The sequence below is a fragment of the Pagrus pagrus genome, assembly GCF_965226575.1.
Source record: "Pagrus pagrus genome assembly, chromosome: 15".
NCBI classification, from domain to species: domain Eukaryota; kingdom Metazoa; phylum Chordata; class Actinopteri; order Spariformes; family Sparidae; genus Pagrus; species Pagrus pagrus.
The window spans coordinates 10,097,668-10,241,846 of NC_140199.1; the positions used below are offsets into that span (position 1 = coordinate 10,097,668).

Consider the following 144,179-nt stretch of genomic DNA (forward strand, 5'->3'; position numbering starts at 1 on the left):
CGATAAATGGATTAAAAACGACCAATAAAAGCAGTAAAGGACAGTCAGAGGATAATGAACGTGTTCTCCTGTTGTGTCACACTGATGTGTTGTGTGTTGTAACGTTGTAGTGCAGTATCTGGACAGCAGAGATGTATTATGACCCTGTGCTTCTCGCTGGAGCCTCAGCAGTGCATCTCCTCACCGACTGCAGCCAACAGAGCAGCGGCGGCGGCAGCGCGCCTGCGCAGTGCATCCAGGGGCTCGGCGGCGATCGGTGCTGAAGTGGGGCGGATGGCAGAAAAACAGCGGCGATGGACATTACACCGCGGGATTCCCACTTACGATGTCGCTAAATAAGCATCGGGACATCGCGTTTTCCCACCTATCACCCTAGGACACTGACAGCTCAACAGAAAAGGGGTAAGATGCTGATTATTGTGCGCTAATGCTCCACACGGGCAGGCTAGCTGACGTTAGCACGGCGCTAGCTGCTGCTGCTGCTGCTGCTCAGCTGCCACCTCCTCCTCTCGCTGCGAGAGATAGCGGATCTGTCGGCTAAAGCTAGCGAGTAGAAAGTGGGTGGTGTTTGATTTCTGAAAAATGTCGGTGCAGGCAGGCAGACAGACAGAGACAGACAGCGATGTGCAGCCCTCTCTCTGATCGGTGGTGTCAGCCCGGGAAGGGGGATCTCCTCTCCCGGCTTGGTCGGACCTGCAGCCGTTGGGCTCAGATGGTTCGGACAGCTGCAGGAGAAACCATGCAAAAAAAAAAAACAGCCAGCTAGCCCAGCAGAGCTAGTGCACCGAGGGAGAGAGCAGGGTCCGACCAGCCTCTGCCTACTTCTTCTTATCTGGAGATATGCACAGGCCTTCAGGCAGATGCAACAGATCCAGCGCTGCGACAGCAACACATGTATGTTAGCCCTGCTGGGGCTGGTTTCAACCCTGATCCTCTGCTGCCATGCACAGGAGAGAGATCAGGTAGAGGTATCAGCTGAGGGAGCACCCACACTGCAGTCTCCCATGGGTGTGTTGAGTCAGAGCAGCCCAGGTTGTGTCGCTACTACATCCTGAGAGACTTCCTCATCTCATTCAGAGGAGAAAACCAGCCGTCTGAGTAACATGTGTGAGATGAATCTGATTTTCTTGTAGGGTGGAGATGTTTGATGTAGAGATTTATACTTAAAACGCTGAACATCTACAGCACCGGTGTCTACAGACCAACACTTTAAAGGTGCAATGTGTAGTTTTTGGGAAGAAAGTTGTTGTTTTTTTCACGCCTAAACAAACAAACTCTTTGTTTTCATGACTGAATAAACAAACTGACCTTAAAGGACAACACAATTTCATACCGTTTTACATTGTCTATATGTGGCGGACCCTGCCACCTTTCTAGCTTCAAACAGTGTTCAGGAAACCTTACTTTTCTCTCTGAGATATTCCCGAGTTTGTATCATTGCCTCGTTAATATTGTAAATGTACATTTCTTTTCCAAAACTACATCGATCGCTTTAACGATCCAAAAGACGCCGAGCGATGTCCTGAAGAGGTAACACGTCCAGAGGGATAGTTGTAATGTGAATCATTTACACTTGTTCTAATAATCAATAACGTGATTCAATCATTTGTAAGGCCGCTAATAACAGTTACTCTCACTGTTAATTAGTCTGCTAAAACATTTTTCTCGATTAATTGATTTGTTGTTTTGTCTATAAAGTATCACAAAATGGTGAAAAATGTTTCCCAGAGCTGAAGATGACGTCCTCAGATGTCTTGTTTTGGTAACAAACCCAAAGATATTCAGTTTCCTGTCATACAGGAGTCAAGAAATCAGAATATATTCATATTTAATGAGCTGGAATCTGAGAACATTCAACTTTTATCTCACTTAGTCATTGCAGATCTAATCATTTATTAGTCAAAAATTAACTTTTAGTAACAACAACTTTCATTCCAATTAGCTATTTTGTTCAGAAAATGGGGGAAAATGTCAATAAGTGACTTTGCCTACAACCCAAAGATCAGATAAAAATGTAACATTATTCAGACAGATTAATCGATTAATCGTTGCATATCAAGTCGGACATTAACTTGCCAGGTTTCTTTTTCATCGTAGGGCTGCAAATAATGATAACTTCCATTACGACTAGTTGTTCCGTCTAGAAAATGTCAGAAAACGGGGGAAAATGTCAATAAGCCAAAGACGACGTCCTCAAATGTCTCGTTTTGTCCACAACTCAAAGATATTCAGCTTACTGTCATAGAGGAGTAAAGAAAAACAGAAAATATTCACATTAAGACGCTGAAATCAGACAACTATTACTATCAAAAGTTGATAATTATTTAATAATTGACACCTAGTAAATTATTTGTTGCAGCTCTAAATCATTTTTTAGTCAGAAATTGACTGAAAATTGTTCTGGTTCAGTCTAGGGCTGCAAATGACGGTAACTTTCCTTACAATTAAAGTGGCTCTTTTTAACAATTTATATCAAAAGACACGTATTAATCACTTTTTTATCATCCGTATGTGTCTCAGTGCTGCTCTCCGCCTCGCTAACAGAGAGCAATAGCAGCTAACCTTAGTTTTTAGAAACGGAGTCCGCTGATAGGAAACTAACGACAGAGAAGTTCAATCAGCCGATTATAGTGTTACAGGCAATAGTGAAAAAATGTTGAAGATGGTGTCGTCAGACGTCTTGTTTTGTCTGACCAGGTGTCCAAAACCTAAAGATTTCAGTTAACAGTTATATGAAATGGTAAAAGCTGAAAATACTAAAAGTATGCAGACGATTACATACATTTTTCCGTCACAAATCAGTTAATCAACAAATTATTTCAGGTCTAGCTCCGACATAATGCAGACAGGCATCATAACGAGGCTCCGTTTCCTCTTCTGGCTCGTCATCACGGGCAGTCAGGGCTCAGAAGTATCTCCAGCCACGAGCTAAACGATGGTAAAATGGTCGATTTGCATCACTTAACAGCCCAAAAAAATACAATGGTAATCTATTGTGTCAAAACTCACTAACAATTCTGCCAGTGGACGTAAAAAGTTAATTTTGCACCCTGCTCCAAACCCTCCGGTGGTCCTCGTCTTTTTTTAGGAAGCATGTCACTAAAGTTACTCTGCGGCCGTGTTGCTCCTGGGAACAGGCGGTTCGAACTCTCACAAGTACAAACACAAAAGCCTCATCTTTGCACACAGCTATGCAAAATCATTCATCATCATAGATTTTTTAATATACAAGGGACAGTTTTGTTTTCAAAACCAGATTCAACTGGCATGAGCAGAAGTGGAAGCTTCTCTTGGCGAGGGAACGGTTTCTACAGGAGACGGCGTGCTCGGTCAGATCGGACGGATGATAGCGACGTACGTGTCGAGTGTGAGTTTTTGATTTGTGCTACAGTCCTCTCTCTTGTTTTGGGAAAAAATCATGTAATGTATCACAGAGATAGAATAATATTTAATGTAGTTTTTTGGATCAATAGTTTAAACGTAATTTTGAGATTCTGTGTCTGTTGCTCGTCGCTGTCTTTTACTTGCTAATTTTAGCCACAGACTAGTCATAGTTCGCAACATAAAGAGTCTCCAGTGTTGAGGTCAACACGTGAACACTTCCAGGCTGTTGTTTATGAGTGAGGAAGTTGTTGGAACAGTAATTCCTGTATGAAATCAGGCAGCGTGAGAGCAACCGGGGAGGCTCTGTAGCCTTTAGGGTCCGAGTTGCCTTCAGGGACAAAATCCAGCAAGTGACTCCTGACTGTGAGTAAGTGTTGGGCTGTGGCACCAAATGATCGGCTTAATCCTGTTAACGATGAGTTTTAAAGTCGATGTAATGATGATGATGACTGCATCAACACTCATTAGCTGCCTGTGTTTCATTTCTTAATTTGGTTTATTTGTTCTTCTGTTTGACCACATCCTGCAGCTTATCTCAGACTGATCAGTGTCAGCGTTTATGTTGCTCGACGAGAAGCAAGAAGAAGCAGAAGGGAAATGCCAACGATATAAGAAAGTGTAGCAGTGCAACAAATAATTGTTTTTGAGGGTTTATTTGATTGTATAGCTGAAGAGTGAAGGGAAATAGGATGAGGAAGAGGGTGGCAGGGACACAGCCTCTGTACATAAACAAAGTTTTACAAGCTATAGGAAACATCTTGAAATCAACCCACACCACAAAATATTCAATATTTAATGATATAAAAACAGAAAAGCACCAAATCCTCTTATTTTGACGAGCAGGAAGCAGTGGAGAAAGGAAACAGATGAGCAAAATTTGGTCGTGTCATCCCACGACTCGATTAATGAACTAATAGTTTCTGGCCCCTCAGAGTCAATGCAGGATCGCCACCAATAGTTGTTTGATCAAAGTTTTTAAAAAATAAAATAAACATTAAAATGAATCCAACAAACAATTAGCCCTAACCCGAAGACAATTTCCGAAAGAAGACAATTTCTATTATGCAACATTGATGATAGTCTACCTGTTTGTCCAAGTGCAGTCATGTGAGCAAGCATCTAACTACAGCATCTAACTGTAACTGCAAGCTATTAAGCTAACTACGTATTATGAAAAGATAATGGGGGTGTCCCTGCGCTGTCTCTGTATCAGCTAAGATGTCCTCTGCCTGAAGAACATATGAGACCCCTGGTTTAAACTGTGGGAGCTGTCCCGTAGTGTCCCCCGGTATAGTCAGGGCTGGATTCTGGTGTGATCGTGCTGCCTCCATGAAAGGTCACGTGATATGAAACTGGACTGCTCATCGTGTTCTCATGTTGGTGGCGGTTATGCTTTGCTAATTTGAGTGATTGTCCATATCGTCCGTCCCTGTTATCAGATGTGTCTTAAAGTCCTCTGGCCTCAAAGGTTCTGCTGCAGTTGGAGCGTATACTACATGAAAATCAGGTTCATCTCTCACTGCTGTATTTGCCGGTGTGCACTTGTGTGGTTATGTAAGCAGCGGATGTATTTCCACACCATTGTCACTGAAGATAAATTACTGCACCTTTTTGGTATATAAAATGATTCAGCTGTGATTTTGACTGTAAAAACCTGTTTTTCTTTTTTTTTTTCCAGATGCTGTACTTTCACCGCTCCCTGTTCTCTCAAGTCCATAAATGACCCTTTCACCAAGATCCAAGGAAGCCTAGGAGGCGACGGCGAGCGAAACAAAAGGAGCAATTGAAATAAGGAAGCGAGCACAGGAAGTAGTTACGTTTCTCCTCAGCTCTCATGTCCCTCTCTGTGCCCGTCGGTCAGGGATGGTGAGACCAGTAAACTCTCTTCCCCGTGGTAAAGACGACGTCCTCGCCTCGCCCCGCGCCTCCCGCCAGACAGTCCACCAGTCAGTCGCTCCGTCAAACCAGCCTGCTATCGTCCAGCAACCTATTACCTCACGCCATGACTGCTCTGTCTGACCTGTTTTTAGGAACTCACTAATTCATGGTAAGTTTGACGTCGCTTCAGTACGACTGTGATGATATATTGTGTTTATAAGCACGTCTGTCAATAAGCACCAGTCCACATGATGAAGCTAGAACACTTTAATGACATATTTTACAAGCGTTTATTCAATTTGAAGTACAGAAATCCCTTATTCACATCCGTGTTCAGACATTTCAAATCAAGCTCTGACACGTCCTCGCTCCTCGGATCGTACTTGAGTTCCTAACACTCGGTTGAACTGCATTGGATTGATTGGACATGATTGGTCAGGCACAAAGCTGTCTACAGTGTGCAGAGCCTCACAGTTCACAGAGATATCAGTGCAAAACCGAACCCAATTAAGCGGAAGATTTATATCTATTTAGAGGTTTTAAATAAGAACAAAACTGTTGAGAACAACAGTGCAGCTGTCTGCTTTACTGCCCAATCAGGCAGCTCAGTCGTCAGGATCAAATGGTGGCCGTTAACATTTCTGCAAGCCGCGGACATGTTGGTACATGTCATAGGCTACGTTTGCATTGCATGTGTATGACTTGACTCTCACATTGAGAGCATGGTTCAAGGCTGCATTCCAACATTTGTAAGCGTGACACTACTAAATATTGTTGACATGAAGCGGGGACGTCTCCAGTCGAGTTTGTGGCGACCAAAACAGGTATTTTTTATCCAAAACATGATCTTTTCCAAAAACCAACCCAATGTTTTTGTGGCTAAACCTAACCAGACCATAGGCACGCCTTGTCAGAACATGGACTTTAAAATTGAAGCGAATTAACGTGAAGTCGCAACAAGTTATCTGTGGTTCTCAGAAAACGTACATTGCCAACATTTATTCTGGTGATTGAGTCTGAGCGGGCTACTTGTTGTTTTACTTTGCCGGATTAAAAATCAAGTTTTGGATAATTTGGGCGGTTTCCACCTACAGAAAGTTCTCCTCTCCTCATGTGAGTTTGATTGAGACTGACAGGACATTAAGTCCAGCAGACTGGGTTTGACATTCAGTGACTGAGAACTGCTCAAACTTGTCAAAACCAAGTATTCAGTCACAGCTCTGTGAAAAAAAGACAATATCTGTTCATATAAGTGGAGACTTTCATCATTAAATGTAAAATTGGTAACACTTTGTAAAAACGTCATTAATAAATAGCACATTTATAGTTAATTAAACTTTAGTTGATAGTCATTTCACTTTTAACAAACAATGAAATGCTTTATAAACATTATCTGTGTAATATATTGTCATCTCTTGGCTCAATAACCTGATGGTGAAACAAGGTGGAAGCTTCAAAGCACAGCTGGGTGATCTGATGAACACACTGGATGGTGTTTTGGCTCAACACTGTCCATCTCAAATCTTTGCCTCCTCAAGCAATTTTAAATGTTGTCTCAATTAATAAGATCTGGAAAAAGTGAGGAAAAACCAGTCCACCTGTGACCGATCATACTGCTCTCTTATTTGTTTCCTCTCCTCTCATCTATTTGTGTTTCCACACCGTATTTGCATGTGCTGTCAATGCGGCCTCCTTCTCAGGGTTTAGAACAAAGCCCTACCCTCACCGTCGTTTGCATCTAGCTGCCTGTTTTTCCACGGGCGCTGCTTGGTAGCTGAATAACCGATGGCCGACGACATTTGCATATCAGGCAGGTCGTCTCATCGTTACCTGCCGTGTGTCGTCGCTGTAGTGAATGTCTATGTGGGGTGGTGGGAACAACACAGGCGAGAGAAGGCTCCTCTGTCGGTACACAGTTATTTTGATTTGGATTAATTTTGTGTTTAATTCGGAGTTTAATTTGAACCATGACTTTAGAGGTAAGAGTTTCATTTATTGTACTTTTGATTCCCAATTTTAAGCTTTAATGTCCCAAATTGAAATATCTGTCATTATTATCACCTCAACCCCTAGAAAAGAAGAAGTCCTGACATGGCATCCTCTTCTTAGCTGATCTTTGTCATGTTTCCTGGTGTAGAGAGCTGATCTAGTCCAAGCCTTTTGCACAGTAACATCAGGTTATTAGAAGTGTAATAATCTCTTACCTGGAGGAAGATGAGAAATAGCATTACCAGACTATACTGAACATTATCATCATGTAAAAGAATGAGTTCTCAGAGAGTGGTATTTCTATTCAGAGTCGCCTAAAGGCTTGAAAAGCAGTATCAGTGGCGTTAAAGTGGCTTTTCACACCCTTCCACCTGCAAGGCCGAAGCTGCTGGCACAATCACCTTCACAACCTCTCTAAAGGCCACGGAAAACCCCGGGCAATGCCCAGATGTAGGTGCACACTTTTGTTACTTGAGCTTGATTGTTTAAAATCGCGCCAAAGTACCGCTGCAGTGGCAGAGAAACGGCTCGTGAGAGTCGTAACTGTTCAGTAGGGAAGTTAAGGTGAGCGCTGCACAGTCAATACCCAAGTTGGTGATGTTTTCTAAAATTCTAACAAATAGTTTCTCCTTTCTGAGCCCTTAATCATGTAAAATGTTGTGTTTGTTAACCATCTCCCCTTTACAAAATGCCTAAAATAACTGAAATGCCTTAAGCTTAAATGCTACAACTCTGTCTGTTTGAAGTGGATCCATATCTTCGGGAGAAAATAGCCCTAATGATTAACGATGACAGTGAAATTAGTTGATTAATGGCTTAGTCATTTGATAGCTTTTTGGCAATCGATTCAACATGTCAGTCATTCACCAAACACTCTCTGATTATATGACGGTAAATAATATCTTAAGGTGCCGTGACCTCTACGAAATTGTGATCGGTAAGATTTTTGAGTTATACTGAGTAACCGAGAGCTTGCTTTTGGAAAGACAAGTTGCTTTTGAGTTTTTCAAATCTCATTTATTGAATATTGAATACCACAAATAAAATAGTTAATCGTCTGTTGCTCGATCGGTCCACTACTTTGGTTCAGACTGGACGGCTTGGCATGAAATTTAGTCATTCGAAAGTTCGAGATCGTGTGTGAAATCTTAAAGAAAATGAAGCCTGACTGGCAGCCTGGCACCATTTCAGTCTGCTTTCACATCTCAAGCAAACAAGCAAACACATGCAATCAATATACAATGTAGTGGACCTGGTTCTCTGAGTTTAAGCCATCTTGGAGGAGCCGTGGGCAGCCAACATATGGCGCCCTGGGACCAACTCCAGATTTAAGCCAGTGTTTTGATCAAGGGCACCTGGAGCAAACCCACGCAAGCGTGTGGAGAACATTCGCTCGCCACACATTTCAGACAGGATTTCTAACCCAGGACCTTCCTGCTGTGAGGCTACAGTGCTAACCATTTCACCACAGAAGAATGAATGAGTTGTTTTTCCGGTGTTGTCCGTAGTTGCAACTCCAAGGAACTCAGTTGTCTTATTATGCATGCCACAGAGCAGCATGTTAGCATTATGTGCTACATACTATACATTTTTCACAACATGTTTCATTCATTTAACAGAGACATAAAAGCATTACCAGAAACCACATTACTGCGGAATGAAGGTTGGTCTCATTTAACACAAATCAAAGACCGTCAGACAACAGCTGTTCACTCAGTGTGACCACAGAGACGCTGCGTACAAGAGCCGCCACATCGTTGAAGTTTTTGTGGTGTGTCACTGATTCAGTCCTCATCTGTTTGAAGAACGCTGCGCAATCTGAGGGCAACAACAGGCCAGACAGATGTATATAGAAACATCTGGATGGGTCAGTATGAGCGTGTGTGTGTGTGTGTGTGGAAGGATTTGTGTATTTATTGTACGTGTGTGTATGTGAGTAAGTGTCGACCCTGTTTCGCTGTCTGTGCCTGCACTCATTGAAATGTGTGTGTAGTGTCTGTCAGAGCCAAGTGAAAGACTTGGCTTAACACCAGAAACCCTCGTACCGTACAAGGAAGGGAATCCTCTCTGTCCTGCTTGAGTGCTCCGTCTCTCTCGCTTCATCACTCACACACTCACACTCAGAGTTTCTTTGATTTTCCTCCCTATATGAGATATATTGCTGGTGAGCTATAAGTGAAACATGGGGGCCGGCTTTGAACCTGCACTCTGTGTGATATTATAATTCAACTGAAGAGAAAGTAACCGTGTTTATTTTGTGTCCATCGTGCAGCCCCGGAGTGTGAGTGGAGTGGAGATGAGAAAAAGGCAGGCGGCACACATCGAGGCCCCACCCCAGGCCCCTGGACAGCCCCGACCCAACACCTGCTGCCTCTGCTGGTGCGGCTGCTGCAAGTGTCTCTGGTAAGAAATACTATACCATTACTACTATATTGTACTGTACTGCATTATACCATTACTACTATATTGTACTCTACTGTACTGTACTGTACTATACTATACTACACTATACTGTGCCATGCTGTGCCGTACTATACTGTGTTATACTGTTCCATAATGTACTATACTATACTGTGCCGTGCCATACTATACTGTATTATACTGTACTATACTAAACTATAATATGCTATACTGTGCTGTGCCGTTCTATACTGTACTATACTATACCATACTGTGCCAAGCCGAACTATACTATACTATACTATGCTATACTATACTGTGCCTTGCCGTTCTATACTGTGCTATACTGTGCCATGTTGTGCCGTGCCGAACTATACTATACTATACTATACTATACCATACTGTGCCAAGCCGAACTATACTATACTATACTATACTATACTATACTATACCATACTGTGCCAAGCCGAAATATACTATACTATACTATACTATACTATACTATACCATACTGTGCCAAGCCGAACTATACTATACTATACTATACTATACTATACTATACTGTGCCAAGCCGAACTATACTATACTATACTATACTATACTATACCATACTGTGCCAAGCCGAACTATACTATACTATGCTATGCTATACTATACTGTGCCGTGCCGTTCTATACTGTACTATACTGTACTATACTGTACTATACCATACTATACTGTACTATACTATACTGCATGATACTATACTATACTATACTATACTATACCATACTGTGCCAAGCCGAACTATACTATACTATACTATACTATACTATACTATACTATACCATACTGTGCCAAGCCGAACTATACTATACTATACTATACTATACTATACTATACCATACTGTGCCAAGCCGAACTATACTATACTATACTATGCTATACTATACTGTGTCGTGCCGTTCTAAACTGTACTATACTGTACTATACTATACTATACTTGTGCTTTAAGTGTATATTCATTAGGAAACAACCAACAGTTGGTCCTGCCTGTATCCTGTTACCTAACCTGTGATGACGCTGATGTTGTGTTTAAACTCAGTTATGAAGTCAAGTCAAATTTATTCAAAGGGCCAAAATCACAAATTTGCCTCAAAGGGTTTCCTCTGTTCCTGAAAAGTCATTAAATGGCGTGGGAGTTTCCTGAAGCATCAGCAGTGGTGGATTACACAATACTTTCTACACGATATGTTTCTATTTCCTGTAATAATATCATAGGAATCAGTGTTGTTGGTTATTGAATGGTTGAAATAGAGGTGATTGATTACACAGTTTTTATAGTTAGCCAATTAATGTAGTCAAGTGGAAAGACTGGAAACAGCTAGCCGGGTTACACAAACAGAAAGGTAAAAATACATTTGGGTTTTACGGAGAACCGCCTGAGAGTCCAGGACAGTACGTGACTTCCTGGAGTCTCTGGTTGTTCCCCGTAGGCCAAACACTAGTTGAAGCACGTAACTCCCCAAAAAACAAAAACCTGTTGTGGTTTCAGCTTCTACAAATGTGAACATTTTTCGGCTTTTCTTAGTCATCTGTGAGGATGAGCCGGTTTATTTTTGGGCATCTGGGAAAAGGATTATGTCTTGAATCCTGTTTACACCATTTCATCATTGTATCACCTGGTACGGCCGAGAAATTGACAATGTGTTAAATGTTTTTGGTGGTAAGACTAAACTGTTGGATTTTCATAATGTCTTTAAACTCCATTAATCAGAATATTAGGCTCTCTATTGATTATTCCCAGAACAGCATTCATTTTTTGGGATTTCATAATCTTTAGAGGGGTCTTTTCACCCTCAGCATCTTAAATAAATGTGTCTGTGCCGTATTTGTAATGAAGAAGCTGATTTTGTATTTTGTAGCTGATTGGCTGTCGAAACTATACAGGTGAGGCTCGAGCTGGGTTTTGTAAAAACACAGCGATGCCGTTACTGTTACCTTTACTTCGATAACAATAGGTAACGATACTTACCTTTATTATACTTACCGATGCTCTTTTCAATACTAATGTCATGAAATCCATGTTAACAAAAGATTACATTTCACATTCACGTCGTGGCGCCCTGATAAAAATCAAGTCGTCTACAGATGTTGGTTTTTGGATTCTTTAGATGTGCTGATTAATCACGAAAATAAACACAAACTAAAGAGGAGACAGTCAACTCGATTAAAAAATAAAGTTTCCGTGTTTTTACACTTACAGATCGCACTGTAACAGAAACAGTCTTGCCCCTGAGCAAGGCACCAGAAGCAGTAACTAACTGTGGTTACAGCTGCCTCCTCGCTGTGGCTGCACTCTCGCCGGGTAGAGAGGAGTGAATGAAACATTGTTTTGAGCCAATGAATGGTGAATGTGCTGCTTCTTTCACACCACTTCATCTGAAGTGGTGGCAGCTTGTGGACCGGGCCCATAGCGAGTGCTCTGTGACTCCGCTCTGTGTTTCTCAATCAGACGCTGGTGTCAGATCTCCAGAACGAGCCTGGTAAATTGTCTTGAGTACCCCCGCATGTTTATTTATTTTAGTGTCAAGGCCGGGACGGTTAGGTTGCCTTTTCAGAGCAAGTTTGCGTTGAGTTACGTGCAAATCACTGAATGCTCCCTGTGTCACGCTTTTTTTTTTGGCCATCATGCCGAGTTACGTGGTCGCGGTGTTGAATTCTTAGAGACTGAGGGTGTACGAAAGTGTTAATAGGTCACGACATGCTGTTACAGTTTGTTTTTTATCCGTCCTTTCCCTCTCCCTCTAACCCTCCTCACCCGCCCTCACACAAGGCCCTTATCTAGTCGGGGTGCCGTCTATTTCCATCCCCACATCACATGCAAAACAGCTGTGAGGAACAGCCCGTATATTTAGCTGTATTGTGAGGGCGCCAGGGGGCTGTGGCTAGCTTAGTCCATTACTGCCGCACAATGGGGACTTTGACAAGAGATAGCAAGAGGAAGGAAAGATCCTCCATGGTCGGACAAAAATAGACAGCTCAGTGTGTGTTGCATTGTGGACTCGGCGAGTGTGACTGAGCTACGATAGACTGAGTGGCTACGGTGTGCGTTTCGAGTGTTTTCGTAAAGGCTTCAACTGAAGCTTTATTGTCTTGTCGACTTTGAATATACGGCCGCATGTGCTGTCGATTATTTTCAGAGGTTGATGCTCAAAGTGACGCTTCTCAGTGCAATTAGTGGCTGGAAGAAAGAGGTGAACTGAGAAGTAACAAGAGACCGTCGTGATTTCCTAAAGCTGAGGTGACATCTTCTGATCGCATGTTCTGTCTGACCAACCGTTCGAAGCCAAATAATACTCAGATTACTTTGATATATGACAAATATGTGCAATAAATCCTCGAAAGTGAGAAGGTTTGTTACTTTGACTTCATTAATTAATTGGTTTGTTTTTAATCAAACACTCATCAGTTAACTAACTTCTTCACCCTCCTGAAAAACAATTTTAACCATGGTTAGAAACTCTCAGTCCTGCTGTGTGCTGTAAGTAGCTCTACTAGCTCTGTAAAGCAGCTAACAGCTAATGTAGCATTATCAAGGAAAAAATACAATGTGTCTCTGGTTGATAGTGAGTTAAGGGCATCTGTTTGGGCTTTAACACATCATATTTTTTGTAGGTCTTACACTGATTAGCTAGTCATTGATATTAACTAAGACATGCCTTGTGTAGTTAGCACTTGGTTCACTTTGTTTCCTGCTAAGCGCTAGTTATACATACCTACATACAAAAATGCCCTTCTCTTCCCAGAAGCATCCCATGGAATATGTCTGTTAACTCCACGGACATTGATTATGACGCCATTTGTCTCAAAAATGCTCCAAAAATGGTGCCAAGAATGGTCAAAATTGAAGCAGCGGAGGCCGATACATTCTCACTTTAAGTCTTGTGTAGAGGTGAAACATTGGATCCTACATTTCCCATAATGCAGTTCAAAAGCAAAAGATCACGAGTCATTCTCTCAAATTTTTGAAAGCCCCTCCAGCGCCACAAAAGACATGCAACAATGAGTAGAGGTGAACTGTAGATCTACCCAAACAATACTTTCGCCTTTTTGAGTATTTTCTTTCTCATCGATACTTTTCTACATTGTGAAGCTCCACAGTGAAAATCCCCTTAATGTTGATGATGTAATCCTGAACAGCTCTGCACACAGCAACGTGGCCCGCATCACTGTTTCTCTTCGAATCCCATTTTGAATGTTGTCCTGTTGTGTTTTGAATAATATAAATGGAGAGTGAAGTTGTGGGTGGAAGGTTTAGACAGTGTATGAAATGTTTACTAACCCAAAGCAGTGATGCTTGCTGACAGTCACTGGTGCGCGCTGTCAGTGTAGATATGATTAATTGAAACTCCCGGCTGCCGTTTCTTTTTTTGCTGGTTGGGCTCCGTGGTTCACCTGCTCACACGCATCGTGAGACGCTTCCAGGCTCTTAACAGAGATGGTTGCAGCCTTGAGACATTGTAAATGAAAATGCCGGAAAATGAATTAAGATTTAACTGGAATTCTTAATCGTCAAGTTAATCCATTTAAATTGTCAGAAACACGTCCGGTTTATAATCATCTCTCGTCTCCAACCAGGAATGAAGACAGGATGGAGAGGAGTGAACGACCAACCTGCACCAAGATGGACAGTATTGAAGCTACAGAAGAACAGTGAGTACATCCGTCCTCCCGTATGATTTTGTGTTTGCGTGCCTCCGTCAGTCTCGCACAAACATCCACGTCTCCAACTTTTTAGACACGCCAGTCTAGAGGAGGTGCTGTCATGGTCACGGAGTTTCGAGTTGATGCTGCGCTCGTTGGAGGGCCGGGAGGTCTTCCGCGAGTTCCTGCGCTCGGAGTACAGCGAGGACAACCTGCTTTTCTGGTTGGCCTGCGAAGATCTGAAGAAGGAGACGAATTCCACTGTGGTGGATGAGAAAGTCAGGATCATATACGAAGACTACGTGTCCATACTGTCACCCAAAGAGGTACCAGCTCTAGTTGTGTTTATTCAATGAAAAATGCCTTTTTCTTAAGATGGCTTGTGTAATCAAACATAAAGTCACCTAGACCCCTAGCAGCATACATTAACATAAATAACGCCAGTGGTTCAGAAAGTCTCCGTGGTTTTTTAAATGGGATTTGTTTTCCTTGCCCCAGGTGAGTCTGGACTCACGAGTAAGAGAAGGAATAAACCAGACTCTGACGGAGCCCAGCAACCTGATGTACGAGGAGGCCCAGTTCCAGATCTACACCCTGATGCACCGCGACTCCTTCCCCCGTTTCCTCAACTCCTCCGTTTACAGAGACCTCCTGGCCAACAGGAGGCGCGCCTGCCTCGACACCTAGACCCCTCCACCTCCCCTCATCGCCACCGTACGCCAACGAGACTACTACTTAAACTTCAAATACTACTATGGTGCCAGAAGTCGGGTTTGGAAAAATCTCTCCCTCTTTTTTCGATCGAAAAGACTGAATTACATCCGAGATAGCTGGTTGTTTTTTTATTTATATTTTTTAAGCGATTTATATCCAGTTCTCCACTGGAGCCAGGTCGGCCTTTGCTGGTGGGTTACTGGTCGATTTAAGACCATTAATGCTGGCCAGTGATTGTTTTGCTAGCAATTTGTGCTGTTTGTTACAGTTTGACTGGCCGACCCCACGTTGTCAGCTATCGGTTGAAGTGGCCAACCCGATGGCCAGCTGTTGGTTAACTGTGGACGAGGACTCCTCAGGCGGTGGGGACAGAAACAGAGAGAGAGAGACAAAAAGGACAAGCCAACTGTTCCTGTACTGTAATATTTAGACCTCATGCATTCTGCCCTCACTTTAATACTCTCTAACTTTACTCATTCTCTTTCATATTTTGTCGATCTAATTCTGTCCCATTCCTCAGACGTGTTTTGATTTTATTTCGTTTTTATTTTCCTTACTGTCCGAACGCGACACCTAGTCGTTGGTGGGAGTTGGGGCGTCTCTGCCCCGTTTGCCCAGTAGAAGCACTGGCTCTGCATGTAACTCTCTCTCTCTACAGTAGCTTGACGATGTAAGCCGCGGACTGCAACCGTTTTTTGAATATTGAGATGTAGTAAGACAAGAGGACCTGTCTTCTCTGTCTGGCTGTCAGTGTTCAGTGAAGGGAAAAAGTACACTATTGCCAACTTTAAAGCTTACTGCAGTTTTTTTTTATTGAGGAGATTTGATGGCTTCTGCAGAAAAAGGCAGCAGCAGCAGCACCTAACCCATCCACCTGTCCATCCATCCATCCATCCATACGTCCATCCCGTCCCGTCCGAGCACTTTTCCTTCTTTAGGATTCTTTAACTGGGAGAAGTAAGGGCTAAAATTGTGGTTGGGCAGCTACATGTATTATTATTACTCATGAACTTTAAAACAAAAAAAATCTCTCCACTGAGAAAATCACAATGCCTTTACATGTAAGGAAAAGGCAGCACAAGCGCTGCTGGAGTTTTTTCTGGAAAGCAACCACAGTTTGTCCAACGATCCCTTCCTCCCATCTTCCTCCCCCCTCCTCCTCCTCCTCCTCCTCCCTCCAACTCAGACCATCACAGCCTGACAAGCACAGGTGCCCAATCTGGGGGTAAAAACACAGCTGGAGAGGATAAAGACAAACCCACATGGAGGGTTGAATCGAGCGTTATGGAAGGCTGTTTTGCAGCAGGCACTGAAGTAATTGAAAGGGCTATTGAGCCCTTGCCTTTGTCTGTAAGGCTTTAGCTTTAGATGCTAGGTTACATGACGGTCCCTGGAGGTGAACGACCAATATCACACTCTAGATTTGTGACCCGGGTGCCAAACACGATGTCAACGAAGCTGTGAAGAGATATTAGCTGTGACCTGTCACCAGGCTGTAGAGTTTCTGGGCGAGCGCACGCGTAGCCCTTCAGTTAGCTACTGCCCACTCGATTTTTAACCAGAGCAAGTGAAGAGGGCTGGCGAAATAGTGCTAACACACCACCTTACAGGGCTAGCGAAGCGTTAGTCATGCCACAAGCTACGGCTAACTAGGTTTCAGCATGCTGTAGGCAAGCAGTTAGCATGCTTGTGCTAGCCATGCTAATGCTCATCCAACTGCCAGCCCTCACACACTCTGGTTTGTTTTTTCTAATCTGACTTTGACAGCATGCGATGATAACGGCTACGTGTGTACATGTACGGTACAGTTACACACTTAACAGAAAAATTTAGAAAAAAAAAAACTTTAAGGGGGTCTTGCCAAATGTCCCACTAACATTTTTAATATATAAAAAGGACTTTTTTTTTTTTTTTTTTTTTTTTTTTAATGATGTGAAACATGAACTTTGTTCCTGGCCTGTGGATGTGCAGTAGAAAGTGCATGAGTGCAGTTTATGCTTTTTTAATTTTCTGTAAAATTAACTGGGCCTCCAAGTATATTGATTACGTCACATGATGGATTAGCACAGTCTTAAAGTGTCAATGAAACAGTGCCACCTCTTCACTGATAAATAGGCGTACACGTTGCCGCCTCCTTTAACTACCTGAAGTTCACGTGCCAAGTTTGGTCCAAAATTAAATGTAGGAGTAGGCGGTGCAGGATGTCGAGCAGACTATTGAAGTGCAATTGGATGTAGTAAGTGATTATAGATCGGCCCCACTATGTTAGATTGGTTTTGAATTGTCTTTTAAATTACTAATCGTGACACCTTTCAGAAAATGTTTTAATGCATTTTCAAAACAGATAAGTAGGTTCTCTACTCAAGTCCATTGAATCATGGGATTTTGAGTTTTTCCAACAGGCAACAAGCTGCCAGTTCAAAACCAAGCTACAAACTTCTGCAAAAAGCTTTCAGTCGTGGAGTATTTGTTATAAATCGGCAAAATTGAGTAAAGAAAGCTAGTTTAAACCAATAATCACCCAACAGTTTTGATATGTTACTTATTTAAAGGTGCAATATGTAAGAATTGGCTGTCACCTGTCAAATTCATACTCAACAAAAAAGGAGGGCAGCATATCGCCAGCGCATTCGCTTACTGCTGCTAACTGTAGCCGCTGTAGGCTAGTTAGCTCAGTAAGCTGTGCGGCTAGCGGTCCGGACTGGGACTTGATGCCGCGAGCACAGTAGCTTTGGGCAAAGACGTGACAGGGTTAGCTGGTTAGCATGCCAACTTCAGTAGCATTCATCATTCGTTTGATAATTTTCGATTTTATGATTTCAAGTAAAATACTTACATATAGCACCTTTAATCGTCGGCAATACAGTACTCACATGCAGACTACATTAATACCCACGGGGACTTTACTGATATTGCTTCGCTGCTCCGATGAAGAGCTTGTGTGCATGCATGCGCTCAGTAACGATCCAACTCTTGACACCGAAGGATCAACTTTCACACTTTATTGCAGGAAACAAAAACGCATTTTTCGACGTTGTATTTGGACAACTCTGTACGTTTTTTGACTCAGTAGAGGAAGAATGCCTGTCACTCCCGCAGACGAATCCCTTCTTCTGCTAGTAAAGTTACGTTTCCTCGTCGCTGAGTCTACACAGTAATTAGCAAGAGAATGTTTCACCAAGAACCAAGATGATGAAATCATGGTGCAATTAAACCAAGTTTACATTTATAAATTGTGAGATGTTTTAGCTTATTGAATACTCGTAACAGTGGAGAGTTAACTGCCCACAGCGTGAGCAGAGCAAGCCAGCGGGTTTACGGCTGGCAGGAGACTCTTCACAGGGTTTACAGGGAGGACAGACACAGCAGAAACCCAGGTAACAGTGTTTTACAGGGAGGACACACTCGGCAGAAACACGTGTTTCCTGCTCGCGTCCTTTCCCTTTTAATTTATTGTGACTTTTACACAGTGGGGGAAAAGTACACGGTTGTTTATTTTTAATAACTGCATTTCACATGTGGATTTTACAAGCAATGATGATGATGTGAAGTGACGTAGTGTCATCGCTGACTTTAGATTTTCTCGTCTTTAAATTTCCATGGGTCCCAAGCGAGTGGGTGGTTTGTTTGTTTTTGAGACGTGGCTGTGGGTTTAATCGACTGAAAAACAAAAAGGTTGAGAGCTGAAATGTCCTGATAGGGTGGAGGAGGTTTGCGACGCTTTGGCCTTACTGACACGTTCTATTTTTTTTTTTTTTTTTCCTTTGTATAAAAAAGAAACAACAACAAACGTCTCTGTAGGCTTTTCACTACCTCTCATGTTGGTTAATTTATTTCACATCTAGTTGTCAATGTACAAGTTGTTTTTAGATCTACTTGAAGCCTAACACTGTAAACAAAAATGTGCACAGAAAAATGACTATGTATATGACCAGAGGGGTTAAAAGAGAGCTTGGCCTAGTTGACATTATTTTTTTGTTTGTATGTATGTTTGTTTTTATTTGTGTTGAGCTGAACTAGATTTTGCATCTCTGTAAAGAATTCAGGAATCCACTGTCTAAGGGCTAATCCCATTTTTGCCTATGCAAATCTGTTACTGTGGGTGAGTTGGGAAAGGGCGAGCTACCGCACCTTTCAGCTGTTTTAGATGGACCATGGTTTACATTGCCCTTTGCTGATATTCTTCAATCTTATTCAGCAAAAATGTACGCTTATTTTTGTTTCTATATAAATATTATATATATACATATATATATAAAACAAGTAATATACAGAGAAAGTAGTATATGCCTTCGTGATGATAAAAAAGAAACCTTGCTGAAAACAAATAAATGTGTTGTTGTCTGACATTATGTGGCTGTGTGCTGGAGTCTTGGTGAGATGAAATAGACGACTGGAACTCAACTTCACCGACTTGTAAAGTTGACCGACCTGACGAAAAAACTCTCATTACTCAGGCTACGACACAAGTAGCTGGCCGTGTGCAGTATTTCCTAACTGAGGGGGAAAAAAATCTTTATTTATTTAAGGTGCAACCACATTGTGACTCTCTGATGTTCAGCCTGTGAGGGTAAAGAAGGTATTTGGGGCCACGCAGGATTTGTTCTTGTGATTTTTCATTGTAATGTTTGGTCATATTTAAAGCAAGACTATGTAACTTTTGCAAAACAAAGGCCTTTTGTTGTCACAGTTGATGGATAAGAGATGTGATGAAATGTGTAAATGTAGCACAATTAGAGAAGAGACAAGTCATAGGCCCAATCCCGATACACCCCTCGCCCCGACCACATGGCTGGGGTAATTATGCTTTCGGGTTGTCCGCCCGTCCATCCGTCTGTCCTTCCCGTTCCTACGAACGTGATGTCACAAGAACGTCTTGAGGGAATTTCTTAAAATTTTACAAAAAATGTCCACTATAACTCGAGGATGAACTGATTAGATTTTGGTGGTCAAAGGTCATTGACACCTCACGGTGCCCAATTCTTGTGAACGCATGGTTTAAAAACGCATTGAGGGAATTTCTTCAAATTTGGTACAAGCCAATTTTTGGCCATAACTTAAGAATTCATACGATAATTACGATAAGATTTAATCAGTCTAATAGGATAAAATGTCAGAGTTTTGACATTTGATACCCACTTGAAAATGTTATGGCCATTATTCAACACCATAGCTCAAGACAGCAACTTGACTGGTGCACAGAGACAAACAAACTTGATGCAGTAATTCTAGTTTTAAAAGAAAAGAAGCATAAAATGATTTCTTTAAGATTTCTGATGTCTCGGTAGCTAACTAGCTAGCTAGCAAATTTCACATAGTAATGGATGATTTCAACTACTACAATTCTTACTCTCTTCGTAGGGGCGAGGGAGTTCTCAAAAATAAGGGGTCGGGGTAAAGCTTGGACATTGGGATTGGGCCTTAAATTTAGCAAGCTAACATTAGCCACCACAAGCTAGCGGTCACACTTGGCCAAGTAAGACTGTAATGTTTAAACCTTAAAATATGTGCTGAATTGAGCAAAGGTGCATTATTTCATGAACTTGTTGGATTCGCACTGTTTTATTTTTTCAGTCAAAAGTTACGTAGTCTCACTTTGAAGGGCTGAGTTGGAGCAAACCTGGAGTTATTAATGGTATCTGCCTTTGAGATGTGCACTGTCCATACATACGTCACATTTTATAACCAGTAACTCATTAACAAAATAAAAAAAATCCACTTGCCATGTAATAATTAACATCTTATCGTGATTATGTTGTTTGTCAATGGACTTGTAATTAAACGAGCGCAGCACCGTGTCATCAGCATACAACAGCAACTTATTTTTCTATTCTCGTTCTTTTTGTAGCCACATCCGGTCAGACTATCACTGTGTTAATACGGTAGCGTTGATGCAGAACACATCAGCTGAAGTGGGTTTTTCTCTTTTTGTAATACTCCGCTAATGCAAGATGTAAAAGAAGTCAGTAATAAGTTACTTAAAAGACCATTCGCTCAGCTCTTAGGAGCCACTTTTAGCTTCGAGTTGAGGTTTAATTTAGGTCTGATAATTTATTTTTTTGTACAGAACATTTAGCTCTTTGAAATGAGAATCAGGAGGGTCGATGTACAGATTTTTCCCACAGTTCCTCACAGTGCATCGTGGCTAAAGAAAGACAGGTTTGTCGACTGATGTTGGTTTGAAACCTGCTTCGTTTGTTTCCCTCAGTTCGATTCGGTGCCTCTTTACGCTTCACAACAGACCTCAAGATCTACTTTCTGTCTCTCTTTCTCTGTCTGCATCACTTTCTCTTTCTCGGGCTCTCACTTCCTCTCTCTGTAAAAAATCACACATACGATGCTGTTTATAGCAGTTACAGCAAAAAAATCACACCGATGTTTCCTCCTACATGAATACCGTCACCCTCATATTGTCTCTTTCGTACCTCTTCCAGAGGTGTTTGTGCTACTTTTGGGAAAGAGATGATGTCTGTGCAGGTACTGGTTGAAGTTGGGTTTCAACAGTTTTAGGCAATCACTTTTCTCTTTATTGATTTAGATGCCTAAGCCTCTTGGTTCTTGTCATGCCTTTGTAGATAGATCAAAGTGGTTGAGAAATGATCAGCAGGTGAAAATGAAAAGAATTTTACTGTCACGATAAAAAAACAAATGACTTTTTTCTATTCAGCATGCTTTTTGCTAAATAAATGAAATAATTCAGTTATTTGCTATAAACGATACTGTATGAGTATGTATTCAAGTACTGCAGTATGCAGACAATTAAAAATATCAGAAACTCTTTTGAGAGGTTCATATTTTTCTTCTAGTATGTTTCACTAATATTGACGGTTATGGGTTCTTAATTCTTGTTTTGAGTGTTATGAATTGCCAGAATGACTAAATGACCCTCTTTGTATTAACAAATGTGGTTATTTCAACGTGCATGACTTGCAGAGCAATTTAACCTGGACAGTGCTCGTGCAGCAGGCTTTAAAATCAAGAGTTTGGTCAGTTGAGCTCAAAATTTAATTTATTATTGATGACGACTGAGAGCCTGGCTGTTTTATTTACATCAAGGCAGGTGAAGCTTTTATCCTTGTGGTCACTAAGGGTCAACAAGGCAGAGTGGACTGAAATCCTGCCACGCAAAGCAAATGTGACCTCAGAACATGAGTTCAATGGCTTGTGCAACTTCCTCAAACATCTCAGAGCACTGTGTCCCAACTGTGTCAACCTTCAGGGTCGTGTTGCCCAAGGATCTGATTGCTTTTCATCAGGACTTTGAATTTTATCAAAGGAAACTGATCATCAATCCTTGAGCGGCAAAGTGCCCTGAGATGCAGGAATCCCTTAAGTGTAGCATTGAAAAGACTTTTTCTACCCTGACGACACACCGTCCTCTGTTGTAGAAAAGCACAGCAAGGACTTGTAGCCTCGTCTTACAAGGATGTAAATCTCTAATTCAAGACAGAGCTGGTTCAAAAAATACTTATGTTGGCATTGGCAATTCTCTGCATGATAGTAATATACAGATGCAACAGTAGAATCAAGATTAAAGAAATATTTAGGCCTACACCCAAGGCTAGTTTTCTAAAAGACTCACCTCACAGCTTAAATTTACATTAGCTGCGGAGGCTAAAACTGTAGGTAAATGTTTTGGGTAATAAACTTCTTCACTTTCTTGCCAAGAGTTAGATGAGAAGATCGATACCACTCTCACGTTTGTTACGCTAAGAATTAAGCTAACATTACACAGCCAGCAGCTAGTTAGCTTAGATGAGCTAGGACTGGCTAGCCTGGCCCGGTTGCTTCTTAAGAGCCCTTGTTTTATCTTGTTTGCTTAATTTGTACATAAACCAAGAGCAAAAACATCCATGTATCATTTTGTGGGGGGTTATATGTCAAATTATTTCAAGACAACTTGAGAAATAGTGATGCTAAATTCAGCTAATCAGCTCCTGGCTAGCCTCTAGGCTACTCAGCTAACTCTCTGTAGGTGAGTTTAAAATGTCAAATGTCAAACTACTCCTTCAAAATAGATTTTTTTTAAAAAGGAGAAAAAATAGTTCAACATTTTGGGAAATAAACACAATGACCAAGATTTACCTGAGAAGATTGAGACCAGTCACATTTCTACGTCAGCAATTAAACTAACGTTACACAGTCAGCAGCTAGTTATCTTTGCTTAAACTAGGATTAGCTAGCTAAACTGCTAGCCAGGCTCTGTCCACATCTAAAGAGCACTTATTTACCTTGTTTAACTCGTAAAAGTGTAAAAACAACAATTAATCATTTTATGGAGGGCTATATGTCAAATTATTCCAAGACAGCTCAAGAACATACGCTTGCTAAATTAAGCTAACCGGCTGCTAACTCAAACTTCTGCTCAGCTAACTCTCGGCAAGCGAGTAAGCGAATTTCCCCAAATGTCAAGTTAACTCCTTCAAAAGAGTAGATTTTTGAAATTTTGACAAAGAGAAGGAAAAAAAAGGTTGAACTTGCCTGACACAGTGGTCAGATGTCCCGGTACGTAGGCTAACGTTGGGCTACAACAATGCTTCTTCGGTGGTATGTGCCAAAATTATAATCTACCTTTTTTTTGTTTCAATGTAAAGGGGTCAAAAGAAATTGTTGGAATATAAACTCACATGTTCTGTTGGACTCAAAATGTTCTTTACGGAAACACGTTTTGTTCTTTGTCTTTTCACGTTGCTGTCGTGGGTTCGTGTTCATCTTTCTGAATCATCCACATACGTCACAGACTTGAAGACTTTCTATACAGGCACTGAACATGTTGAAGTGTGACTGATGTGGGATCACAAGCAACCATATCAGATCCAACAGAAATTGTTACTGTAAGAAAAGAAAAAAAAAAAGAAAGCTGTTCACCATTTTTGATTTGTTTTGTACTGTTTTAATTTATTTGAACAGGTTTTATTTGAGTCATTGTTTCTGTTTTTGATCTCAAAAGACGCAAAAATTGTTGTTCATCAGCCTTTTTGACTTCATGTGAGTTACCGTCACGTCGACAGCGTGTTCAGTTGTAGTACGTTTTGATCTACGGTTCAGTCTCTGTCCTTGTTTACACAATGACATCTTGCATTAAGAGAAAAACTTCAATCAATGGTAACTGCCCTTGAATATCTGTAATTAAAATAGTGCTGCTAGAGAAAGAAATCTAAATGTAACAACTTACAATAAATACTTAATAGATTTTTGCCACGTGTGACTGTGTCTTTCTTTGCCAGAGAAAAGAAACCAGAACGATTTCCTCATGGTACATTTCCCGTAGCGCCACCATGAGGTTGTGTACTTGGTGTTTAGTGCTCATACACAGATTTAATGTAAGATGGTCAACATTAGTAACATTATCATGTTAGCGTCGTCATTACAAGCATGTTATTGTAGCATGTCGACGTTAGCATTTAGCGTTAGCGCAAAGCACTGGTCTGTAGCCTTGATAGCAAACATTTGAGGAAACAGCAACAAGAAATTTTGGCGGCAATAACATTAAAGGATAAGTTCAGCTTAAACTGAAAATGTTGTCATTAGCTGCTCACCCTGGTGCTGATTTAAAGTCGGGTAAAATTTTCGTGATCCGCAACACATTTTTGGAGCAAAACAGCAGTGCAGCATTTTCTAAAACTACTGAAGTAGATGTGGAAATGTTTTAAAATGTAAAAAAAGACAAAAAATAAATATAAAATGGCTGCATACATGGAGCTACTTCTGCAGTTGTTTAGGTGAACGCTGCTGCGGAGCTCAAGTAATGATTTGTGGACTGTGAACCATTCATTTCTATCTAAAAAAAAAATAAAATGTCAAGTCGTCTTCAGCAGCGTTTCATTTTGCCTTTCTGGTGTTTAGAGGAGACGAGTAGCACGAAACGCTGACCGGAGGCCAACCGGAAAGTTCCTGGAAAGCTGGAAAACATGTTACAGCACTGCTGGTTAGACATTTCTCAGAAACTGCCAAACCAAAGTAGCTCACGTAAGAACTTCCCATCATAACACATTTAAACAACAGATTATACAAAGAGGCAGCGTCATTTAAAAACATCTTTATTTCGTCAGCTGGATCCAACATCTTGTTTTCAGACTCGTTTTACATTCAGACAACTGGGTGAGACCACATGCTGAGGACGGGAGAGGAGGCAGGTCGGTGTGCATGGGTGCTCTCTCGTACAATCGTCTGTATGGATGTGTTAATACGTCTCTTTTCATACAGTCCTCTCTGTATACGGGCGTGTGTGTATGGGCACTCTCATGTGTGTGTGTGTGTGTGTGTGTGTGTGTTCTCTCTCGCGCGCTCTCAGACAGTCTTTTGATCCGTCGCCTCCGGAGCTGTTGAGGCAGATGCCGAGTCCTCCTGGGTCTTGTCTAATCCCTGGCTGCAGCCTCGGTCACCTGACTGCTCTTTCACCGTGTTGCCGGCGTTGGAGTAGGACACGTCTATACTCTCGTATGGCTCTGATGTCCACTGAGAAGGAGAGGAAGAGAAAACGTTAGAGTACAGTGGAAACAATAAGACAAAAATATGGATTAATTGTGTTTCTTAAAAAATCTGCAAATCGACTATAAATAAAACAAATACACTTGGTAAGATTTTGAGATAATGTTCTTTGTTAAAACCTGAACTGCATTTTGCATCCAGAGTCAAATTGAAAGAACAGGGAGAAGGATTTTAATATGAGCGTCGATCGATTCATTCGCCTCACTGGCTTTTAAAACTCACTCCCCGGCTTCTCCTCTCCGTGAGTGATTGACAAGTCTGAAGGCCCGGCAGTTTCTCCCGGAGGCCGTAACACCGATTACACCTCGCAGTTAAAAATGTTGCATTGATTCAAGGAGTGTCTGACCAGTAGAAAGGCCAATAAAAAGTCAATTTTGTCCAGAGGTGTTGTCTTTGATTGTGAGCCACAGGAGTGCAACACTGACAGAGTTCTTTCACTAGACAGCATGACGGTTAGCGTAGCTTAGCGGAAAGACTAGAAGCAAGTGAAAACAGCTATCCTGACATCACAGGTTAGTTAATGATGTCACTGAGTAAATGACGTGTGTGCCGATTGTGTCTGTAGATCGAAGCAAATCAAAAAAGAGTTTAATAAAGTTGTAACTAAAGTTTTTACTGTGAAAAAATGAAGCCCGACCATAAAACACCTGCTTTTATAATGAAGTTTGGTTTACCAGCGTCAGTCCACTTGACAGACCGCCAGCAGCAGAGGGTCTTTTAATGTTAATAATACACACAATAATAATACACAATACAGGGTTACTGCTGGTGAACTGAGTGAAGGCCATGTTGTGATGATAAGACCTCATTGTGTATGAGCCTCCAGACAGCAGCGTGTATAAAGAGGCCGGTCTTTGTCCCGTACCTGCGTGGCCCTGCTGCTCGACCTGTGCGAGGGCCCCATGGCGATGTTGACGCTGGACGAGGACTGAGTATCGGTGGTGTTTCCCCCTTCGGCGGCGGACAGCCCGGAGATGACCAGGCCGCTGGAGAAACTACGCTTCCCAAACAGCAGGCTGAGAGTGGACGAAGACGAGGAGACCTGGGCGAAAACACACACAACACAAATATGCTCATGCACAAACAATTATCAGGGAGGGCAGGCTGCGTCTAAGAATAACTGTACACTGTGATCACATGCTTTGGCCATCAGCTGGGAAATGCTTTATTGGATAAGTTTGCATGATAATCACATCAGTGAAACCCTGACCTTCGATTAGGATGTTATCATGCTGATGTATAAAAGTAAAAAAAAACAAGCTGGCACCTGGCTGGAGCGCTGCTGATGCTGTGCTGCTTGAAGCTGCGAGCTGATCCCTCCGGCTCCTGAGAGCCGAGGAACCTGAAGAGAGAGAAACATCTTACTGCTTTATTCTCTGAAGACATGAAGCGGTTAAACGTTAAAGGTTGTGTGTGTGTGTGAATACCTGGGAGAATATCGAGGCTATGGACGTGTTAAAGGACAGCTGACTGTTGGACAGACGCTGGACGAGCCCGTGGTTGGAGCCCGAGTCCAGGATGGGCCCTGATTGGCTGGTGACGGGGGGACGCTGACTCTGAGGCTGAACCGACCGACTGCGGTACTCTCTCCTGGCTGCAGAGGCACGGAAACAAACGCACATGCTCACTTCAGGTGTAACAAATAACAAGCTTTAACATCCCTGCTTATATTCTTGTGTGTGTGTGTGTGTGTGTGTGTGTACCTGCGTTGTGGTGTCTGTGGCTGTGCGTCGTCCTGGCTCTGTGCTGGTACAGGCTCAGGCTGTTGGACGTGACGGAGGACGGGCGGTTGTGGCTCAGCGAGGACGAACCGCCGGCACCGCAGTCCACATCCTCCATGTTCACACCGCTGTTACAGCTGGTCAGGTTGTCCTTACGCACCCTGGAGAACACACACACACACACACACAGCTCTGATTTACTTATTCATGTCGGCATCAGCGTGAGGGACCAACACTGGCATAGAGCCATAAAAAATGTATCGAGTCTTGACTTTTCCAGCACACACGCACACAAACTCACACAAGTTACGCAACCGTGCGAGCATACGTGACACACACTTCGTCTTAAATTAGTTAAGTGTGTTCTGGCTGACGAGGCCTCGGCCAATCTCCCGGCTCCTCGGCTACTTAGCGATATTAAGACAACACCTTCAACTCGAGGCCGACGAAACAAGATTAACAATCTAATCTTATCTGAAGGGAAAACTCGGCGGTGTAAGAAGCTTAAAAGAGAAAAACACACACCATTAGCTGAGCTGTAAAGGTTAATGCAGAGCCTTTATGATAAGCTACGCTGAAGGTAATGTGTAATGTGTGAGACCGAAACAGAGAGGACAGAGGGAGAGATGTGGGATGTGATGTGGAGTCAGAGGAAGCTCTTTATCTCAAGTGTGCACTCCCACTGTCCCGTTCATGTATTTAAGATTACATTAAGTTGGCTGGGGAAGTCTCTCCCCCATCGCTGACTTCCACTGAGTCAATATCTGTAAATCCACAAAGGATCGCTCACTCAGCAGGCGGCCGGAGCATTACGCTGCGCTCGGCACATTATCCAGAGTGATTTACACCAAACACAAGCAGCTGGAGGAAAAAACATTATGAAGTTTTTCCGTCAACTCGTGTGTCATCAACTTGTTTGCCTCTCGCGCATCATCTTTATCCTCAAATTGCTCTTTAACGGCCCAAAAATGGTGAGGTAGTCAACCTAACGGACCATATTCACACGGCGGCCATTTTCTTCTGATGTGGGAAGATCAAATGTTGAAAATCGAGCTGTAAAACAACATATCTTTGCGTTTTTGGTGAGTCATTTCCTGTTTTACTTTGTAGATTCATCCTCATGTGTTACTTTCCACTTCCTGTCTTTGTCCTTTTCCCACCCTTATTCTGTGTACACCTGTGTTTTACTTGTTCATTAGTCCTTTTGTATCTAAGTCTGTCTTTTTCCTGTTTGTTTGTCTCTGTCCTTGTGTTTCCTTTGTGTTCCCACTTTGTTTTTCATGGCTTCTGGTTTGTCTTCAGTTTTTTATTTCTCATAAATTGTTTACCTTGGACTGCTGTTTGTTGCTTCCTTTAGGATTTTGGACTTAGCTAATGTTAGCATTCAACCACTTCCTAGCTAACATTGGGAGGAGGCTGAATGCTAGCATTAGCATTTAGCCACTTCCTAGCCAACATTACTGTTTGATATTGATAGGAAAGACGTACATTTATTCCAAAATATAAATGTACATCTTGGACATATTTATTTAAGCCTGGAAGGAAAAGACACTGGATGTAATCAAACAGTAACATCAGCTAGGTAGAGGTTGAATGCTAACGTTAGCTAATGGGTTATCAAATGTGTTGTTTTAACTTGAATATCCCTCAAAATGTTCACTATTCGTTGTCTTTCTCAGTTCCTGATCAATCAGAAATGAAGTTTTTATGAGGAACATGGCCGCCAGGTGAACATGGTCTATTCAGCGTACTTGTCAGCGGTGTCACAGTCTCTCGTGAAATGCTATTTTGTCTGCGTTGCTACTTCTACATGTGAGTATTATCCCTTGGCTGAAATTCATTACGTTTGGCCTCTGAGGCTGAAGGATTGGAGGAAGTTTTCACTGTAAGTGTGCGCTCTAAAGCCTCTTATCCATCTTATCTAAGGACCCTCAGAGACTGACAGCTGTTCCAGGAAGTGAACCCACAACCCTTCAATGAAAGCATTGTCTTTGTACAGACCGGACTAAGTAAAAAGTGACAAGGGAGTCTTTTCTTTCTATCTTTAGCATGTGAAGAATGGTGATTGACAGTCACAGGGAGAGAGAAAGGGAGACGGGAACATGCAGAAATAATAACTTATCCTCAGCTGACCGAAACCACTTAGTGCAGAGCCAAGAACGAATCACATCCAGGCTCAGAGCCCCTCCTCCGATGCTTCGCAGCGTCCGGTGTGTTCCTGCGTATGATGTTGTTAGCGGTGACACATACCTAAAAAATAATAAAACCACTGTCAGCGACAAGAGACATCTGCAAATAGACAAAACTGTAAAAGTAGGGAAGCACATCAGAACATATCAGTGAGTGACACGTACATGGGGTAGCCCAGCGGCTGGTCGCAGGACGAGTTGACCATGTTCCTCAGCGCTTGCTTTGAGTTCTGGATGCTGCCGCGTTCTGGGTTTCGGTTCCGTAAGAACACCAACTCCTGCTGCTGGCCGGCCCACAGGCCTCGCACACACTCCTTATTGATCTGCAGAGAGAGAGATGGGATCGGATCACTGGCTTCATCCAGGAGACCGGATGTTTTATAGTTTTAACATCGTCCTTGAACAACTGAAAATGTACGTTGTAGAGGATCAGCAGGAAATGAGAGCACTTAACAGGTGGTTAGCTTAGGTTAGCATAAAGACTGGAAGCAGGGGGAAACAGCGAGCCTGGCGTCCAGTTCATCATTAATTAACATGATATCTATATTTATTTATAACTTAAGTGCTGTTAGGTGGGCTGTGTTACCTTTAGGCGGAGCCAAAGTATGTGTTTCCAGACTGAATAGTTAGCTGCGTGCCGGCAGCAGCTTCATTTTTAATGAGAGACGATGAGAGTGGTATCGATTTTCTTAACAAACTCTCATCTAGGATGCAATTAAGTGTATGTTGAACTGCTCCTTTAACGTCATCCTCCAACGTCAGACGGTTTAAACTTTAAGTGCTGAGAGTTAAGTAGAAATCTGAGCACTTAAACTAAATGCAGAGTCAAAAATATTGATCATAATTTTAATTCTCAGGAAAGAAAATGCAGAATAATTTCCCCCTCTTGCATGAACTTGTGTGAATCTCTGGCACAATCTAACATTCATCTTCTTCATTCATCTTCGTCCCTTAAATAATCTGTGCTTCTCTATGTGACTGACGTTGGTACGACTCCTGTGCCTTGATCCTTTAAAACTATCTGTAGGAAACAGGGAGTATGAAATCTTCCTGCGCATTTCTTTTTCCTTTCCATTCTCTCTCTTTGCCAACTCATTGAGAGGGACTGGGTGCAATAGTACAGTGTACTACATGTCGCACAGTGCCAGAAAAACAGGTTATGATAACTAAAATGGGGAGAGGGCGTGAAGATTTGTCATTAATCGGGAGAAATACTGGGGAATTGTGACCCCTGGAGTTGAAAAGCAGGATTTTCAGCTTCTACAGTTAAACAAAGCATCTGAACAGAGTGTCAGCTGAACACTTTGGCAGGATTGTCGTGCTACATTCACACTACAAAGACATTTTCCACAGAAATCTGAACATTTTAAACACTCCTCACACGCACTAATCCTCTACTTCCACCCTACCTTGATGACCTTGAAGCTGAGGTGGCGTTTGTACAGCATGATGATCTTATACTCGTCCGTGCCGTCGTCGATCATGTGCCTCAGCGTGAGCAGCGTGTCGCGGCTGGACAGCACCGCCTTACGCCAGGCGGGGTCACTCTCGTGGCAGATGACCAGGCTGCTGCGGTAGTTTGTGATGGCTTCGTACAAGATGGATGCCTCCTCGGTCTCCTCCAGACAGGTGAAGTGATCCTGAAAGGGCAGGAGAGGCGTGATGGAGGACTGCGGGATTTTATTTGATTTAAGGAAAATGTCAACTCCGCGGCAAAGGGTGGAAGAAATATTGTGTGGTTTTTATAAATGCGGTGTAATAAAAGGTAGAATCTGGTCTGAAAGGTCTGAATCTTAGTGGAGCAGAAGTATGAAGTGGCATAAAAAGCAAACGATCGAGTGCATCAAAATTTTAAAAACTCCAGTGCTTCCACCACTTCTCCAGGGATGAGAAGAGGCCATCATGGAGATATTTATAGAAGCGTTAAATGATGCACAAACGTCCAAGACTGAGTGGAGTGTGTGTGTGAGGGAGCAGAGAAAAACTGTAGTTAAAAACAAAAATGTAAAGGTTTCATCAACACGTGCATGAGGACACAGCTCACGTTACCTGATGCAGTTTGAGGCTCATCCTGACTGCAGGAGCCACCACCTTCTGCAGGAGGTCCAGGTCAGCAAAGACCCACTCGTCTTTGGTGGCGATGCGGAAGTCGCCTTTAAACAAGGTGTTGAAACCGTACAGGAACGACTCCAGACTTTGAGAGGAGGGCCGGGGTGTGTGAGGGAAGAAGACAGAGAAAGTTATAAACAACACAAAGACAGAAAGTCATGAGAACAGTGATATCTGTTTGAATGATGTGCATGAGCAAAGATTTAGCCGCTAACGCCCTCTTCTGGTGCATCTGTGAAACTGCAGGTAAAAAATCTGCAGCAGCTGCTCTTAATGGTGTTTTTACACATAAACATATTTTTCTTCTCTTTCCAGCTTTAAAACCGTGAAATCAACTGAGTCCAGGTCGTCTGTGTGCAAATGTTTTATCTGATTATTTGTGTGTGCTTTCCCTCAACTGACAAATGAGGGTGTGAGCGTCTCCATGATCTTCTCACACAACTTAATTCAAAGATGAATCAGAGGCAGTCCGTTCATCTACTTGTGTTGTTCTTTGGTTTGTAATAAACTTTACCTGTTGGACATGTTGTGCGACGCCGTGCCGAGTGATCTCCTCCCCAGGACGGACAGCGCGTAGCACAGAGTGACCAAATGAGAGTCTTCATCACTGTCCACAGGCTGGAGACACATCACACACGATCACAAAGACGGGCTTGTAATTCAAATTGACAATTTGCACCTTTAATTCAAGCTTAATTTTCACTTTAATGCAACTTTTGCCCTCATTTCACATTCCTGAATGAAAAAAGTTAATGTAAGTTATCTTTATGAGAGACCATTCGCTGGTTTCAGCTTCTAAAATGTGAATATTTAATGTTTTTCTCAGACTTTCAGAAGTAGAAAATCCCTCAGCCGCTCTGACCCATAAGAGTAATCTTAACGTGACGTACCGTCTCCATCTTCCCAGCACAGTACTGGATCCACTCCAGGTAGACGTTGCAGAAGCTGGCGCGCGTCACCCCCTGCAGGCAGTGCACGTAGTCTTCATCGATCTTCACGCTGAAGACCTGAGGGTCGCGCTCGATGTGGTGCCACTTGGTGTAGGACTGCACCGCCTCCTGGATGGAGGCATCCTTCAGCCAGGTTGACAGTTTGGGGGAGTGGATCAGGTAGTAGATGATACTCTGAGAAAAACAGGGACGCACCATCAGAGGAAGGTAGAATACTGAACACAAGGACAGCAGAAGAGAAAGACGGCATGTTACAGCTGCTGGAGTGACTCCTGGCAGGCTGCCATTTGTAATAATGAGTAATGAATGTGATTCTTCATCTGCCAATCAAGCTGTTTAACCTTTTGGCCCGTCAGTGGACTATTCAATTTTCAGTCCGCCACTGAAGTAAAAGTGACTGAATATGTCGTAAGTTGATGCATTATTGAAGCTGCACTTGGTGCCTTCACATGCTGATGACTCTTAATATTAACATACTATAATAACAGCTCAGAGACACAGAAAGAAATCAGTTAATGTGACAGGGACAGCACATGTAGGCATCTATTTAAAAATGCAACTGATGTGATGTATACAGGACTTCTAGCTGTGGCTTACAGTCCTCGTCCCTGCGTGGAAATGTTAAAAGCCGGAAAAAATGTAAACTAGAGTGCATACCTCCTCCAACAGTCCCCTTTAATTCAGTCAAGCAGATCAGTTCAATCAAACTTGATAGCCCTGCACGAAGCATCCATAACTGCTTAGCCATGATACTCATACATGACCATCACCCAAATACGCTTGCATTTTTTCATCAGGATCCGTGCATCATTCCCTAAGAAATTAACGGAAATGTCCAAATATCTTGCAGTGTTTAAGAAAATCCTGCATCCGTCCCTTTATCTGGATCCGCAGCAAAAGTTAACGGGGTCCATTCTGGGCTGAGACCCGTCCTCCATCTAAGTTTTGTGGAAACACGTCTCAAAAACCAACCAAAGAACAGACACAGGTGTTCTCTGGTTGGTTTATATTTTGATTTTCCTTTTTGTTCGAGTGGTATCAATAACAACATTTTTCATGAATCAGTTTTTTTGATAAATTCAAGTGAGGTGAAGTCAATTTTTCTATGAATCCCCAAATCACAGATTAGTCTCAGAAGGCTTCACAGTACACACACACGAACAGAAACAAGAAGATGACTTGTACCTTCAGGTAGTAGGTGATGAGCAGCTTTCGCAGATCGTACACCTGCAGCATCGTGGCGGCGTTGTTCTCGCTGATGCTGTAACCCTCCAGCAGGTACTTGGTGGCCATCACCTCCCAGGCCAGCCAGCGCAGGTTGAAGGCCGCGTTGCACGACAGCATGTGGGGCAGGTGGCCCGGCTCGCAGCAGCAGCAGGCGTCGTCTTCCTCCACGCCCTCAGTGATGGCCTCCACCTCTCGCTGCTGGCAGTAAGTACCTGAGAGACGGAGGGAGGCGAGCAGCCAGACGGTTAGTCAGCTCGTCGTTCGGTCAGAGAGGAAGATGGAGGGTAGGTGGTCGGACTGTACCTCTGAACTCTAAACCCCTCAGCTGGAAGGTGACCAACCCGTTGCCGATCTCGATGAGGTGGACCAGGGCGTTGAGGTAGTCAGAAGCCAGAATGAAACAGTCTCCGGCGCTGTAGTTGCCCCATCGGCCCAGCATGAGGTCGCCACAAAGAGAATTCTGCAGCGAGCGGGTCAGGTACTCATAAAAGATGGAGTTCAGGTTGCTGTCATCACACCCTGCAGGAGAAGGACAGCCAGAGGTACAGACAGACAGACGGATGGACGGGTGTCAAGAAAGGACAAAGTGGGTGAAAGCTGCTTCCTGCTCTGACTGATTGTTGCTGGCCAGATATGGAAAGAAACAGCAGCGATCTCTTCACAATGAACATATCCAACACATCAAGTAAGTTTTACTTAGTTTAATATGTGACTCTCAGAGAGGACGGGACTTTTCAAACAGTCAGAAACAACTCACCCGTCTCCTTGTCCACTTGGGACACCAGTCTGCTGTTAGAGTTGTCGATACGCTTCGTGCTGCAAGAGATGTGAGACAAAAGAAACAATAAAAAACATATTTTGATACCAAAAGGCACCAATCATTTTATTTTATTTAAAGGTTTTTCTTATTTTGTTTGTTTTTGGGTCTTTTTGTTTGTTTGCTTTTGTTTTTGTGCTATTTATTGTCAGTATTTATCTGCTTCGTAAAGTGTCCTTAGGTGACTTGAAAGGTGCTTATAAATAAAATGTTTTATTATTATTATTAGAATTATGCTGTAGTAACAAAATGTTCCCAATACAGCTTCAGCAATCTTTTGACTAATCTGCCAATTCATTTCGTAATTAATCGATTAATTCCTCATTCTATGAAATGTGAAAAATCTTAGAGCCCAAAGTGACGTCTTCAAACTGCTTCTCTTGTCCAACAAACACTCCAAAACCCACAGACTCTTCATTTACTGTCATAAATGACAAGAGGTGGAAAAAGCACACACATAATTTACTCAGGTACAGATACTTGTGTATAAAAAGACTCAAGTAAAAGTAAGAAAGTACAGCCTCTGAAATGAACTCAAAGTATAAAAGTAAAAGTTTCCCTCTGAAGGACATTTCTGTACTTCACTTCACTTCACATCATATTAATATAATTCAAAGACCGTTAAACTTAAAGGCAGAATCAGTAGGATTTGTTCGAGCTGTTCATAAAAGCACCAGAACGATAATCAATTGTTGAATCTCATTCCCAGGACATCAAATATCATCACTTTGGGTTGGTGAAGCGTCCTGAGCAGCAAAACATTGAGGGAATAAGTAAATCCAGGCAGAGGGCTGCAGGGTCTCTGCAGATACGAGACACTAACACGTCTTTTCTCCCCATTCGAGTCTCCCTCTCTGTCTGTTTCTGTCTTCCATCACCAGTAATGATGCAAACATATAATTATAATTGATAATTCCCCTCAAATGCATTAAACTAAAGTAACAAGCCTGTTTTTAAAAGGTAAGCAAAAGAAAGCACTGATAATTGTGTAAAAATGTAGGGAGTAAAGGTACAAAGTTGCAGAATGTGGCAGCTGACAGAACAACAGCTCACACACATCAATATTTATGAATCTATCAAAACCTCCTCAGCCACTGACGCACCTCAAACTACACACTTTGAGACTAAACTGTCCTGTCGTCTCAGTTGTTGTTCATTTAATGCTGTCGTGTTGTCTCGGCGTTCACAGTCACAACGTGCAACAACTGCTGCCTGGAAACACCGACACCTGACTCCAGACAACAACCGGCTAAATATAATCACAGGCTGCTTCATGTCAAATCTCTGAAGTTTGCACAACAAAGCTTGAGGAGTATTTCTGGACTGCTTTCAGTGAGCTGAAGTACAAACAGCCTCACATCAATAAGTCAGAGGGAGCAGAGGGGTTGTGTAAGGGTGAGGAGGAGGAGCTTATCTGCTTATTAACAGTATTTAGGATATTTTAATGTTTCCCGTTCCAATTCCTTCAATTAAAAGTTCATTACACTTACATTATCATATCATCATTAAAATGTGTCTTTAAATGACAATAATATTGTTTATCACAATTATTTCTGGGACAATGCATCGTCCAACAACAGCCGTAACCGTGACGGGCCTGTCCCTTACTTGTAGTTCCTCTCCCAGAACTTGATGGGCCGTGGATAGGAGGAAATGAAGATGGCGCTGCCCAGGAAGGGAGCCAGCGGTGTGTAGAAGACAGTGGTGAGCAGAGTCTGGAGCAGCAGCATGGCTGAATCTGGACGCAGACACGCGGGTCAAGAAAAGACCAGCAGGTAGTGACGAGCTCTCAATCACACACACACACAGACACACACACACACACAGGTCTTGGGGAAAGGATACGAGGCACGGCAAACGGCTGAGCGAAGGCATGGAAAGCGCTGCCCCAGGCGATCTGCCAGGGAGCGATGTAAACCAGGATGAAATGGAGCTTCAGGAGCAGCTCACGCATCTGAAACAACACACAACCTTTGAAACATTCAGTGCATTACACTCCCGCACATCACCGCGAATCACAATAATGTCATATTTCATGTTTTCCTGCGACGTCACGCGACCCTCTGTGATGAATAAACTGACCTTCGTGGGTAAAAGTGGAGGTTTTCCACCTGAAGCGATACGATGTAAAGGTCAGTCACATCTGTCTGCCTGTTTCCTGGAGTGTGTGCTGCTGTTTGTCCTCTACCTTTGTTTCTACTGTATCTGTTGGTTTCTGCATCCATTTATCATCCCGTGTGTGAGATAACTGCGTGTCTATCTTTGAGACAATCTTTCTATCAGGACGCACACAAATGCATTCCCATACGCAGCACATTATCTCAGGTACACATACGGCTCCCAGATGTCATTAAAACCCCGCTCCCTCACCTTGTGGAAGACAATGGACATGATGAAGAAGTCCAGCAGGAAGCTCTCGGAGGCGTGCGGACAGTCGAAGTGGAAAAAGACGAGCGTGAAGAGCAGAGTGAGGAACTGGAAGCTGGGGTCGCAGAAGGACGAACGCAGGAGCTTCAGTCCGGCAACAGTCGTCAGGAGGACGTCACAGCTGGAGGCACAGAGGAGAGGTCAGACGACACGCTCACGCCGCAGATAAACAGAAGTGATACGTGCCCGATGTGATGCTGTGTGCTCGCGGCTCCACTCACTGGATTCCCAGCTTCTTGCGGTGACTGAGGGCGAAGCCGTCATTGGTGAGCGCGCTCAGCACGATGGCGGGGTACACCACGTACTTCTCAAAGCACAGGAGCCCCACGTACAGCCGCTCGAACCACATGAGAACGGCGTCCTCTGCAACACAAGTAAGAATAACACAATAACGCAAACAAATGTTTGTTAGTTCATCCCAATTCTGACTGATATGTCATAATCCTGCTGACATGACAGCCTCATCCTATTTACTTCTGCCGAGGACATGATGTTTCTGGCTTTTACATGTTTGCCTCTCCAACAGAAAATCTCGAAAACTACAGAAAATTTGTATTTGGGCAAATCATTGCTTCAAGGGTGCCACTATCTTGGTAAACTAAAATTTGTTATAGCGTGCACCTAAATTATGGCCTGGTGCAGCTAAAAGAAAAGTGTAAAAAGTCAGTCTAGAGCTCTGCAAAATGTTTTTTCATCAGCTGGTGGCAACAGCAACATGATAAATACCAATAACCTGAACGTGGAGGACATTATTACATCCTAATTTCTCAAATAGGATTTATTTTCTCCTACAGGAATGCTGTTAACATCATGGCCACCTCCGTCAAATCTCTATCACGATGTAGATCAGTATCCACATGCAGATGACACACTGATCAACAGACATCTCTGACTATATACAGTAGGTACACCGACCTCTGGGTTCAAACTGGTGGTACTCCTTGGTCTTGAGGACCGGATGGGAGATCCACAACCAGGGGTGATGCTTCCTCAGCTGGGGGATCAAGTAGTGGGTCACAAACCCCACCGTCCCCGCCAGAGCGTACAGCACGATGGTCACAAAGGGCTGAAAACAAGTCGGTGCAGTGACAGAAACACTTGATTACTATCCTGGCAAAAAAAAAAGTGAAAGTAAAGAGAGAAGGAACAGTTGAGAGTCTCACCCTGAGAGAAAGGAACACGGTACTCGCTGTGATGGCGAAGGTCAGGATGTAGGCAACAGAGCACACGATCACGTCCGACAGCAGGATCTCCTTCTGCAGGGAACAAGATGGAGGGAGAGCTGCGATCGTTAATAATAATAAGGCCTTCAGTTTTTGGAGATCAAAGACGCAGCTGCTCGAGGAGAGCTTCACAATCCCCGTTAATGCTGTAAAAGGCGGCGGAGGCTTTTTCTCTCCGGCGCGTAATCCCATGTAATCACAGCCGGTGATCGACAGCAGACATTGTTTAATCATCTGAGTTTAAGACTCTCACATACAGTCTGTATGAATCCCACAACTCAGGTGTTAATGAGTATTGATTTGCTCATGATAAACAGTGTGAGCTGACAGGAGCTGATACTCTGCTGTAGCTCTGGGCGGCTGCGATTAGAAACAATAAAAGCAGTTTGATTAAAGCTCAGAGGGATAAAATTAACACCGAAAAAGTGTGTTTATGTTTTCACAGAGCTACGTCATCCAGTGACCCGACCCGTGTGAAACATCACATCAGTGTATTCGTATATAATCCTCTCTAGTCACCATGGAGTTCTGCAGTTTCTCGGGCAGCGGGTCTTTACTGTCCGTGTCTTCCTCCTCCTCTTCCTCACTCTCCACCAAAGCGGGCATTATCTTCGACTTGATTAGAGATCTGTAAAAAAAAAAATAATAATAAAAAAACACGTGCAGGACGAGAGGATGTTTGTTTTAAACAGAGTTTGTTACTGAGCCCCGAAGCAGCTGAAAGCATGAAAATGGAAGAACTTGAATATTTTAATCAATTAAAAGGAAACGCTTTATAACAAGTTCTTAGAAAGAGCACACACACACACACACACACACACACACACACACGTGTACCGAGGCTAAGTCCTCCTCGCAGTGACCCCGAGTTCAATTCCAACCTGAGGCACTTTACTGCAAAACATCCTCTCCAGTGTTTCTCATTCAGAAGCAATCATGAGCACCACCGTGAGATAAAGTGGGAAACTGAACATTATACTGTGGATACAAGCATGAGGCCCACTGTGTTTTTTTCTTACCATCCTTTACTGACTTTATTATCTTAATCTATTAACTGTCCTTTATTCTTTTCACTGCTCTTCATCTTTTATCCACTCTTAATTCCTTTGATTTGATCCCATTTTTGATTTACTTTTGTTTTTTCTTTCATTTTCTGTGATTTTGCTTGTTTGGAGGAGGCTGGACGGAGCCATCAGAGGGGCTTTTGACAGCTTTGATAAAACTACTTGAGCAGGATGAGTAAAAGCAAAAAAATATACATGAATGGCATTTTTATTGTGAATAACATTTTCACTTTATGTCCACAAATAACAGCATTTTCATCTCAAGTAGAGTAAAACATCTGCAGTACATCCCCCATCTGCCTTCATTTCCCCGAGTTGATACATTCGGCTCTTTCTCCTCATGCATCTCTTTAATCTTTAATGCAAACATACATTCACACACACACACACACACACACACACTGATACTCACAGTAGTACAGACGGGTCGCTGCTCTGTCGGCTGAGGTGGTAGGAGAATACCACCAGGAGGCCACAGAAACCAGAGAACAGAGCTGGAGTGTGCTGCTCATCCCACGGCTCCTGTAACCACACACACACACACACACACACCGTCATGTGCTTTTAAAACCAGAGGCTGCTGCTTTTAGATCTTCACGTTTTAAAAGCCTGCTTCCTCCAGCTACGATCTTGGTGCCACTTTTGAAGGATGACTAGCAACTCTTTGTGTTTTTGCTGCAGCTCTGCCTGGCTGCCTCGAGCTATTCATAATTTCTTCTACTTCAATAACCAGGAGGATGGCCGTGAGTACAAAAATCAAAACCTGTTGTACCTTGAGAGCTCCGAAGCAGAACCCGTAGAGCAGCGAGAGAGCGATCAGACTGCGGAGGATGCTGTAGATGGCAGAGATAAGACTCGTAGCAGCTGAGACACACACATTAAAATGACTGATTAGATGCATCCAGGCCCTGACGACTCATTTTCAAAATCAGCTTTAAAATATGAGAAATGCTTTCAGACATTAAGACACAATCTTCTGCAAAAGATAGCAAAGTTTTGGACTTTTCTGCATGTTTTTCTTCTCTGAACTCTTCTTAATGGGCTTGAGACGTCACATATTTCCATGCAGCAATCATTTATATCAGAATCTGATGAGGACTCGTCAAATCTCTTCAAACCACACCCACAGCGTTCTGACAAAGCAGACTTGCTGCGTTTTTGACCTTTAAACTTTTAATCATTTATACCTCAAGATGTTTTGCATGAATATTTAATGTTATAGAGAAATATATAAGATTTAAAGCCGAGTTTTCAGAGGCTTTTAACGTTCAAAACACATAAGAACAGACTGCGCACACAGGCATCCAACTAGAGCCATAAATCCACGGACGCATACAGAAATGAGGGTTTACAGTAACAATTAAATTGAACTAGACTAGAGAACTAAATTTGCGTCAGAGTTGCCGACCTGTTCCTCCAAAAAGGTGCATGTCAATCTGCTCCAGCACGTAGATGGTGAAGGTGTTGATCTGAGGGAAGAGGCCCACCAGGAAGGTGATCGGGAAGCAGTAGGTAAAACCTGTTAAAGCATCAAACAATAAGACATTTGTTATCTCTCGAGGACTTATTGTTTATATAGCAGCTGCCAGACTGTCTGAAACAAAACTCATGTGTGTCTCCTGCTCCATGTATCCCTACCCACTAGCAGGTCCCGTATGAAGTGCAGCACGTCGTGGCAGGCGATGGTGACTCCGTACAGGGTGGAGACGGGAAGGTCCTTCCTCCTCAGCAGCTGCTCCAGCAGCCAGATCAGAGCGCAGAAGATACAGAAGTAGGCCGCTCGGCTGTAGGCCACCAGCTGGTTGTGACCCTGGAGACACACACACACAAACACGCACAGGTTAGGATGTTCGATAAAACAGAAGAGCTTTAAACACAGCAATTCAATATCTTATCAATTGTAAGATATATTCGTACATCATATATAACATATTGACATTTCTATTATACGTGTCACATCACGTTCACATTTCATGTTTATGACCTGACTTTCATATCAGGAGGAGTTACAGGCAAGAAGGCTGCGAAGCCAGTGACCTCAGTTCAGGACTGCGTTTCAGCATTTGTAAGTTGGAAACCACTGGACATTTTTGACGAGGGACCACGTTGTTTGCAACATTCGTAACCAGGACACCATTTTGGATTTTTAAGGAGACCTATGGATCACTTTCAGACAAGATGGTGGCAACAAAAAAATTATATTTTTGTCAAGAAGTCAAAAACTGTGTTCGTGGTGACCAAAACTGGTATTTGAAGCCAAAACATGATCGTTTCCCTCTCATAGTCAAGTTATTTTTGTGCCGAAACCTAACCAGATCCTAAACACAGCGCTGTCACAACATACAATTGAAAACTGAAGCTGAAGAAACCTAAAGTTGCAACATCAAGAAATATTAACTTTCAACAGAAATGTGCATTTATCGATTTACTCTGGGTGTTGCTGTTGTCCTCTGTGGGCACTTTTCTGGTGCATCAGTCAAAACACAGCAAAAGCAAAACAAAGGAAAAGGGAACTGTTCTAAAAATTCATGACGACATCTGCCAAAAATTGAAAACATGCATCAGTAAAGAGGAACAGTGGTCACAAGATGAAACCAGCCAACGTGGGCATCATGGATGTAAAACTTTCCCCAAATATAGAATTTCATCATGCGACCTACTGAGACTTTTTGAGAAGTTTGTTTTGTCTTTGCTCTGTAATGTTTCCTCTGAGGCTCAGAAACAAATAAACATTAAACTCACGTGTGTTGGTGAAGCTGCATCTGGTTGAACACTCTGAAAAACAAACCACAGGAGCCATAATTTAATTTGTAGGTAAACATGAAAACAAGTGAAAACAGTACTCAGACTTCTTCAACAGAGAGGAAGTGAGGGGGAGCAAACAGGAACAGACAAGTATGAGGTCAGCTTTACTTTGAAACAACATTAGGTCATTGTGATACTTATCCTGACCCCGCACATCAAGTCAAGGTGGTTTTGAGAGTGAAATGGATTTCTTACACCGTCACAGAAAGTACTTTTTACCTTCAGTAAGGAATACTGGCAGCTGGCGATGACAAGGCAGAACTGGAAGACCCAGAAGTCTTTGAAGCAGCCGTGGTTAAGAAGCACAAAACCCAGGAAGGACACCAGGAAGGCCATGAAGACTGCGACTAGGTTCTCCAGAACCTCCTGGTTTCTGCACAAAGACATAATCAGGTTAGATTCAGTAGCTTTTAGTTGGTCACAGGACACCCTCGCTCACAACAAGATGTGGCAGAGTCTACCTTTGTGCCTGTTATTGAGTATGGAGATGTGTTGGATATGAATGCCTCTGCTCATTGTCTTCACATGCTGGAGACGGACTGAACTTCAACTTCAGAGTTTTGTACCGCTGAACAGCTTTAAAACTGTGGTGGGATCAATTAAGTGATTGTTTATTTCCCTCGTAAAAGAGATCTGTGATCTCAGTGGGACTAACCTGCTTAAATAAAGGCTCAATAAAAAAAGAAATAAAGGGAAGCTGCAATTTTGTTTTACAGTTTTCAGCGGTGATCCAGACTGACAATCTGCAGAATTCAGTGGAATGTTTCTTTACTTGTAAAGCGACAATAATCATTTAAAATAACAGTTTAAAAAACATAATGCATTAGAACAACCTAAAATTATCTCAGGCCAGTTGAAATAAATATTTAGCATTTAGTCCCTCAGCAGTAAATTCCATTTTTGACATGTTGTCACGCTGCACCACAAACTCTGATCCTAAACCTAACTGACAAAGACACACACGACTGTCCCACACATGAACAAGGGGGCGGGGATGTAACCTCAGGAAGAGCCACAAAAACAATACCACGGGACACAAAATGAGACTCCTGCACAAAACTGATGCTCACTTGCTGTATTAAAAAGAGACAGACATTAAAGCGGCAACAGACGACTCTTGTGCATCAACATTTCCTTCATAACGCTGAAGCAGAAAACTTGTCAGACTGAGGGATCGAGAGTCTGCAGGCAGCTTCTCTGTGTCTTACCTGTCCAAAAGGGCCAGCAGGGTGAGCCGGTCGTATAAAATGTTGATCCACTTCCCGGGATAAAGTTTGAGTTTGTAATAAATCTTCCTGGTCGGTTTCTCCTGAGTGGAAGTCTCTGACGACTCATCCAAAGAGTCCTCCTCCTGACACACAGACACACACACACACACACACATTGACATAAACACATATCATTTGTACCGGCGTGAATTCAACTGCACTAACACAGGAAACAAAAAAAGAGTCTGTAGGATAATTCAGCCAGGATCATTGCAAGCCCACAGTCACAAGATCTTTTTCACGATGTGCAACACAAGTCCAAACACACACACACAAAGTGGTGCATTAATGATTCAGCAGAGAGTGTGTGTTGTTTCAGCTTCTACGACCGATCCAGGCAGCTTGTGTCACCTCGCTGGTCTGCGTCCAGCAGCCTTGTACACTAATTCAGGACTGATCATTTGCTTCAAACAGCAGTGACTCATATTTTTCTGTCACATAATCTGATTTACCAGGTGGTTGATTATCATTGGCGTCTATTTCTCCAGACTCGTTGATGCAAAACTTTGCAGAGAATTTCAAATTGAAATTATTCAGCTGTATTGACAATGTTGATGGTTATGTATTAATGAAAGGAGACATATCATATCTTTCCTTCAGTGTTTTATTTTAAGGTCTTGAGGTCTAAAAGGCTTGTTCAGGCGTGTGTGAGCTGACCAATCAGAGGAGACTGGCTATTCAGGAGGGGTCTTAAAGAGACAGGAGCTAAAACAGAGCATTTTAGAAGGAGGGGGTTACGGTTAATGTGAAAAAACTGATGTGTTTTTGAGCATTAAAGCTTGTAAACCTAACCTGAAAATGAGAATAATATGTCTCTTTAATTAATCCATGCTTTAATTTAATTTTAGTTAAAGGTACCCAGTGGTGTCACACGGAAACACATGACGTGTATCCATTTCCATCCTGCTAAACTGACTTTTTGAAGAATCTGAAACCTGCACTGTTTACATCCCTGTTTGCCTGCTAACAGTCTTGTTGGCACATTGCGACTTCTCTTGGCACGCTACCCCCACCAGCTGTCGATCAGTGAAAGCCATCAGGAGGATGGGGTATCATATCACCTGCATGAATGCATGTGCAAAAACCCACAGGGCACCTTTAAATAACTGCTTGACAACCACTTAGAAGACCCCCTGTCTCTATACTTCCACGCATAAGTATAGCTTTACAAACATCCTGCAAATCAGGCTTAATAAGTCATTGGCATGCAGAACTAGAAGAGAAAGGTGAAGGCAGACGGACACCTGGAAGATCTCAGGGTGAGTCCTTCGTGGCCGGAGCCTGTGTGCAGGGATGATGCGTCGCTGGAAAGGGCAGTCAGCGTGACCACCCGCCAGGCCGTCCTGACACTCTGAGTTCGAAGACGTTGACAGCAGGTCACTGAGGACACAAACACACATAATACAGGTTAGAGGAGGTTAATATGTGGGATAGACCTGATTACACAGGCAGTGACGGAGAAAGGCGATAAGGTGAAATGGAAGAGAGCATGCAGGGAGACAAAGCAGAACAACGACAAAATGGGAGAAAAGATAACTTGTTACGGGTAAAGGAAGAGATGATGAAGAGGGGGAGTAGAAGGGAGTGAATTAAAGATTTGACAGCCGTACCACATGTTGCCGGTGATGAGCTCAGCTCCGAGCGGCAGGTTGAGAGCTCGCTCTGCATACAGCTTACGAGGCCTGTCTCCTGATGAGACAAACAGACAGTTTCTGTGCAGTAACTGACATCCAGCTGATGAGTAGTCAAAGCTATTCTGAGCCTTTCACACAGACTGGACTATAACTGAACAGCTTAACATCCTGGAGCAGATCCAGCAAAATGTCATTTAATCTAGCAGCTTTCTGAGCTGTTTCGACAGTGAAGCCATCAACTGCTGGCAGACGCTTCTGCACATTCTGCGTTTGTACAAAAGATCAAAACATTATCAGACCGTCCCGGCACAAATAGATTCCTCAATCTTGCTTACTGTGTACAGTATGGAAGGTGTAGGCTTCTTCTTTGTTGGTGGCCTCTGGTCTGCAGATGACCTGCAGCATGGAGCTCTCTGACTGAGAGGTTTGAGAGGGAAGCGAGTCGTAGTCTGGATCCTTCTCTCTGTCCGTCTGTGGACTGCAGACAGGAAACACAAATCATCAGGATGCTAGGTGCTCGGATATAAAAGGGTGTATATTTTTATTGCAGCATGTGAGTGTTGAGGCATGTGTACCTGTCAGGGGAGACTATTGGGATTTGTGTGGGTGGTAGAGCCTGCAGTGTGTCAGTAGGCAGACTGGTGGGTGGTTTGGGCCTCTCTGGTTTTTTGTCTGTGCTGGTGTCTGTTATCGTCTCGTCTTGTCTGGAAGTCGCACTCAGGTTTTCTGCAAAAAGATTAAATGGACGAAGAAGAAGAAGAAGAAGAAGAAGAAGAAGAAGAAGAAAACCTCAGTTGTGCATAAACTACCGGCTGTGAAAAATTATCGGTTAATATAAAAAGTGAAATTATCGGTTGTCGGTATCGGCTATGAGCAGCAGGTAATTATAAGTAGCAGCTGAAAAAAATCCATATCGTGCATCTCCAATCATAAAGTATCTGGACTGGTATAGTATTAGTGCGGAGCACATTATACTGGATGGGACCAGGCTACCAGAGCAACTGTAGGAATTTATTGCAGCTCATAAACCAGTGCTGACATTGCACTCGCGTATGCACTCTGGCATAAAGATCTGCTTTAACTCTGACCCTATAAAACGTGCAGATAAAGGACCCTCTTGCTGAGATTCACCTTCTTCTGCAGCTCCCACGTCCTCTCTGCGTTCTGGCCTCTCGTCTTCCTGTGTGCTGGAGCCTGCCGCTCTGGTACTGAGGGACCCCAACAAGGAAACAAACTCCAAGAAGTTGGATTCGTTGGGAATCTGGCCCTCCTTCGCTTCCAGATCTGACTTGGACGTGGTCATGGTGGTCTGATGAAGAGACACATCTTTGTATGTATGCTTGAACAGATGGATGGAGATAACTAGAGTAAACATACAGAAATAGAAACAGAGCTAGACTGCCAACATACTGTGTTATGAGAGCGGTCTGAAAGCAGCACGGCATCTTTCCCGCTGTCCATGCTCAGCCCGCGGATGTGAGTCCTCCCCCCGGGCCCGTAGCGGCCCAAAGCTGGCGGCAGACGAAGGAAACCTTGTGAATCCACATTAGCGTCCAGAGGATCCGTGTCATCGGGATGGGAGTGGACGTCGATACCTGATGAGCTGTTATCATTAGTCAGCTGCGGGCTCGGTGTGCTGTCATTAGTCAGCTGCACACCAGCGTGTTTCAGGTCCGGATCTGGACAGTCCATTGTGGTGAACTCAGAGCTGATCGTTTCTCTGCACAGGTGAAACTCTTCACTTTGGCTCGTTGTCTGTTTCAGCGTGGGGTCGTCCTCTGAGCCGGTCGTTTCCTCTCCCTCCTCCACCTCCTGCTTCTCCTCCTCGGGGGAGTCGAAGGTGATGACAGGGATCTTGATGTGACACTCTCCTGCGTCCTTCTGAGCCTTGAAGGACACACAAAAACATGTCATTCACACACACACACTGTATTCTCAAAATATTAAATATACAATATGACATTTCTGCCGCTGTCAATCAAAACAAAACAGGACATTTGTAGTGTAGTGTGTTGTGACAGGAGGGCCTGACGGACTCAGGTGCAGAGCCAGACCTTCTGGAGGAATAATAAAGGAATCTACCCTGACATGGAGCTGTTTACCGATGGAAAGAGAGCTCAGAGGTTACTTTTTAACTTTCGGGAGTAAAAAGTGGGTTCATCTTCACGACCGTGGATGGGAAATGTACTTTACGTCATGAACGTAACGTTACAGAGAGGAGAGGGGAGAAAAAAGAGAGAGAACCAGAGTTCTGGTGAGTGCTGAGTTCACTGAGGCTTGACTTGAATTCAAACACACCCTTGGTGCATGCCGTGGCTTGCTACTGCTACCCGTGTGAGTAACGCAAATTGAAAACTGGCTTCGCTAATGGTCAACACACTCTTAAACAACTACAACTAGATTCTCATTTTAGACTCAATACTACAGTCTGCAAGTGGTCTCATGAAGACTTGATGCAGAGTATGTTTGGCCTTTATGGCATCCATGTCAATAGGTGAATCCCAAATTCCCACCACGTGTACATTTTATCCCCTCGCAGCTTCGGTATAATAATGTAGAACACCCATAACAGAAAATACAGATACTTTTCCAAGCCTATTAAACCGCACTGACCTGCTGGAGGATCAGTCATTTCAGACTAAAGCTGCCAGACACTGTTAAAAACCCACAGAAATGTTTTAGATCCAGAAGTTTCCAAAGATATACATAGAATCTAAAAAGAAGACATCTGGAACATTTGCATTTGATGGGACGGTTCAGACATAAAAACATAACACAACAATATTTGACTCAATGTATAAATCATATAGCTTCAATAAAGAGCTGAAATAAGCTGATACAGAACAAATAGTGATGCTACCAGATGGTAGACAATGATTTTAACAGTCCTAAACTGAAGTCCAACATGGTTCCTACCTGTGCGTTCTCCAGGAGGCTCTGCTTGACGCTCTCCTCCAGCTGAGCAGCAGTCTGAGGGTCACAGCTCATGGTGATGATGATCTTGACCGTGTCGCTATCGTCCAGGCGAGCCACCACGGGCCCAGGGCCAGAGTTGTCTACCAGAACCACTTCGATCTCATCAGAACAGTACGTCTCCTCCACTGGCTCAACCTGAGAGGCAGCACAAGAGACAGACAGAGTTCTACCCACGATGGACAAAATGATCACAGCGATTAATCCTGTTTCTGTATCAGCGAGTCCTACCTGTGCAGGAGGATCTGGGATGGCGATTAAACCCTCCTGGTGCTCCTGAGGAGTATCCAGTGAGTTGTTATTGGCGTCTGGCGTCTCTTTTTGTTCCTCGCTCTCCTCCTCGCTCTCATCTTCACTTCCCTTCGACGGCGGCAGACCTTCATCAGCTGTTTCCCCATCTTCAGCCTCCTTATCCTCACAGTCTTCCTCCTCCTCTATTCTGTCCCGCTCTGAGTCTTTATCTATCGTCCGTTCCTGCTCCGATTGCTCTCTGTCAGTCCCCGTTACAGAGCTCTGAGCGTCCGTTCCTTCTTTCACAGCAGCAGTTTCAATTATTTCAGCGTCCATTTTCCCCGTCCCACTGGCAGATCCAGGCCGCATCTCTTCTCTTTCAGCTCGGGACGGGGGCCTCTGCTGGGCCTGCAGCAGGGGGGCGGCCTGGTCTGGATTGGGGCTGGAGAGGTCATCTGGGGAAGGCTCTGGGCTTGGTTGCAGGCCTTCCTCCACAGGCCTCTCGTCTGCAGCACTCTCACCCTGTCCTGGAATGAGACGAAATCCAATTTGTTGATTTAAAATGTAAAATTAATAAAAAATGCTCCGATCCTAAAAATCATGCCAGGGAAATTCAATTGTTTTTTATTCAGCTGCAGCGTTTGTATCCCTTTTTTCAATGTGCTGACTTTGTTCTGACTAATCGCCATTAGGTCACACATTTACTGGAAGCCGTCAGCTGGTCTTGTTGGCTGGCTGCTAGTCCTGCGCTTGTCTGGGCTTATTTACAACAATGATGTGTTTGCAGAAAAGGAAGTTGTCAGTCGACATTGTCTAAGGAGCCATCGAGTGCATTAGGGGAAGAGGAACACAGTTGGCTTCCAGCTCACGACTGATTCTGACAATAAACTGCACATAACTCTTCTTCCCCCAAATCACAAACAAGGACCTCGGTAACTACAGATTCAATTGATGAACTGTGCTTAAACACTGTGTGACGGTCTTTTACATCCTGTTTTCTAACACTTAGTCAAATTGCCGTTTTTAGCATTCCACAGAATCACCAGGAAGTCACACCACTCGACAGAAACTGCTTCATGTCCGGTTAATTTCTTTCACCTCGGTGCACGGCTGAAGGAAATGTTACAGAGAATATCAGCCGTCGAACTGACTGAACAAATGTCAATAAAAGATTAGACTTTTGAAGGATGGCAGCAACGTGTAATCCAATGTTTGAAATACAAATGTTGGTGTCTCTCCCACAGTCGTTGATCAGACAAATATTTTTTTTAGGAGTCTCTAATTTCAACCTCTCTGGCCTGGCACTTCTGTTTTTATATCTGAGGTCATAATCTGATCTGGAACCAGATCCTTCGCTAATCAACCCTAGCTATTCTGAATCAATGGTGAACCTAAACTCACTGTTGACGACATCAACGCTCACATATCGCAAGAAAACTTCTGTATCAAGCTTAAGACTATTAATAACCTACACTTAGAGAGGATTTGGTCTGCTTTCAAATAACAAGCTCTCTCAATCTGATCCCCCTGAAGCTTGTAATTAGAATTAATATCCCATCTTTGTTATGTTTAAGTGACATACAGTAACAGCTCTCTTTTCTATTTTCTTTACATATGCTTCTATAACAGATCCCTGGGCTTTATATTTGGTAACCTTTCCTTTAGGGTCATTTTAGCTGATAACAATGATAATGAACGTGTATTTTCTGGGTATCGTTATCAAGAACATCTCATCCTGTTGCAACCCTAAATAGAGCTGGTCGTTTGGTGAATTTAGATGTCTATTTTAAGTCTGACTGTTAGTTAGATTAAAGTCTATCTTTGTGAAACTGGAAACAAATTAGATGACTCACAATGTTTTCCTACTCATCAACTATCAGCGACACCTCGTGCATCTGCATTTGTTATGTTTCTCTGCTCACTTATCCACATTTTTCCTTCACTAGTCACCCATCTGCCTCTCAATCAAACCCAGAGAAAGATAACAATCACCTTCCACTGTCTTCACGGCCTCGTCTGACTTCGAGCAGTCCTGCATGGAAGAGAATTCAGAGACACGTGGTTAAAATTAGGACATAATGTAGGTCGACACTGTGCTTTCACGTTGGCGGGTGTCCAGCTTTTTATTTTGACTCACCACGCCAATCAGTCCTGGGTCGGTTTCAGTCTGTTTCACTGTCACCTGGATCACCGGACTGGGGCGTTTCCGTGCCAGCATCATCATGGCAACACTGTCGGGAACTGTGCTACTCTTCCTATTGGACAAAGAGACGAGAGAGGAGAAATTTAATGATAAGGAGACAGAGAGAGAGAGAGAGATGGGGAGATTATGGAAGCCCATACATCGCTTCGAATCACAATCACTTTGGGAGGAAATCATCCGACATTCATGCCCAGCCTCACATGTTTTGACACTGAAATAAGCTGATTTACAGAGATGAAGAAGCGCTAAAAATAACTGTGTCTGGACTTGCTGTTTCATCTCCCCACAAGCACTTCAAAGATTATGAAGAAATTATAAGAGAAAACACGATACAGGGAACAGGGAGTGATGAGTTTTCTCTGTCTCTGTGCAGATCAACAGTATTGGAGCGGAGTGCACTGACCTCCCTTCATTAGCTGAACTGGCAGTGCAGTCATGAGTTTTTGAAATGAACTGGGAAGAGTCTGTATCCCTCTGTGACACACTTGATCAAGAAACTAATGAGATCTCAGAGAAACAGAAGACTGAGGAAAAATAAACACATACAGAGAGCGAAGGAGGAGGCTAAAAATGGTCATAACGAGCGGATGTCAAGCATGATAAGACACTCAGTTATACTTAGTACAGCTAGTAAAAGGAGGTCTCAGGCCTGAATGTACAGTTTCATGTTGATAATTGAGTTGCATCATTAGGGATTTAGCCCTCTGGCCTAGATTGTGTAATGACTAACCTGGCAGGGGAGCAGCTTGAGCTACAAGGAGCAAAACTCCCTGTTTGTTGAATGTAAAGGTTAATTTATATGTCATGTGCTGAGCACTTAGAAAGAAAAGGTGTGACTGCCAATCCACACAGTCTAGGGGTCTATTTGTAAGGAAGTCCAACATCCAATTGCTGAGTGTTGTACTCAGGCCCAGAGTATCATGTTTTCCATCAGCTTCATGGGCGAGATTGCATTTAATGCTGAGCTGAAATCAACAAAAGGCATTGTGATGTAGCTGATATTATTCTCAATGTTTGGGAAGACTGAATAGAGGGCAGTGGATAGGGCGTTCTCTGTGGATCTGTTGGTTCTGAATGCATACTGACGAGGGTCCAGGCTTGCATACCACGGGTGTCGCAGCTATCACTTTTTAAAATGAATAGTTAGTCCTCCCCACTTTTTCCATAGCTGTGTCAGTAGACGCCTAAATACCAGGCAGCTGAGTTAAGGTGGGTCACACACTGTCACCACCAAAAGCCTTGATTAGAGAGAGTATACCGGGTAAGATGGTGAATGAGACTAAAACAGAGGGAGAAAATGAACGGGATGAAATCAAGAGGTAAAGAAATAACAAGTGAAGTAAACAGAAGAGGATGAGGGGTATCAAGGCAGGGAGAAGCTCCAGCTGTAAGCTATATCTATTTTTTATTATCATCTTTGAATCTTTTATCTGTCACTGCAGTGCCACCATTACACAAGCTAATACAACCAAATGCTGACATCTTGACAACGTCTTCCCAACTAGCAAACACTCCCCATATTACGCATTTCCAGCCCAACCATTATGTCTAATCTCTGGCCATCATCTGCACGATGTATGTGTGCTATCTGGGATGATATACGGCGCTGTGTATCTCTCTGCATGGCGTCTAATGCACTCACAACGCTGAGACCTCATCTGTAGTCTTGGGAAGGAACTTTTTAGCTACTGCGCATTAATCCAATTGACTGTAGATTCAGGATTATAAGTGTGTCCGTGGGGGTTCACCTGATGCTGGCTGGCAGGCAGGAGTCTGAGGCATTACTTTTCTTCTCCGGCGCCTTGCTGAGGTCAGAGAGGCTGCTGCGGACCACCGCCTCGCCCTCGTCGAACATCAGGTGCAGCCGATAGTTGGCCAGCTTGATGAGGATGAAGAAGACGGTGATGGAGGTGCAGTAGATGCTCAAAGCCATGGTGGTAGGGGGCAGGGCCTGTGGAGAGAAGAAGCAGAGCGTCACAATGTATTAATACGTCCAGAGTCTCAGAACAGAGTTTGATTTAATGCATCATTCTGTAGCAGCCAGAGAAGCACCAACTATCTTCTGTAATCTTATTGCATTTAGATTAAATTCTGCAAAATTCAAATCTTATTTTGGTCACACAGCCAGCACTGTTCCCCGAGTGAATTACAGGCTCATTGAACCACGAGGTCTAATTTTATTAACAGGTGGAATCATGAAGTTTATTGATCCTCAGGGGACGAACGGCCCACAGCAAAGAACAGGAAGATTAATGGCAAAGCATCTGCATCATGCAGATACATGAGTCATACTGGTCTGGAGAGAGATCTTGAACATTCATTAAAATCTTCAGGTGCACAGTCACAGTACAAATCTAGAGCCAGGTGTCATTGTTGCTTTAACTTGATTGTTCACCAACTGTCTGTCATCGTTTCGCTTCCTGCTGTGTGTTGTGTGCGACCTTCAGATAAAATGCTAATAAACCTGAAATTTGAAACATCTCTCCCCGAAAGCTGGTGTTGTTTTTGCAGGGGGAGCGGTGGGTGTTTCCAAACAGTCTGTGAAAACTGTCTGCTACAACATTTTAATATAGCTTCAGTGGCAAAGCTCTCAAACGTCTGAGCTGTCACTCTCACGGCACAATCTGTTACCTTACTAACTCACTCCTGGATGGTTAATTTAGGGGTTACTTGATCACACAGCAGACACACAATTAGCCCTGGTTTGTGGAGCAATCACATAACCATAATCTGTGATATATTAGGTCTAATCTGGATTAAACTGGTTGGTGTACTCTGACCACAAAAGCTTGTACTGGAGACCATCTGTGTTAAAGAATACAGTAGATGTGGAGGAAGAACAACCCGGCATTCAGCAGGATGGTGGCATGAAGAAAGGGAAGAATCATAGGTCAAACACCTTGACCTTAGCTATGATGAAGTGTCCGTGAAGTCTTGTACTTCCTGAACAGCCAATACTTAAAGGATAGGTTCACCCAAAAATGAAAAACTGAGTCATTATCTACTCACCGGGCAGCGTTTCATAGTCCACACATTTCCAGCAGAACAGCAGAACAGCATTGCAGCATTCTTATGAACAGCTGAAGCAGATGGGGACTTGTTTTAAACCGTAAGAAAACAACCCTACCCCCCCCCAAAAAAATGGCTCCATTCAGCTCAACGGGCATAATTCAAGTCTCCAGAAGGCCTGAGATCCAATACAATATTTTCCCGCTCAACGCACGGCAGTTACTCTTGTACCCATGCATGAATGGGTGTGTGCTAATGCTATTAGCTTAGCAGTTACACTGAAGATTTTTGCTTTAAAAAAGGGTGGACATAACGTCTTTTCAAGTCAATTTGGGATCCTTTGCCTCCAGAGACTTGGATTACACCGAACGAGCTGTACAGAGCAATTTTATTTTATTTTTGAATTGTTTTTTCCCGTTTTAAAACAAGTCTCCATCTACTACAGTCGTTTATGAGAATGCTGCAACGCTGTTTTGCTGCAAAGCTCCATAAATGTCTTACGGACTACGAAACTTCACTCGACCTTCCATCGAGTGTGTAGATAGTGAGTGAATGTTCATTTTTGGGTGAACTTATCCTTTAAGCGCTGGCTGTTCAGGAAGCAGGAGACTCCATGGACTCTCCATCATAGCTGAGGTCAAGGTGTTTGACCTATAAGCAGCCAACGCTTCCCTTTATTCATGCCACCACCCTGCTGAATGACTGTATGTGTAACAAAAGCTTCATCTTCCTCTACTTTTATTACATTTCAAGGGGAACATCCCATGTGAAAGTCCCACAGTCGGGATATAACCGCAGCCTTTTGTTGCACCTATCTCAAAGGCCATGACATGGAAATGTGTGTGAACCACAGCTTCACGCCTCCTGACTCAGGAGCAGCCATGCGTTCCGTCACCGCATGCGAGGAAAAAAAATACTGCGACAGTGCTGTTTTCTCTTTCCAGCCGAGGATTTCTCTCAGCAGCACCCAGACAATGAAGGATGTTGCAGAGCCACGGCGTGTTTTTTTGTTTTTTTTTATCCGAGAGAGGATGAAAGGGCGCATGACACAAAAGCCATTCCCTGTAGGTGCCGTGAACACCTCACACCCCCTCCGCGGCCTTGAACGTCATGTTCCCTCACAATAAAAAAAACGAGAAAAAAAAACTCACCAGATGGAGAGACAGGGGCAACATCAGGAGAAATATCCACAGATAGAGGTGGCACGAGTTGTTGAATTTGTTCTGGTCCGGGTCGTGGTACCAGCCCCCGGTCAGAGATGCCCAGACTCCCTGACGCAGGGTCTGCACGACCTGGGAGCCCATCTCTCCTCCGCTCTCCTCCTCCTCTCCGCTCAGGTTGGACGGACGGATGGTGCTGCTGCTGCTGCTGCTAGGCTACAATGAAATGATCTCCTCTTAATGCATGCTACCGTCGCTACGCCTCCATGTTGGGGCGATACAGCACGTCTCCTGAGCCCTCTCTCTCATGCCTCATCGGTCGTCCTCGGTGTCGTCCTCTCGGCTGCCTGTTCCCATCCCAATGTCGATGCGTCCATCGCTGCTTCTGCTGCTGCTTCTGCTGCTGCTGCTGCCGCCGCGGTCCTCATCTTGTCCTGTTCGTCTCTCTCCTTCTCCCTCTCCTCCTCTCTAGCTGCCTGTACAGATGCGCAGCTCTGACCGCCTCCCCTCCTCCTCTCTGCCTCCCCTCCCTCTCCATCCTCTCCTCTTATATGATTCCCACCTTCAGTGTTTTGCAGGAAAAATCAGTCCCTAAGCCACATTGTGCATGTGTAGCCTTTGTGTACAGTTTAGATCATGTGTTCATTTGCTTCCATGGATACAGTCTATCTATATGATGTTGCCAGACATTGTGTTATATTGGTTATATTGCTGTGTTATTGTTATAAGTGCATTATAGTAGCTACTATATGTTTATAAACCCTTTGTTTCATATGTATCCTCTTGTACAATGTTCTTGGCATTGTGGGTGATGGAAAGTAACTAAGTACATTTACTCAATTTCCTCAAAGATTTCCAGAAGCGGCAATTTTTAGGTGTATTTTTAGACCTCACTGCTTCCCAGAGATCCAGTGTCGCCCGTGTGACGTCAACTCAGTTGTGAGTTGGCAGCTTTGCCACACCTCCATAACATTTAATTCCATTCATTCCTCCATTTCATCGTCCGCTGTTTTCTGTCTTTTCTTTGTTTGTTCGGCCATGACCGTTTTCTCCCAACACTAGCAGAAACCGGGACAAACAAATCTCTTATGTTGCTTACGAACCACCTACTCTCCTTGGTCGACCAACCACTGCTGGGTGAACGCGTCACTAACTGTGCGCCGGAAGTCGCCACCTACACCCAGTGTACATCTTTGGTATTACAGCAAATGTGAGGGCTTTCATCAGTGGGCCAAGGTGTTACCTCACCCGGCGATAGATAGTGACTTAAGAGATATTTATGTACATGAAAATCTTCAAGATTATTACCTTAAAGATTTAACATGTACGAATTCTGCATTAAACGGCCAGACTCTCCAACAATGTTAAACCCAGAGAAATCCACAAGTTTACTCAAGGTAACTTTAAAACGTTAACCTCGTCTGTGAACATTTGCGCCTAAGTCACGTCGTTAACCACAAGCAAAGGTACCATTTTCATCGGGGTTATGCCTGCAGTGTTTATCTGGCCCCAAACAGCCAGATTAGCTACTTTACTGTACATTAGCTGTAAGATAACGTTAGCAAGCGACTGCACAAACCAGTTCAGCACTAACCACAGTCTCTGTAACATTTCAATAAATAAACATCCAAAAATACAGGTCACCTCCGTGGATCACTGCTGCAGTCAGGTTGATGGACAGGAGTGAAGATAAATCCACTTTTTAATCCTAAAAGTTAAAAAGTAGGCTTATCTCTGAGCTCTCACATCGTACGTTTAAAGGTGGGATATGGAAGACTTGGATGGAATTGGAATAATCACTAACTGCTGCTAACTGTAGCTGTAGTTAGCTAGTTAGCTATTGACTCCAGTCCACCTGAATTGGGAGCTCGGGGCACCAGGGGAGTGTTTACACCGCTATCACAGGAGCTTTGGACCGCTGGTTTTCAGGCAGGGCAGATCATGGCTAGCTGGTTAGCATGCTAACTTCACTAGATATTCTTGTTACACGATAAATAGACATCTTTGACATACTGTCACATCTGTTATTTCGTCACATTCTGTTGATAATGTTAGTTAATTTTTAAATAATTTCAGACTAAAATTACTACATACTGCACCTTTAAGTACATTTTGAGGTACTTATACTTTGCACTATATTTTGGAGGTAAATATTGTACTTTTTAGCCTACTCCACTATATTAATTTGAGTTTATTTAGTTACTTTTCAAATTGCATGCTGCATCAGAGTCATAGTAGCCTACCACATTTTTACAGTTGGTTAAAAAAAAGAGTCCTGAATATTAGATCCAATAGTCGGATGACCATTGTATACAGTGTACATCAATAGTTTTCAAATGTTCATGTCCAAGGCACACCAAAGGGCAAGCCAAAATCCCAAGGCATGTATTTGTATCTGTGCAAAATAGCCTCTATAACACATGTTATCTAATCACTTTGTACACGCTTATTTTAGTTCCCTGAAGGGTTTGTACAGGAATTGTTTTGAGGAAGTTAATGTGTACAACAAAGGATATAGAGAATTAAAAAACATATTCATTACTTGTTGTATAGTGGTACTTTTCAATAATAAGCTATGGCTGTAACAAACTCCCAAGGCACACCTGGACATACCTCACTTATAATTTACTTTAACTTGAATTTTTGATATTTAATTAGGCCTACATTTTGATACTTAGGTACATTTAACATGGGATACTTAAAGACCTTTCTCTCACGTATTATTTGTATGGGTCACTTTCACTTTTAGCAAAGTATTATATTAGTATTATATAATGATATATTAAGTATGACATTTGGGTATTTTTTTATAACACTGGGTAGTTAAGTACTCTACAATTAGAGTCACTTGACACTGGAGTCAAATTCCTTGTATTCCTAAATACTTGGCAAAAGTAAAAGGAGTAGTCATATTTTCACAATAAAAATACTTTCTTATTTCTGTGGGAGGTTTGTGGAAAGGAGTATAACGTGTGTGTGAGAGTGTGTGTGTGAGAGAGAGAGAGAGTGTGTGTGTGTGTGTGTGTGTGTGTGTGTGTCAGTCATCTTATATGGTCCACTATTCCCATAATTTCCCTGAAGGCGCGCTCTCCTCACACATTCCTATAGTAGCTCCTCCCCCCTCCCCCCTACTGCTGCGGCGTCACGTGTCAAGCTCTCCACCAATCAGAGGGCCCCACAGCCCGCAGCGAGCAGCGGCAGCGTCCCCCTGATCCTCCGTGCAGCCACTGCTGGGTCCGACTTCGTCTGGCGACAACGGCGATTGGGGGGGTTGTTTTGATTAAAGTTGACGGACTTTTTTTTTCTTCTGTGGTCATGTTTCTACTCCGGTTTTTGTTGCGGTGAAACGCAGGATGTTTGTCGTGCTCTCTACGTGCTCAACAGTCGGCTCTTCTTCACTTCCCCGAAGGAGAAACAAACTTGGGGAATAACCGATCTTAGGAGCAACTTCTCCCAACTGCCTTACTAGTCTACGGGCTGACCTATGCTAAGCTAACCCGCTAGCCAATGCCGTTTAAATTCCTGTTAAAAGTTCACAAACGAGCAAGAGAACTTTACAGTGAGGGATTCGGGGACTCGGTGAGATTTACTGGCGACTTTCAAAGAGAAACCTGTCCCTCGGAGCCTCGCTTCACTTTATCGGAGCGGACGGTGCAGGTGCACCTCTTGCGGCACCTGCGAAAACTTGGTAACTTAGCTCCATCGGTAGAGAGCTAACTTTAGCCTGTTCACGTTAGCGGTTAGAAAGCCGTTGACTAACGTTAAAGTTACTCTCGTCGCAGAAGTTGTTTTATTATTTCGATTTAAGACATTAATTTCCGACACTGTTGCTATTTAACAGTCAACCCATACAGCGGTGACACTAGCTAAAAGTGTTTCGGCTAACCGTAGCCAGCAGCCTCGCTGGCTAGTGACTGACCCTCATACGGTTTCACCGGAGTGGCGACGTGGATAACGTTACGGGCTGAAGACGCTCTCTCTCCCACAGGACTTTGGACACGGTTTGACTCTGAAGGGAAACCCCCTCTGTTCTCATCAGCTAGTCTCGTATATGTGACAGCATGAGGATTTCAAGAAGTTACCTTTTACGGTTTTAAAGTTTCCATTTTGTTCTAAAAGCTCTGCACCCTATGGTGCCGCTACGGCCACCGAGAAATGAATGTCTCGCAGGCCGCTTTCCCAAACGGTGAAGGGCGGTCGGGCGGCAGTGGGAACGGGGAGCATGCCTGGACAGAGTCCCCCTCAGTTCGGGCGTGGGCTCACTCTGCCCCGCTGTGCCAGACTCGGTCCCTGTGGACGGCCGCGTATGACTACGAGGCAAGCGGCGAGGACGAGCTCAGCCTCAGGCGAGGGGATGTGGTGGAGGTGCTGTCCAAGGACGCAGCGATCTCCGGGGACGAGGGATGGTGGACGGGTAAAATCAACCACCGGGTCGGGATTTTCCCCTCCAACTATGTCACCTACCAGCCTGCTATTTACCGTCTCCCCGCTACGAGTGGGTCGGTGGGGGTACCAGAGCGAGTCCCGAGCTCGCCCGTCCAGATCCCCTTCAGTGAACTGGTGCTGGAGGAGATCATAGGCGTGGGTGGATTTGGCAAAGTGTACCGGGGCACATGGAAAGATCAGGAGGTGGCCGTGAAGGCGGCTCGCCAAGACCCGGACGAGGACATAACAGCCACCGCCGGCGGTGTTAAACAAGAGGCGAAACTTTTCTCCATGCTGCAGCACCCCAACATTATCAAACTGGAGGGTGTGTGTTTGGAGGAGCCCAACCTGTGCCTGGTCATGGAGTATGCCCGAGGCGGGACACTGAACCGGGCGTTGACCGGAAGGCGCATCCCTCCACACATCCTGGTCAACTGGGCCGTGCAGATTGCACGAGGGATGCACTACCTACACGAGGAGGCCGTGGTACCCATCATCCACCGTGACCTGAAGTCCAGCAACAGTAAGCAACACTGCAGTGTGTGTGTGTGTGTGTGTGTGTGTGTGTGTGTGTGTGTGTGTGTGTGTGTGTGTGTGTGTGTGTGTGTGTGCTTGAGAAATTAGGATAAACAACCTAACTTTAGGAGGAGAAACCATCCACCTGTTGCACATGCAGCAATCCATCTTAAGTTATTTAAAGTCCTGATCTGCTTGAGTAACTGTTAGTATTAACTTGCTCTATAAACTCTTCTTAAGTGGTTATTATAAGACTCATCCATCCTAGACAATCTCTATTCTAGTAATGGCATGTTGACCTCATGTTTATAGCTTATAAGGTAAACATTGTCATTACAGCTTAATTTGAGGTTGCGGAAATCTAATAATTCGCTGGAACAGCCCTGCCCTTTAGAGGTGTAAAAGGTCCGTGGGTGTATGAAGCGGTGGGGGGATACCATCGAGAGGATGTGAAATAAAGTCAGAGTTTGTTCAGCTGGGCTGCCCCCGCTGCACTCGCCCCTCCTCATCCTTTAACACACACAAACACACCTTCCCAGCCCCCTCTCCACCGCGAGCTGAAATGTTGTTCAAATAAAGTCAGTGATTTACCAAACACATCGCCAGACACACTCGGTCCACACTGTCAGGCCATGTGCTTGACCAACCAGAGCTAATACCAGAGGTCACAGGGTAAAAAGGAGTCAGACAGAGAACCTATCTAGATAATAATAGAGATAGCCATTCACATTAGGGGTTTTCTGTGGGGCGGGACTCTCAGGAATGATTCTTATTCAGCAGGGATTGTCTGCATACTTTCACAACTGCTACAGACACTTAGCAAGATCATGTAGTTGGAGCTTGGTTCAGTGCAGTAGGTCACCAACTGTGCTAGTTCCTCCATGGGCTGGTAATTGACAACAGGCCAGCAAACTTTAGTTTCCCAGGACTGAATAATGAATGGACAGGACTCGATGAGAAAAAGAGTGCAAGTCCCGCTGACACAGGCTGCCCACTTCAACTCAGGTGTGTTTATGTGTGTAATATGACTCCAAACACTATTTCTCCCCTTTGTGACCAGAGACTCTTATCAACCCGGGGCCATGTGGGGAGCAGCTCCGCCGTGCTGTTTATCTCCAGCTGTGAGAGTCAAAGTGTGAATACATGTGAAATGCACACAGACCAGACTCTGCACCAGATTAGGACATTTTGATTGCCTCGCAGTGTTTCACAGATATGGAGGGTCCCGTGTAGATTGACCATGAAAAATCTATGCAGTTCAAACACAGGGTGTCTGACTGTGCTGCAGACATGACTTGTGTTCATGATTAAAGTAATAAACAGTGTGGTTACATCTGATTTAACAGTCATATTAACAAGAAAACAGTAAAAGTAAACGGTTGTAAATCTACGCCTTACGGACCCAGTACTAACACTTTTTATATATATATTTGTACAGTATATTCATTACAGTAAAAACATGTTTGCTGTTTTTCCAGTATAAGAATAAAACCGTTTCAGTCCCTTTAACTAAAACCTTAACATAATTTTAAATCCAGATAGTAAGAAATTGTGTCTGGGGAGATTTTTCGAACTATTTTCAAATAAACCTTAGCAATAATGCGTTTATGTGCACGTAGAAGGGCCCAACCCTAAAAGTAGTCTTATTTAAGATGGAAGATTTGTGTTAATTATAGGGCAGATGGAGAGAAAGGATTTAACTGCTGTTTAGACAGTTTGAGCTAATCGGATGTTTGAATGTGAACATACACAAACGAACTCCCCCGAACAGGCAGTGCTGCGAACACAAGTTGGTGTCTTTATCCTGCCACTTCACTGTGACCTGGACACAGCCTAAGCTTAAAGTAAAGAGGGAGAATTTAAAACTAAACTTATGAGAGACCATTCATGGGGAAACTCAGAGTTTTGTAAATATGTGTTTCTAGGGTCAGCTCATTGCTAAGCTATCCAGTTAGCGTTTGCAACCGCACAGTTGCTAGTTTCAGGTAGCTGAGTTCCAGGGTCAGAAGTCTGAACATCTGTAGTCAATATACAGTCTTATCTAAATAAAGAGAGAATGATAGAAGCTGTATGTGTTTGCTTTGAATCAGGGCAGTGAGTTCAACAAAGGACTCTCTCCTGCACACAAACACACATACGGCACCCTGCGGTGTGTTGTGTTGTTTTCCCAGTAGAAACTCACAATAATGCAGCTTAGAGAAGTTGTTGCATCTGCTAGTGTGGGCTTGTTGTTTGTTTGTCTTGGCGTTGTGCGTGCGTCGGTCAGTCTAAAAGGATAAAAGGAGTGAGAATTAACTACACGGGGGGTAAAAGGAAAATTGATACAACGCAATAAGTGGTTGTTAATCAGCAATCTGTCACTTTTCTAAATATTTAATGAGCAAAATGTCTCTTTGTGCGGCTGTAGCTCTGATATAAGGTCAAGTAGTTTCACTCCAGTGTTTTCCCTCTCATAATAAACCGGATGTAGACAGGTACATAATGCAGAACTAAACGTGTCCATCTTCACTCAACTACTCAGCCTGTCATTTATCAACTTGCAGTGTACACATGCTCCACACAGATAAACATACAGCTATTTGATCAATGATTAGCCTGTAAAGTAATATGTTGGAAGTCAGCAAGATTTGTCCAATCTCTTTTGTGTTTTTCAACCTAATCTGTAAAATCCCAGCCTGCAGGGAGGAATGTTGCTAATGAGGGATAAAAGCTTAACATACGTTTGCACAATGGACTGGTCAAGCAGCGGTTGCTAGGCTACTGTGGCCAGAAGAATGGCGAGGACTCGGAGGGTCTCAAAGCCCTCGTTTTGTTTTGTTCCGTTCATATTTAATCTCCCAGAGAGCAGCGGTACTCTTTTATTGCCACAAACTGAGGGGGTTTCCCTTCTTACTTCGTTATTTTTCTCCTTACTTACCTTCCCTCCCTTGTTCCTTTCTGCTCCCACTTGCTTCTTATTATTTTTCATGCCTACTTTTTGGAGACAACACAATTTCTACCTTTGAAGAATAGTGCTGCAGCTACTTCTTCTTTTTGATATTAATCAACAAACTTCCTCAACACAAGAAAAACAACACAGAATTTATCCTGCAAACAAGCATTGTCTGTGAAGCTGCAGCCTGTGTAGTGTAGTATGCCTGTGTGCCATAGAGCTCTACTGTCATCCAAAAACTATTTACAAACATTGTTCTGTTCTCGTATTCTTTCATTTAAATAAGTATGGACAGTGTAGTTTTCTCAGGACAGTGCCTAAATGTTAACACCGTTTTGCTAATTTCACAAGCTAAGAGGAGCAAACTACACATGCGATGTTTATTGTAATGAAGGAATATGTCCTGTAAATGCAAAAACATGTCTCATCTGTGTTTTAAATGTCAGCAGTCCTTTAGCATGGATGCAAGTTATATTAGGCTCTTGAAAGTCATACAATACTTGATAGCAGGCTCCAAAATTAGCACCTGCCACCTGATAAATGCTAATAAAAGTTTATATTGGCAAATAATATAAATGAGGCCAGCTGCCATTGGCAGGTTGCTGAATAGGCCTACTTTACTACTAACAGAACTTGATTGACCACCAGTTGCTTGTTTTGCATTGACTCTGTACATTTATGACTATAAATAAATAATTCCAGATCAAAGTAGATGAACCTAAAAGAAGAAAATTAAGAGCATGGTAGAAGTACGGTTTAAAGAAAATAACCCTTGGTAAGGTGATGAGGAGAGATTAGTTTTTTATGGCTGTAATCTCAATGCAATGAGTAGCAGTGATTGCAGCAGCTCATTTTTATTTTTTAATAACAACTTCAGGGCTCCAGGGTGCGACTATTTTGTTTGCACGTCGCACCAGTGCGCCTGAAATTTGGTCATTAATGCAGTTTACTTTTTAAATAGTTGAGATATCGCAATTTCTTTTTGCTTGTGCTGTTTAACATTTAAATGAAGAAAAACATGCATTTGCACCATTGTATTCCTGTTTTAAATCATTTACATGATTTGCAAAGTAATTAAATTATAGTATATTACAAGGTGCTAAATGAAGAAGTTAGGCGCACCAGTGCAACCACTGTGAAAAGTTAGTCATGAGCACTGATTGTATCTTCTGCAGTTTTATGGCTGGTTGAAAAATATTTCGGCCATTTTTTGTTGTTGTTGTTGTTATTTCAGTTTATCAGCTGTTGGCAGATGGACCAAAAAGTTAATTTTGTAACTCGCTAGTTAGTATTCATATTCATTGTTGATTCAGGTCTGCTCAGGGATTCGTTAATAACAGGCTTTATTTTCCACTGCTTTATCCTGGTCTTACTCATTACATCCTTTCATTGAGCCTTCCCATCATACAGCTTTGATTCAAACTCTCTCCCTAAAGCTAGTAGGAGTGCTAGTATAAATAGAGCAGTGGATAAGAGCAAGGAATCACACTGAAACCTGGCCCTGAGCCAGCGCTCATAACCTACATTAACTTCGTAGTTTCACATCTTGGTGTGAGTGATAGTATGTCAGGAATGTGTGCTTGAATGCCACTGAAACTGATGGAGTTCCGTTTGGAGCGTGTGCAACAGCATTCTCCCATCAATCTTAAGCTATTGTTAGACTTCATCACCACGCTGTCCCTGTGCTGTGCTGCCCTCCCTCTCTCTGTCTCTCTCTCCACACTCCCATCACTCGGTAGATCTGTGAAGACCTGACAAGTCGCACAAGAGCAGGAAAGACTCTTAAATTAGCACAGATAATAAGTGAATGAGTTGAAGTCAGAGTTTAGAATGATAAACATCACACTATTGAATTAAATATATTTTGACCTAGTAGTCACAGCAACAGGGGCAAAGTCCTAAGGCATGTGCTTTTGTTTTTTTTGCATCTCTGTATATGTATCGCACTGTGCAAAAAGTGCATTTATAAGACAAGATTCTCAACCAGCCACATTAATCAACTCATTGCTATTAAACCTACTGCAAGGAGTTTTTTTTACCGGTTATAAAACAGTCTCAGTTTAATGCTGATGCTTTTATATGACATACATAAGCGAACGAGACCATCAGCAGGAATATTTGGTATTTTTGTAGTTATTCTTGATGCCTGCCACTGGGTCGGATTCCCCACCAAAAAATATGTTTAAAATAGAAAAAATATTTTATGTTGGAGTGCTGAGGATGAATTGAAGAGTCTCTGCTGCTCTGCAGTCTGGTGGTACAGCAGAATATTGCCATCCAGCAGTATAATAACTGGCTTATAATGTAACATTCAGTGTTGGCCGTGCCTTATCTTGCCATTGGCTTATTATTATAAAAACTCAATATGACATGCTCATACAGCTTCTGTATGCAGGAGCCATCAAAATCCACAAAGAGTTCCTTGTAGCTGCTATAAGCAACAGTTCCCATCATGATTTACTGATGAAAACTGGCACTGTGTGCTGATTCTTCAAGTAGCAAAATTATATTGTTGCAGTGACAAATCTACTTTCTATTAGCTGTTTTGGTCAAAAGCATCTGCCAAATTGATGTAATGTCATAAATATATTCTTACAGTAATCCTGTAATGTGATTTTCTTCTAAGGTAGATCTTCAAGCAGCTTTTTTCCTATATGTTTTCTTTCCTGCTATGGTTAAATTAAAACTCACAGCCATGATTTTTCTCCAATTGCAATTGAAATCTGCATACAAAAGATAGAAACTAGTGATGCAGCTATTCCACATTGTCTGTCCTGGTACCCAAATTAAGAGAAACAACAGACACTAGCTGTGTTTCCATATATCTGTCAAGGGGATTCGACGTGTTTTCATCAAGTCATTTGGAGTGAATAAAGTAGTGAAAAAGAAGTTTGCTAACCACCAGTCAGCTTCAAAGATCAAGAAGAAATGTGCCTCCTCATCAGTAAACATGCACCTGTTGCTACTACCAGCCATGTTTTTGCAAGTTATGGGAACAGCCGAGAAAAACGCAACAGCTGATCATATGTGAATTAAATGTTGGATATGTCAGAACTTTGGAAAAGGTGTTTCCATATGCCTTGAAGAACATTAACTGTTTTTCTTTTTAAAAATGCTGCACTGCTAATGTATGAAAATACTAAAAAGGTCATAGCTATCTTACACATTTGGGTTTCCCTGTGAACCACTCTACTTATGTGGGAATAGCACTGCAAAAAAACACCTCATAAATCCTTTTTTTTCATTACTGGGTCATAACAAGTTCACCGCAGGAGAGAAAACAGTTACGCTTGATGTAGCTCAGAAGAAGTAACCCTCCAGAGAATGTTTTCCCCCTTCCTGTAATTTTTCTGTTGTCGTGCTCTACTTCTGGAAGAAGTGGAATCACAGAGGAAAAGTTACCAAAGCTTGACTAGGTGTTGCAGGGCAACTTTTCTCAGGCTTCCCACAATTACCCCTGGTGACACACAGACAGTTACTGCCTGTCTTTTCTCTGACGAGAGAATGGGCAGAGGGGAGAGAGGAGGAGTGGAGATGCTTTCACTGTGTTTTTTATGACCTCTCCCTGACTGCACCTATTGTTGCAGGGCAGGGTGAAAAGGAAAAGGGCCCACAGCTGAGAAGAGCTGCCTTCTGAATCAACCAATCCCCTCTGTAGCTCCCGAGCACATTGATAGATGCTAATACAGCAAAACGCACTGGCTGTACACCTTTAACACTTGTTATGTTTTAATTAGCCCAGTTATGGGTTAATTCAAGCTTAAGCAAACACAAACTAGGAGAGGAAGAGAACAGACAAAGAGTAAGTGGCCCGGAGAGACGTGACCATGATAGATGGATTTAGCCAGCCATTAGCCCTGATCCTTTTCCCATCAACCAGAATGCCTGGGGGCACTCTCATTTCAACAGGGAGAGACAGACCAGGCGGGGAATGTTTAGCAGCCTTGTTTCTGCTTACTACAGGAAGCCCTCTTGCTCTCATGCTTAGTCTGTTGGCACAGTTAGGAAAATACTGCCACGTCAAGTTAGGAGGCTGCACTTTACAGCAACCGTGTGGCATCAATACTTAGTTATGCCACACAAAAAAATAAAGAAGTCTCAGGGTTATGTTTGAAAATTGACTGCTTAATAGTAGATTAGTAGGCTGTACCATTTTTTAAAAGTTAAAGTCAGATTGTTGGCATCAAAAGAAGTACATCTTCACACAGCACGGTTGCTAGAGAGACAGAGATTAAAAGGTTTAACTGGCTTTGTGGTTCATTGCTCAAATCTGCTTCAAGGCTCTTCTTGGCTGTGGATATTATATAATTTTGTATCATATTCATGAAATAATATGGAGGTATGGATGTATCTAAAGTACTAAAGACATGAGCGATAACATTTGTCTGTGTAAACCAAGTTTAAAGGCCCATTGTGTTGTGATCTATTGGCAGCAATGTAATGTATGAATCCTAATTGCCTGAAACTATGAATAGTTGTGTTTTTGTTACCATAGCATAGTCCACCATGTTGTACCGCCATGTTTGTACAGTAGCCATTCCTTTTGCGTTTTTAGCGACCCTCATAGCGGAGGGTTAAGGCGAGGGGTATTCAGTTGGTCGCAATCTGCAACCTGGCCTCTATGTGCCACTAAATCTTATATTAGCTTATCTAACACTATATTACCCCATCCACACTGGACAGAAAACCCACTAACACCTGCTAACATCTGGCTTTTGTTTTCAGTGTGAATGTGTATAATCTGCATTTACTCCCACGTAAAATGACTCTGTAAATGTAACCGGTATTTATTGGCTCCGGCCCCGCTTTACGTGACGTGTGTTGAATTTAAGGACGGCTGGCTTGTTATTACTTTTAAATCAATGTCTGTTCAAGCAGCAGTTGAAAATCGTTCGGTTGGTGAGAGAGAAACTGAAGTAAACAATATTTAATAAGTATCCGTTGTTAGTGGCTTCTGTGCTTGCCAGCTGTCTGATCGGACATATGTAGCTAACAACAGAGATAAGAAAGAAGCAAGATTTTCTCAGGTTTTTATTAAACTTTATCAGTTTTTTTTTTTATTTCATCTTCTGCAGACATATGGAGTGAAACCTCTATGAAAGGCTATTTTTTCATATCTTTGAGTAGAGAAGGATTGGTCATGTTTTTCCAAAAAGTGTATCTTTTCTTTTTACCTTGAGGGGTAGAAGGCAATGGGAAGAAGCGTGGGACCTGCTTTGAAGGCAGCAGCTTTGCTTCTGATCTTCCCACTGTTCCACCATGAAAGATGGGTCTGCCTGAAGATTCACTGTTGGAAAGGGGAATTAAATGGGGGTTGGACTGAGGGTGGGGTCTGCCTTGCAGGCATATCCATCTCCAATTGCGTTGCACTGTTGTCCGCTTCAAAACATTTTTTTTCTTTTGAAAAGAGTGAGAAAATATAGACTGAGAGAAAGCAGAAGAAGCACAGAAAACAACATACAGCCCGATTTCTAACCTATTGAGACATGACAGGAGTTTAGGACCTTGATTACAATGTATCACAGGACTTTTATAATGTTTACAAACAATTTACTATGTAAAGAACTATTGTAAGAAAGTCTTAAAGTAATCTAATGCCTTTTAAATGTTTTTTATCACACCACAAAGGTTTCACACATCACCTGTAGCTTGTGGCTACCAAACCAAATGATCTAGACAGAAAGAATATATAGGTCAGGTTGTTTTCCCAATAGAAATGACCCTAGTATACCAGCAAATTCACAGATGTCAGTTTATTTTTCTTGCATGTGTGTGAGTGTGCACTTCTTGAAATTTACTGTAATGGCCTAAAAACCAAGAAATATTTATGTTTACCCCACTTCTCCTTGTCAAACATATCCCATCCAAACAGCTCTGAGATTACCTGTAGGACCAAAACATTAACCAAAACAAGCATGCATTAGCTGAACACAGGCACTGGACCTATCTTTCCAATACAGGGTGGGGTTTTGGCCTGAGGCTGGACTTCTAGGATGCCCCTAAATCAAAGTCAACCAGAGCATATCTTTGTGCAGTTTGGATGCGTTTTTGAAGCTTCGATGTCATGTATTGCTACATGATTATTTTTGGCAATGGCACATCGACGTTGTTCTAGTTTTTCTGCATAGTTACCTCGTTATGAAAGAAAAATAAAAAAAAGAGAGAGCGAGTGGTGTTTTGAAGAATAACTAACGTGCCGCTTTTTCTTGTAGGTCATTCTTATATTGCAAGGCTAGGTAAAATAACTTGATATGAAGCTTCTTGATGAGATGAACCTTTCTTAAAAAACCTTAGTAAGTAGAACAGGGTGAAGAGGTCATGGGAGGTGGACTTCAAAGAACGGCTGGTGGCATATATTGGCTGGAGGAGAGTCATTAGTCATTGAAGAGGAGACCTTGATGAGTGTGTCCTTTACCCCCTGTTATTACATCAAGTATTATCTCATAATTAGTATAATTAGACTGGTCTAGTTTTATGATACAGTTCACCATTTACAACAATAAAATGTAAGACATGTATAGTGATGTGCAGTGCTGTAAAAATGTGGTCCTTCAGTTTGTTGTGTTTGAGAATGATCTTTAAAATGAAGATTTGCTCATTGAGACCCATGTCATTTTCAGTTATGTTATCATTACCCTTAAGTAATGAAGAGTTGAGTATATTTTTTACTTTTACAAACATGTCTTGAATAACAATTGAGAGCAATAAATACGAAATATAGAGATACAAAACATAATTGAAATAGAAACTTCAAAACCGTTGAATAGACATCCAAATGCTTGTCTGTACAGGTCTGTTTTAAAAGCTTTTTAATTGTGGCACTGACTCAGCTGATCAAATATTTCAAGGGAGTTGTTCCATAGCATTGGCGCCAAAACACTAAAAGCATGATCCCCCTTTGTTTTAACTGTGGACCGTGGAACTGGGTACCAACATTTATTTCTCTCATCTGAGGGGTCTCAGCGAATAATAAGGGGTTAGGAGTTCAGAAATGTAAAGCACTCAGACCATGTAGGGATATTTGCAGACTTAATTGCCCTTTTTATTGAATTGTCTTTTGTTAAATGAGACCTTATTTATTATGCCTTTATTTAACAGTTCATCATTTGATTTAAGTACAGAGCCAACACAATAACAAGTCTTTGTCTCAAGTTTATGAACTGCATGCTTGGATAGATTTACAATGGATCAATCACGTCACAGGAATCACAGGTTAACTTGCAGCGCCTACGTAGTTTGTTTGTTATTGGCTCCTAATAGACTCAAACAAAATGGCTGGCCGGGGTTCAAAGGTGTTTTGTCGCATAACGTCAGCATGGAGTCATATAGACGGGAGCTAGGTCTTCTATCAGACATTTCTAGAGGGCTGACACTGAAGTATCACCGAGCTACAAAGAAAGTATTTGGCACGATATTCTATCGGCCAATCAGCGCAGATGGGTTTATCCCAAAACCACTGTTCTTCTCAGTTGTGTAACTAACCCATCATAAGTCATTATAAAGCCACAGAGCCTGCTGGGAGGAATCTATGGAATCACTGAGAGAGGACTTGACAACAGGAAGTAGGAGTATATCGTTGGTGTAGTGAAACCTGTTTGTAATGGAATTCCTATTGTTGCAGCCTGGGTAGAGGATCCCCTCTGTGCCCGGGGCTAGTAATGGCACCAATACCCCGGCTATTAGTGGAGACCCATTGGAGTCACACTACGGGTAAAATGCTGCTTGACATCATTTCAGATCCATTGAAAAAAGGTTTTGGCTGCTCAGAAAAACTGATTTCCTGTGTTAATTGGGATGACTGCAGTTGTGTTCGCACTAGACGAGCCAAATGTGTTAAAGAGTCTACTTGAGATGAGAGCAAGGATTGCAGAGTATTAGAAATGTTATTAAGAAATACACACTATTGGACACATTTTACGGGTTTTAGAGTATTTTTGCGGCACTTTGTAGGTTGTTTTGTCTGGACAACAATCTTAAGACACCTAGAGATATTTACTTTATTAAAAAGACAAACAGAAAATCATCATCAATCATGATTTTAGGGCTGGAACCAGCGAAAGTGTTTTGCCTGAATAATTACTTTATGAATTTTATCGATAATCAAAATATATGATGATTATCTGTGAGAGGAAAAATCTGCATGTTTGTTTCAGTTTCTTTAATTCACAGATTTTCAGTGTGGAGTCTGTGGAGTTATGTGAATCTGGCCCAAGGTCTCTTAGCCTATTCCTGACCATGCTATCTGTTATTGAACTCAACAGCTATCCTCTTCTCCAGCCCTCCTACATTTTTCAGTACATCTGGTCTAGTCTTGACACATTTGTTGTGTAAGTGGTCACAATGTATTCTGCAGGAGGGTTGAAGATCAGTATGCGTCATTATAAGTATAAAATAGGTGCATGTTTGTGGTTTAAAAAGTGAAGAAAAATGTGTGTGTGTTTAGTTTGGTACTGCTGTGGAGGAGTAAGTCCAAGGTCAGTGAGTGATAATACAACAGCAGCGCAGCTACTTCTTTCATGTAATACTTTCATACAGAAGTCAAAGAGCCTCTGTTAACAAATAGCTTTTTAACTGAGTGGCACATAACCTCTTTCAAGTGTACACTGTGATCCAGAACTTTAAGAAACTCAAATTACTTTATCAATGCGTTTGTCAGCACTATGTATATTTATCATTATACCCGTGGTTCCCATGGGAATATTACTACATGGTGTATGTGCCAACAATACACTCAGGTGTTTGTTTTAATCCTGGCTGTGAAGTACCTCTGTCAAACCCCCTGAAGGGGCTATTAGACCGAAGAGTTGTAGTTTATCTGCTGTAGGATCAACACAGCTGGCAGGATGTGTTCAAATTGACCTGCAGTGGTGGGGCTACATGTAAATAATGAAATGGGACAGTTTGTAATGTGAGGAGATCTTGGCAGAGGCAAAAACAAATGTTGAATATAATACCAAGAGGATAAAAGGATCAAAGAGTCTGTTTTGGCTGTTGATGCACCTCATGGAGAAGGCTTCTTCTTGAATATTTGGCAGTTGGTGTATCCACACACAGAGAGGACGTTTATTCCTGTTGACAGAAGAAAAATGTTACTACTCCCCAGTTGTCACCTGGTCTTTGGCGGCACATGTTCAGAAATGTAATATCATTGTCATCAGACTATATCATATATCTTTCTACAGTCTATTGCATATTATATCGTGGTAAGAGTATTTTCCTAGTTTTAAAGGAGCATTACAGTAAAGTGATGTAATTTTACTTTTTGTTTGTTTAATGTTATTTCTGCACTTAGTCATTCAATAGAAAATGAAATGAAATTTAATTGTTTTAGTCTTTTTCCTTTTTTTCCCCTTTTTTTTGACCAAAAAACAAATATTCCCAATTTTGAGGGTTTGCTGCTTTTCTCTCTCATATATCATTTAAACTGAGTCATATTTAAAACGGCTCTAGGAAGTAGCATTGGACATTTTTCACAATTTGTTTATAGAATAAACAATTAATTCATTCATCAAGAAAAGAAAAATCCGGCTCTACATTTTATATGTGACTCCTTATTTAAGTATGATGTTTTCTCAGTAGTTAATCAGTTTACTCTTTTTGACTTTCATGTGCTTTTTTTTCTCACTTTAAATTCAGGGACTAGCAAACTTAATTTTATTGACTCATGACTAAACTGAATTAGAGTAACGTGTATGTAATTGAGTTGAAACTGGTTTATAATCAGAAACATTTCTTTATATAGGAGCATTTAGGGGTTAGTAGAGCTGCAAAATTTGTTGAAATTGCAAAAATGGCTGCAGAGATACGCTGACAAATCATGTTCTCCAAATGTAAGTAGATATGTTTTTAGTACAGACCCCAACAAATGTCGCATCATCATGATTTGTTGCTTGTTCAGTGAAAGTGTAAATCGTGCACAAAAATGATTCAGGGTGAACAAAATAACATGAACACAATATTTGCGAGCAACTTTCATCACATGACAGCAACAAAACAGGACATGTTGTTTCTTGTGTAGTTAGTATTTCATGCAGTACTAGTATTTATTTGAATGTGTTCACCCCCTGAACAGCAGGAGTTTAACATCAGATCAACTTTGATCTGAGAAACAAAACTGATCCTGTTACAGTTCTTTTAAGAGTAAAAGTGTCTTAAATCCTGTTTATCTTTCTTATATTAGTTTTTGTGTAGTCTCAGCACATATTTATTTCAGCACATGATTGGCACAGAGGGTCTTGACACGTCGGTAGGTTGTAGCTTCACTGTGGCAGGTGTAGCGTTACAGGCAGGTTTGGAGGGTTCTGGCTGTCTTTAATGTGCTAAGCAGTCTTAGGACCCGAGGACAGGTGCTTTGTGGTCCTGTCACCCTTGTGTTTCTACAGTAATAAATGACCTGCATACCTCTGTTGGCCCTGTTGAATATCAACTATCATCTCCTCACCTGCACGGTTGTCTTCTTCTCTGTCCCCCACTCTTTGTATCTCCCTTTCTCTTTCACTCGCCTTTCTCTTCTACCCCCTCTCACATCTGTCACTTACATCCCAATCCTGTCTTTCCACTTTTCCTTTTCTCTCAATCACTCAGTGCTTGTTATTCCCTTTTCCCTTTTTTGCCTTCTAACATATCCCTTCCGTGTCCTCTCTCATTTCAGTTTTATTACTTGAAAAGATAGAGAATGACGACATCGGGAGGAAGACCTTGAAGATCACAGATTTCGGCCTGGCCAGGGAGTGGCACAAAACCACGAAAATGTCAGCTGCAGGCACCTACTCCTGGATGGCCCCTGAAGTCATCAAGTCATCTCTGTTCTCCAAAGGCAGTGACGTCTGGGGGTAATGGCAAAACAACGCACCACACACAGACCCAAGCATAAAAAGTCTACTCTTTCCTATTTCTCTAACATTTTTACTTTGTTTAATCCTCTTGTCTTTTTTTCCCTCCACCAGCTACGGTGTCTTGCTGTGGGAGCTGTTAACAGGGGAGGTGCCATACCGTGGGATAGACGGCCTGGCTGTTGCTTACGGTGTCGCAGTCAATAAGTTAACTCTACCAATCCCCTCCACCTGCCCTGAACCCTTCGCCAAGCTCATGGAAGGTAAATTAACAGAAGAAGACATACCTGCATGATGTTTGTTGTTCTCTTTTTTTAAAGTGTAGATTAAAGCAATACATACTGTATATACGCTGATGACTGTGTTAATGTGTCTTTACATTGCATTGTGTGTGTCCAGAGTGTTGGGACCAGGACCCCCACGTGCGTCCCTCCTTCTCCTGCATCCTGGAGCAGCTGTCGGCCATCGAGGAGGCGGTGATGGCCACCATGCCCCAGGACTCCTTCCACAGCATGCAGGATGACTGGCGTGTGGAGATCCAGGAGATGTTTGATGAGCTCAGGACCAAAGAGAAGGTATATATACAGTACATGTAATTCTTCCTATCGTTTATTTTATTTTTTAGTGATGATACACATTGACTAGTCCGTTATTGAAATGAGATGCAGGATCACTTGGGACAGCTTTGACGGACTAAAACATTTAATTGGTTACTTTCAGTGGACGAGCTAATCGCGCAGTTAACAAAACAAAGCCATTAATGCCGAGTTGCTTTAGCGTACTTCCCCTTGTTAAGACCTTAATCTGCTTCCTGTATAAGTCTCCCGTCGTTGGCTTAAATAGGAGGGTTAATTAGTGTTTGTAGAAACAGCAGGATCAGCACACAGAGCTGGGCCGATGAATGGTGAACTGAATGACACGGATACTGAAAACTCCACAGGTGCAGGTGTTTTTTGAGATTTGTTTTGTGCCTTTTGTGAAATTATTTTCATTTTTCCTACCTGCTTCTGGCAGTGCTAAACCATATATTTTTAACACGTACCCTTGTGTTATGTATTGTCCAATCAACCAAATTCACACTCAACCGTTCCCTGTCCTATAATCTGCACCGCTTCGCTATGACAAAACTCTTTAAGGTTAGTTCAGTATGTAATGCTTGTCACCTAACATTTTCCCATCGAAAATTTTCATAAGATTCTTACATCAGCAGATTTCCTGTAAACATCCCACAGTAATCTGTGTCTAGGTGGGTGGCTGGAGGGGCTTGACTGTAAAGCTGCTTTATGGAAGTCATCCAGTAAGGATTATTATTACTCAGCTGAGTGCAATTAGAGAGAAAACAGAGGGAATGAAGAAAGCTAAAGAGAGTCATGTCTCCTCCCATGGCTTACTCTGTGTAACACAGCCTGAAACAGCAGGCAGTAATCTCCTGAACTTGTAATAGACAGAGTTATCTAATACACTGCTAACACTCCCACCTGTTTTATAAATGTCTGTTTGCTGGCGCTTTTCTCTTGTTGGAAGGGAATTATAAGATGTACTTCTGTTTGTTTTTCTGCAATCCATATTCTCTTTTCCTAAAAGGAGATAGTGTATAAGCCCTTATATCTAACGTGGTCATGTGTTGATATTAGTGTAAAGCAGAAACATGATTGGAAATATAATCCAGAGATGGGGAGAGACGTGCTCTCTGGATCCATAAATCACTTTAAGACTTTAAACATGCTCATGTCATCCTTTTAAATAAGTGATTCCCAAACTTTTTCACACCAAGGACTCTTAAACTGACACTAATTAAACGCCACAGACCCCCTTTTGATAAGATTTTGTCCCAGGATCCTCCGTCTTATAAGACAGGGTTTAATATTCCCTATTCGTGGGTGAACTATCCAACACTTGGTGAATTCTGCTTTACTATGAATGCTCGGCCGCCACAAGCCAGTTATCCAGGGCTAACTTTGCTGACACCTCCTGCTTAAAACCTAAAGAGTCAGAAGGATTGTGAGGCCCCGCTTTAATGTTCTGTATTCATACTGAAAATTAACATCAAGTGAGCTTTTGCCCTTCTGCTACACGGGAGGTTTCTGTCCTCCCTGAGCTCGTCTTAGGACACCTGCGTTACTGTTTGACAGGTGTAGACTGTAGAAAGTATGAAACACTGACCAAAACAGTCATACATTCTGTTATTGTCTTACTTAACTCTTTCCTTTTTGCTGGGGAACCCCTTGAAGGACCCCTATGCGTCCTCAGACCCCACTTTGAGAACAAATCTTATTAATTAATGTCTGTTCATTAAAAGAGTACTCTGCAGATTTAGTACTGTAGCACCGAAGCAGTGTCGAAATCATGAAGGACAATTCGTCAAAAAAATATCAAAGTCGGTGCAGCAGAACAAGATTTCTTCCTTTTCAAAAAAACGCACGAGCCACAATGCTACACGAACGCAGAAAAAATGGTCAGAGATTCGAGTTTGTTATGCTTGTAGGTGCTAATGTAGCTCGGAGCCGCTAGCCTCAGTCAGAGATGAAGAGCGGGCGACACATCCACAGATTTCTTTCATTCAAATTTATAGTTTTCAGCTTCAGCGGTCCTCAAGTGACATCACTCTCTCAGCGCCCTCTGGAGACACAAAAGGCTTAATACAACTTTTCTAACGTTCAAAGTGTGTTGAAATTTGTTTGGAGTTTTCCTTTAAGAGAAAATATTTCTTAGGGGTGTTAATGTGCCTCACTCTGTTTTGATGAAGCTATCTGAAACAGGCTTCACTGGAGCAGCACACTGTCTAACCGAGTACTTGCCAAATATTTATTTTTCTCCATTTGGCTATTGTAGATTTTCAATTTCAGATAAGACAACTGATGCACAACATCAGCCTTCTCTCTTGCTCTGTCAGTATGTACCCAAGTGATTCGACAACAGAAGTCTGTCTGCTAATTTAACCACATATGTATCTGGTTCCTTCAGGAGCTACGTTCCAGAGAAGAGGAGCTGACGCGGGCCGCCCTCCAGCAGAAGTCTCAGGAGGAGCTGCTGAAGCGTCGCGAGCAGCAGCTGGCAGAGCGGGAGATCAACGTGCTCGAGAGAGAGCTCAACATCCTCATTTTCCAGCTCAACAAAGACAAGCCCAACGTGAAGAAGAGGAAAGGCAAATTCAAACGTTCCCGCCTTAAACTGAAGGATGGAAACCGAATCAGCCTGCCCTCAGGTGAGTGAACAGATGTCTTGAACGTGGTCCTGTAGAGAACATTTATACTAAGTTGAACATTTTATGAAGGAAACATGTTGGTGTGTAATCTCTCTAACTGTGTAAATGTTTTGTAGACTTCCAGCATAAGATCACTGTGCAGGCGTCACCTTCCATGGACAAGAGGCGAAGCCTTCATAGCACCAGCTCCTCTCCTCCCAGCAGCCCCACACTCATCCCCCGACTACGAGCCATTCAGCGTGAGTTTACTGTTTGTTTGTTACCCCACATTCACGTTTTCCAAAGTGTGAGGTCTGATTTTGTCCTCCACCTCTGTGTCAGTATTCTTGTCGATCTGTATTTTATGTAATCGGCTTGGATAAAATGAAATCTGCTTCTTTAAAAACATAATTATTCTGAAGAAAAAACATTGTCTCTTAGAAATTGTGAACTGGAAACATGGAGACATGCCTTTCATAACAGTGTCTTTCACAATGACAAGAGCTGTGTGACCAAAAGCTCCAGAGCCACGAGCAGTCAGCCAGTTGTTTGAACAGTTTGATAATGTTGTTAGTCGCGGACCAACGCCCCTGCACTAACTGGAACAAATTCCTCTTGAGCATTTCATGGTAGGTCCTAATATTCAGACAGAGGGTGCAGATTGTTGCTCAGAAACACTCTTATTTGTGGTGGTTAAACTCTAATCTGTTGACTCGGGCACAAACATTCAAAAACGAGGTATAGTTTTAAAGTTTTATTCACCATAAATTTAGTCTCGTTTGCTGACGTCCCTCTCCTCCCAGAAATAGTGGTGGCGACCTTATGAAATGCACGGTTACCTTGAGTAACCTTGTGATAATGCAAGTACACAACTCAGCAAATTACATAACAAAGGTCTAGTCGTTTTTAGACATTTTAATGCAGAATTAATACATATTATTCTTTAAGTTTACTGTTTCAGTGCACTGATGTCATTTTATACATTAAAGCTTATTATCAAACTGTAAAATATTCTGCTCATGTTAAATATCTTTGTCACAAGTGTTTTATAACAACATATGAGGGATCATTGCAAAAAAATGTGTATAGGTTGATACATGTCGTCATTTTGGTATCGACATCAGCTCCAGCAAATTTCAGGCAAATATGTGCACGTGCTTTCAAATAGATGCATCCCTACATACAATGCTCGTAACTGTTTTCATCATAAAGCTAATGATGGTCAGAGGTAACGTATATGTTTCCCTCCTCAGTGACGTCCTATATGCAGAGCTTGCATGTTTACGAACAGGATGTTGATCTGACCAGCGAGCTCACAGCCGACTGTGGGCTCAGGAGGAAAGGCAAGCGATTGGCTACCCACACGCCGCGTGGGTGTGGTTAACGGCACCAAATGCTGCGTGTGATGTTTGGCTCACTTTGACGAATGAAGGGGTTGTTTGTGCTGATTTGCGAGGTTTTCTTGAAGTGTGGATCATAACAAGACTGTGGTGTTTGCTGCTGGTTTAAATTGTCTCACAGGTTTCTGCTTTACCTGAAAATCAAACTAGCAAGTGACCATGATGAGGTTTATGCCACAGACTCGGGCCAATCTGCTATTCTGTTGTTTTTTATTAAAAATGTAAAATTTTGGCCCTAATCTGTTGCCCTGAGATCTTTAAGACTGCCTCTCCTAACAACTTCACAATGACTAACACACACCTCTAAGAAGCTTTTTTTTTAACAACAGCATTTTGGGTATTTATTCCTGATTTTTGATTTTACACTTTCAGAAATTAATATATATTGGTGATGATTAACACCATTATGGAGAAAGATCACTGCCAGGGATTTTACAGGTGGCAAAATGCCTTTAATCATCCTCTAAATCTTCTTTCCTTGAGAGGGCTGACTGCAGCTGTTTGAGTGTGTGGTAACACTTGTGGTCACTGTGTTCACAGTTACTCAAGATGAAAGCAACCGTACGTGGGGCCGCAGCTCCCTCTTCAGGCCAGAGGAGTTTGATGATGTGAAAAAGGGAATCAAGAAGAAAGGAAGAACCTGGGGCCCCAGTTCAGTACAGAGCAAAGAGCGGCCTGCTGCTGCTGAGAGGTAGAGTTATAAACACACACACAGTCTTTTGACTGCACCATCTTGAGTCTATGCGTTGCTACACTGGAGCTTAGTGTTTACAGACCAGGCAGAGAAAATGTAATTTACTAAATGATGTGTGACTGAAGTGTTTGTGATTAATTTTTTTTGATCAGGACATTTAAAGAATGCTGTCGGAGATATTATTAACGATTATTCGTTTTGTCTATATGATGTAAAAAAAAAATGTCCGAGATCCCAAAGTGACATCTTTTAAATTGCTCCTTTTGTCCAACCAACAGTCCAAAATACAAAGACTCTTCATTTACTCTCAAAAGACAAAGAAAAGCAGCAAATCCTTACATTTAAGAAGCTAGAACCAGAAAATGTTTGATATATTTGCTTGAAATTGTGTCTGAAACAATCAGTTATCAATAGCAGTTACTTTTCTTGTGATGGACTAATCATTTCATCGATCACATGTTGCAGCTCGAAAAACCGAGACGTAATACTAACCTTAACCTTCAGACAGTCCTCTGAAGTAGTTTTAAAACTGAAATCGGTTCTCATAAAGACAGCAATGCAGGCCCACAGACTTGGTGTGCTTCATGTTTTCTGGTCTGTGTTTTTCAGAGTGCGTCCTCTGTCAGACGGCAGTAACCCCTGGTCCACCAGCCTGGTCAAGTCCCAGAAGTCTGTCCCCCTCGCTGCCCTGTTTGCTGAACAAGGTGAGCTGAAAATCCAATGTGATGCTCCACGTTTTTAATTTAAATAAGATCTTTTGTTTGATATTGGATTAATTATTGTGGAAATTTGCTCAGCTTTGTTTGTCAATATTATGTCTAATGTTTTTTTTTTTTAAATCTGAAAAATAAGATTTAAGTCATTTAACAAGTACTTGTATGGTGAAGGGGGCTTGTTTGGAGAATGGTCCCTCAGTCACGTGTTTACATTAACATAAAATATTGATTTGCACTTGTGTGTTCTCAGCAGCGGCCGGTAAAGATGAGGCATTCTCACAGGAATGTCCTGACAATAGCTCCAAGCCAAAGCAGCTCAAGTTCCCCAACCAGGTGTACATCGATCTACCTCTGTGGAGGGACGAGCAGCAGCAGCCTCAGAGCCCTGGTGGGCATTGTGGGCCGGGAGATGCCGGGGTCGGGGCCGGAGGTCAGGGTGGCCCACCAGAGACCGCAGACGACCCCTACACCACCACATCCACCTCGTCCACCTCCACCACCCCGCAGCTCACCCCCACTAATAGCCTGAAGCGGACGTCAGCTCGACGTAAGACCGACTCCGTGCTGTACGGCTGCGGCTCGCTGCTGGCGTCAGTCGTGCTCGGATACGACATCAGGGAGGCTCTCAAAAACTCTGCCCCTGTGGAAGAAGGCGAGCCCCAGCGTGAGGAGAAAGAGAAGAAGAAGAAGGAGGGCCTGTTTCAGCGCGCGACCCGGTTTCGCCGCAGCACCTCACCGCCAAGCGGCGGTCGCTCACGCAAAGACGAGGCATCGTCAAACCAGACCTCCACCCAGCCTGTCAATCTCATCTCCATGTCGGCCATTATGGAATGCAACTCCACCAAGTGTCTCTTACAGTCTGAGGTGGAGGTGTCAGAGTCCAGCCCCGGGAAGGTGGAGCTCATGGCGGTCAATCATCACGCAGAGCCAACCAGACCTGGACCAGCAGCTACAGCTTCTACAGAAGGCCAGAGTAACAGGACTGCAGCTAACACACAGTCACCAGTGCAAACCCAAAGCCAGCCACCAGAGCAGAGCAACCACAACACAGGAACACGTCTACGCAGGAAGAAATACACCAGCAACAACAACAGTGAGTAACAGGAAAGAGGAAAACAAGCATGTATACTCGGGCTGTCCAGCAATTTAAAAATTTATCTAATTAATTACATGCTGTGTAATCAATTAATCTCAATATTTGCCGTAAAATCCATTCTGCAAAAATATATTAACACTCACAAAAATGTGTGTCTGTCTGTTTCCAGCCAATGGCCCACCCACTCTGCCCCCTCCAGCCTCACAGAAGAAGCAGGACAAAGAGAAGGACGGAGTGTCGGAGAAGCCCTCGGCTGGGGAGGCCTTCTCCAGACCGCGGCCAGTTTCTTTCCGGGCCAAACCCCACGCCTGGGCCCTGCTGCGAGGACGCAACAAGAGCTACTCCCTGGGCCACTACTCCGGAGAGAAGGCGGCACAAAACCTGAACGTGGTGCTGTCCTCGGAGGTGGGGATGGGCTGCTCCCTGCTGGACATGGACACAGAGGGCCAGAAACGAGACTGCACTGTGCCGCTGTGCCGCATTCAGAGCTCCCCGGCACGGGCCTCCGTCTTCGAGCTGGAGAAAGAGTTCCTCTCTTGAAAGGTGATCAGCTGTGGTCATCCTACGTAATCTAGAGTGTTCCAGAACAGACAGACAGAATTTTTTTGGCCTAAAACTCCTGGAGGGTTTAGAACCGGGCTGCCTTTCCCCACCATTTAAAAAAAAAAAAAGTTCTATAACGTAGAACCCAGCTTCGTCTTAGCCCTAGAACATAGAGACGTCCGTGTTCTAGAGCGTAACAAGTCTGAGACTTCTAGACGACATCGACAATACTCATCTCAGTTTGAGGACGGTCTTCCTACGTCTGAGGCCTTACACAGCGCCTTGTCTTCATGTAGAACACACACACAGTTCTGACAGTGAAGCAGAACATTACAGAGTTGGACCAGCAGCTCCTCCTCTCACCCCCTCGGTGCTCGACTGCCACCTCTGTTCGCTCATCTCTCCCTCTCTCTCACCCTCTTCGTTTCTCGTTCTGTTGGTGCAGCTCAACGTTGACCGCTGCTGCAGCTTTCGCAACACAGTACCCTCACCTTTTTATTTATATATATATTTTTATAGGTAATTTAATATGAAGAGACTCGACCTTACCTTAGCGACCAGCAGGACATACATTCCATGTCAGTTTTCAAAGTTGTGCGATCACGCTTTTTAGATTTTTTTTTGACTTGAGAATCATGCATGCATGTACCCTTAAAATGTTGAACAAAAAAAAATAATTATGCCTTGTTTGTAAATATCTCTTTCTATTCATTATCAGCCTAATGCTGGCAGTTGTTTTGTATTGCATTTATGCTGTTTTATGACTGTTTTTAAAAGTCAGCGATGCTGCAGTACAGTTTGTGTTCGAGGGACAGGTTACATACTGGATCGCTGCAGGGATGCGAGTGCATTTCCTCCCAGAATGCCCTGAAGATTTTAGAGGTACAGGTAGAAAAACACTGGAAGTCCTACTGAGCAAACATGAAATCTTTTCACCTTTAAAGTTGGATCAAATTTAAAATGACCATTGTGGTCATGGGTTACTAAAATGGAGTATTTATAGAAGCGTTTTTTTTTTTGTTTTTTTTTGTTAATATTTCTCGTACTCAGCACACAGCAGCAACAAGGCAACCGGCGGAAGCAATGTTGGGATGTTCGTTTCTGCAAACCACAGCTATGTTGCAACTTTATGTTTCTTTATGCTCAATTCTCAATTTGCGCTGTGCCTATGGTTTTAGCCTATGGTTTAGGCACACTTGGTTAGGGTTACAAAAAGATCATGTTTTGGCTTGATATACCTGGTTTTGTCTCCCTTAACACATCGGGAAAATATCCCATTGCCTTGTTAAAAATGTCCTGTATTTTAGTTTAGAAATGTTGAAATGCTGTCTCACCCGGCTGTGACTCCACCACCATCCCCTCCGCCTCCTCACATGAAAATCGGCTCATAAACATGTATTGTTAGCGGGATATGACACGTAGTGTAGTCAGTATGGTACGTATAACACGTACAGATTCGAGCATATCCGTGGTTTGCAGAAACAAAATGCTGCCATTTCATTCTGCCGACTGGGCTGCAGCAAAGTGGGGAGACACTTCAGCCACATGTGTTCATGTCAGGAAAAGCTGCCCATAGGTAATGAACTTATTATCCAGTCCCCCTGATGACAGCTGATCAGCTGCATTGGCGCAGTGTAATTTCAGATTTAAATCATGAGAGGATTTCTACACAGCCTGGGAGTGACCACATGGAGAATTTTTATAATTAGTCTTTAGTGCACAAAGTATCTCTACTGTAAATCAGATACACCTGCGCGGTCAAGTGCTAAAGTTTCTTTCCTTCCTGACTTGGTTACTCTGCGTCTCAGATTTCTCCTTTATCGCCATTACTGGTTTAATATACCTAAAGGCACTGTTACGTTTGATTGGTTTGTTGTTGTTTTTTAATTTATATAGACCGAATCACATTGTTTACAATAACTATCATTAGGTTGGAGACCTACTTTATCTGCCACCGACTTCAGAATATGACGGCTTAAGTTAACCAAAACTAGCAGTTAGACCAAGATGTGCTGTTCAACAGATATCAGAGATGCTAGCAAAGCAGCACAGCACATAAAATAAGCAAAGAAGAAGCGTCAGATAGGTGAGACCGCTGTGTTTTACTGTATATCTTTAAATATTAAAGTTAGAGCTGAACATGACACAAACAAACTGTTTTTAACAGTAACTGTTGTTGTTACTGTGCTGTCACGGTGATTCGGTCTACTTGTACACTTTTTTAAAGCAAGATTGACATTAGGAAATGGTTTCCCAGTGTAACCAGTTGCCCATCTTGTCAAACTCTCAGGAATTTCCAGAAACGTTTGAGGACAGAATTTGGCCTTTTGGCTAGAGAGTGAAGACAGTCTGTAAACTTTTAGCCTGTTAACGGCTTCCTCAGGATGAACAATGAATTCATCATCCTGATTCATTTTGCAGGTTTTTCTCTGGTTTGTCTTACTATGCAGGATATACTGTACCTCCTCCACGGTCACTCCCGGGCTTCTCTCCCTAAACAATGAACAAACTGTTGATTTTACTCCCTCAACTTTTTATCGGCGTCTACCTTCAGTCTGCTTTTGAGACGTTCATCAGAGAAGGTGTCTCACTTTTACAGGACAAAACAAGGGCTCATTTACAGCGACATGAATTCCCAAATGGTGTAAATACAGCTGTGATTCCTGATGTGTGTGTCACTGTGACATCTGTGGATGAGTTAGCATGTGAAGTATCCCATGTTGTGTGTGTTATGACCACTGACTGTCAGACCAACACTGTAAAGGCCTTACTAATCATCAAGCTGTTAAAGGTGCAGTTTACAAGCCAAGATATCACCCGATTCACCCTGTTTTTTATGAATGAAGGGTAATGTGTAAATACCACAATGCACTGGTACTGTACATTAAACATTCCCCTCAAAGCCTGCAGTTTGTCAGCCACAGTTTAGTGGTAACGAAAAGGTTTTGTGTATTATAAACATTCCACTACATTAGACAAACTGCAGGGAGAATAATTGTGATACGAGTTATCATTATGGTGCATTCAGGCTTCTGGCTATGGGACCAAATTCAAGTGTACCAGCACTAAGGCCTCCTCTGTCTTCAGGACCAAAACCACTAAATGAACTTAGCTGCTAGTGAGGAGTTCTTACAAAGAAAACGACTCTGTACGAAAACTTCACAAACAACCTCAGAGGCGCAGTGCGGCGCCGTTGCTGAAAGACCCAATCACCTTCAGATCAAATAACAAGACTTCCTGTTAAGTGCAACAACTTCCTGTAAATCTTTTCTGACACGCTGAACGTGTCAGATTTAGCTTTGAGTACATCTGTTTCAGTGAACCGTTTTTGTTATCATTACAGTATTGGTTATTTCACGCCTGATTGATCAAGAGTATCAAGTTTATCAAATATTTTGAATAAAGTCGAAATCAAGACTAAAGTTGCCTGTTTGTTCTTCTTTTGAATTTCCACAAACATTTGATGCTGTTTTTTTTGTTAATGGTGCAATATGAAAGAATTGACCACCTGTTTAATTCATACTCCAAACCACCAGGGGGCAGCATATCGCCACAGTAGCTGCCAACTGTAGCTGCTATCAGCTAGTTTTAGTTTAGTTTATTTCAGTCATTTTCCAAACTTATGAAACAAATCAAACAAGCAAACAAACAAAAACAAATTAGCTCAGTTAGCCGTGCAGCTAGCGGTCCGGACTAGGAGCTTGGAGCAGCAGGAGGAGTGTTGCTGTTTACACAACTAGCTAAGGAGTTTTGGACCGTGACGGGCTGGGGCTAGCTGGTTAGCATGCTAACTTCAGTAAATTTTCATTTTTAGGTGAACGTAGACTTTAATATCGATGCTTTCAAAGAAAAGCTCTATATCATTGTTCAAAAACAGCTATTTTTGAGTCGTCCTGTTAGAAATATTATAGCTTGTGCACCAAATGTGTATTCATCCGCGACCCCACAAGCGAACTATTTAGCCATGTTTGAGTAACATTTGTTAAAAACTAGTCCCCATCTGTTTTAGGGAATGAATCAGCCTTCTTTGTAAAAGAAACCGTAAACTTTGTGGCCATTTTGAGTCTTCATTAGGAACATAAGGGTTTGGGGCTGATTATCAAGAGACTGTGTTAAAACATTCTCATCAAATATGAGACAGTTAACCAGTGTAAACTGTGTGTGGCTTTTATTTTGAAATGATATGACACAAGCAACAAATACATTTGGCAGCATACATTCTCAAAGTTGTGCATCTGAACAGTGTCGACTGACGGCAGTTTGAGTTTCACTTTTCAATAAAGCTCTTGGCTAAAAGTTGAGATGACATTCATGGATCCTCACAGGTGGAGAAACAAACCGACCTGAGCGAGGCTGATCGTGTGCGTGTGACAGAGTAAAGTGTAACAAAATCTGCATATATGAAAAGTTACGCTCTGGTAATGTACCCAAACACACTGTGTAGGATTAAATAATGACTTCTGACTAATTAAAATACAATCACTGCGCTGTCAATAAAACCAATTAGCTGTCATTACATTAGTCCTTGTTGACCGTTTCAGGTGACAGGAGTCAATCTCTCTGCTGTTCCCAATTCTTCACATTTACATTTGATTAAAAAGGAAATTGTGTCTATTGTTTCAGTCAAAATGCAACTCTGGAGGTTTTCTCAGTTCACTGTAAACAAACAGAAATGTTAAGACAAACAAATATAATACAATAAAATAAGTGGCAAAATATCCTTATAGTCGTCGAGGTAGCGGTGGACTTGTGGAGTCGGTGTATCACGTTGGTGGCATTTGTCTGCAGCAGAGAGAAGAAGAAAAGACAACAGAGAGGAGGGGTAGTTAAAGATTAATGAAGTGCACAAAGGAATAACTCCAGACTGACATTACCACCGCTCTACACATCCGTGGCAGATCTTAAAATAGTGACAGAGGGCGGGGTTAGCAGGTATAATTAGAGTCTTTGTGGAGAAACTCTCCTGCTAAGATTTCTCCTCCAGGAGTTTCATTTTCCCTCCCTGTTTCTGTCTCACTGCCTCGGGCGATTGTTGCAGGACAGCTGATACTTGACTTCTCATTTGGTAATCTTTTGTCGCAGCAGAGAGGTTAGCTTTCACTCGCTAACGATACCGTCCGGCTGGTGTGTGTGCGCAGCGCAGACACAGTCACACAAAGCGGACGCTTGTAACACATTCTCACGGATAGAGTGGCACTTTTACTACAGCAGGACTTTGCATTCAGCCAGTGATCTGCACTTTAAATATACGGGATGTTATCCTAAAACGTCTGTCCCAGTCTGTCTCAGTCTATCCCAAAGTAAACTCAAAGCTGTTGTTGAACCATTTGGAGTACAGACATGTAAAGTTTTGGGCTCTTTTGGTGCTTCTGTCATTGATCTATAGGAGTTTGAACACTGAATTATTTATTTTTCGCGTCTGAATTTCTTCCTATGGAAAGATAAGCCTGTAGATGACCTGTAACTGCCCCTATTGGCCAGAAAACACAATGGGCCCAAGTTCAAATTTGACAGCATCACTGAAACTGAACACTTAACACATAAAAAAAGCAATTTTATGACCTCAAAACAACTCTGCTTGAGAGTAACAGGGGAATTAAACTCATTATAGTTCTTTATTTCCTTATTTACACTCATTTTGTGCATATAAAATATTCAAAAACAAGTGCTTGGGTGGAAAAAAATGGCATAAAATTTCATAAATGTGCATCATTTTCGAGTTCAGGGCTTTTAAACCCATTTAAATGATATACTCATGGATTTGAAATCTCATTGGCTACAGGATGCATCAATCATCTGGAGGCTGGCGTGTAAGTGGCTCAGGGGAGAGGAGATGGAACGAGGAGTGGGTCTCCAGTCTATGAAATCACTCGTTGGCTGTTGCAGGCAAAAGGGCGGGCATAGAGGACTTGCAGACAAAAGCATAAAAAAGCATTTGTAATCACAGTTTGTTGCTGTTTCGTCGCCATTTATCCATGGAGCACTGTGTTTTGGACCAAGCTTAGCTTAGTCAGTAAACAGGATACGTCATCATTAGCATTAATCATAGACATGAGTGTGTACGTTCATACCTGGTCGATCAGAGCGTAGTGACACACTTCACAGAGCCAAGAGCGCTGCTCTTATCCTGGAAGGGAATCATCGTCTGGGCCTGGAGGCAGTACTCCTCCTTGTGCTTCAGCTCTTTGAGAGTCAGCTTGTTGAAGCAGCAGTCCAGCTCAAACACCTCCTGAGTAAGACAACAGACGGATTGTGAGATTTTGTGAGCAGACTGAGATGTTTGTGGAGAAAGAGCGTCTTCACGGTGCGCTCGTTCCCTTTTTTGTTGTTATTGTTCGTGTTTTTGTTGTTCTTCCTCTTTCGCCCGCTCTCCGTCGTCTTCTTCTTCCTCTATCAGTGGCAGTGGCATTTAAAATGTACACATTAAAAATATTATATTGAAAAACCGTGATGCAATTTCCTCCAGTGCTAAGCTAATCATCGACAAGTTTGATAATCGTTTAACTGTTTCAGTCGTTTATTGGACAAAGCCACCCTCATTGTCTGATTCCAGCTTCTCCAAATGTTCTGCTTTTTTCTGTTTTAAATCATTCACTGGATCTAATTGGGTTTCCGACGACTGATTGGACTAAACATTACATTTGGAGATTTTCATATTTTCTGAGAAGCAACGTTGGCATTTAATAAATTCAACGACTTCTTGACCAATCGAGTGTGTGTACCTTCTCTCCACCATTGTGTGTGAGGTAGATCTCGTACTGCAGGCTGCTGTGCATCTTCCTGACGAGCTGTTTCGGGGGCTTCACACGGACCACAATCCCTTGCGCCGTGACGTTGAGCCTCAGCACAGGAGGGCTGATTATTGCTGCAGAAAACAAGATGATTGTTCGGTCACGATGACGAAGCACAAAATCAAGGTTGAAAAGCACAACAAAAAAGACAGGAAGTAGAGGAGTTTATTTTGTAGCCATCACCCAAAGAAGGAAGTTGACCTTCTGTAGTATTTATAGCAGAGAAATTGTTTTGTTTCCTCAAATAGTAGTAGTAGTTGAATTTTTGCTCATTGTTTGTTTGTTTGTTTGTTTGTTTACAGGGCGTTGAGTTTGAGTTTCTATGGGAAATTGCTAATAAATACTGTTGTAATGAATAACAGACTGGGACCAGGATCAATTGATAGTTTAATAAAGTGTCTGTGCTTTTGAAAAAGTTGACTTAGGGTTGATTTATTCATCCTGAAGTTAGTAAGTAGATCTTAAAACTTGTGTTTCGTTCTTACCGTCACCCAAAGAGTCAAATATTTTATATTTTCATTGAAATTCTAAATAAACGAGTTCTCTGCATCAGTTTTGGGGAAGAAAGTAGACGAAGAAGAGGTGATGCAGACGATGAGGAGGAGGAGGACGACGACTCACTGTCCCAGAGCGGGTTGAATCTCGGGGAGAGCGCCCAGGCCGATTTGCTGGAGGGCAGAGAGGAAGCGTGCACTCTGGCGTAGTACCACTCCATGGGCTCAGAGGTCACGGCGCTGAGGTCACACTGCTGCTTGTGGATCCCCTGACAGCCGTCAACGTCGAACCACTCAGCCTCGCCGTAACTGAGGAGACACAGAGAGAGAGAGAGAGAGAGAGAGGAGGAGTGTTATATTAAGAAATCTACAGGTTTATTTCACTCTGTGCAACATCGACAACAGTTATACCTGATCCTGGCAGCGCTGGAGGAAGTATTGCAATACAACAGTGTGGAAACACAATCTGCATCAAGAAAAACAAAGAAATACACACCGAGTGTTTGTACTGTGTATGTGTGTGTGTGTGTGTGTGTAATGTCTCACATCATCCACTGGACGTTGTACTGCAGGGAGGCGGTGCTGTTGGCGGGTGGGGTCCAGTACAGGATGTTTTTATAGTCCACAGAGTCAAACCTCACCTGAGTGGGTGGAGCGAGCATCACTGGACCTGAGGAAGTGAAGTGATTGATTACAGAGCGGTTTGTGAGTGGACAGCAGCATAGAAGAAGAAAAAGAAGAATTGATTAGTGAGTAGATATATCCACTACCTGCATACAGCAGCATACTGTGTCTAATAATAGTCAATCACAACTCATTTGTATTCCACTGCATCCAAATAGCTTCTGAATGGGCTCTTAAATGATATAAATAATTCAATGTCTGGTTGAACAGAAGAGCTTCTGAGTGACTCTTGAAGGATTAATAAAAGATGTGTTTCACCTTTTAGCAAAAATTAACTACGGTCCTGGTTTATCTTTAGACTGTAATGGCAAAAAAGTTAAAGCGGAACAGAATCAAACAACAAAAAAGTTTTGCTCACGTTAAATTGAACTACAGTTTCTTTGGAGTATTTTATTTCGTCTCTGGGGTCAAAAGTGTGACGATGACCCACATTGATGAGGCATTGATGAGAGTCTCTCACACTGAAGCCTCATCAATGTGGGTCATCGTTCCTGAAAACACTCAGCTTGTTTTTCTAAACTTGGCACAGAGACTATCTTCCTCGAAATCTCAGACGAACCTCTTCACACACTTACACCTTTGTTTTGTTTCCTGACCACAGACATTAGTCTTTATAGGCCGGGCCTGAAGTCAGTAAAATGTCTGCTTTGTCCTTGAACAAATCCTCGTCCTGTTTGTTTAAGTTTTACTTCCCTTGATGATTTAGACACAAACTCATTAACCTCTGCATCAGGTCATCTTCTGTCATCTTTAGTTATATTTTATACAAGAGCACTCGTAATTCAGAGGAAATGTTGAGATAAGGCAGACGATCGCGGTGATATTTTTAAGTTCTGTTATCGGTTGGTTTGTTTTTGCCACGGACCAAAATATTTCAAGGTTAAAGGAGCACCAAGTTTACCATAACTGAGTAAACAAGCTGTCCTCAGGGGAAAATAAGGTCCCCAGAGCACTGTTTGAAGCTAGAAAGGTGGCAGGGTCCACCAAATGTAAACAAAGCAGAACAGTATTGAATTGTGTCCTTTAAAGTCAGTCTGTTTATTCAGTGACGAAAAACAAAGAGAGATTTGTTTATTTAGTTTGTTTAAGCATGAAGATTTAAATTTCTTCCCCAAAACTTCGTAGTGCACCTTTAACCCAGAAATATCAGCGGAGCGTTGTTGTTATAAACTCAGTGCAGACTTTCAAAACACGCGCAGTGATTTGAGAGAGAATTTGAAGATTTTCAAGACAACATTATGCAGAAATCTGCATTTTGTGCGACAGTTTCTGAGTGCAGCGCCTCTGTTGTAAATACAAATCCCAGGTCTGTAACAGTTTGTCAGACGTAATGTAGCCGCTGACTACAAACAAAACTCCTCACAACAATATTATGTGATGAAAACTTGCAGTTAACATGTATGTAACGCTGTGATCCTGTAAAAACAAGTGATGGGGGGGTGGAGTGGCTGAGACAGAGACAGAGACACCATTCACCCCATTACAAGAAATTGAAGCATCAGAGCTGTTGTTAGAGATAAATCAGTGTGACTTTAGAAACCAATCAGTCAGATAATAGCAGATAAACATGAGTGGTTACCTGACACTGTGACATGCAGATTTCTCAGCAGCACAGCTCCGAGCAGCAGATGGTTCATGGCGTCGATGCTGTTGGTGGATGAGAGGCTGACAAACACAAACGAGCCACGCTGGACTGATGCTTGAGAGGACACTGCCGCCTTTTACATGCCATCAACTTCCCCTTCCCCCGAAATGCCACCGTTAATAGACCATTTATGGTTATTTGTGACACAGCAAGACTAAACAAGGACGTCGTCACTTTTTTTTTTTTTTTCCTTTTGTTATACAGAAGTACGCTTTTGTGTAACCCACATGTGTCAGGATCATTACAAAACAGTGACGGATCACTTTACCAATGTTCCAGCCTTATCTGTGATGCACTCACTGACGGGACAGTCACAATAGAGACTCCACCTTCATTTTTTCTTTCAAGATTCAGTCTCATATTTCTCATTTTGTTTGTTTATGCTTACTGACAAATACATTGTGTGAATTCCACACGAGGGTACACGTATAAAAACGGCAAATTTGGAGGTAAAACAAAAGTTAAATATGTGAGAAATTTGTTCATTTCTCAACACAGTGGTTCCTAAACTTCACCTGTCATGCCTCCCTTTGAAAGCTGAAAGAAATACACCGCCACCACCACCGTCCAATGGGAACGTGGGAACAAGTTTCTGTGAAAGATGCAAGTCATACTCACCCCACATCGACACAAAGCTCTCCTGCTACATTCACAGTAAACCCTCAGAGCATCATAATAAATTATTTGCACTTTCTTTCAGGACCATGCAGATGTTTAACGGTCACATCTAAAGATTAATAAAAGCAGGCGTGAATGTTCATTCATGACATTTGACTTGTCATAGCAGGAAAAGCACAGATAATAATGACCAGAGGACCCTGAAGCTGAAGCAGCTACATTAAATCCAGCCATCATTATTTTACTATTTATTTACACCTGGGCTTTTCCTCCTCGTCAAAATATTTTTCATGAAAAATATCTATTACTACATCCTTCAAATGAAATGATGATGTTTCTGTGAGGATGTATACCTGCTCTATTTTGTTCTCTGATGGTCAGAAGAATGACCACACCAGGTGTTACAGGAAGAAGTGATCACTATCTGCTGTCCAAACATTTCACCGAAAACATCAACAGTTTACTGGAAAAGTGTTACACCATCAATCTCAGTGACAACCAACATGAACAGGAAGCGAGTGTACGTCTTTACAATCAATTCACGTTTCCAAGCCATGTTAATTATTAATTGTATTGTAAATGGGCATAATAAATATTTGCAGAAGCTGCTGAGGTTATATTTGGTATCGTCATGTCCTGATTGTGCATGTTTTATGCAGTTTTACAACTCGTACGTCCTTGTTCTACACAATTAATAGCCTACAAGTGGAATGGTTTATGTCTCTCTCACTGGCTGTCAGAATTACAACAAACCTTTAATAATATACGAATAACAGAGTGCATGAAAACAAAGTTAGCAGAGATGTTGTGGTGGAAATGCTAAAAGTGAATAAATGGTTAAGAGGGTTAATGGATAAAGGACAGATGTTTGAAATATATTACTTAAAATACTGTATACATGCTTAAAATTAAGAATGAAGTAGGCCTTCTGTAAAAGTAGTGAATAAATAGTCGATATAATGAGCTAAAAATAGTGAATAGTCGATATAATGAGCTAAAAGTAGTGAATAGTTGATATAATGAGCTAAAAGTAGTGAATAAATAGTCGATATAATGAGACCTCCAACCTCGCCCACTCTTCATCCCTGCTGCTTCATCATTTGAACACCTGGCTTTTAAATTACCCGGCCCTAAACCTCTCATCATTGCAATCATCTACCGCCCCCCCAAACAAAACCCATCATTCCTACCAGAACTCTCTGAATTCATCACCGCACTCTCTTCAATCTCACCATCTGTCTTACTCCTCGGCGATTTCAATCTCCACATTGACTCCCCGGACTGTAAAAATGCCATGGACTTTCTGGACCTTCTCAACTGCCTCAGCTTCACCCAACAAATCAACTTTCCCACCCACAACCGTGGACACATCCTAGACCTGGTTTGCTCCACATCCACAATATCTCCAGCACCGACCTCTCCATATCTGACCACCTGGCCATCACACTCGACATCGATACCCCCCGCCCCCCAAACCAAACAGGCCCGCACAATCACTTTTCGCAACCTTAAATCCATCTGCCCAGTCTCTCTCTCCACCTGCAGTTCAAACACTCTTTCCAGCCTCACCTTTCCTGTAAACCCAACCCCCATGGACCTCATCAACATCTACAACAGCACACCGTCTTCATCCCTCAACAAACTGACCCCCCTGAAAACCAAAACTGTCACTTTCACTCACTCGGCTCCCTGGTTCACCCCAGAACTTCACAAACTCAAAAAACAACTGCGACAACTAGAACGACTACACAAGAAAACCGGTCTCACAGTACACGCCCTCGCCTACAAAGAGCACATACACCTCTACAAATCAGCACTAAACAAAGCCCGCTCTGTCTACTACTCCGGCATCATTCACTCTGGATCCTCCAACCTAGCACCCTGTTTTCCACCATAAATAAACTCCCCAAGCCCCACGATAACATTTCATCCTCATTCACCCCGGAGAAATGCAACAACCTCATTTCATTTTTTAACTCGAAGATAGAAAACATCCACAACCAGCTTGCAACCTCCTCTGCCTCCACCCCGGTCCCCAAACCCACACCTCCTTCATCCTCTGACCACCAGCTCTCCAACTTCTCACCCATAACCACAGCTGACCTCTCCAAAATACTCTCCACCATGAAATCATCTCCCCTGGACCCCATGCCCACTGAACTCGTGAAAGCCTGTTTCACCTCCCTCGCCCCACTCATCACAGACACCATCAACTCCTCCCTTACCTCTGGCACTGTCCCCCCACCTCTTAAGCTAGCTGCCATCACCCCTCTCCTTAAAAAACCTGGCATTGACTCTGACAACCCCAACAATTTCAGACCCATCTCCAACCTCACATTCATCTCAAAACTACTGGAAAGAGCCATTGCAACTCAACTCAAGACTTACCTCCTCTCCAATAACCTATATGAAACATTCCAATCCGGCTTCCGAACCCACCACAGCACTGAAACAGCTCTAATCAAAGTCACAAACGACCTCCTACTCTCCTCTGATTCCGGCTCCCTCACCATTCTCCTCCTCCTCGACCTCAGTGCTGCCTTTGACACCGTCAACCACTCCATCCTCCTCAGCCGCCTGAAATCCATAGGCATCACCGACTCCGCCCTCTCCTGGTTCAACTCATACCTGTCTGAAAGATCTCACTACACTGCCATAAACAATCACAAATCCCACACCACCCCTGTCTCACACGGAGTCCCCCAAGGCTCAGTGCTTGGCCCCATCCTCTTCATCCTCTACATCCTCCCGCTTGGTCATATCATCCGCCGCCATGGACTTCACTTTCACTGCTACGCCGACGACACTCAACTCTACATCACCACCAAAACCATCGCTCCAGCCATTCTCTCCACCCTCACCAACTGCCTTACCGACATAAAAACCTGGATGAACCACAACTTCCTCAAACTCAACAGCAATAAAACGGAAATCATAATCTTTGGCCCAAAATCCACCCTCCCCACCTCCCAGAACTTCTCACTCTGCATCGATGGCCACTCTGTCACTCCCTCCCCCCTGGTCAGAAACCTTGGCATCTACATAGACCCCACACTCTCCTTCAAGTCACACATAAACCATGTCACCAAGACATCCTTCTTCCACCTCCGGAACATAGCACTCCTCCGACCCACCCTCTCCTTCCCGGCTGCCGAAACACTAATTCATGCATTCATCACCTCCAGACTCGACTACTGCAATAGCATCCTGCATGGTCTCCCCTCCTCTATTCTTCAAAAGCTGCAATATGTTCAAAACTCCACTGCCCGACTGCTCACCCGCTCCCACTCCAGAGAACACATCACACCTATCCTCCATCAACTTCACTGGCTTCCCGTAAAACAACGCATAAATTTCAAGATCCTCCTCATCACCTACAAAGCCCTAAACAATCTTGCCCCTTCATACCTGACAGATCTCCTCCATCGCCACATTTCCCCTCGCCGACTACGCTCTGCAGATACTAACACCCTCACCCCCATCACCAGGACCAAATACCGCACCATAGGAGACAGAGCCTTCGCCATTGCTGCCCCTACCCTCTGGAACTCCCTCCCCCTGGCCATCTGTAACTCTGATTCACTGCCATCTTTCAAAAGTCATCTCAAAACCCATCTCTTCAACATCACTTACAAGACCTGACAAAATCATCTTCCACCATCTCTCTTCGTATTTTTCCTGTCTACTCTTTTTATTTATTTATTTTTGTATTGCTGTTTATCTACCTTTGTTTGAGTCCCTGTATGTGTATGTATGTACTGTCTGTTTGTTTTGTATTTTTCAGTGAATAAATAGTCGATATAGTGAGCTAAAAGCAGTGAATAAATAGTCAATATAATGAGCTACAAGTAGTTGATAAATGATTAGAATAACAAAGTAATGGGGTTAAAATCATTTAAGAAGCAGTTAATAGTTGAAGCAGATAAACATTATGGGCAGAGGGGGAAAATAATGAGCTAAAAGTTGTAATTAAATTTTTCAGATTGTTGATAAATGAAGTGGATAAAAGGTTTAAATTATTAGCCAAAAAGGATCAATAAATGGTTGAAATTGATAGCGAATAGTAGCCTAATGTATAAATAGTAAAAGTGTTCAGGCTCTCCCACGACTGCTGTTTGGGAACCACTGCTGTTTGGGAACCACTGCTGTTTGGGAGCCGCTGCTGCAGATTACCAGAAACCCTGAGATTTCAACAATCAGTTGAGGATGCACACCTATTAGTGAAGTCTGTTATCGCCCGTTACGGGAAACAAAAAAAGGTCAAACAAAGAGGAAGGAAGCATAACTTACAGACATCTATGCAAACATACACAAAGGAGGTCTCCCTTGTCACTCATATTACTGGTTCCAGAACAAGGAACAAAGCGGTTTGCTCAAATGTCATGAACGATTATGACATGCGGGTTTCTTCCCTTACGCTGCATGACAGAATGTGACGTAGTGATTTTACATCGTGGCTCAGTCCATAACTCTGCTCTCAATTGGCTGTGTAACTAAACTGAAATAACAACTTCCCTCTCCTTAATGGGCAGCGTTTCACATGCAGTAATTTGATGAACACGACATAAGATTTAGGACGCTTGAATTTGGGTCACAGGATGTTGTGCATGAAACCCAGTTTCTGTTTCTCACAAACTCGCTTCTTGTTTGTAAACCATTGCCAATCACTGGAAGAGAATACAAAAAAAAAGGCAGAAAATACTTGTTTTAAACTTTATTGAAATGCTTAAAAAAAAATGGCAGCAGAAAGGAGACATTTGAGGAGGACACAAAGATGACAAGACAGATACCGACAAATGATTAAGAAGTTAGGTATCAGCCAATTAAACGCAAGCATTTGTTTACCGTCTGCTTTTTCAAATCCGAACATGATCACTCTGACTGGTAATTAGATCTGTTTTCTTCCCTGATTAAATTGGTGGACTGGAAAATGTTGCACATATAAAAGCATTGTGTCCCAGTTTCATAACAGAGAACTGTGTTACTGGATCACTTCTGTCAGACTTCATACATTCAACACTGTGAGCGACTAAATAAAAACAGCTACTCTCAAAATAAAAATAAACAATATATACACAACTCAAAAACTGACAGAGACACAGATATAAGGCACAAGTCTGTCAGGCTGTAACGCTGCATTATATAACATTATCTTTTGGTGCGAGACAGCCACTCTTTTCATGAGAAAACTAATTAAGGGCTGCTCTAAAACGGCACTTAGCGCATTTAATAAGGTGCAATATTTAGGAATCGACCACCTGCAGGATTTCCACTCTGAGTATAAGATGCAAAATCTGGTGTAACGCTGGCATTTCTTCTAAAGAGGAAGCTGTTCAAAGATCTGGAAGCGGCTGGACAAACATTTTTTACCATATATGTCATTACAAAGCTGTCAAAAAGAACACTGTCTGATATACTGTCATAACTATTGTCAGTACATACTATACAATTCACGCACCACTGGTTTCATACTTAGGTTTCAGACATCTCACATACAGTTTTAGCGTACTGAACAGCACCTTTGTAAGGAATTTTACATGTAGCAAGTAGCTGATTTATGGAAAGCTAGTAAAAATGCTGAGATAACGTCAATCAAGACGATGGAAAAAGCCAATTCATCTCTGGCAACAACTTGTCTGCCTGGCTAATTAATTACCACAAGATGTCAGTGAAGCTGTTGATGCCTCACTGAAGACTTCGCTATTCATACAGGGGTCTAACTCTCCATTTAAGAGCCCAGCACAGCCTGCAGACGTCAGCTGTGGGCACTGTGAGGAACCCTGTTTAACCCTTATAAGTACTAAGTTTGGTACCCAACCCTACTTCCAACAACGCCAAACACAGCCGCTAACTAGGCTTGGGCGATATCCAGTACTTTCTTACAATATATGATCATAGTACTTTTATTTTATTTGTATTTTAATGTTGATTATATCTCTTATGACTGCAAGTATCGCAACATTTGATTAAATCTAATATCAGCGCAAGCCTACTGCTAACTGTAGCTAGTGAGCTCAGTTAGCCGTGCAGCTAGCGGTCGCATTAGCCGACTCTGCCTGGACTGGGAGCTCGGAGTGCCAGGGGAGTGTTGGTGTTTAATATTGGACTATCACTTCTTGAGGTACAAAATGGCTACAGGCTAGCTGTTTAGCAAGCTAACTTCAACATATGTCTCTGCAACACAACACATAGACATCTTCAACATAATGTCAACTGTTACGCAAAGCAGTGCAAAAAATTACCATGTGCAATATGTTTGACGTTTTTAGGTGAGGTGTTTAGTGCTGACAATTTGAAAAAAAGTTAAAAAAACAAAAAAAAACACATAACCAATAAAAACGCTAAACAAGCTTTATATTTTTGAATGTTTAAGACAATTTCTCACACATTGCCCTTTAAAAACCAAATTCTATTCATTTGTCCTGTGTGTTTATTGTTAAAAAATACTTTTTGAAAGTATTTGGGAAACAGTCAACTCCAGACATAAAACTGCCCCTGAGGTGAAGGAGGCAAACAATCCTCTACAGATCTGTGCTGCTCTGTATGCACATTCCCTTTTTTAGTGATCAAATCAAATCTGAAGGACTTTTATCAAATCCATCCTGTAACTAAACCCGCTCCGAATATTGCATTTCACTCACACACTCAAAACTGTCACATTACATTAAGAAAGTTACAGATTATCTAACTTCTGTTTAACTGTAAAAATGCAGTGGTGCAAATAAGCCACAGAACATTTGCAGTATTCATATGACGTACACAGTGAACACAGTATTTGGCCACCCAGCACAGTAACTGATGAGTACAGAGATCGCTGCATGCATCCCACAGATATATAGATGTTACTGTATGACAGATATTTATGACACAGTATCTAAATATTTGTATAATCACTAATGTCAATATGTTGTATACTTTACAGGAGCTGAAGCATTAGGAGTTTGCCTTTGAGACATTATGTAGGACTTGCTGCAGTTAAGTCTGTACATGGCATCAGGATCAGTTTTTCTTTAAAGTGACGCTGTTTTTTAAAAAGAAAAAAATGTTCAACCGCTTTACTTAATCACATTTTCCTGATATAGCAGCAATGATACAGCTAAGCCACCCATCTGTTGATTCATAATGTAAATTGTAAGAAATGGCCAAAAATTGGAGGTAGCGCAGAAACCATAGGAGCCACATAACAGACACCAGACTGGGACTGAACACAACCTCTGAGACCACTTTTCAAGACAGGGTATACAGGATGGAGGTGATTTACAGCAGCTTTGACCAAGACTATGACTTTGTGGATGAGGAGACATGGCAGGCAGGGATGGGAGAGGAGCGAGAGCAAGTCAGACATCAACAGCGGGTAATTACGGCGTGTAGAGCTGAAATATTTTCACGTCTTACTCTGTGAAATGAGGGTTATTTAGACCAAGCCAGAGGTGATTGTGAAAAGACAAACTAAAACTGCATTGGTTAGTTTCTCTTTTTGTTTCGTGTTAGTTCGGTAATAGAGAAACTTGCATTTCAGACAGTGACAGTGTCATACAGTTGTGTTTTTCTGTTAATGGTGCAAGAAATAGCTGGAGAAATAAGTAATTAATACGTTCAAAATATTACTACACAGCTAACATTCTGACATGATTTGGCGATATTTACATTAATCATAGACCATTCAACGGGTATAACTAGTTTGCAAGAATTTATTCCACAGAGGCAGCTTGTTGTGCTGATTTGAAATAATAGTCTTAATCAAAAGAAATGTGTAACTGATGTCAAGGAGCACTAAAGTAACAAGAGGGATGCTCCTGATCCTGATTTCACTTGGCGTTGACACGGTCCAACAAGAACACGTCACAAACCTAAAATGTGTAACCTCAACTCCCCTGCAAGTTGTTAATAACAGTAAGGTTGCACGAGTGCAACTGTGTTTGGGACCTCATAACAAACATTCAATGTCCCACAACGTACAGCTCCATCCTCAGCCACGGTAACCTTCAGCATTTTCTCCTGGTGCCAAGTCGACAATCACCTGACGTTTTTCGTAACCGGAGGGGGCCGGATCAGATAATTCTGGCTCGTCTTCTTCCATGTTTTTGCCGTGCATGTAGAAAGAGTCTTCATGATTCCCTACCTCTATGTCCTCACACACACCTTCATCCGTGGTTGACACCGCCTCGACCTGCCCGATCGGCAGACGGAGTTCAGGCTGAGCAGGGGAAGTAGCAGTAGGTGTGTCTTCTGGAGTTGACAGGAGAGGTGTGGGTGAGGGAGGCTCCACATCTGGCACAATTACCTGGTCTTCAGGCAGTCTCAAGGCCCACTGCCTCACTCGACCACTGAATGTCTTTAAGACAAAGAGAATTTGTTAGATTACTGTTAAAATTGTTAAAACCCTGTTCCTGCAGGGGAAAGAAATTCTTTAAGAGTATTCAAACCTAAAAATGTCCATTTAAATGAGGCTGATAAAGCTAAACAGAGTTGGACATACATACCATAGAGCTTGGGAAAGAACTGGAGGGTTTGGTCTTCTTTCTGTACACCATGTAGAAGATAAAGGCAAACGCAAGCAAGGCCAAGAGGGCAAGCCCGATGAAGATGAAGACGTAACCTAGATGCAACAGATACATCATGTAAATACATTTACAGACAGACTAGTAGCCATGAATACACACACTAACCAAATAAACCTGTGGCTCTGATTCACTGTGGCTCTTGAACGAGGGGGTTTTGTTACTGCAGTAAATTAAACACAAGACATAGTGCCAACCAATGATGAGGCTCGATACGGACCCCGCTGCTGACTATCAAACTTTAAACCTGACGTCTGACCTGATCTTATCCACACACCTGACTGTTCCTGATTGTCTGCTTGTCACTACATTTCCAAACTTCCAAACTTAAATACTACCTTGCGGTTGTGTGCCTCCACACACCACTCAGGTTGCATTGATGGGACCATAAATGATTACATTGCAATAAAACACACATTAAGTTGATTGTGGTGATTTTTCATTATTGGGATGATTGTGAATCATGACTTGAAAAGCTGTCTAGCTTGCTCACGTTCAGTCCTGATTGTTTCCTGATTTACTTATACTTGGTTAAGTCCTGTCATCATAGCGGAGGCCTGGGCTTGCACATTTTTATAATATAGAATATATAATATATATTAGGGGTGTCACGATTCTCCAAATCCTCGATTCGATTCAATTTTCGATTCTAAGGTCACGGTTCAATTTGATTCTCGATTTTTACTTTTTTTTTTTTTAGAGCACAGGTTGCTATGCCATTTTTAGACTAGACTTTTATGCAATATAATATCTGACCATTGTTAGCAATGTACCACACTACATTGTCAAATTTAAAACATTTATTAACAACATAATGTAACAATAACTTATATCTTCAGTCAATTGTAAACTTAAACAAATCGTCGATCCTCTCTTTGACTTCGATGCTCGAGACCATGACGTAATTTCGATAAAAAAAATCGAAATATAAATATAATAACTAAAAGAATATATAACTATATATATATATATATATATATATATATATATATATATATATATATATATATATAGTTATATATATATATATATATAACTAAAAGAATAAAACATAAAAAAATCTTTGTATCCTATTTTTATCCTAAAAGGAAGGAAAATTTTATCCTAATTTAAATTAAAAAATTATGATTTTTTTGTTATGGCTGAAAGTGTGTTTTGTGAGCGCACAGTGATTTTGACATTTGACTTACAAAATTCTTTTCAGTTCATTTTTGAGTCCACGTGGATGTTTGTGCTCAACTTGAAGACATAGACTCAACAGCTTTACTCAAAACTCATTACTTTCCACCAACTGTCAACAAACCATAACTCAAAGCTGATATGACAGCTTGAGTGTTGTGTATCTCAACAATCTTGACTGGAAAAACAAAAAAAAAACAAAAACAGCAAAACAAAATGAAAGAAAAAAGAAGAAGTACTCAACCTTTATCCTTTGGTGGTGCATTTCTTGGCTCGGCGCAGTACAACCGTGTCGTTTCAACTACCATTCCGTCCATCTCTCCTTTGGCCTTCAGACAGTATTTCTTCTGTGCTGGATCCACTAAGATGTACTTGTCCTCACACACCCTCTGGTCACAGAAGAAACTCTGCTTCTTCTGCGCACACACACAGAAAGAGAGGCTTTTTTTCAAATAACTTCATAGTGACACGGGCACGTCATTTGTACACATGCTGCACTAGCACCCATATAATGGTTTAGCAGTATTACTACTAATAATTAATATTAATACAACATTAGGAGAAAGTATGACTATTAATTAAATGAGTAAACAGAGTCTGCAGCTCATTTCCTCTGCACTTGTTGTTTCATCAATGTCATAACAAACTTCAGAAGAGAAGAAACTGAAGTCTGACCTGGCCGTCAATCGCAACATCAAACTGAAATTCAGGTATTGGTTCGCTGCGCTGTGCATCGTCTCTTTTCTTCACTCTACCACTGGTCAACTTATAGTTGTACAACAGCCAGGGATGTGTAAAGCTGAACACGATGGGGCCATCCTGTTGGGCAGTGACGTTCACTGCTGGGAAGTCCAGAAAGCCTGGAAATCAACATGGACATGACTTGAATCTTGACATCATGCTGGGGACTAAAACATACAGAGATGATGAATAGCTAACCTTTACTCTGATATGTGATAGTCTGAGTGACTCGGTATAGAAGCCAAAGACAAAAGTGATTGTTCTGTGTGTGTTACAAATGTATTAAGTCATTATTTTGTCACTCAAACTTATAGTTTGCATCCCTCATAAAACACTTGCATTTAAACTCATCAACTCAAAGTTAAATGTCCTTATTATAAGCTTGGTGAATACCGACATCACTACTCACATTTCTGATTTGCTGGAGAGCTCTTAAAATAGCTGAAGACAATCTCATCAGAAGGATCATCCACAGACTCGTTCTGTCCAATCACAGCTTTTACAGTGAGAAAGTAGTCATTGGTTGGATCAGATGAAAATGAAACATCGGCTTGGAGATTTGGTGGGTCCACCCAAATTGTCTTAGAAGGGCTGGGGAAACAAATAAGACGAGGGAAGTTTTGTCAAGAGAAAATAATCAGCACATATCAACACATCCATCTGTTTTTTAGTATACACGGACTGGTTTAGTAAGAATTACTCTATAGCAGAGTGCTCTTAAAGTAGCCCCCCATTCACACTCCCCTTATGTAATTTAGAGCGAAAAATGTAACTTTGTCACTTCCCAGGATGCATGGTGAGTCAGGATCTCAATCACAGCACTTCCACATCCATATTATTATAAACAGTCGGCCGATGCATGTTTAGATTAACAGGTGGACACCGGGTAAACCGATCAAGAAAACCACACAGATCTCAATGTTATGACGTGTACCGTTACGCCTCTTTTGGATCCGCAGCTGTAGTTGTTGCTGTATGAATTGACACACTGGTGCGGCTTCACGCCGGAGCTGTTTGGTTCAGTGTAAACAAACAAAGGCGGAGAAATTGTGAGCCTTCGCTGCACCGATAATGCAGAATCTCTGTGTGAAAAGGGCTACTGATTATTCATCCAACTACGTGTGCGTCTTCTGAGCCTATTTGTATTCTCTATATTTAGAGCAAAGGCATGATCCAGGATTATTCGATTATCTGAACTGTAAAAAAGTAGAGACCATCTTAACAAACATGGTTTTAAACAGGCAAACACATATTTAGCTGGTCATGTGTAAAACGAGAAATCTATTTATATCTAACCTTGACGTTGAGCCTACAAAGACTCTAAATTTAAGGCCTGGCAGGAATTCCCCGTAACTCCATTTCACAATGTTACGCAGGTTGCGGCAGTTCAGGGTCACGTTGGTCGGCGGCTCCACTGTGGAAAAACAAACACAAACGTCAGACTGCAGATATTCTCAGGCATTCACAGTTTACCCTGAACGTCTTCAAACATCAAAATTATTAAATTATTATGAGACTGGTTAATTGTTATGCTATAGGTGAATCTCCTCCTCCCCCTTTTTCAATTAAGGTCATTGACAGACTCTCAGCTCAACCTTCACTTTGCCCTTGTGAGTTTGAGTCTGTAATACTCAGGGAGGACTGGTATCGTTAAGTACCAGTAATCTGCCACTAGGGGGCACTGGCACACAATATACAATACTAATACATGTTTGCCAACACACAGACACAGTTGCCTACACAACTCTAAAATACACCAAAAGAGAACAATATCAGGGAATATTTAGGCTTTCAGTAGTGAATAGTGCGGATACAGATCAGTTTCTTTCTTTCTTCACTCCCTGACAAGATTCTTTAATCTACTACCAGAAAGTTGTTGTGATTTTTCCTTAACAATCGAAATAGAGACTGAATCTGTGCACACTTCCTCCAATTCAAAGTAGCAGAAGCCCAAAAACAGCCAGTGTTTTCACCTTTTAACCCCTCAGTAAATGATCCTCACTTCAGTGGAGTCAATTACAGTTGTATCTAATTTCAACAGCATTACGAGACTAAATGGCTCCAACAGCAGGGCAGATTGGAAAGGTGCTAGCAGTTCTTTATCCTGTTCATGTTTACACAAACCTGTGACAGGAAGGACATGCTTCATATCTTTGCACAGTGTCCACACACCACAAACACAGGCACACACCCCCTGATTCCTCTGCTCACTTCCTTTTTTAAACAAAGAATCACTCCGATCCTATATCAGGCCAAATAACCCAAATATCCTTGCGTGTTGCCTCTGCTGCCATTGTCTTTTCAAAATAAAAGTCAGAAGATTCTGTAACAGCTGTTCCATATTGTGAAAAATACTGTATATATGAAGGCAAATACTGTGATATTCAATAATATCAAATATCAGTCCAAGCCTTAATTTCTTGGATCCGTAAATGTATCCAAATCGATACCAAAAGGTGGCTCTATTCTGGGCTGAGACCCATCCTCCATCCAAGATTAGTGGAAATCCATGTAGTAGTTTTTGTGTAATCCTGCTGACAAACCAACAAAAACGAAACATAACCTCTTCCCAATTTAAACTTGATAAAACTACTTCATCTTATGTTAGATAAACAAGCCCTTTTATCCTTGTTATTACTAAAGCAATACGGCACATTCATCATGCAGGCAGCAGAAATGTTTGTTGCTTGTTTTCATGAGGCTGTCATATTGCATGTGGGCATCGTTGGACTGGTTACAAATTGAAAACCAAATCCTCAAAGCATCTGAAATGTCTACACCAGCTCAAACCAGGCATTATCATATTACCACACCGATGATATTTTCTCTTTGCTTGTTAAAAAGGTGCCATTTGTAAGCAAAGTTGATTTTTGACTATCACAACCAACTCGTCAAATAATGACACTTTTAGTTTGTAGGACGGGTCGGCCGCCCCCTCTCAAAGCATCAGTTTTTGATGAGTTGGGAGAGAGAGTCGAAACTTTTCTTACAAATGGCACCTTTAAAGAAAGATGACAAGGACAGGACAGAAGATGAACAACAGCCATAACAATTAAGGAATTAATTAAGTTTTGTGTGTGTCACTTTAAAGACAATGAAGCTTTTTAGGATTAATTACTACTCCACATTTTGGCAAGCATTCATGAGTAGGGCTGTAGTCATTTTAGAAAATACTGAGATCTTGCCCCAATCCTACCAATCCCCTGAGCTAATTCTGAAGACTACAGTATTTTCTGTATATTTAATGTATTTTGACATTAAGAATAATCACTTAGAAAACAGAGAATCAGTCACGAATATGACCAGTCTTTAAATAACTCTTTCTTAGCTCAGTTCCTTATTGAGCAGAGGAGCACAACTGCAGTAGCTGTGCTGTTTGGAGCCGGGAACACTGCTTACCTAATTTACTGTGGCCTACTGCCTGTTTTGTGATTTATTTTTTTAATCTTTTATGTTCAATCTAATTTGTTGTTACACCCAAGGAAGAAACAGGTGCTGTGTGAAAATTGACTTGGCAAATTACAGTTTGATTTAAACTAATTTCTTGTCAATAAAAAAGGACAAAAACACTTTAGAAAACATTAACAGTTAACATCTCCAAAAAAGACCTCGAAAAAAACCTAAAGATAAAGACCTCAGCGTCCTTGATGGTAGCTACAAGCCTGGTCATGAGTCACTCCTGCTATCATAGTTTCATTTCGCCTGGGAAGCAGCATTTACCTGCAAGCACGTGACAGCATATACACCCACACAAACACAGAGAAACACAAAAGCACGTTGACATGAGACTGAAAGAGAAATCACAGATAGCAGCGATATGTACTGGAAAGAAGTGATAACCGCAACAGCAAAGTTTGGTCACTGAGGGCTGTCACCACAGGGTAGCTCTAGGCGCGCACACACACCCACACCCTTTCATGCATTTCACAATTTTAGTTTCCGTTTTAGCTTCTCATACTTGGGTGGATATTTCTGAACAAAAGCTGAAAGTGCAAAAAAAAATTAGGCTCACTGAATGGAGAGAAAACACTTGAACTTCCTCACTGCGAGTATTCAAATTACTTGCAGTATGAACTGTTTTACTGTTGTCAAAGCTCCTTTAACTTTCGGTCTATCTACTGTCTTAAAATAAATATTGGTTTTAATACTGATTATAATCATAACATTTCAAAAGGGTCAACATTTTGGGAACAAGGTCAACCCTCCAAACTAAAGAGTGGAACTTATTATTACACGCTGAACATGTTTGTATGTCTTTATGTTTTCTACCGGAGTAAAGAAGGTGTTAAGTGTCAGCTTGTAAAGATAGAAAACAGAAGTAACAGTAACAGTATGCTTTGTAAGCACAAACCATTTCATAAGCAGGAAGAGAGAGCAGATGCTATCAGCAGAGCTAAAAAACGAGGGCACTGGTGATGAGGAACACACACACACACACACACACACACACACACACACACACACACACACACACACACACACACACACACACACACACACACACACACACACACAGGTTTATAATGCACAGAAATTAACAGCAGGATGTGAAAGTAAGTCCAACAACATGCAGTGCAATAAAACGTACATAAATGGTACAGGGCCGGGACTAAAGATTATTTTCATTACAGATCAATCTGTCAGTAATTTTCACAATGAACTGATTAACCGTTAAGTTTATAAAATGTCCAAAGTAGCGTCTTCAAAATACAAGAAGACCAAAAACACTTAACATTTAAGAAGCTGTAGCCGACATTTTTGATTCCTTTTGATCAACTGACTAGTTGTTGCAGCTCAAAAGTGGTAGCATGCAACAACGATTTGTTGTTTTGATATTTTCATATTCTTATTCTTAGTACTTTCATGTTGCTATTTTCATATCCCTGGTTGGCCTTGCAACTATTGGACGATGCAACTGCAATTTGCCTCTCTTGATACTTGCCGTGAGAACAAGAATTCAGCTCAACCACAGACACCGAAACTGACACAAAACACTTGAAGAAGTGAAAAGGAAGCAAAAAGAGGAGATGGATGGACGATAAAGACAGTGCTGCAAAATGCAGATGTTCACAATCACAAGTATCAAGAAACTGCTGAAACATTAAAGACAAAGTGAATGCCAAAAACGTGCATATGGGTTCAACACAGAGCAGTGAGCTACACAACATACTGCTTTAATGTCAGTGCAGTGTCTCGGCCATATTAACTATGTCAGCCATAGATCTTCTGATTTGTAGCATGAAAAGCACACTGAGTCAGGGCTACCAAGTCAGTGAAAATGGGGAATGAATCATGTCACCGTGTCACTTTAATCCCTGCCAATTCTGAAAAGATATAGTAAAATTTCTGCATTGAGTTGTCAAAAAATAACTAGACTTGTCATTACATTTTTTGTTGAGTTGTGCATTCACATTATCCCAAATGTTTCAAACTATTGTTTTAACCCAGAGGAACCTACAAGTTTATTCAAGGTCATGGTATGTTTCGTGCAGTCACCTGTCGCTATAACTTTCGGGAAAGAGTCAGAGTGAGGAAGGAAGTCAGCAAAACAAGACTAACCATAACATGATTAAAAAAACATCACCTCAGATAGATTTTCATCAGTTATGGTTATTCAGTGTGAAGAAACAAAGGTGGCATAAAGGCCTTAGATGTGGCGATAATGCAGACAGTGGGGTTGATAAACAGGAGTGAAGAAACGCCAGTTTTTAAACCAAATAGCTAAAAAATAATTTCTGTCTGTAAACGTCCGATGTGACTCTAGGTGTTTATTCCTCCAGATGGTCTGGCTCTGCATCCGACTCTCTTCCAGAATTGGCCGGCTTAACGTAAAAAATGCTTGATAATATAATTAATATACAGGTGCTGGTCAACGAATTAGAATAATTTGAAATAGTGCAATCATTAAATTCTTTGAATGCATTTTTTGTGCAGAAAGCAAATCAGGTGTTCACCGCACCTGTCCTACTCGTTAGACTAATCACAGAACTCGTTACCTGTAAAAAATTTGCTCAGCTGAGCTTTCCAAAAGGCCCATTTAGGCCATTTAACTGTGACACTGTTGTTTTATTGAATTAGAATAATGGAGAAACCGTTTCATTGAATTAGAATAATTTTTATTATAATTACAATCATCACTTCCTCAGTATTTTGTGGCTGCCCCCTTGGCTTGTATGACTGCCTGAAGTCTCCGCGGCATCGATTTGACCAGCTTGTCGCAAGTTTCCGCACTCACAGCTTCCCTGGCAGTGGCGATGTTCTGCTTCAGTTGGTCCAGCGTAGTAGGCTTTCTGTCGCGAATTTTCCGCTTGACGATGGCCCAAAGGTTTTCAATGACATTGAGGTCAGGCGAGTTGGCCGGCCATGCCAAAACTTCAAGCTGTTTTTTAGTGAACCAATCTTTGGTCGACTTTGCCGCATGAGCCGGTGCAAGATCCTGTTGAAATATGAAGTCTTCTTCGCCGAACTGTTCCTCAACAGTCGGAATCAGGAACGTTTCCAGAACATCTTGATATACGGCAGCATTGACAGTCTTCTTGAGGAAGCAGAGTCTCCCTACACCTCGAGCGGACATGCATCCCCAGACCATAACGCTCTGGGGAAACTTGACGGATCTTTTCATGCACTCGTGGTTGTAGGTTTCGCCACCACGACGCCAGACACGAGGACCTTGGTCACCGAAGGAGATGCAGAAGCGTGATTCGTCACTGAAGACCACTTTCTGCCAGTCTTCAGCAGTCCACTCGACGTGTTCTTTGGCCCACTTCAGCCGTTTCTCCATTTGTTTCTTGTTCAGCATCGGTTTTACTGCTGGAACGCGAGATTTGAAGCCGAGTTCGCGCAGACGACGGTAAGTGGTTGATCTAGAGACGTCAGCGCCGGTCTGCTTGTTCCACAAGTCGGTGAGCTCGGAAGTGGACTTGAACCGGTTGCTGACTGCGATCTTTCTCAGCTGCTTGTTGTCGCGAGCAGAAGTTTTTCGGACGCCGGAACAGTTGGTGCGCTTGCTGCAGTTTTTCTTGAGAGCTTTGCAGACGGAAGACTGGCTGATGCCGAGCTGCTCAGCAATTTTAGTTTGGGTCAAGCCTTGTTGGCGAAGGGCTTGAATTTGAGCCACTATTCCGGTTGAGAGGTCGCGCTGCTTACCCATGATTGATTTTACAACTTAGAAATTCTACTCAACCCTGACTTTATACTGCACAGTGAACACTCTTCACAGAAAACAAAAATTCGAGCATTTATTCTAATTCAATGAAACGGTTTCTCCATTATTCTAATTCAATAAAACAACAGTGTCACAGTTAAATGGCCTAAATGGGCCTTTTGGAAAGCTCAGCTGAGCAAATTTTTTACAGGTAACGAGTTCTGTGATTAGTCTAACGAGTAGGACAGGTGCGGTGAACACCTGATTTGCTTTCTGCACAAAAAATGCATTCAAAGAATTTAATGATTGCACTATTTCAAATTATTCTAATTCGTTGACCAGCACCTGTATACCTGCCACAGACAACAATTACCCTGTATTTGGCAGGTACTGATTTTATTTCACAACATTAAGGCTGTGTCCAAATTCAGGGGCTGCAGCCTTCAATGACCTAGCCTGTTAACATCTGAAGTTGAAGTTTAACATATCTGGCGTTGGATGTTCAAATGAGTAAAAACCGAGTATAAACCCATTACTTAAATTTGTCATGTCATGTCTGCGCCACTTGATGTCGCCATTTTCTCTTGCTTCCTCTTCTTTCTGGTTTCTGGACTTAGCAGCGGCGCACAAAGGATCTTGGGATATGTGAGGCCGCGAAGGATAGTAGCGGTGCATCCTCCGAAAAGGGGGAAGGACAGGCTGCATTTGTGGGCTGCGTTTGGAGGAGCCTTTGAATTTGGACAGCCTTCGTGCAGCGTTGTGACGTAATTGGCCTTCAAATGCGCACTTCGTGGGCTGCAGCCCCTGAATTTGGACACAGCCTAAGTGTCCCACTATCCATGACATTGAGCCGTCATTCACAATAACAGAGGTCTGGAACTAGCTCAACAGCTGTGCTACTCCTTTGTGACATGCCAAAATGTCTCCTGTGGAAAAGGTTAATGGCACATTTAATTGTAAAATGTCAACTGTCCCAAGCTGCTACACGAGAACTTTTAAAATAAATAGACTGAATCACAATGTTAGTTTGCAAAAACTTCAATAACTTTCTTTTTTAATGATGCTGTTTCAACACGTGTGCTTGTCATTCATCTGAAATGCATGTCTGATGCCATCATATCTTAATCAATAACAAAACTTTCACTAACGTTACTTCAGAGACCTTATTTATGTGTTGGGCCATGGAATGAAGAAAATGACCGAGGTGTGATGTTGTGTAAATATCAAAGATGCTAGCAAATCAACACAACACATTTTGCCGATTTGCTGATTTCACAGGTCTCCACAATGCAAATCAACCAACAGTCTACCTGGAAGTAATTGGTGGTTACATCATGGTGATTAGGCCAATAAAATGAGTCTAAAACAGAAAAGATTTAAAAATAAATCTGGAACTACTACCAAGAAGAGTATTAGTCTAACCAGATATCCGATGCCAGTTTGCATTGCTTGGCAAAAAAAAAAATGCTAAAAATGCCCACCACCATTGTCTAAAGCCTGAGCTGACATCTCAAGATTTCTTGTTTTGCCTGACCAACAGTCCAAAAGCCAATAATATTCTTCAGGTCTATTTGACTTGTTTTTGTTCTTAATCTGTGTTCAAGGTTCGATACCCAACCCGAATGACATTTCTTGTAAACTGTCAGGCTGGTAAACTGATAACTGATATGTCGTTAGTTTTCTTTGTTATTTTCCTCCCGCTCACTTGGTCTTTACAGCAAGCACTGTGATGTATTATTAAATGTGACACAACACTTCAATGAAACAAAATATCCCAAGGCAAAAATGAAAGGAAACTCAATTGTTAGGTGGATATTTCTTGGTAATTCCCAGTCATGGTACCACAAGTGAAGTTCTTAGACGGTGACTCATCACAATTGTGTACAAGGCTTCAGAGGAATGCGTTCAGATCTCTCAGTAACCACGCAGCCTGATTTATACGTCAAGAAACAGAACAATAGGACACCAATCCAGTCTTGTTTGATGAAAGACTGACAACACTCTTCACTGTAGAAAACACAACAAGAATTTGTGAAAGCCACGGTGGCAAGTTCAAACCCAGTTTGTCATCATTTACCAGCAGTCCACAGATGTTCCCACAAGACCCCTCGCTCTCGCAAACACACACACACACACAGGATACAGTACATACCATCACCGCAAGACACTGTATCACGTCTCTAAGTGACAGGATGTTGTGTGTAGTTTCTAATTGCTCGCCACTCTTCTACGCAGCATTTGGGACACATTAAGGATATGCCAAAGATAGGAAGGCTTTATTAAGAATGTGTCGACATCAGATAAGACAAAAAGGCAACCCACACAAAGAAAAGCAGGAAATACTCACAATTGAAAAGCTGGAATAAAGCAATGTTTTGCTTTAAAATGTATTTGAATGATTCATCGATTATTAAAGGCTACATTGAGCTACACAATATTTGTCAATATTTTGAAATCTCATACACATGTCAAAAATGTCAGAACTGGCCGACAAAGTCATTGTCACAATATTTTTGACTATATACCTCAATATTGATATTCTGACACAATTGTGGGGATGACTATTGGTACATTCACAAAACATTAACACAATGACATTTTTGTTAAATAATCATCAGTAATGTGGATATAATGACTAAGTGTCACACTGTCTACAAAAAGGTCACGTCTGGAGCCCTACTGGTAACTTCAGAAAATGCCATCACTTTACTGTAATACAGCCTTTAAACCAGGAAAAGACAACACTTAAGCCATATCATAATACTAAAAAATAATCAAAAACCTAAGATCCTGACTGTGTCACTGTGACTGAGTAAACCTGCTGAGAAATGATTAAATATCCCAAGAATCTCTTTCTGCTTTCCAATTTCTAAACAAAACAAAGAGTTGATATCAGACAACACACAAGCTGATACCAATATATCGATATACTGGTCGGGCTCTACGATATATAGTCTCATATCGTGATAAAAATACATACAGTATATATTGCCCAGCACTACTGTTGATTATTTTTCCCACTTACTTAACTTTAGTACACTTTACAAGGATCGCAAGGGGCTCTCACAGCAGTCAGGGACAAATTTGTGCTCACACTTAGACTGCTGACCACATACTAACAGTGCAATCGGCATATCAGCGCTATATTAATGAAGTCTGAGTGCACTAAAGTTGTTTTGTAAAGAGCTTTTCCACTGAGCATATCCCCAACGATACATTTAAGCACTGAGTAGCAATCGATACATGCGTAATTGAAGCCTCGTTAAATAATTGGTTTTGTTCCAAAAATGATCAGTGAGGTTTGTTCAAGCATCAATAGCCCAGAGCTTTCCATAAGCGTGTGCTGCAAGCCAAACAGCTGACTACTTGTTATAGTCTAGCCAGCTACTTTATTATATTAATAATTAATTCAATATCTAATATTTGAGGTTGTGTCCGGCCAAGAGTCGTCTTTAGTGTTTGACATATATTTACAAAATAATTGGTGAATAAACGCATTGAGAGTGGTGTTGATTTCCCAGATTGGTGGCATTCTCATAAGATGGGCTGGTTCAGAAAACACTGGTGCCAGCAATTTGTTAATTGTCCAGTAAAAGTGGATTTAAAGAATAGAAAGTATGGCAAGCCCCCGGACTCCCTTGCAGGCTACTTTTTCCCCCTGGTTGGCAACTCCATATCCTTGTGGAAAGCCCTAAAAGCCCTATAAAAAGACATTAAGCTGAAATCAAAGAGCTGGCTAAAATTGAAACGATAACCTGGGGAGAGCATTAAAAGTTACTGTCTGAACCTCCTGCAGGCTGTTCGCAATCTTTGTCGCTTCAACACCCCGATTCATTACTGACCCTTTATGGTCTTGTTTGTGTGCAAAATGAAGCTAAATGCCTGAAGAGCTGCTTCCTATTTCAGCCATTTTCTACACAGAAGTGAAGATGTGCATGTGCAAGAGCAGACGATATTCCAGTTTTCTGTCTATGTCCCCAAGCATAGCTGCACGAATGTTTGGCTTCTGCAGGGTGTTGACTCTTACCTAATGCATGCTACTAAATTAAGCTGCTTACGTGCTCTTAAACGGAAAATCAGACAACTGTGCAGAAAATGCATCACACAGAGCCTCTTGGGTAACATTCAAAAGTACAAAGAGGAAATGAAGAAAACCCAAAAAACAGAAGGCCAATTTACTTCATCAGCCATACGTGACCTCCCAAGACTCTTACTGTGAGAATAACAAGTCATTTATGATTATTGCGGCATGTTAAAGAGCTGGCCTGGTGCTCACAACAGATACTCCTGCTTAGATGTGATATCTTCCTTACCAACTTATACCTTTTTTGTAATTACTCAAACATAATATACAGCAATTGTGCACAACGTTGTCACAACAATTCCTGTTGGACTGAGGGTATGGGTCCAAGAGGGTTTTCTGTGCGTCTGGTCATGACTCATATGCATACTGAATTTCGTTCATGTATGTGCATGTAGGAGTGTAGGGATTTCATGCCCAGCCCACCCACACCCAATCATGTTATCAAAAAAAAATATCAAATTGTTCACCAGATGTGACGTGTGTTCCGAGTTTGGGGCCGCCAAAAATGCAGTCCTTTCGAAGGAATAAAAAGAATAATAATAATAATAATCCTAACAGATTCAATTGGGCCCTGATTGGCACCAGTGCTGATAAGTCACTGGGAAACTCTCCCACTACCTGATAGTGGCTGGGCGCTGTTAGCTAGCTGGGATTCGCAGGTGTTTTCCAGTCCGTCCTCGCGTCACCTCTTTAACAAAAACATGCCTCATAGAGCCTGACAGTCACACTAAATGAACATTTCGTTAGTCGTGTGCCAAATAATGGTTTATTCGGCTGCTGTTAAATGTACTACCAGGCTAATATAAGCTAGCTAGTGCACGATGGTAAACATCAGTTAGCTAACGTTAACGTTACTCACCGTGGGCTGGTACAGTTTGGGACCAGGCGAGAAGGAGGAGGAAAACTGGATGAAATGTTGCCATTCTCAGCTGGCAGACGAATGCTAGCTGTTTGCCGTCAGAGTTTGTAGCAAATGGAGGCACTAACGCGAACTAATCAGGGGTTTATTTGCGATGCCGCAGGAAGGAAACAACCCTCCCGAGCCCAGTGACTCCTTTCGCTATGATCCGAGAACTGGACAACAAATGAGGAACGGCCCCATTGCTACCTTCATCAACATCGTAATTCAGACCTCCGAGTAACTCAGATGCCAATCTGCGCTCGCGTCATTCGAGAAGTGAAGCTGATTCGAGCTGAACATGAATTTTTAATACGGCCTAAATGATAAAGACCAAACAACATCCCACAGCTTGAGTGCTACTTCACTTTATAAGGTTAGTTTTCTGCGCTCAAGTGGAGAATGCAGACATGTCCGACAGCGCTCGAATGCAGCGCGATAACGGGAAGTCACCAGTTACCAAAAATCCCTCCTTGTCCCTCCTCAGTCAGGAATGACGTTTACTCTGTTTGCAGCATGTTGATAAACTGATGTGTTATCTGATACATATATATAGATTATTTAAAAGGCAATTATGTAGTTTTTGTTGGGAATATGACTTCATATACAGAATTTTACAAAAAAGCAACTTTTTGCTCTAATGTGCTGGGAGCATACTATTTTGGGGTTTCTATTAAAAAAACCCTTCTGATAAAAAAAATAAATGAAATGAACCCCTTTTTCTGTCTGTCAGTAAAAAGTAGACTCCATGTTGGGTCCTCTTTGATTCAGGTCTGCTCTGCTGAGAACAAACACAAAGCTGCCTAAGTGTGTACACAGCATTTGGGGCTGAACTCAGTCTGCACTTAATGTGAGTTACAGCCTCCTCTGTTGGATACTTCCCACATCCTGACGTCAGCTGGATGTGTGATTTTTCCTCCCCATCCCAGCCTCAGACTGACGCATTCCCATATCAGCTCTTCAGCAGCAACTTGAGGTGAGTTTCATACCAGAAAACCGGGAAAACTTACCGTGTGCTGGCATTGACGACCATTTAGTTTTAACAACTTTTTTCAAATGTGCGTTTGTGTCCTGCAGCACACTCCAGTAGTCTTTAAAAAGGCACAGACAGCCGAAACTGCTCTAAATTCTCATATTACGTTGTGCATTCCTGTGTCTGCGTTATGTAATAGAAACACTCTCGCAAATCTGTTCTTATAGAACATTTTTAAAAGTGTGCTAATGATGCTGGATACAAATCCTCTATTTCATTGTGGGAACCTGTGCATAGTCGAGACAGTAGAAGTGGTGAATGTACTTGTTTCAGTAAGTTATATCGAGGCAAACTTAACCCCTGACCCAGAAAAACGATTCAATAGCTAAATATTTGAGGTTTGAGTCAGCCCACGTCCGATCCAGTGATTCAAACTTAAGCCAGATATGTGGTGAGGCACAAACTCACATTTTCAGGAGAGGGAAAAATAAGAAGTGGCCCTCTGAATCCTGTCGCTCACCACTTCTTGTCCATCTTCCTCGACTACCGATCTGTCCTTTGCCCTCAGCATTAGTTGGCAACATGTCATTTCTTTGCACTGATGTTGGTGGTGAAGCTCTTAGGTTTAACTCAATAGAAACCTCTTGTAAATACTACAAGCTATTTATTGAAAAAGAATCAACAAAGCTTGTATTCTATCTATCTTATCTCAGATTGTTGTTTTCTTTATGTTACTTGGATCTATTATTTGCTTCAGTCTTTCCTCTTGAAGTCAAAAAAGGTCCGGTGTTAGTTTAAGCAAAGATGTTTTTAAAGTTAAAGTTCAAAATTGGGGAGAACTGTCTTTCTCACCTTAATGATGCCATAATATCCATCTGTTAGCGTAGCTTAGCATAAAGACAGTAAACACTTGGAAACAAAGTGAGGAATATACAGGGCATCTGGTGCTGGACTATATCTTGGCTTGCAACAGTGACCTCCTGAATCCTCTGCATGTTTCCTGCTTTAATCGAATTTTTGTACATATTGAATATCACATGTCATTGGTAATTTTGTTATCTCCAGACAGAGCGAGGCTTGCTGTTTTCCCCTTGGCAAAGCCTACTGGATATCTTATTTTTTACTTACTCCAGATTGATATCTCTTCTCATCGGCAGAGAAAGCATTTTCCAAAAGGTCAAACCATTGCTTTAAAGTAACTAGCTCAACAAATCATTTGTCCATGTCCACCTGAGCTCCACATAGAAGCGTCTTCTGATCTGATGCCCCTATCGACACGGGGACACATTTGTCTGCATCAAATCCATCACACGTTACTGGTAAAAAATAAATCCCTTTGTGGTTGAAGCTTGTAAGGTTTAGCAACAAAAACCACTCGATACATTTTTGCCAAAGGTCATGTTGGGGTATAAATTACTACTTTGTCATGGTGAAGGGAACACTGTCGTGCTGTATTCAATAACAAACACATGGTTGAGGTCGGACACAAGGATTCTGTCTAAGCTTTAAAAAAACAACAGTCCTCGTCTGCTATCGGTCTTTGTCATTGAAGATAAACATAAGTTGTTTTCGGGATGCTGGACCAAACAATGCTGCTGTTCTTCTTTGAGAGGACAGTCTCAACTAGTACTGTATGATCCTGGAAATGAATTTAATATAAGGTTACACTGGTTCCCATCTTTTATGTGGTCCTCTCCCTGCCTGTAACACCCCACTCAGTATGTCACATTATCACATTGGGGCTTTATAACATTTGTGACTCGCTCCTGTGAAGAGGATGGTAGCTGTAGTCAACTTCACAGCAGTCCTAACTGAGTCTAATGGTGATACAGAGCCATGGCAAGAAACATGTTCGATGTTCGGACTTTAAGAAAGTCAATTAAAACTTCCCAAACATGCAGCATAATCCACTTCTCCCCTTTATCAATCCTAATCCAATATCAAACTCGATAGCCTGGAATCAGCCTAAATTTTAAATCACCCATAACTGCTTGACCATAATTAAAGCTCACCAGGTCTAGGATCAGCATCAATTTGTACTCACTCATGGATAGCGGCCCCTATTAATACACCCGAATTCTTAAATTAAGATCTATGCACACAAACCAACAAACAATGAACACGGGTGAAAACATAACCTCACTGTCGGAGGTAAAAATGGGTCCCAAATAAACAGTATAGCTTCATATTATACAGAGGCTTGATAAACAGAAGTAAGTGCATTTGTAAGAAACGGATTTGGTGCACTAATGAGTATTGATGATGCATATGGCATTATTGTAACTCAAAATGAACTATGACACATAAAAATAGCTTCACAGACGATACTCGACAGTGTGATTATGGGATTTATAAACATAAGAAAACACAGATTATCATTAGTCTCATCCTACAAGCACAGCTGATCACCTAATGTACATAACCCTGCATTCATCTCATGACTTTAATGAGTTTAATAGCTCCATTTAACATTTCTTCATACAGCTTATCTACTGCGAGATATTTCTATTAGCTAGCATCAAAACAAACGAAAGAAAAGAACACAAAAAGCCCCTATAAACTTCCCCGACCCGGCGGTGGGTCAGTAAGTACAAACTCAACCAGTGCGGCCAATGTTCAAACCCACAAAACTGTGTTTTAAAATCCAGCAAAGATCCCAAATTCTTCAAAGTTCAGGCTGAACTTGGTGTATAAATGTTACACAGGCCAAACTCAATTTTCAAAATCATGGCATTTGAAATATTTCACTCAGTTCAGACACCACAGAGCTTCACTGAAGAGCAGAAACAAACTGGTACACAATACATATGATCCTGCCAGGCATGTGAAATAGGATTTATTTTCCAACTTTGAGCCAATATGAGAAAAGTGGACGTTGAATATACTGTAGATGATAATTAACTTCTGTTTTTAATGTCACAGAAGGCCAAAGGAAGAATGTGGTGGTCAACTTCTCTTCAGAATGAGGCAGAAAGTAATGTTCCCCGGTCTGATATTATTGCCAAACCAGAAAATCACCCTGACCTTTGTAAAAGCCGAGGTTTCAAAACAATGTTTTCCCTGGAATCTCGCAGCGATCTCCACAGTTATAATTTTCTAAATGTGTGTTGGTGTGTGTGAAATCCAATGTGGGCTGCCAGTGCCAAACAATGTATCCCTAACTGTAGTGCAGGAAGAACACACCCATCACAGGCTCAGCGTGTGTGTGTGTGTGTGTGTGTGTGTGTGTGTGTGTGTGTGTGTGTGTGTGTGTGTGTGTGTGTGTGTGTGTGACAGACACATTCCTGATCCAAACCAGCTGTCAGTGTGTCCACATCCCCTCTCTTCACGTCTTGGTAAGAAAATACTTAATAGATGAGAAACACACAGGGGAGCGACCTCAGAGCGTTTGACTCTGCGTGTGTGAAAGTTGACCCGAGCTGAAAGAGGGCTGGGTTCCTTCACGACCCGACCATTTGATTTTCTTATGAACACTAGTACTCAGGAATAGTACTCGGATCCTTTATTGAGTAAAAGTACTAATGGAGTGCCTAAGTCACGCCCCTTCTGGTCACCTTATACCAGAAAGTCGCAGTTTGTCGTAGATATAGTAAAATATCATGTAGTTTTGTGTTAAACCGCTCAGGGACCTACATCGTCTCGTTGGTGTCACCAACACCAACATGGCCGCCAACTCAGCTCAGAAAAAGGTACTAAAAAGATGAAAATCACAATAAATCTGGTCATATTGACCTTGGCAGAGTCGGCCAGTTGTATGAGCTGTGAATATACAGGAGCAGCTCTACAATGTTTAAGTTATGGGTTTTGTTTTCTCTTATATTTCATTAGTTTTATGACAAATTGTGAATTTATTGACTCGGAAAATAATCTTTTTCATGGGTCGGGCCGGCCGCCATTACAATGCGTCAGTATTTATGTAACAAGTTGGAAATGACTCAAAAATCTGCTTTTCTTACAAATAGGACAGCGAAAAATCATGCATAGTATGCCTTTAATTATACTGGTGCATCAACGTGAGTTTTCCTGGAGTTGATGTTTAAGGTTGAGGTCATTTTAACTTCTTTATATACTGTTGGGAATTTTAATATACAGCAATGCATCTAATTCACAGAGCTCATTGCTGTGAGAACCACATCTCTCTAAAAAGTGAACTTTTCACAAGCTGAGAAAAAAAAAAAGCGTTGTTTTTCAGTTTTGTGGCAGTGAATTTTCCAGCTAATCCAGGAGGGTTTCAAAATAGTTTGTTTAGTTTAAGAAGAAGGAGAAATTTTCTAAGCCCACAAAGGAACACTTAATCCTTCAGTTTATCTGAAAAAAAAAGAAAAATCACATTCAAAATCTTCAAATTCTGAGGTTTTCACTGGACGGGAAGGAAAGGAAAACAAATCTGACAAGTTTAAAAGTAACTAAAATGTATTTGCCTCTGAGAAATGAAATGGAAATACTCATGTGAAGTACAAGCACCTCAGTAAATGTACTATGTCAGGTTCAACCGCTGCAAACATTTCACTGTCATGCTGTATTTAGCCGTTAATGGGAGTTACATTCTCGAGCTTCATTATTGTATTTGCTGATGCAAAACAACCCGCAGCGACGTGGAACAAGTTCACACCCGCTCCCTGGGAGCAGTCAAGAGGTCAGGCTGTTAATCATTTACTGGATTAAAGAGAAATGATGAGGCATGTTTAAACAAAGGATGGACTTACAACATAAAGTCACTCCTGGAGAACGACGAACGACAGTTGATCGATATCTAGATCCTTTTCTTAAAGGGGAATTCTGCAGATTTTACACATCAGTCTGTGTACAGGTGTTAGGGAGTAAAACTGCAGAAATAAGTAAGTTATTGTGAGTTATATGTATTAAACTGAGGATGAAACACAACTACACATAACACACCTCAAAATAACAGCAAAACAACAAGGTAAGCAAGGCAATAAGCATATAAATAAAAAAAAACAGGCGTCAGTAAGGCTAGGTCAACATGCTCTTGTTTTCATTTTCATAAGAACATAAAATTGAAATTGAACTATAGTGCACTTCTTCTTTACAGAAAAACACTCAATGACAATAAAGATAGTAAGAGCCAATAAACAACATACAGTATGAAGCACATTATGTAAAAATGTACGAAACAGAGATTTAGGAAAATGGGGGAAATAACATAAAAATTACAATAAAATTAACATACCAGTATCTCTGAACATCATCTCAATACTTAAGCATATGTATTGTGTCCCTCTCCACTGCACTGCATGCATTGAACACCTCATGCTGAGTGTTTGAGTGTATCCACAAAGGGTTAAACATCAGCACAGAGACCTCCGTCTCACAGACGAGAAAATGAAAACATTTATACAACTGACAGAGAGCCTGATTAACAAGACGAGACTCAGTCAGGCATCAGAGCGCTTCACATCACGACGGGCAGTCTGAACTAATGATGACAAATTGTGCCCGTCACTGTCCCTTATAGAGCCGGAGGTCTTGGCTGATATATAACAAGCTCTTTTATGACGGTGCCACGGACAAATGTCAGATCTCGAAGAAAATGCCAAGAAGAAGCCACTGAAAAACAGTAAATAACAGTCTCAGTCTGTCTGAGCTCAAACAGGATTCAAAACAGTCTTTTCCAAAACCACAGCGACTTCTTCTCATTGCAGGACTCTCAAGCCCACCACACATGAAGTGGATGTTTGTATTTGACGCTGTGGTTCGCATAATGAAACCATAAAAGTGTCAGTCTACTAGTTTTCTATTTCCTCTTTTCATTTTCTACTCTCTGCTTCTGTATAATCGTTTCCATGTTGATTAGACAGCACAACATGTATGCACTCTGGCTTTATGTAATCTTGTCTACGAAGCTTCTTTACTTACTTCCTAATTTATCCCTTTCCTCCCTTACTTCTTTATATAACTTCCTCACTGTCAGCCGGGGTCATATTTATAGATTAGCTTGACAAACACATTCTTGCCGATTTCAACATTAAGACAACTTAAGTGTTTTGACTTTAATACTTTTGTCCTCTTAATTGTTGAGTATTTTTACACTGTGGCATTAATACTTTTCCTCCACTAGTTGCCTTTGCACACACTTGCCAAGCTTAACATATATTAAATACAGGATGATGAGTCAGTGGTGATTTTCTCATCTTTTCTGTTCTCTCTTCTACAGCCACGCACACATCCGCACATGAACACCACCATCATGCTCCCTGAGACTGTCCTCCAGCAGTGATGCCTGCCGTCAGCCCTCCTGCCCCTCTCCTCTGTGTGCTGCTGTGTGTCTCCATGGCTCTGCAGCGCTCTGACCTGCGCCTGGCTTACGTCACCCACAACAGCTTCTTCTACTACTCCTGCAGCCAGGACCCTCAGCCCTGCAGCGTCTCCTCACTCGCCGACTGTAAATGCAAGGACATCCAGCTGTCCTCGCTGCACCGCCCTCAGTCGCACTCGTCTCCTGTGTTCAGGATGAGACGTTTAACAATTTGGTTCACGTCGCCGTTCAACGCCGCGCGGCTGCTCAACAACTCGGAGGTGAGGCATCTCACTCTGATCCACTGTGGCCCCGGAGGATCCAGAGGGACGCCTTCTCCCTCCCTGGAGGGACATTTTGCTGTGCAGCACCTGGAGAGGCTGACGATGGTGAACCTGCAGCAGAGGCCGGTTCACAACTGTCCAGATGCAAACAAAGCCAAGAACACAGACACAGACAGAGAAAACGGTGCTCACCTGGACTCAAATAGATACAACCGGGAGAGAGACACAAACCTGCATCTGATTGCGGACATGAAGAGAGATTCCCCGGTGTTGTCCTCACCCCAGATCCAAGACATCCTCCTGGGCAGGGAGCTGGGAGCGGCGTATCACGAGCAGGCCCGACTGGGAGTCATCCACAGCTCTGTGCTGGAGTGGGGAGCAGTGGTCAAAGCCTACACAGTCCAGACTCACATAGACACTGACGGCATGCTGCCCTTCCCTGACCTCCACCTGCCGAAATTACCAGAGACATCTGTCATATATGTGAGCTTTGTCTATTGATACCGAGGAGGAAACAGCGGGGAGATGATTCAGAGTTCAGCACCTGCAGACAGGCACTTTCTTGCTCCCTTGAGTTCCTATATTTTGTATTGAATTTAAGAATTGTGAGTCTGTTTTGTTGCAGACCAACTCGTCACATTAATATTTTGTCGGAGAGACACGACAGGTAAAGAAATTGTTTTTCATGCACCGGTTAAATTTGAGATTTTGGACTGTTTTCCTTCCATGATCTTATTTCAGAGACGTCGAAAGAAAAAAACGCCAAAATCACATTTAGGTGTAAATTTTTGTCATGATTTCTGTTCCAGAAATGTAAGCAAGTTAGCTCATTTTTAATGAGATGGTGCCTCATTATCACAGAAGACAAAAAAAACTAATTACAACTGTATTCGTGTAAGTAATTAGCCAGGATTTCATGGTGATATCTAATTTTTTTTGTTTTTGTTTATTTTACATTATTCACCATTTTTGCCAAAGAAATTGTGTTACATTTTACAGGACATTTCCTCAAAATGAGTTTTTTGCTGTCATATTCTGAGCCAGAAATCTCCAAATCAGCATACACCAAACTTTCCAGGTTTATTCTGATAGTTTCTATAGAGGGGTTTGTTCATATATCATCCACAGCCTGATTTATAAAACATTTTATTCATATTAACATGGCAAAATGAATGCAAACTAGAGCATCTTTCAGTGGATAATGCCCCATTAACATGATTAAACATAACACTTCAGAAAACTTGTAATACAAAAAATAATAGTTTTAATGTCAGTAATCAACGGGGAAAGTTTTAAAATGATGATGTTCACAGGTTATGTCACATATAATGTCAGGCTCATAAATAAGTTTCTTTGGAGAGTTAACACAAAGAAACACTGACACAATGAACCTGACCTGAAGCTGTTTTCACAGCCTCCAACTATTTTGTTTTGTCAGTTAAAGACGTAAAAACTGCCGTAATTTTCTGAGGAAATTACTGTGGGAGAGGAAATTGGATCTGTTTTGAGGGATTTTCCATTTGTTTTTACTTGCAGTGACTCCAGAGTTAAAGCACATTTTGGCAACAAATGCTTAAACACACTCAAGACAAAATTAGATGTTCGAGGCCAATAGCTTTAATCATAATTTTCCCAAGTGGCCGAAAACTTTGCACAGATGTTTATCAGCATGCTAGAACGGAGTATGTCAGCTAATGAGAGACCCTCCGAGGGAGGAGATGAGCCTGCCAACCCCCTCCAGCTGAGGGGTCCTTTGTTTCCAAATGTTGCTCGTCTTAAATTGACGTCGATCGACCAAAAATTAAATTAAAGTGACGGGTTTTTTCCCTTGTTTTTTCCTCTTCATCACAAAGAGAGGAACTGTGAGCTTCCACCGTGAAGTCCATCCTGCAGAAACTCTGACCCAGTTGCTGAATTCACTCCGAGTGTAGATTAATGTAAACTGTGCCATTGTTCGCCCTGCTCACTCATATCAGACGCTGTGAAAAGATGCAATGTCACATGTGTTTGACTAAGACCTTTTCAACTCATGAATCAATAATGTGATTTACTCTTGAGCTTCAAACATGAGAGAAAAATGCGTCTACCGTGTTTCATGCTTCCAGACTGTCGCCACAAGATGGCAGCAGATACATCTGAGTAAACTGAGGCGTTGAGGCGGGACTGAGCTGACAGACAGCATGAGGAAAAAGGTTGTTTCATCTTCTTCCTTTTATTTATCTGCCACTTTTTAAAGGATCCAGCGAACCTTAAATGTAACAAGTGTGTCGTGATGCATCTCAGCACTTTAAAATCTTGTGAGGAATTGTATTTGTGAGGGACGGAGGTCTGCTGTTGAGAGTTAATAAAGTATGGCCTGGTATTTATTTGTTTTAAGAAATGGATTTACAATGTCATGACTTGTGTTTGTTTACAACAAAACAGAAATAAATGATTTACGTATCACTAATGTCTTGTCAATTTATGTTTTTTTCCCCATAGATTTTGTTTCTCCACTCCACTGATTTGAGCTGATTAAATCACCAACAAGAGTCAGACATATAAAAAGTTAATTTGATTAATGACGACCATATTTATCATTTTAAGGGAAAGCTCCACAGAATCTCATCTGTGGAAACTGTGAAGACACGTGCACACACGCAACAAAATTACATTTAAAACATTTTCATGTGTTTATCATGCAAGTTGTTTTGCTTTGAAATGCAAAAAAACACAACAAAAGGGACTTTAAAAAATGTGATGCTCACTGGATCAAAGGAAATTATTAATGAAACTGAAGTTATTCCGAATCCAGTGGTAGCATGCACTTTATATAACTGTAGTTTCTGTATCGTGTTACATTTTGGGGGGATACTTTTTTAAAAATACAGATGCCTTTGATTCCTTGTGACGAGTAAAAAAGGGTGTGAAGAAAAGTCTGAACTGCTTCACACTTTGACTGATTGGAGAAGTTTAAATGATTTAATATGATAAATGATAAAATTCCACTGTGGACGTTAATGTGTTAAAAAGGACCGTGGCAAAAAACATCCTCTATATTTGACCATATGTGCAGGTGCATGGTGATTTTATAGACACTTAAACATAGTTTATAATGAATTAAATGTTGAGGTTTGAAGGCGTTGCATACTGCAGGACTAGTGATGAGGAAACTGCACCTGAAGGTGTTTTCAGTCACTTGGAGGATCAATGTGGTAAGTTTAATGTGTTTTTTTGTTTTTTGTTTTGTTTTTGTTGAATGCATGAAATTAAATTTTGCAACCAATACCGACAAAATACAGTTATCTGCTTCTCATGGCCGATATCGATAAGATAATTTCACATTTTTTAGTTTTAAAATAATTATTATTGTTCTGTTGTTTTTACAAACCTGTGCAGGGTGTCCCACAACTCCTGTGAATTTATGTCTATGTTAAAACTTTTGTGAACTCTTGTTGAACATGCAATTGTGTTGTGTTCCTCTGAAACTCTAAAAACCATCCACCGCTTGGCTCTCTAGTTTTCTTCTTCTTCTTCTGCAACTTGAAAGGTGCATACCACCATCCACCATGGAGTATGTAAATGCTGCACTTGTTATAGTGAAAGCAGATTATCGGCTCTATTATCGGCCGAAAACCGATAAATAAACATATAAATCCCCCAAATCCGGCCGATAAACAGCCTCTCCTGCACGAATACTCGTCTAACACCACTGGTCGTTGACATCCACAGCTGCATTCGTCAGGTTAAAAAACCTCAGCGTGTTTACGGTTGCATTTGTCAATTTAATAATGATGATGATGATTGCAGTCCTGCTCAAAGACGGCTGCACGCGCGCACGCATGCATTGCACACGCGCGCGCGCGCGCGTCGTGTGTGTTGAGTGTGCGTCTGACACCTGCCACGGAGCCGCTTATTTGCATGATAAACACGCGGCCCATCTTGTTAAGCGCGAATGCAAACTGATGTCGCCTGTTGATCCTGCACCTGAGAGGTCAGCAGCACCCAGAGGGAGAGAGAGGTCCCCGGTGGAGGTGGCGGCTCTGGGGCTGCGCTCCTCAGTGATCCCTGACCTCCACTTGGGCTGATAATCCGCAGCCTGTAAAAACAAATCAATTACACGTTCAGAGTGATGCTCGTGATGTATGGACCTCTCTGAATGCACACTGTAAATATTCATGTCAGTCCAAAAAAAAGGTGGACAGGCCGAGACTAAACTGGATTGATACTAGGTGCAGGGCTCTCCCTCCTCCGCTCCCCTCCAAGTGAGTCTTTAACCACGCTGCCGCCGTCTCCTCACCGGCAGTTTAGCAGTAAAACATTTTTATAATCAGACGTTATTGTTCGCCGCCTCCTTGTGGGAGATGCGCCCATGTTCATTTTTTAAAAGGGCAAATCAGCCATAATTCAGTTTATAAACTGCAGCGCGCAGGGGAGAAATGCCTGGATGAATATTCATTAGAGTCCGCCCGAACTGCCACGCTCGGTGATTCATTGGGCATATGTAAATATCACTCACTTTAATTGCCCCTAAACTGACTCAACATAATGTTGTCATTAGCAAATTATTACTTATTTGTGATACTAATGGTACGGTATGGCGCGCGGTGCTGGAGCTCCACATACATGATTGCAATTACAGCTCTTTTTATTCACAGGGTGGCTGCGGAATCTGATGGATCAGATGTGCGTGCGTGTGTGTGTGTGTGTGTGTGTGTGTGTGTGGCTGAGGTGCCAACAATTAATTTCCCTGACACACGCACGCACGGAGGACTGGAGTCGATCCACCCATTAGACACAAAAACACAACACACACGGACTGAACTCGGTTTTATGGACGTTTTAATGTATTTTTAATGCATCTGTATCATCTGGATTGACTTGAGAATTAACAGGAAATTATTTCTTCCCTCAAACTTCTTCAGCCTGAATTTAGTTTTCTTATATCAGCGATTATTTCCCTTTTAGTGGCTGAATAAAAGTGATGTGAAAAAAAAAAACAACAACTAAAAACTAAATTAACGTAATTGATTTCTTTAATAATAGAAATATTTTTCAGACGCACAAAACAATCATAAAAACAAAATTCATGGGTAATTTTAAGCAAATTATTAACGTAATAAGGAAAATTTAGTTTTATAGATGAGATGTGTGCAAAAATAAAGACAATCAAAATGTTTTTCTTCTTTGAAAACAAAACACATGAATAAAATCACAGATTTTGCACTAAATTGTCTTTAGCTGTATCTAAATTAATCGGATAAGGACGTCTAACTGAAGTCCTTTAAAAGTGCAGATCAATTAAATTTAACTGGGATCTGCATAAAAAGCCCTTGTGAATTAAATGACTTTCAAAGAGCAACAATCAGCATTTTGATCATCCACAGAGAATCATTCGATCATTTCACATTAACAGTTATGTCTTCGTCAAACATGAGGGTACAAAAAGTGCAAGAATAAGGAGGATTTTTTTCCTCCTATCTCGCAAAACAGGACTACTTTTAGACAGTTGTGATCAGGTTACCAAAGAAAAGTTGCACTGCTGTTCTGAAATGTTAGTGTTTCAATAGTTAGTCCTAAATCCCTTTAAATCTCCCCTAAAAGCTGACTTGTTTATGTTAATTTGAAGACAAACTGTGAGGGATTAATGATACGTCTGTGCGGTGAGATTTATTCATTTACACACAAAGAAAGTTTAGCTCCGGAAAACAAAGCTCAGCATCAGATTTCCGACATTTACCTAAATCCTCTCTCCCATGACTCATACTGAAACCAGGGGCTGTCGTATTTTTTAAACAAACGGTTGTATTTATATATATAAAAAAAAAATCCTTCCCTGCTTGTCACAGTCTGCACAACACGACCCGGTCTGGAGCTGTTTTATAGAGGCAGCAGCAGTTTGAAACAACAACCATGACAAAACAGGCCCACAAAACAGAGGGAGAGAGAGCGAAGGACAGGCAGAGACAAATAATGATGTGTGTGCGTGTGTGTGTGTTCGTGTGCACGTGGGTGTGTGCGCGCATGTGTGCATCTGTGAGAGAGTGTGAGGGAGCTAATAAAGTAATGTGATGGATGATCTCCCTTCTCCCAGAGGGACCAGCACCATGTAAATTGGCCCACACAATGCATTATGGATAAGGCAGTTGAGATTATAGCTTGTTAATGTGTCCCTCCCTCGTCCCCTCCCTCTCCTCCTCTCCCCTCTCTTCTTGCATCTCTCTCTCTCTCTCTCTCTCCGTCTCTCCCTCTCTCCATCCCTCTGCTTCGACTCAGGCAGTGACATGGTCACCTCATTGTCGGGGCGCGTGGGTCTTTTAGATGCAGATGGAGAGGGAGAGGAGCTGTACTGCAGCGGTCTGCCAAGCTTAGTGGAGTAAGTTTGTGTATCTGTGTGTGTGTGTGTGTGTGTGTGTGTGAGTGTGTGTGAGTCCTATATTACTCACATTGTGGGGACCGACCTCCTATTTAAGGTACAAAACGTCGGTCCCCACAAGGTAGACTAGTCAAGATTGTGTTTGCAGTTACAGTTTTGGATCAATTTAGTCTGTTAATCAACGTAATGTCCTCCTAAGTGACAAAAACAAGTTACCGTGTGTGTGTGTTTGTGAGAAAGCGAGCCAGCCACCAGGCAGCCAGCAGAGACAGTCCGTCGGCAGGGGCCAGGACTGTGGACATATGTCTCCTCCCTCCCTCGCTCACCCCACACCCCCCTCAGTCCTCCTAAGAGGGTGCCAACCCCCCACAACCTCCCTCCGTCCCCCTTCAACTCCCCCGTACTCCCATCCCCCCCCCTCCTCCACTCCCCTCCCTCCACCTTGCAGGCCTGTCCAGGGACCTGTCGGGCCATCTGTTGAAGCAGGACCAGAGAAGCTGGTCTAGAGGAAACGCTACTGTAGCATGGCTATGTGGCTAGCCTGGCACTCGCTAACTAGCAGGGGTATTTTTAATGTGTGTGTATGTGTGTGTGTCAGGGTGTCCCAGGGTAGATGGTCCCTGGCATATTTGTCCAAAAACTGTTGTGTATTTTTGCAGGACTTGTATCATCTAAACTTGGTCGTAAAGGACCATACCATTAAAAATTGTGCCTAAATAAGTTATTAATGAGAAACACGTTTTTTCTCACATATATCGGAAGTTGAATTTATAAGCAGTTGAACACCAACAAAAATTCAGAACACTCTTTTTACAGTCGAGCCCCTGTTAGACGTTCACCTTGTTACGTCAATCAGGTGACAATTTAACACGTTGGTCTTGTGTCTGAGTAATTACCCTGGTCACATAAATGTAAAAGTGAACTAGACCATTTGTGAACATTTCCATAGTCTGAAAAGCTGAATGCTCGAGATTGAACATGCACAAAGAAAGATTCAATGCACAATTTGGACCACCTTTCCAAGATCACTGTGATAAAATGCCATATATGATATGATACGATACGATACGATACGATACGGTATGGTACAATAAGATGCGATGCCAAACGGTACAATGCATTTTGGTGTGATATGATGCCATGCGTTACAACACGATGCGATGCAATATTATAGAATATCATGTGTTGTGATGTGATACAATGCGACACAACTTTATTGCCAGTTTACACTGAAATTCATGTTAGCGCATGTGAGCGACGCACTGACATACACGAGCAGCAAGCCCTGCCACCAAAACAAGGAAAAGAGAAGCTCAGATCACAGCACACACAGAGGGAGTGTGACTTCGTTCTGTTGAGGCTGCCATTACTCCACTCAGAGCAGAAAGTTTGTTGCTATATTCATTCTCAAAATAACATAAATTTTACTTTTTGATATTAGTTTGTTTTGCCACATTGTGATGTAGTTTTAAAAACTGTCCTCATTTACGGATGCTCTGAGCGAATATGTCACATGCTAAAAGAATCATAAGGTTTGTTTGCATTTAACAAAACCTCTGAGACAAAGAACAAGAAATTGTGAACAATAATAAAGTGGAACTTATTTTTACACTGATTGTCTCTCAAGTAAGTAAAAACTTTCACAGCTTGGATGTAAAACTATCTACTAAGTGTCGAGCCGATCTTAAAGCTTGTGCCGGGATTTGGAAAATGGTCAGCAGGGATGTGAAACATATGCAATCGGTACTCGACTGGCCAGAAACATTCACAACCAGCTGTATGGTCCTTTACGCCGTTTAATAAACAAGTGTACAGGAACCAGCAGGAAAATGGCTGAACGATCCCACTGAGAGCTCAACACCTGCACACACTCAGCTCACCGAGACAGCTGCTCGCATACACAGCGATGTCGCTCTCTCAGTTTGGAAATCTGCGCACTGGATCTGGTCTTTGATTACACTATGTGCCTTTTAAAACGATTAAAAAAATATGTTAATATCACATTTTTATGCCTTTTTCAACACATCATTGGAGCTACACCATGCAACATTACATTTAATGAAAAGTTGAAGATGCCTTGTGCATAATTTTATTAATTTCGTCACAGTCAAACCGGGTGTATTTGATATTTCTTAGAAAACTTGAGACCTCCAATCGAATGATCCAGCACGGTTTATGAGGTTGTTCTTACGTGGGGAAACGTAAGAATAGCTGTGGCATTAAACCAACTCCCTTTCCAGACATTTGGGTGTGTTTTTCTATTGAAACAAAGATAAAAACAAAAGCTGTGACGTGCAAAAACTTTCAAAATCCTAAACAACTTGTGGGTGTCACACCCTGCATTCATATTTTTGTATTTAATCAGCTCAAAAGTTGTAAAAATCAAACAGGAATAAAGAGATTTAAATACGAGAGTATCAACAATTATTCACATCGCTAATTAATCCGTGAATAATTCCCCATCTGTAAAATGTCTTCAGATTGTTTGTTTACTTGGACCAACTGCCCAAAATCCAAAGACATTCATTTTACAAGGATATAAATCAGAGAAAAGCTGCAAATCTTAACATTTCAGGAGCTGAAACCGGAGAATATTTGACGTTTTTCTCTTGATTATTTACATTTCTGGTGATACATTTTTCCATCAGTTGACTAATGATTTAATCAACTAATGGTTTCAGCAGCAGACAAGTGTTTTGGCTGTCAGGGCAGATTCTTGACAAGCTTGAAAACCAGTTGTTAAGGGTTATAATGGAGGTTTAAATCACGCTGCGTGTTCCCGGCTTGCTACGTCTTACTCGGGCTACACTAAGCCAAGCGAGCTTAGTGAGGTCTGGTGTGTGTGTATATGTTTGTGTGTGTCTGTGTGTGTGTGTGTGTGTTGGCTGGACCCTCCGCGGCTGTGTGTGTGGGTGGTTGCCTCCACCCATTAGAACGGGTCATCTCTCTCTCATGGAGAGTTTTCACGGCTGTGGAGCGGATTAGGAGCAGGGAGCGAGAGGAGGAGAGCGAGGAGGAGAGATTATTGGGGCAGGCTGGGAGGAGGACGGAGAGGACGACAAAAAGAGAGCATTAGCATCTACACTTCAGCGTTTGTTTGTGGTTATGTAGCTGACACTCATCCGGAGTGCCCGCGTTTACAGTGCGTACAAATGGAGGAACAAGTGAATGCTTGCATCTCATCACAAGTGGCCTTTTTAACAAAGAGGAGGAGGAGAGGAGGTCTGAGGAGACGAGAGAGGAGAGCGTTGGGTTAAACAGAGACTATCCTAACACAGTTATAATTACATATCTACACAATACCACAACACTTTAAAAGGGAGGAAGTAGGACTGACGTTCCCGTCCGACTCTTTAAAGCCAAAGATATGCCGCAGACAATCATCTGTTATATTCTGACAGTTAGCAGCTGTGTGTCCACAACATTTGTGGAGGTTAAATTTATTTTACACGTTCATTTTATCTCACCATCAGCTCACGCCAAGACAATTTTCTGCTTTTTGATTAACTTTCTCTTCAAAATTAATTATTTAATTAGAATTGCTGCAACTGAGTAACACTGATTTACAATCCTGTATTTTGGCACCTCTTTGTCATCATTTCTATTTAAAAAAACACTTTTATTTTAAACATGTCAAAGGCAATGTACTGTATTGAGATTTTTGTAATACGTGTTATGTAACATTCCCTGTTCATGACCTGCTTTTCATATCAGGAGGGCAGCGTTTTAATATTTGTAAGCGTTTCTTTTTACGAGGGACAACAGTGTTTCTACATTTGCAAGCTTGACATTACTGGATGTTTTACAGAGACCTCAGGACAGTTTTTCGGGTGTTTTTAATGAGACCTTGTCACATCTCCAGCCGTGTTTGTGGCGACGGAAGCAGGTATTTTACAACTCAGTCGTCAAAAAAAATTGTTAGCCAAGTACATCTCTGCAAAACCACAGAAAGGTTAAAGCCAGATCTCCTTCAAAAAACACAGTTTTATTGCCACAAAAACAACATGAGAAGGTTCGACTTCCCCTGAAAAAAAGCTGGCTGGAAATCTTTCCACACAGTCGAAGTGCCACCAGCATTCCCTCCAACTCCTTAACTGAAAGTCATCTATTAAGTATAAACATTAATGTGACTGTGATATGCCAAACGTCTACCCTGGATGCATCTGTGGTTTGCAGAAATGTTGCTTGTATCCGCGTGTTTTCCTAAACCTTACCAGAGCATAAACACAGCGTCGTCACAACATGAATTTGAAAACTGAACCTTTTCAAAACCGTTTCAATATATCAGTGGTTTTGCAGAAACGTATGTTGTGAACATTTATTCTGGTGGTTGGGTTGGACCAGGGCAGGCCTCAAAACTATTTGTGATGTCACAAATCAGCCTTCAAACCAGATTTTCAATGAGCACGGAGAAAATTTCCATTCACACCAGATGGACGTTAAAACAGCCTTCTAGTGTCAGTTGAAACAAACATTCAGAAGATAAGAAATCAGTGTATGCTAAACCTTTAGCAGGTGCACCAGACAAAGCTATTTTCTGAATCTAGAAACAATTATTTATATCACAGTACAGGACTAATTTCTGTTGTTCAGAATAACCCCTCTAGTGCGTAGCGTGGTGATATGAAGCCATCTTTCAGCTGTGTATTCCCCTCTCTCAGTGTGTTATAGACACATCAGAAAACATCTGTCAATATGCCACAACACACTAAACAAAAGAGACAAAACCGATCACCTTAAAGTGTCATCATGCCCCGTCTACATCCATAATGAATTGCCGCTGTGATATTCAGAGATGCTTTAACGAGAATATACGACTTTCTCTTTATGGAATGTTTACTTCACATCCTAGCGAGTTTCTGAATGGAGCCTGAAGGCGATTAAGACTTTAAGTGAACTAAACATTAAACCAGACAAAGTTTCTCATTTACAATTAGAGTTTGAACTATAGTCTTAACTGCTGTCTCTCTCATTGACACGCACAAACACAAACACACACACAAACACACACACGACGAGCAGCACCAGCCGCCAGTTGGTCTTAAAGAGGCAAATTCCTCCGCAGCATTTTCTCAACATCGTAAAGCGTCTGCCGTTAAAGCGATGTTTTTTCAATCCGTCTGCTCTCCCTGACATTTCCAGATAACGTCGGCGTTCGGTTGATTTGGGGGAAATTTCCGCGCCATATGCTGCTGTGTCAAACACCTACATTTAAGCGGGATATGGCTCTGCATCGCCTAATAGCAGCATCATCGGAGCTTGTTTATCTAATGCGCCTGTTAATGTTATTTATTGGGAGTCTGCCCGCTATCCAGTTCCTCCATGCATGCTAAGGAGACAGACATAAGATATGCAAATGCTAACGTCGGCCCAACTTCACGGCAGTAAAACAGAGCATTTGCATTTGATGTAGCACATAATAAACTGGTTATTAGCATTTTAAATGCGTCAAACAAACTTGAAAAATGTGGCCTGTGCTGGTGTGATTTTTATTATTGCTGCGTGCGGTCAAAACACACATACACATGCCACACGTGCCTTCAAACACGTACAGAAAAGTGTGCATGAGCAGACGCATAAATATCAAACTGCTGTACACAGGAGCAAACCGGTGTCACAAGGCAAAGAGTCACAGGACAGATGATGTGTGTGATGAAGTTGTTTCTTCACTCTCTCTTTCTCTCTCTCTCTCTGTGCCATAAACCTTCTCCCGGAGCATTAAAATATGCAGACGATTCATTTCATCGAAGATTCATCCTTCCGGGCCCAGAAAAGAAGGTATGGTTTCAGCTATGACAAGCAGCAACGATGAACAATCTGAGTTAACAGTAACTATCTCTGTCACTGGACCGCGAGGCCTGCTGGAGGTTCATCAACGAGCCTCGAGTCGAGACGACTGGCGACCTTTAAACTGCTGAAACACAAGGTCAAGGTCTGATGGAGCTATCTGAGTGAACTGTAAATCTTGACATGCATGAACCATGAGGCTTAAACAGAGGAGATGAAAATGGCGGTCAGGATCAGATTTGTGTGGAGCAATAAGGAGACATAACATTATTTAATTAGTATTTAAAGGTGCACTATGTAGTTTTGGGGAAGAAATCAATCTGACTGATTTATTGTGTGCTTAAACAAACTGAATAAACAAACTGACCTTAAAGGACAACACGGTTTCATACTGTTTTACTTATTATTTGGCGGACCCTGCAACAGTGTTCTGGGGATCTTATTTTCCTCTGAGAACAGCTTGTTTACTCAGTTACGGAAAAAATATTTCTGAGTCTGTATTATTACCTCATTAATATTATAAATATCACATTAGTATCTTTGTTTTCCATCTTTTCAGGTCTTTTAAGTACGTCATCTCGTTGTGCCCTCTTCTTTTTAAAAAGGTTTGATTTGATGGCACCTGACTGGAGAATCAGTATCAATATTTGCGTAATGAAAGTGGATGAAAACGCTTATTTATTCACATTTTCTCTTGCTGATCTTATGGAAAGTCGGTTGAAACTTGGGATGCATTTGGATTGAAACTGGGAAACTGTAAACAAATACCCTTTCTTTAACGACTGCTTCTCTTCTCTTGCCTTAGATGCTTCATGTTTTATTGCCTCTGTTAGTGAGAAAATCTCAGACTGAGCGAGAGAGAGAGCGAAACGCAGGAGGAGAGCCGTCTGAATTGGTTTTTCATTAGCAGTTAATGATGTGATAATCTCTCTAACAGTATCAGGCCTTACACCCTGCAGCCTAATGGAGTGTGTGTGTGTTTCCATGTGTGTGTCTGCAGTGCCACATACACATGTTCGTATGACAGCGCTGTATCGGTGCCTGGTTACATCCTTGCGAGTGCGATGGTCTTGTTACATTAAGATTGAGATGGATGGACACGCACGCAAGCAAGCCCGACGTGATCCGAACTTTCCTCCCTGTGTAACCTCGCTCGCACACCCTCACCCCGTCACGCCGGCTTAAATCCCACATGTTAATCTCTCTCCTTCTCCCTCTCTTTCTCCCAAACACACACAAACATACTCGCTTTCATTCTCCACTTGCAGAGACCCCTGCTTCATTTTCTGGTCATGTGAACCCATTGCGAGGGGGCGAAGCGGACACAAAGTGACACAGGGAGCAGTATGAGGAGGAGGAGGTGGAGGAGGAGGAGGAGGTGGAGGAGCGGGCGAGTCTGCAGCCTGAAAAGAGGCGATGGGAGGTGTCCGATTGTCCCGGCCTGAAAGGGACAGTTAAAAGGAGAACCTTGTTGCAAAAGCTGGCGGGCCGGGCTGGAGGCTGGTTAAGTGCTGGTGGTGTGTGTGTGTGTGTGAGAGAGAGCGTCTAATGAGGAGGAGGAGGGTGACTGATGACCGAGGCGAGGATGACACTGGAGTATAAAGATTAAAGGAATAGTTTGACGTTTTGGGATACATGAGAATAAATATATAGTTAGCTTAGCTAAACGCAAAGACTGGAAACAAGGGGAAACAGCTAGCTTGGCTCTCTACAAGCATAGACAAATGGAAAATAAAAAGTAAACAGACGCTGATGCAGACGTGACTTAAACCTGCATTCTTTCTAATGGCCAGCAGGTGGCGACTCCACTGGTTTCAAAAAAGAATGTGTGTAAGCTTATGAGAAAATGACCCTACTTCTCACTTGATTTATCACCTCATTTAACAGTTTCCTAATGAGTTTATGGTCTCAATCACTAGTTTCAAGTCATATAGATGATAAATCAATGTATGATTTAGGACGTGGCAACATATTTGTCAAACTTCCAATAGACTTGCACAAACTGTGCATATTCAATGAGCTGCATAACCAGGAAGTAAACACGGAAGCTAGAAAACCTTTTCGGTGAATGCGCAAGGCGAGGAAATTCTCATTGGTTTGACTGGGCACCATCTTTGCATCTGGTATCTAGTTCTTCTATACAAATCTATGGGTAGTCCACAAATCAATGAGTGACGTCAAGGTGTTACACTTGGTCCAAAGGTAACAAAATCCACCTACCGACAGCTCTAAAACTCACTGATCAGTACATTACATCTGGTTTGTTGAATCTGCACAAAAAACAAAGTAAAAAAGTGTTAAAGGTAGGGTAGGAGCCTCGTACAGACACCAGAGTCGTATTAATCTTCTCATCTAACTCTCCAACAGAAAGTAAATAAGTGTTCCCCCCTCAAAATAGAATAAAAAACTTTTGCTTGAAACTACAGAGGTTCACTTTCAGAATTGAGTGGAAATAATTTTAGAGATTTTTCTTTGACTTAGACGTTTAAAATCTTTCCTTGAAGCTGGATTTTAGAGCTCTTACATCCAATGGCGATAAAGCAAATGTTTCAGACTAAAAAGTGACTTTTTTTCCCACAGCAGTATATATTTGTCTTTGCGTAAAGAAAGCGGAGAAACAAACACCTTGAGCAGTTGTGCATCGGGATGAAAAATTCATAACAGAAAACTTCATCGCCTCTGTTTGATAAAACTCATCATCAACATGCTTCAGAAAGCTTTGAGATGCCAAATTTGTATCAGAGCGCGTTCAGACAGAGAGAAATAAGAACATGAAGGTATGTTTCTTCATTAGTGAAATGTTAATTTGACTTGTTTTTGCCTAATTAACGCCAATGTCTTCCAAGAACAAAACAGCCCCACAAATATTAATTAGGACCTCAATATTCATGTTGGCGGAGATGGTTGTGAGGTCTGTAATTAACGAGCTTTTAATTGTTTGATCGTCTCCTTAATTAAAGGCTTGCTATAATTTGAAGGTTTGTTTACTTTCCACAAAACAGGAAATCTTATTGATATTCTCTTTTACCCAGAATTCACCCGCAGGAAAACGAAGACGGAAAAATAAGGCTTTTAAAAGTTACCCGAACATTTCTGAGAGGCGCAGCACATCTTTTTACTTTTCAAATGCTCAGCTTTCATTTCAAAACATAAATCTGAGAACTACTTTTGACGGAGGCCGGAGGGTTTCGCTCGGCTTCGCTCTCAGATCTCGGTCCTCGCGTTGCTGTCTTCCATCTGCCGCTCGAATGCTTCAACCTCTGTGAAATCTCTTTTTGTGAAGCTTCAAACTGTGGTTTGATGGCGTCTTTGATGGGCAAAATAAAAGGAGTATAGCTCAACAGTTAGATGTGCCTTTGACATAATATACTGCAGGTCTGCTCAGGACTGAATGTGCTGGATTACAAGTACAAGAGTGAAAAAAAAACCCTGAGAATTCATGTTTCAATAAGTCCATGTTACTATTTTACATGTTATTGTTTAACATAGTAAAATATTGGTATTTTTGGTATATAATGATATGACGCTTTAATTTAAGTAAACCATTGATTAAATGACTAAACCTTAACCAAAGTGTCAATGTTGCTTCATTAACAGATGATTTCTGTAAGACTTTATAACATTAATAATGGTAAGTTACACAGCTGTAACACATCAGGGCAGGGCAGGTAATCACACAGGAGGGCAAGAAGGGAGGGAACCTGAGAGGAGACAACATGTGATTGACAAAGTAACACAGGAAACACAAGGAATGAAACATGAGGAAAACAGAGAGGGGAACTTATCCAGCCTGACGAGTCGTGACAGCGTCGAGTACCACACATCATTTGATTCAGGAGAACCTTAAGGTTCAGTCTCGCTCCTTTAAAGTCCCAATTTTGGATTTGCTCTGTCTGAGCATGGAAACTTTGGTGCCTTTTTTTGTATTTTTTCTTTTTTTCTTCTTCAGAGCTTCAGAATCTGGGGAAGTTTAGTTTTTTTCTTTGAGGGTTAATAGTTTCACTGTCAACAAACAATGAAATGCTTTATAAACAATTTATTAAGCAATTGTTTGTTGTAAACATGCTACTCATGTTTATTTTACTTTGTAAATGGTTCATAAATACTGTGCAGTTCATTTACAAACATTATTTGGCCATTATAAAGTTGCAGATGATATGCATCTGAATATGCATCAGACGTATTTTGTTGGTTGATTTGGGGAACTTGTCGTCAGCATCACAGTATTTAGTCTGTATGTCTTTGTTCCAAGACTAACATGCTAACTGCTGCCTTGTGGATGGCATAACCTTCAGTATATAGACATGCACTCACAGATTTTAGAAATTTGTATTAGAGTTGAATTTATTATTATTATTGTTAGAGTTATTAGAGTTTAGAGGTCTACTGTCAGTGAAAATAAAAAGCAGTAATTGAAACTAACCTCATTTCCTGTTGATTTTATAATTATTTCTGAAATCTGCATGACTGCAACAGATAATGTTGCTTTCTTTTTATAATAGCTGACACTTTAAAAGCAACCTTGACACTTTCAGCTGCGACCTTGACCTTGTGTCCTGTATTGTTTCCCATTGAGCACCGTCCTTTCAGCTCAGACATGTTCAACCGGCACTTTCTGTGTCACAGTGATAATGAGACATTCGCTGCTGACTACTGTCTATACATACTGCTGGAGGGATGCCTCCATTGACTGTTTACTACCACGAGCTTGTTAGACGGGGTCTGGTGAACCTGGCCCACCCAGGAGGGAGAGACCGAGAGGAGATTGGTTGTTTCTGGACAGCATAGGTTCACTAATGTGGTGTATTTAATCCTTTAATGTATTGGCGTTTTGCTTTAAAGTCCTGTCACCTATTAACAGTGAGCGAGCTAAAAAACTTGATTCCTTGCATTCCTTTACATTGTAATAACTATGATAAACCCCATTTTCAAAATTTTTTCCCAATCATTTATAGATACCCCAAAACAATGTTAGGGTTAGGGTCAGAAATACTCTTTTTTTGTCTCGCACTCTGGAGAGGTGTGTCTCTGTTTGATTAACAGCCACTGGCAGGCTGAGCACCAGCAGGGGAACAAAAAAAAAGTAAACAAACTTGCAGTGTAGCAAACAAATTATGGGTAAACAGCATGTTGTTAGCAATATTTAAGAGTAAGGACCGCGCCAGCATCACAGGTAAGTTTACATACTGTTTAATGTGTTGCAACCGACCAGAAAATAAGCTAGCTAGCCTAAAAACTGATGTTAGATGAGCACTTTTGTCAACGTTTATTTGGTGGTGTGGTCAGCAAGCATTATATAATATGATCCTGTTCCTGGAGCTCCTGGATGATGGGACCACCTTATTATGATGTTACTGTTTTGGACATTAACTGATAATCATGCCTCTTAACATACAGTATGTTCAACAACACTGATTCCCCTTCAGTAAAATGAACAACTGTAACTCAGCTGGATAAGAAGCTGTCAAGTTGACAGTCCTGTCAAGGCAGTTTTTTCAGACCTCCCCACTCTTGCAGACTTGTGGATTTATCCCGTCCACCAGGGTACTCAGGCAGATTTTCTGTAGACTTCAATGGACTTCACTGATTTAATAACCCGCAAGTCATTACAATATGGACGTGACATTGTACAACGTATTATAAATGTACATGCAGAGATATGTAGAAGCTGTAAAGGTAATCAAATGTATTTTATCATCATAGTCTTTAGGCCTGTATATCAGCAGTGGCCTTATAATGCCTTGCAGACTTGACATGATGACAGTGAGCGACTGAAGTCTGCAAGGGCTCAGTCCGCAAGTGAACATTCAGATTCAGCCAGAGAAAAAACATTTCTGCTTTTCAGATGTTCCTCTGATCCAGTGTTTTTCAATCCTGGTCCTGGTGGCCTCCTGTCCTGCATGTTTTAGATGTTTCCCTGCTCCGACACACCTGACTCAACTGATCAGCTTGTCACCAAGAAGCTTGATAACGACCCGTTATTTGACTCAGGTGTGTTGGAGCAGGGAAACAAGACCATCATTGAAAAACACGGCTCTAACCTTTGCTTCATTTTTCCAACTGAATTTGAGCATAATGACTTAAATAAAACAGTACAAAAGAAATAGCACCCTCTCTGATGAGTCACACATAGAGATTGATAACTGTTGAATGGTCAAAAAGTCCAAAATATTATAAACCACATGATCTAAATCACATTAATTAGCCTGAACTGATATTAAATATTAAGCCTATGTTGAAGACTTGAGGTAGAGCAACTACTCACTCTGACAGTGTAAGGGTTAACTTTACCCAGCACCAATGCCTTGTTTTGACCCAGTATTAGCGTATTTTTCTTTTATATTACTGTTAACTAAAAATAATACAGTTATCTTGACCCAGTGTTGCAACACAAACTCAGGTTTAAGCTCAATACTTTGACAGAATCTTTCACCTTTCAAACAGTTTCCTAATCTCTGTTAGATTAAAACTCAACTCAAAACCTACTTTTGTTCCTGAATTTTAAACTCCTGTCTGTTTTTTAAAGTTGATTGCTCAGTTGTATTTGTGTTTTGCCACCAAACATTTTTGCTATGTTTATTCATTTTCTCATATATTTGTTGTTCTATAAATAAAACTTGGCATGACACATGATGTATATATGACATTTAAACAACACAGAAACAATTGACAGGTAAAACCCATATTTTGACCCAGTGACTTTTCGTGTGTAACCAACTGTCCTTTTGCTGCCCAGAAAACTGATGTGAGAGGGCAGAGAGCCACTCATGACAGACAGAAAAGATAAAAAAGTGAGAGGCTTGCAAGAGAAGAAGCAGGAGAGACAGCAAGCGAGGGAGAGAGAGAGAGCGTGTGAGAGATAAAAAAAAAAGATACGAACAGAGGAATGAAAGGAAAGCGAGGAGCTTACGCAGTGAAAAGAGCACATTAGGGGCGACCTGCTGCGACAGTAGTGTGGGGGGAACGGTGAATAACTGCCTCCATTTAGACCAGTGTCCTGGTGGTGTGGAGCCGGGGGCCTCCGATGGACACACACACTCAAAAAACACCAGAAAAATACATAAATAGAGCAAAAAAGAAACCCATTCAGGAGCATGTGTTCCTGCACAAATTGATACCTGACACACACACACATGCTCACACACCTCCTCCGGGCTCTCCTCTGTCCCTCTCATTCACACATTTCTCCACATTGGCCGGATTAGGAACACTTTCTCTTGGGTGTGCGAGGCTGCCCCGCACACAAAGAAACACTTGGGGACAGGATTAGTAGGCTTACAGCGGATTCACATATGTCCAGTTCAAGCAATTGGTATTCAAAGCTTTACACTTTCAAATGCCACCAAGAGAGAGCAAAGCCGACCAGCGCTTTTCTTTGCATTGGCAGCACCTTTATGAGGAGGGCTCTTTTGCTGGGCCAACAATGAGGCCGTGAATACACATTTTTACTGTTCTACCAGGGGGATCTCATTGGCGAAGGATCGAGCGGAGAGAAGAGTTCGAGACAGACTTTATTATCCCGGTTTGAAGTGCTGGGTGGCGTACAGACGGATGGAGGGAAGGGATAGACAGATGGATGGATGGAGGGATGCAGAGGTGGTGGTCAGAGGAGGAGTGCTTCAGTTACTTCCACATGTTATTGTCGGTGGCCCGTTCCTCCACTCCACCTCCACAAAACAGATCTGGAGTAGACCCTTCAGAGTGGAGAGAGCGCTCTCAGCAGCTCAATATAGACAATACTGACTCAATTTGATGCTTTATTCCAATATTTTAATACGGAAACACCTTCAGAGATCCGTCAGTGAAATGTTTTGTGTTCATTTCATCAATTTTTGAAAATGATGCAACATCTTTACGGTTGTTCGCTTGTTTAAATACACTTAAATACATATTTTATTAAAAGAAATGTTTTGGTTTTTTCTGTGTAGCATAAAAAGGACTCGACCCAAGTTTCGTTTTGCAACACTCGTGTCATAAAATGATAAATAAATGTGGCTCATATCTGCAGATTGGTGTTTGTTACTCTGTCTACACTACTTTGTATTTTTAAGACTGTTTTTATGTGTGTGACACAAAAATAAAGAATTAGGAACTGAATTCTTGAAGTGTTAAAATAACTATTGTGGGCATTCATCTCTACATATTTAAACTATGTAATCGTGTATTTTACTGATCAAAATAGAGTTTTATTTTTTATGGATAAAGTGTTATAAAGGAAACTGTTATAAGTTAAAAAAACATCCATTATGATTATTATGATTATTGTTATCAATAATAATAATAATAAAAGTGGTACTAATTATTAAAGGAAGAAAAAGAAAGAAAGAAAGAAATGCAGAGATTAAATGAAAAGTAATAATAGTATTAATAAAAATAATTAGAAGAAGACAAAGAAAGAAATGAAAAGATTAAAATGAAAAGTATAGTGATAATAATAAATAGAAGGAAAAAAGAAAGGAAGAAATGAAAAGTTATAATATGAGAAGAGAAAGAAGAGAAAGAAATGATAAGATTAATACAATGTCATTAAAGTAGTAAACATAAAATAGAGGAAGAGGAAAGGAAGAAATGAAAGATTAAATGAAAAGTAATAAAAGCAATAATAATAATAATTAGAAGAAGAAGAAAAAGAAGAAGAAGAAGAAAGCAAAAGTGAAAAGTAATAATAGCCTAATAGTAGTAGTAGTAGTAGTAATAATAATAATAATAATAATAATAATAATAATCATAATAGTAATCATAATAATAATAATTAGAAGGAAGAAAGTGAAAGATGAAGTGAAAAGCAGCAGACTGCAGTTTTGCGGAGGTAAACTCTGACGCCCACATGCTGCCATATGGCCAGCAGAGTGCGGAGTGTCGATGCGGGCTTGTTACCTCTGTCCCAGCGGAGGCCACGCACCCCTGCGGCAGCAGGAGCCGCTCAATGGGAAACCAATTTCCCTTCCCATTCCTCCTCTCTCCCTCCGGCAACCAGCGGCCGGAGCTGCGGGCTCTGGTTTCAAATGTGACCTGTCCGATAATAGAAGCACCGCCACAGCCTCTCCTCCTCCTGCTGCTGCTGCTGCTGCATTTAAATAACAGGTTTTAAAGTACATTTGCAGAGATTTGCTCAGATTTTTTACAAAAAAAAGTGAGATGTTCTTGAAAATAACTTCTATGACATGTGAAATATTTTAACAGGAGATCTAATAATAATAAAAAGCATTAATCAAACTGACCAGATCGTCCCAGGAAGAAGAAGAAGAAGCAAAAGAAAAAGAAGAAGAAGAAGAAGAAGAAGAAGAAGAAGAAGAGGCGCTGTGCCCCCCGACAGTGTCCTGACAATGGCAGTGAATGGTTGCGCACCGCGGTCACTGGGACAGTCAAAGCACACCGCCCCTTTCTAACGGGCACGTCATCCTCCTAACGAGGCGTTATGAATAGGAAAGCCGCTTTTGTCTGCCCTCATGTATAAATACCCACTATCAGTGTCCTCCTCACCGCAGACACCCGGAGACAGAGGGAGAGCAGAGACACAGAGAGAGCGCGCAGAGGCAGAGTGGTCACCGATGTGATAAGACGCACAGGAGCGCGGGACAGGAGGGCTTCAAGACAACATCAGGTGACTCCAGGCTCCAGAAAGAGCGAGAGACACAGAGACACAGAGACATAGAGAGAGACAGAGAGACACAGGGAGACACAGAGAAAGAGAGAGAGTGAACGTGAGAGAGAGAGAGTGAGAGGGAGGAAGCCAGCAGCGACCTCCTACCCAACATCCTCGGAAGCGAACCCATAAAATGAATTCAGACTCCAGCCCGAGCAGCAGAGCCTCTTCCCCGGACATGGACGGCATTTTTCTCCACCACCCGCTCCACAGCCACCACCACCACCACGTCGGCTCCTCCGTGTCCTCGTCCACGCAGGGCGGCGAGCAGCAGCGCCAGAAGATGAGCGCCGGAGAGCACCTGCGCTCCGGAGGCGGCAAGTCTGTGGGCAGCAGCAGAGACAGAGACAGAGACAGAGACAGCGACAAGTTCAAGCTGAAGAAGCAGGTGACCGAGGAGGAGATGTACCACCTCCGGCTAAAGATTAACGGCCGGGAGCGGAAGCGCATGCACGACCTCAACCTGGCCATGGACGGCCTGCGCGAGGTGATGCCCTACGCGCACGGGCCCTCGGTGCGGAAGTTGTCCAAGATCGCCACGCTGCTTCTCGCCAGGAACTACATCCTGATGCTCACCAGCTCCCTGGACGAGATGAAGCGGCTGGTGGGGGAGATTTACGGCGGGCAGCACTCAGCTTTCCACTGCGGCACCGCCGGCGGACACTCCGGGGGCCCCGCCGCCGCAGCCGCCGCCGCAGCAGCCGCCGCCGCCGCCGCGCACCAGGTGCACCCTCTCCTCGGGAGCGCGCTGACCTCCTCCACGTCCTCCACCCTAACGAGCGCGCTGCCGGGGCTCACGTCCATCCGAGCGCCACACCCCCTGATGAAGGGCGCCCCGGCTGCGCCACCGGCCCTGCAGCTGGGCCCCGGCTTCCAGCACTGGGCCGGACTGCCGTGCCCCTGCACCATCTGCCAGGTGCCCCCTCCTCAACACATCCCCGTCACCTCCACCGGCCTCACGAGACTCTCAGTGGAGGGCAAGGACGGGATGAAATGATGGTGTGCGCGCAGAGACTGAGATGAAGTTTGTAAATAGAGAATTCAGGGCATGAGGGTGGACTCGGCCTCACCGGTGCATGTTGTTGTTTAGTCTGTTTTCTTGTTTGGCGTATGAGAAAAAAGTGTTATTTTCCTCCTTGTAACAAGGAC

The 144,179-nt window shown here is 42.1% G+C and overlaps 7 protein-coding genes and 1 long non-coding RNA gene across 9 annotated transcripts in view; 5 read left to right on the forward strand and 3 right to left on the reverse strand.

The window, feature by feature from the left end:
• The first annotated feature begins 253 nt into the window (after positions 1-253).
• On the forward strand, positions 254-24,248 carry rgs17 (regulator of G protein signaling 17). The gene is made up of 6 exons (XM_084375877.1): positions 254-402; positions 5,063-5,431; positions 9,524-9,654; positions 14,272-14,346; positions 14,432-14,663; positions 14,836-24,248. Exons 2-6 carry the CDS (start codon positions 5,429-5,431, stop codon positions 15,022-15,024), a joined length of 630 nt encoding a protein of 209 aa, XP_084232003.1. The 5' UTR covers positions 254-402; positions 5,063-5,428; the 3' UTR covers positions 15,025-24,248.
• An 827-nt stretch (positions 24,249-25,075) lies between these two features.
• pcnx2 (pecanex 2) lies at positions 25,076-55,048 on the reverse strand. Its single transcript, XM_084376406.1, has 40 exons — positions 54,544-55,048; positions 52,132-52,334; positions 50,318-50,435; positions 50,173-50,212; positions 48,181-48,707; positions 47,893-48,087; positions 46,387-46,863; positions 46,108-46,285; positions 45,552-45,702; positions 45,312-45,454; positions 44,953-45,031; positions 44,587-44,722; positions 43,283-43,425; positions 42,294-42,447; positions 42,012-42,044; positions 40,908-41,079; positions 40,678-40,788; positions 40,042-40,133; positions 39,682-39,791; positions 38,725-38,833; positions 38,146-38,238; positions 37,898-38,048; positions 37,204-37,345; positions 36,926-37,103; positions 36,401-36,509; positions 36,164-36,293; positions 34,496-34,554; positions 34,042-34,257; positions 33,697-33,950; positions 32,452-32,685; positions 32,076-32,179; positions 31,502-31,646; positions 30,862-31,092; positions 29,618-29,775; positions 29,397-29,513; positions 27,246-27,424; positions 26,970-27,136; positions 26,810-26,884; positions 26,408-26,584; positions 25,076-25,509 (listed from the first exon to the last, which is right to left on the reverse strand). The coding sequence occupies exons 1-40, from the start codon at positions 54,694-54,696 to the stop codon at positions 25,342-25,344; spliced, it is 6,411 nt and encodes a 2,136-aa protein (XP_084232532.1). The 5' UTR covers positions 54,697-55,048; the 3' UTR covers positions 25,076-25,341.
• On the forward strand, positions 27,441-29,375 carry LOC311271042. Its single transcript, XR_014624336.1, has 3 exons — positions 27,441-28,345; positions 28,943-29,075; positions 29,190-29,375. It is a non-coding gene; the product is annotated as an uncharacterized lncRNA (long non-coding RNA).
• A 2,695-nt stretch (positions 55,049-57,743) lies between the features above and the next one.
• map3k21 (mitogen-activated protein kinase kinase kinase 21) lies at positions 57,744-82,083 on the forward strand. Of its 2 annotated transcripts, none has more exons than XM_084376412.1 (10): positions 57,744-59,500; positions 73,077-73,257; positions 73,372-73,520; positions 73,657-73,832; positions 76,222-76,462; positions 76,579-76,701; positions 78,382-78,532; positions 79,145-79,239; positions 79,502-80,344; positions 80,517-82,083. In XM_084376412.1, the coding sequence occupies exons 1-10, from the start codon at positions 58,708-58,710 to the stop codon at positions 80,885-80,887; spliced, it is 3,123 nt and encodes a 1,040-aa protein (XP_084232538.1). In that variant the 5' UTR covers positions 57,744-58,707; the 3' UTR covers positions 80,888-82,083. The 2 variants fall into 2 exon arrangements, with proteins under 2 accessions (XP_084232538.1, XP_084232539.1); XM_084376413.1 differs by having other exon boundaries at positions 79,505-80,344.
• A 2,985-nt stretch (positions 82,084-85,068) lies between these two features.
• Positions 85,069-90,517, reverse strand: il22ra2 (interleukin 22 receptor, alpha 2). Its single transcript, XM_084375547.1, has 6 exons — positions 90,439-90,517; positions 88,722-88,845; positions 88,303-88,484; positions 87,613-87,755; positions 86,962-87,119; positions 85,069-85,672 (listed from the first exon to the last, which is right to left on the reverse strand). Exons 1-5 carry the CDS (start codon positions 90,494-90,496, stop codon positions 86,970-86,972), a joined length of 657 nt encoding a protein of 218 aa, XP_084231673.1. The 5' UTR covers positions 90,497-90,517; the 3' UTR covers positions 85,069-85,672; positions 86,962-86,969.
• Positions 90,518-95,821: 5,304 nt separating this feature from the next.
• On the reverse strand, positions 95,822-113,909 carry ifngr1l (interferon gamma receptor 1-like). Its single transcript, XM_084375517.1, has 7 exons — positions 113,691-113,909; positions 102,900-103,017; positions 102,013-102,194; positions 101,538-101,722; positions 101,107-101,278; positions 99,606-99,721; positions 95,822-99,457 (listed from the first exon to the last, which is right to left on the reverse strand). The coding sequence occupies exons 1-7, from the start codon at positions 113,752-113,754 to the stop codon at positions 99,092-99,094; spliced, it is 1,203 nt and encodes a 400-aa protein (XP_084231643.1). The 5' UTR covers positions 113,755-113,909; the 3' UTR covers positions 95,822-99,091.
• A 761-nt stretch (positions 113,910-114,670) lies between these two features.
• LOC311270138 (uncharacterized protein) lies at positions 114,671-123,687 on the forward strand. The gene is made up of 2 exons (XM_084374853.1): positions 114,671-114,705; positions 120,878-123,687. The coding sequence occupies exon 2, from the start codon at positions 120,940-120,942 to the stop codon at positions 121,741-121,743; it is 804 nt and encodes a 267-aa protein (XP_084230979.1). The 5' UTR covers positions 114,671-114,705; positions 120,878-120,939; the 3' UTR covers positions 121,744-123,687.
• Positions 123,688-142,898: 19,211 nt separating this feature from the next.
• Positions 142,899-144,179, forward strand: part of olig3 (oligodendrocyte transcription factor 3) — a 1,813-nt gene continuing 532 nt past the window's right edge. The window contains exon 1 of the mRNA XM_084375289.1: positions 142,899-144,179. This exon is cut by the window's right edge and continues 532 nt beyond it. Within this exon, the coding sequence (XP_084231415.1) occupies positions 143,164-144,027 (864 nt within the window). The 5' untranslated portion in view covers positions 142,899-143,163 and the 3' untranslated portion in view covers positions 144,028-144,179.

Excerpts from the sequence above, each read along its gene's own strand:
- rgs17 (XM_084375877.1), top strand. Across the intron at positions 14,347-14,431 it reads ATTGAAGCTACAGAAGAACA|ACACGCCAGTCTAGAGGAGG; the intron begins GTGAGTACATCC and ends CCAACTTTTTAG. Across the intron at positions 14,664-14,835 it reads CCATACTGTCACCCAAAGAG|GTGAGTCTGGACTCACGAGT; the intron begins GTACCAGCTCTA and ends TCCTTGCCCCAG.
- pcnx2 (XM_084376406.1), bottom strand. The coding sequence starts at position 54,696 with ATGGGCTCCCAGGTCGTGCAGACCCTGCGTCAGGGAGTCTGGGCATCT. Across the intron at positions 42,045-42,293 it reads GCCAGTATTCCTTACTGAAG|AGTGTTCAACCAGATGCAGC; the intron begins GTAAAAAGTACT and ends TTTGTTTTTCAG. Across the intron at positions 25,510-26,407 it reads CGAGCAGCAGGGCCACGCAG|TGGACATCAGAGCCATACGA; the intron begins GTACGGGACAAA and ends TCTCCTTCTCAG.
- map3k21 (XM_084376412.1), top strand. The coding sequence starts at position 58,708 with ATGAATGTCTCGCAGGCCGCTTTCCCAAACGGTGAAGGGCGGTCGGGC. Across the intron at positions 76,702-78,381 it reads CCGACTACGAGCCATTCAGC|TTACTCAAGATGAAAGCAAC; the intron begins GTGAGTTTACTG and ends CTGTGTTCACAG. Across the intron at positions 80,345-80,516 it reads ATACACCAGCAACAACAACA|CCAATGGCCCACCCACTCTG; the intron begins GTGAGTAACAGG and ends GTCTGTTTCCAG.
- il22ra2 (XM_084375547.1), bottom strand. The coding sequence starts at position 90,496 with ATGAACCATCTGCTGCTCGGAGCTGTGCTGCTGAGAAATCTGCATGTC. Across the intron at positions 88,485-88,721 it reads TACAACGTCCAGTGGATGAT|TTACGGCGAGGCTGAGTGGT; the intron begins GTGAGACATTAC and ends GTGTCTCCTCAG. Across the intron at positions 87,756-88,302 it reads ATTCAACCCGCTCTGGGACA|CAATAATCAGCCCTCCTGTG; the intron begins GTGAGTCGTCGT and ends TGTTTTCTGCAG.
- ifngr1l (XM_084375517.1), bottom strand. The coding sequence starts at position 113,754 with ATGGCAACATTTCATCCAGTTTTCCTCCTCCTTCTCGCCTGGTCCCAA. Across the intron at positions 102,195-102,899 it reads TTTGTAGGCTCAACGTCAAG|CCCTTCTAAGACAATTTGGG; the intron begins GTTAGATATAAA and ends TTGTTTCCCCAG. Across the intron at positions 101,723-102,012 it reads CTCTCCAGCAAATCAGAAAT|GCTTTCTGGACTTCCCAGCA; the intron begins GTGAGTAGTGAT and ends GTTGATTTCCAG.
- LOC311270138 (XM_084374853.1), top strand. The coding sequence starts at position 120,940 with ATGCCTGCCGTCAGCCCTCCTGCCCCTCTCCTCTGTGTGCTGCTGTGT.